The following is a 114867-nucleotide window of genomic DNA, read 5'->3' as shown; positions in this document are numbered from 1 at the left end:
ACTTCCAAATTCTGCGAAGAAGCCCAATTTTTAGCCAATAAAGAAACTCTGGGACTCGGATGCCATTGACACTTTGCGTCAAGGTTCTGAAAAAGCATCAGGAGCCGACCTAGCCGTGGTACTCTTGCAACAAGGGTCGGCTCAAGTTTTTCTGATTGGACACAAGGTCACAACCCCTGCAAAGATTGAGGCTTCAGAAAGCAACAATAAAACCGCCTCAAACAAGTTGTTTGAAAAGGTTTTTCAGGCTTTTGTAAAGCATGTGGATTTCAACACCATTCGTTGTGTTGTGTTGGGAAGCCCTGATTCTACGAAAGAAGAGTTTCGAGGTTATTTGTTCCAGGAAGCACAAAGATTGAAGATGGCATCGATAGAGGAAAACAAGTCACGATTTGTAATGGTAAATATAGGGAACAAGAATAGTTTGAACGAGGTTTTGCTTTGCATGACAACGAAGTGATGGCATTGATTAAAGATACGAAAGCTCTGATGGAAATCAGGGCTTACAAGGAGTTTTCGGACTTGTTATTGACTGATTCGGATCGTGCATGTTATGGGCCAAGGAGCGTGGAAACTGCAAACGAGATGATGGCAATTGAGACCCTTTTGTTTACGGATGATTTGCTTAGGAATAAAGAGATTGCGTTGAGGAAAAAATATATGGAATTAGTGAAATCTGTGAAGAAAGCAGGAGGGAACGCGTTTCTGTTCTCGTCTATGCATGTTTCAGGAGAGCAATTGGCGCAGTCGACTGGTATTGCCGCCATTCTGAAGTTTCTATTGCCTCATCTTGATGAACCTGTACTTCGATAGGATTTATTTGCCATATTTTTCTTGTTTTATTTTATTTAGTTGGAATTTGGTTTTTTTATCTTTTTGGGAAAATTGAGATTTCTTATTTTGACCTGAACTGATGGCAATATCTTACTCTATTTATTGAAAAAGTTAATATTAAGTGCTTGTTTTTTTTTTTTTTACTTTTGTCACCTTATTTATCTCTTAAAAAGTAGAAATAGGATTTTAGGAAGCTCTTAAAAATATTTTAAAAAAGTATTTTTTTTAAAGAACAAATTCTAAAAAAAATAAAAGAACTTCATAAAAAGCTCTTTAGAGTTTTTTCTTCCCTTCTTTTAGAAACAAGTTCACTTGATTAAAAAGTTTACAACCCATAGATTAAGAGCCTGTTTGGCTTGATTTTTTTAGTTTAAAAGATATTATGAAAAATAATATCTTTTAAACTTAAACTAAAATTGTTTAGTAAATTTACTTTTATAAATTTTTTTTATATAGATAAGTTGTTTGATAAAACAATTTATATAAATTTTAATTTTGATTTAAATTACCATAAAGATATTTAATAACTTTCTATTAATTACGAATTCATTTTTTTTCTAATAGTCTTTATAGAGAAAGGTAGAAGAGAGGAGATTGCGATTTGCGTTGGAGAAAAGTAATTTGCAGAGGAAGGGAAATCGATTGAGAGAGGAGTATTCTAGAAAAGGTAATGTTGGTATTATTCTTAATAGATGAGGATTTTTTTGAACAAGAAGAAAAATTCTCTTAAAAAGTTGACGTTTTATTAAAAGAAAAGAAGAAAAAGTTCCTCTTTCGATATCATGCCCTGTTATTGGATCATGATCAATGCGAAGACCTAATGAACATAGCCCACAAGGCCCACACAAGCCTACAAACTTGTACATATCTCGCATGAAATTCATATCTACTCATCTCTCTAAATTCAACATTCATATCTTAAATACAAGTTTTATATTCCATTCATCATAACCAACTATCACACTAAAATTCCACATAATCACATTGTAACTAAATAACCTTTCATCACATTTGAACATATCGGTGCCCATGTCTATGAACAACAAAAAAGGACACTCAAAGCAGACAAAACAGAACAAGACAATGGAGCTCATTTGGTTAGGTGTTGGTGCAGCTAGTGAATGACTTTAAATCCTTACCAAGATTGTCGAAAGAGGAATAAGGAAAAAGAATATTTTTTTTATTAAAAGCAGGAGATAAGTATCAATACACTAGAAAACAAGTCTTGGGACTTTATTCAAAATTTGTACACTTTGGTGTTTTTTTCATTTCAAAACTTTATCACACTTGATCTAATCACACAACTTAATAAATATCCAAATTGCTAGCACGCTCATACAACTTTAAAGTAATGAAAAGCTTATAACAATATAAATTAGATCGTCTAAGCATCATGATTAAAATTTAGTGCACTAGTGGAGCAAGTTAAGAAGCATAAAATACAAACACGTCACACATGATGGGTGGCCAACCCATATAGTCATTATACTCCGACCTATTGACTCTAATATAGTTTGTACCATCCTCCGGCCACAAGGCTAGCGCCATTTACCCCACTTTCCCTCATAAGTTAAGGTGGTCTTATTGTGCTCAATAGTTAGCAAAACTGCTACTATCTCAGGTCTTTACTTAAGGGCTTCACATCAAAAACATTTTTCCCACAAAGTTCCATATCCAACATGAACAAAGAGAGTATATTCATACTAGATATAATATTTCATAAAGTAAATTGATCATAGCACCATATATGCTATCAACATTTAATAGCTCTCAAACAAGTTAATAATACTTCCAATATAAATATAATTGAAAGCAAAACATACAATACAAAGAACTCGTTTCCCATGCACATTTTTTAAATCATTGATCATAACATGATAAAAATGTTGTTTACATTTATCAAAAACAATTTAAATGCATATCCCCACCTTTTATACTTTCTTGCTAAAACCAATACCAACTAGCTTAGTTCCCTTAACTTAAACCTTGGAGCTTTAAGAGAACCTAAACAATTTAACTCATAAAATCAACTATAAATCAACATTTTTAAACCACAACTCCAACTAGTAATCCAACACCCCTAAAACCTCAATCCAAATTAAGTTTTGTAGTATCAATTGAACCTATAATTATCAATAAATAATAATAATCTCAAATATATTATAAAAATAAAATCTATAATTCTAATAATTATATACTAGCTAAATTACATGATAACCTAATATTTAATCTAAATTCCTAGTCCAATTTACAAACCCATTAAATTGACTACTCAATATTAATATTTCCTTACCTTGGTGAGCTTGGAAGTGTAAAAATTAGCAAAACTTCAATGAGCTGATCTTGGAGTTGGAAACCAATTAAAAACTCAAACCTTGAAAAAAAATAAAATCTACAAATTAAAGAAAATATTTGAAAGTTGAAACCCATGAATAAAGGAGCTAGAATATGAAAATCTTTATCTTGATTTAGCTTTAAAATTAGAGGTTTGAAGTTTAGGGTTTTGTTAATAGAAAAGACAAGAGAAATGAAGAAGATAATCAGATATGGGAAGAAAAGAAGGAAAAAAAGAACTTTCTAAAATATGAGAAAAAAGAACTTTTTAGAAAATGCTTAGGTGATTGGCTTTAAAGAAAAAGAAAAAGAAAAAAATAAGGCTTATCAAGGAAGCTTGATTTCTTTACCTTTTGAAAAGTCAAATATGCTTGTGTATTATTTAAAAATAATTAATTACTTTCTATTATTTAGAGGTAATAAATCAGAATGGTTTTTTATTTATTATTTAGAGGTAATTAAACATATTGTCTTCTTTTCATTATTTAAGGGTAATTAAGTACTTAGACTTTAAAACCTATTTCACTATGCTTTTTTAAACTTATTTATATCTTAAAAATAAAAATCAGATCAAAGAGGAGCTTTCTATTCTCTTCTTTTACAAACAAGTCAGCATTTTAGAAAATATCTCTCTCTTAGTCAAACTCCTTCTCCTCTCCCTCTCTTTGCCAATCACCCTTCTTCATCACAAATCATGATCTCCTTCTCCTCTACCTCTATCTACAAAGAATATTAAAAAAAAAAATAAAAGACCCAACAATAAATATATATACTTACGCATTTTGATGGAAGAAGAAAATTAAGCATAATAGAGCAATACTTACGCAATGTATTTGGATAAATATATATATTTTTAAACAAAATTAGAGATTGTTTTTAATAGATATACAAATAGTACGATTTAATGTATTAGTATATTTATGAGAGTACGCATTGCCATTCCTTGTGTATGACCTTCTATAACACAAGTGCTGCAAATTAAAAGAATTGACCTTGGGATGTGTTGTAAGTTTTTCACGTGAAAGAGATAGCTGTTATGAGATTTGACCTTAAAACGGATCGTATCATTAAATAGTGGATCGCAATTGACAAACAACCTTCTTAATAAAGATAAAAACGTCCTTGTCCTTGCCATGAAAGACAACATGGCAATGGTTAAATCGGCTAACTAAAAGAGAAAGAAAGGAAGGAAGAGTCTTTAAATTTATCTTGAACGCAAAGCAAACTCCGTGAGCTATCTCAAAATGCCAATTCCCGTTACCCCGCCACCACTCTCAAAGATGGAACGTTTAGCCGACGCGCATGCCCCCTTCTTTTTTCTTCCTCAGTGAGCATGAACCTCAACAATTCACAGTCGTAGCAGCAATACAGACATGGGTTTTTCCTGTTGGTTTCTCGTTCTCGGTCTTTTGCAACAATTTTTTGGTTTGAATTGTGCTCAATTATTGATGCATGGTGAGTCTACTACCAACTATGTTTCTGCCATAGGGGACCCCGGAATGGAAAACCCAAATGTCAGAGTTGCTTTGGAAGCTTGGAATTTCTGCAACGAAGTGGGCTTTGAAGCTCCTAACATGGGTAGCCCCCGCTGGGCTGACTGTGCTGATCTTGACTGTTCTTCCAACACTGGTTCTTTCTCATTCTCTTTATTTATTTGATCCAAATGAGCTTTAAAGTGGTTGTTTCTTTGTGAATCTGTTTCTTAATTCTTTTAGCACTTAAGCTTGCTACCTTGTATATTGTGTATTGAAATTTGCCGCACTTGTTAAGGTGATACCACTTCTTGAAAATTTGGTGAGACTAATGCATTGAATGAAAAAACATTTCCGAAAATAGAAATCTAATTAACCTTAATGTGCCTATAGGCTCCTGTTAAGTGGTATAAAGCTACGTCATCAACTATGTGCTTGTATTATAGTGGCAAATCAACTTGCCAATTCACCCAGAGTGTTAAAGAAATAAAAGCCAATTTGACTGTCCACGATTGAAATATATTGTGCATGCCTGAATAACTACTGATGAATATTGCTTGTTTGATCATAAAGCAAGATGGTTTTGTATTATAGGTTGAAAAAATGGCAATGTACTGTTTTTATGATGCTGTGCATGCAAATAACTGTTATGATTCAATGTCTTGCATTGGAATTTTTTATTTTTGTAGGTTTTAAGTCTGTAAAGGTTTCTTATCTGATCTTTGAGAGTTTACAGGAAATTTTGTTGGAGGCACGTCTAGGTTCCTTGATCTTTTATCCAAACTACTCTGCTTTCCCCTTTTCTGTTAATTCTTTCATTCTTTATAACCTTGTGAGCAAATTGAGTTCTTTGATTCAAATCAGTTCTGACACACAACCATAAAGCTTGTCCAATCATGTAGCATTATTCCAATTCTGTCCACAATCTATTTGTCATTGATCTTAAAGTTAGCGATAGGATTTGAAGAATCTTTGGGAATCCTAATTTAAAAGGCTGTATATTTATCTTTGACAATGCCACTGCATCCAGTTTCATTGTCATCTTGTTAATTAAATAAGCAAATGAAGAATATGTTAAGGTCCTATATCCACATGTCTCACTCAAACTCAAAATTTTTTATCTGTTTGGCATAAAACTGTAAAAGATAGAATTACATATCCTTTTCAAACGTTGACCATCTTACTGGCCTTCTGTTGTGATCATCAGGTCATCTGGGTGACGGCCTTGTTAATGATGGGAGGCAGTGCAGAGTACTTCACCAAGTGAACGACTCTGACAACAGCTTAAGAGCTGGTGATAAGTTTCCTATAATGGGTTTTGAGTCTTACACTGACCCTGACCTGTTTGCAAAGGAGAAAGAACTGTATCTTGGATCTTTATGTGAGGTACCGGAATCCCCAAATCCCTGGCAATTTTGGATGATTATGGTTAAAAATGGAAACTTTGACAAAAATACTACTCTTTGTCCTGAGAATGGGCAAAAAGTAAGTAAAATAGTAACAGACAGAAATTTTCCCTGTTTTGGTGAGGGATGTATGAATCAGCCACTTGTTTACCATAAGTATTCAATATTGGATTCCTTTGATGGCCAGAAGGTTTATTTAACTGGAGAATTTTATGGAACATATGACCTTGATGCCAACTTGAGTGAAGGTATGGGAAACAACTCCTTTTTTTCAGTCTCATGGAAGAAGAATATAAGCACAGGGAGTTGGATTTTTTCTCACAGGTTGACAACATCTACTAAATATCCCTGGCTTATGTTATATTTACGTTCAGATGCAACAGATGGATTTAATGGTGGTTATCACTATAAGGGACGCGGCATTATGAAAAAGGTTTGTTGGCTGCATATACTTTGAATAATAGACACTTGTATGTGAGAGTTTTCTTTGAACATGCTTGCTGCTTAGTTGATACTGTTCATACTTAGAATTGAAAATAGAAGCCTTAATTTGCTTATTCTTGTAAATTTATGAATTTTTCATAGAGATCATAGGCAGATATTTTCCTTTCATCTTTAACCTTCCTAGAGACAAAGAAGCATGTGTTTTCATTTATCCTAAGTGCTTCACTTTCTGCTGAAGGGGCCGTCTCTCCTTTTTCCTGTCTATGTATCTGTTGAAAGCCTTAGTTTCAGAAACATGATCTGTTTTTGTTACCTTCAATCTCTCAGTTGCCAGAATCTCCAAATTTTTTGGTAAGGCTGACACTTGATATCAAACTTGGAGGAGGACCCAACAGTCAATTTTATCTACTTGACATAGGAAGCTGTTGGAAAAACAATGGAGAACCATGTGATGGTGATGTTCTGACAGATGTGACTAGATACAGTGAGATGATAATTAATCCAGCAACTACAAGTTGGTGCCGTGCAGATAACTTGGTTTTCTGCCCACCTTACCATATCAGCCCTACCGGCAAGATGATATATAGAAATGAGACAGCTCAGTTTCCATATTCTGCATATCATCTATATTGCAGCCCAGGAAATGCCACATATCTGGAGGAACCATATGATATTTGTGATCCATATAGCAATCCACAATCACAAGAGTTGGTGCAAATTCTTCCACATCCTGAATGGGCTGTACATGGCTATCCTGAAAAGCAAGGAGATGGATGGATTGGGGACTCAAGAACTTGGGAGCTTGATGTGGGTGCTCTCTCAAGCCGTTTATACTTCTACCAGGTATTCTTGTTGTTTTAGCAGAGCATTTTCATGAAATCAGTTCAAAAAATGGTCAAATGCCTTGTTTCCTTCTGTCTTTGTTGGTGGGCTCCCACTTTGGGGCATGGAATTTCTGCCTTAGAATTCTTTCAAGCATATTGAGTTTTACCTTTGGATGAGAACAAACTATAAAGATAGACTCACTTTCTCCATGTCAGTGTCTATCTAAATTGTGCAAATTGATTCAAGTTCTTGAAAAATTTTAAGCCCAATTTAATTTGTAGAAGTTACTTATGAATGGGTACTTAGACAATAACTCAATTGATCTTGCATTTATTTAGTTTTCACAGAGAGCAAGAGGATTTTCTCTTTCTTTCTTTTCAAAAACAAACAGTTTAAAGATTTGCATTGCCTCGCTTTCTATAGTAGACCCTCAATGTTGGCTTATCCAGTTAAACAGGGTCCACAAGGCTCATACTGGCATGGACCCGGTCAAAGACCCTAATCTTCGAAAGAAAGGCTGGAGTGGACAATACCATCCCACAGTAGGAAGTGGAAGACATATATTACACTAGTGCAGAGCCTGCTTGCAGTCACAAGGCCAAGGCTCTCAAACATGGGCAGACATCCTTTAGAATGTGATTTTAGAGTGGTCGATTCCAACCTCCACAAATTAGCTAAGAAACGTGTTATTGACATCCTGCTATAACATGCTAGCATGCTAGCATGTGAATATTCTTGAAATTTCAATATGAACCCTTCAACTATTAAGTTTGTTTTAAGGTGAAAAGAAATTGTAGTGCAAATGCAATTACAAAGTTTAAAGGTGAACAGAAATTGGAGTGCAAATGCAATTACAAAGGACAATAACTACTACTCTAGATTTTAATGTGAGTAGTTCACCTAGTCAACTCTTTGGAATATACAATTTTTGGTTTCAGCTTTCATTGATAATACGTTTCCTGCTCAGTGCTCTTGGATATCGTTATTGTTATTTGATGTTTTCTATGGAGTGATGAAAAATGCTATATTGCTGCTATGTTTCTCAGGATCCAGGAACAAAACCTGCAAGGCGCATCTGGTCTTCACTCAATGTTGGTACAGAAATATATGTGAGCCCCACAGGAGAGACTGCAGAATGGACTGTAAGTGATTTTGATGTGGTTGTTCCAGAAGTTATGAAAACGAAGGTGATAGCTCATACTAACTCTTAAACATTTCTTTAAGTGATGGTTGATGAAGAATCAACTAATGCCAGTACAGCATAATGAATACTTGAAATGTATTTAAAAGCTCTATGGACAATTTATCAAAAAAGAAAAAGATCTCTACAGACAATATTGACTCACATTTTTCTTTTGTTTGCACAACTGAAATATTCTTCATTTTTTGCTGTATCATTGATTGGGACATTGGTCTCTCATTTTCCCTATTTTAGTCAATCCTTCAATGTGTAAGCATGTAATTATAAAAGCTGAAGGTTATTGGTCTTTGGTTGTTTCTTATTTCCCTATTTCCTTACTAAAGGAGAATTAATTTAACATTTTTTATTTTATTTGCATCTTTGTATGTATTATAGGATACTAGAGTAGTGCCCTGCTTCGTGTGGGTGTTGAATTTTTTATTAAAAATAATTTAAAATTACATAATATTATAAATAAAAATAATAATAATAATTAAAGAGAAATAATTTGAAATTTAAAAATACTATAAATAATAGTTATAATGATAATTTAAAGATAATTATTTAAAAAAAATTTTAATATTTTCTCTTCTCTTATTAAGCTAATTTTTTTAAAATAATTTTTTTCGAAAACATTTGATTTTTTATATCTTAATATATGCTAATGTTGATATAATCATATTTGGGTAATTACATGATTCTAATAGTGAAATCAAATACATATTGAGAAAATATAATATTTTAAAAGTAATTATTGATAAGCTACATAATTGATACAATAAATTATTAAAATAAAATGAATATTTTTTAAAAGTCAAAATAAAATGAATATTAATTATGCTTATTAAATTTTTTTTAGTTTTAATGATGAAATTTTCTAGATGATCTTCAATTTTAATTAATACCCTTTTTATCTCATGCCTTTAAAATTATTTAAAATTAATCCACCCTCTAATTCCTATCATGTCTTATTAAAAATTAAAAATTCGTTTCACGTCAAACTTGGATGAAATCTACAAATATCCACCAAAAAATTTTATTTTTATATTATATTTTGTAAGAAATATATATTTCTTAATACATGGAAACACCGTTAGCTTCAATTTCCTGTGAACCAAAACACCATCACTCAATGTGGGAAAAACTTCTTCTGAAGTTAAAGAGAAAAAATCTCCTGTTGACACTCCTAATGCAATCGGCCTCACAAAAACCATCTCAATATTCTTTTTAAATCAATTATTTTAAATTAACCACATATCAATAGAAGAAGCCACAAACATGGCCAAGTGTGGAAGCCCGGTTGGGGCTTCCTTTTACTTATGTTATAGATTTTCCTTTCTTTACATAATCTTTTTTTATTGTCTTTTTACTTTACTTGCACTCTAAAAAAATTTAAGATTAGAATATTTTCTTATTTACTTTACTTGCGTCACAAGTAGGTTTAGGATGAGTTATTTTTATAAATAATCCTTTTAGGCTTCATTGTTAAACTAAACAAGGTCTTCTTGATTCCATTCTTTTGAGACATTTTATTTTTCATGATATTAGAGCAAGTTCCTAACCTGGTTCTTTTCTTTCCAGCCATGACAATGATCTGGTTGTGGTAGAGTGATGTCTTTTCCTTATGATTTTTTTTCTGTCGGTTGCTTCGGCACCGTACGTGATTTGTTCTCCGTCGGCTGTTTCGATTTCGCAAGTGATTTGTTGACAGCTTCAGCACAACACATGATTTGTCAGCTGCTTTGGCGTCGCACATGATTTGTTATACTATCGATTGACCATTGGATGATGATTCTGATAATTTCCAGGGATAGCCACTCTTATATTGTGTTTCGTATAATTTGATACGTCTTACTATGCATGCAATATATTCTGACAAGTTGGTTATTCGTATACATTTAAGATATAAATGAGTTTATGCTTCAAGGAGCAATTGAGGTAAAGTATGTGGCTCTAATTCGAATTTAGTAAATCTACATTAGTCATAATTTTGGATTTGCAGTTGGGTGAGCAACTAAGGTCAGGTTTGATATACATTCCAAATGGAATGATTCGGTGTTTTTTTTTTTCAAAAAAAAGGGATTAAATTTCGATTTGTATGTCTATCATACGTGATATAAGTTCAAGAATAGCCATTTGCTATTCAAGAAGGTTTGGTGCCAGTTGTGAATACGCAAAATATTGCAATTGATACCAAAACCCTGTTCTACTTACATCCGTCTGATCATCCAAGCTTGATCTTTGTTGCACAATCTTTAAGTGAATGAGAGATAATTATTTCACTTGGACGTGTAATTTCTTAACTATGCTCCAATCCAAGAGCAAGGCAAGATTCAAGGATGGATCGATAGCAAAACCCGATGTCAATTCTGGAGATTTGTAATCTTGCATTCAGGGGTTCATGGATGAATTGATAGCAAAATTCGATGTCAAGTTTAGAGATTTCTAATCTTGGATCCAAGGGTTTATAGATGGATCAATAACAAAACTCGATGACAATTTGGAAGATTTCTAATCTTGGATTCAATGCAACATCGTGATAAAATTATGACTCATCAATTCAATTTTTAAAAAGTTACAAACAAGTGTTGCCTATGCAGATGCTGTAATCGAAATATGACTTAATTTAGAGGAGTAATTTACTCAAGAAATTACACCCTAATTGTATGAATTGAAGCAATCCATTGCATTGGTACAATGGATGCATCCAGAGTTAGTAGTGTTCTCGAAATAGCCAACAAGGAGTTGTTTCAAACGAACCCATGAAACTAGTGAAGACCTTGAAAAAGATTTGTGCTGGAGAGAAACCATGAGGCAACGAGGGCGTTGCTTGAATTAAGTAAGGTAGAATATTGAGGTTCGTGAATCCGTGACCAGCCCAAGTCGATGAGGGATCAGACCAGAAGCACACTTATGTGTTGAGGCTCAAATTAACCCTAAGGCGATATCACTTTGAGGCCCATCAACAACCAGCATTGGGCCACCATCAATTGGGGGTTTTCAAATACCCCACATACTTGCAAAACTGAGTCGCAACTGCAAGGCGCACACAGATGGGCCCTACAGCACAACACGAATCAGCAAGTTTGGCATGTCAACTCGGTGCGCCAAGCCCATGTGCAAGAAAACCTAGCACCAATGGGTCAAGCACACTCAACTTGTACTTTAGTAGGCCACGCACACAACTGGCGCCCCCCTAATAGCCTCGCACGGGAATACCGCACACATCAAGGCCCCGAACCCATGAGCCACGCAATAGAGGGTTTCAACTAAAAGATCTGCACGCTTGAAGGCCTCGTACGAGATACCCACTCTAGTGGCCAAATTGGTTACAGTGCAGTGCCTTCTTGTTATTGTTTCAATGTGTAATTGGGAACTCCATCAATTATATGTCAACAACTCCTTTTTGCATATCAATCTTGAAGAGGAAGTCTACATGAAGATTCCTCAAAACTTTGCCAAATAAGAAGTCTTTTTATGGGCTTCATGAAGCTTTTTGTAATAGTTAAGATTTCTTAGCTAAGACAATATTTGGATATCAATTTTCTTATTAAGGATCTTGGTGAACTCAAATGTTTTTTGGGAATTGAGGTAACACATCGTTCAACTGGCATCACATTAAATCAATGCAAATATCTTCTTGATATTTTAGCAGAGTGTGGTATCACAGTTTGCAAACCAGCTTCCTCACTCATGTATCAATAGCATAAACTTGATCTTGATTTAAGACAATTTTGTGATGATTTCGGATAGTATAGGCATCTCATTGGTAGATTACTTTATCTTATGATCACGCGTCTAGATATTAATCATGCAGTTCACATCTTGCATCAAGTTATGCACAAGCCAAAACAACCACACTTTGATGCCGCTGTACAAATTCTTTGATATCTCAAAAATGCGCCCATACAAGGCATTTTACTCCTTTTTGGATATCTTAAAAATTTTAGGATAAAATACCTAGACTTTCCTAACTTTTATCAAAATTTCATATGAGTCCATTAGTTTTCGAAATGAGCATCCCGTCTCAAATAATTATCTTCCGCTAGACACATAAGTCATGTCATTAATCAACTGTTAGTGTTTTCGTTTGTTTGATAACGTGATAATATTGAAAGAAAAATTTTATCTTTTATTAATTTAAAAAATTATTATTACATTTTTTACCAAAAAATCAAGAAAGAAAAAAATTAGGAAAGCACCTGTCGTGGGGTGATCGGTTAGCCATCAACCGGCCACATTATTTGAGAGGAAAAAAAATGAGAGAAAGAAGAAAAAGCATTTTAATGTTTTCATATTTTTTATTAACGATGTTTACACTTTTTAGGTCAACAATCCATTTCGAAAACTAATGGACTTGCCTGAAATTATGATTAAATTTTAGGAGAGAGAGTATTTTACTCAAAATTGTATTACCCTGATTGATTTTATCTCATTATCATCTGGTAGACGTATTCACCAAGACACTTAGTTGAGAGCAATTTCAAGCTTTGTTGGGCAAGTCGAGCATTTCCAATCTTCATGGTCCAATTTTATGTAAAATAGAATTGATTACTTAATTGAATTAATTGAAAATTGAACTGTTTCGATTAGTTTGCTTTATTGCAAAAATAAAATTAAAATAAACTTCTTATAATATTTTATCAAATTTTAAGATATTATATATAAATATGTTCAAGTAAATTGAACAATTTTTTTAATTTAATATATATTCATTGAATAATGTAAAAAAATTTAAAAAAAGTTATATATATAATAATTTAAATTTTTACTAATTCAAATTTGGCTGTTCGTTGCAAAATTTAATTATCGAAAAATTGAACGAAATTGACCAAAATGATCAAACCTACAAAATTAAACACCTTGAAAATCATTTTAATTGAACAAAAAAAAAACCAACTGTCTTCAATTCAATCGGTTTTTTCGATTCAAAGTGATTTTGCTTACTTCTAGTGACGAACATGGATGTTTGGATATTTTCTTGGTTAATGAAATGTATTTCACGATACGAAAAAAAAAAAAAAAAAGAGAGAGAGAGGAAAGAACAGTTACAAAATTACAAATGTAAAATCAGTAGGTAGTAGTAAGCATCGAAGGCTTCAGGCCAAGAGTTTGGTTACCTCCGTATCTTTTTGTATATTAATTTTAAATATTATCTTTAATAATCATTCATTTACATAAGATTTTTTTGTATATTATTTTTTAATATTATATTCAATTATTATTCATTTACGTAAGTTTTATCGTTCATATATGTGAGATTTGGTGTGCGCTAAATGAAAAAACAGGAAAAAGAATATTAATGTATATTTTTCCTATTTTTGCATTTGTCGGATTTATAATATTAATACAAAGAAAGTGACTGTTTTTGGCATACTAAAGTAGAAGCGGTCGTATGCATATAAATGTTAATTAAACTAAGTACATCCATTCTCTTACTAATATAAATTATTAAAAAGCTGTAATCTTATAGTATTCCGGGTACCATATGGTCGATGCCACATGCGCAGCCGTTAAGGAAAAACCCAACAACCTTCATTTTTTTGGCACATTCTCAGAGATTCATACTTGAATTAATTCTTTTAAAATTTGGAAAATGTTTACAATATTTCATTTTAAATATAAGCAAATATAAATTTAGTCATCCCATTGTTTCAATCTCAAAAAATTATATTATATATTCAGATAACAAGTGTAAAAATATATACTCTTCTTTTATTTATTCTTTTTTTTTTCTCATTTTTGGAACATATGAAAAATTTGATTGAAATTTGGTTTGATACTAGTGTTGAAGTCTATGAAATTTATTATGTGTAACAATCCCTAATCCATTAACAATGGTATAATATTACCGACGAAAAAGATTTCATTGAAAGAAACCCAAATTTCTTATAACGAAAATACTTCGAATCCATCTATTTTATCATCAATTATGGTTAAAGTTTAATAAAATTCTTCAATTTATCGTCATGTAAACATTCACATGACATAAATCTCCATCAAAAATCAAATAAACACACATGTTACGTGCATTATTTTTCGTAGGAAAAAAAAAACAACATTATTTCACTTTTCTGAAATGGTTATGCTTTTTATGGGTTATTTTTCCTTTTGAAGGAATTCTGTAATTGAATGACATTAATTAAAAAAAGAGTTGTAAAAAATAGTAAGTATGGAGCATACGGAGGTGCCATAGGAACCAAATTTGCAAGTTGCAAGCAACTTGTTTCTTGTTTTTGTCTGTTTAAGGCAGTTTAAAGTCAGATATGTACGTGAAGGCACATGCAGGATTGCTGTCTCACCGCAGACCGAACTCCCAACCTGATTGGCAAAGCTACATTCAGACCGACAACATTCTCAGGAGCTTCCTTTCTAAGAAATCTCCCAACAAATTCATGACGAAAGCCAAAACTGCAATCCACTTTCTTTTTCCTTAATCAAAGCCTCTATGCTTTAACATCACCTTTGGGTGCATTGAATTGGACCAGAGCACAATCTTTTAGACCTGACCAGTTTTGGACCTCTCATTTCTTACATATATAGAAAGAGATAAGTTTCACTAGTGGCTTGGAGCCCTGCTGGATCGGAAACACATTGACTGCAACCATGTCGGTACTTCCAAGCACTACTGCCAACTGCATGGCTTCAGCCGTCCGAAGTCCTGCTCCCGAGCGTGAAACATTCCAAAACTTCTTTGAATGCTGGCTTGTAGAGCAAAACCAACATCTCCAAGAGCTCATTGCTGCATCCCAACAACACCACAGCACTGCGGATGACGACAGCCTGTGCTCCCTCATCAAAAGAGTGTTGGAGCATTATGAGCATTATTACAAGGCCAAGGCCAGGTGGGGTAAGGAAGATGTGTTGGCCATGTTATCACCTTCTTGGACCAGCACGTTCGAGGATGCTTTTCTTTGGATTGGCGGGTGGCGACCCATCATGGCTTTTCACTTGCTCTACTTCAAATCAGGGCTGCAACTGGAAGACCAACTCAACGAGCTCATTCGCGGGATGGGAAGGGGAGATTTGGGTGATCTCTCACCATGCCAGCTCTCAAGGATCGATGAGTTGCAGGCAAAGACTATCAAGGAGGAGAAAGAGGTGACCGAGAAGATGGCAAAGCATCAAGAGACGGTGGCGGACTCGTCCATGCTTAAGTTGAACCATTTGGTATCTGGAAATGATGAGGAACGGGGATGGGGAAGGTGTGGGAGTGGAGAAGGAGAGTCAGCGATGGAGTGCAAGGAGGAAGGATTGAAGGAGATGTTGCAAAGGGCTGATGATCTCAGGCTGAGAACGCTGAAAGCTGTCATTGACATATTGACTCCAATCCAGGCTGTCCATTTCCTGATAGCTGCTGCACCTAAGGATTCATGAATGGGGCAAGCAGAGAGATGATAAGCATCATCGTCGTAGCCATAGCGCCGGTGCCCAAAGCCACTAGCATCCAATTCGCTGGCAAATTGGCCAAAACGAATCAGAGTTAGCTTCTTCTTGAAATATCGAAATATCAGAGTCTAGTATTTCTGAATCGAAAGTATCATTACTTTACTCAATTTCTTTGGGTTTATGTAATATTTATCAACTAATGATCATCATCTCAAATCTGATGAATCTTCCTTCCCTTTTCACATTCCAATACTTACTAAACTACACATCAAAACATATTTAAAATTTCCTAATATGTAGTAATCCATATTTAATGAGATTTTCTTATATTCTTACTTTATTCTTCTTTTTTTTTTAAGAAAACTTTATTCTTTAATCATTCATAAAATATATTTTCATTTTTACTTTTCAATATTTCATAATATTACAAGGAGAATTATATTTTTTTTCACAATTGTCTATCTTATTTCGTGTTTTGTTTAATTTATTTTTTATTTTTAATTAATGTATAATTGTTTTCATTTTTTTTCATTATAAAACTTATAATTATGTTTTAAAATTTTAATTTTTTAAATTTTTAAATTTTATAATATAATTTTTTATAACAACAAATTAAAATGTCATGTCAACACTATACAATATAAAAAATAAATAAAAATAAAAAATTTAATTAAACACAATAAAAAATTTTAAAATTTAAAATTCATTTAAATAATTCAAGAAGTTTTAAAGTATTATATTAAAAATTAACAATTAAAGATCTTTTATGTTGAAATAACAGTTAACTTGTTTAATCACAGTTAAATGTTACACAAGGAACACATTAAAATTGATTTCTAAGTAAAAAATTGATTTAAAAAAAAAGCTTTTTTCTGGGATTAAAAAATGATTTTAAATAAAAAATTAATTTAAAAAAAAACACGTTTTTATGGGATTAAAAAAAACCTCATTCACGTTGAATTTTTTTTCCAAATTTTGGATAAAAACTTCAAAATTTTGAATTTTGTACTTTTTTCATCATTGTACCAATTAAGGATTGATTGTAGTTTTATTACTGGGTAAAAGTTTTCTTTCCCATATGGACAACTTGACATTCATTAGACTGTTTCCTTCCTGCTTTATTGTCTGTTCAGAAATCTGATTTGCTCGTAAGCTTTCAAGTTTTCCCAACAAAATTTCTCCAAAGCCTCAAAAGTGGGAACCAGGCCATCCTGTAAGCAGCTTGAAGCAGCATCATTCAGCTGTCTAACAACTTCTTCATGCCTAGCTTTTTGTTCTTCCAATCTCTTATTCATGGAGACCAAGTCAATATCTAGTCCACCAGCCTGTGCCACACTCTCTGCAGGGAACTCTGAAGCAGCCAAATGGTTTAGCAATGCATCTTGATGCCACTGCAAACCACTCTCTTCATGAATAATTCTAAGCAGTTTCTCAAAATCCTTTGAAAGGTGCATAGCTTTCTGTCTTTCATGTTGTTCTTCATTTTGCTTCTCCCACAACTGGTGCAAGCTCGTGGCAAAACTATGAATGGCTTCGTATACTCCATTGTCTGAAACTTTCTCAATTGCATAGTACCAATCACTACAGATGATGAAAACGGGTGGAGCTCTAATGCTGCTAGGAGAAAAGGTGGGTATTCCATCAGGAGTTGCTTCTGGTTCTTGGAAGATGCACCTCAAAAGCCACTCATTTAAGAATTTCACAAAGGCTTTCTGAGTACTAACATAATCTCTAAAGCTTGAACCCCAGTTTAACATCTCCTTTTCCAGTCTCTGAGTAGCCTTCATGTTTGAACTTTTTCGACTGTCAGCATTTGCCATATGAACATATGCTTTTGTCCCTATGATAGTTTGGAACTGCTTTCGATGGCATTTTACCATGAAGTCCCACATTCTCAACAACCTGAAAAAAAATGGAATATTATTATGGCACATTAGAATGGTTAACAGGAAAAAAGGACATAAAAAGCACAAGGCGGCAGCAAAGGTAGAGTTATGAACTTAGAACCTCCTTTTTGGAGTTAAGGTGAGCCACTGTAATATTACAAACTCGCAAGGAATTACAAGGAAATTTGAATATAAAACCCTATTGCTCAGGTGCAGTTTTTAGTAATTACTGCCAGCCCCTCTTTCATGCCATGTTCAGTTAGTTGAACACAACTCTACCTATATTCCTAATCAACTTGATTCTCTTGATGCTTCTTTAAAAGAATGTCTCTTTTCCTTCTTTAGAGAAAAACAAATGTTACACTTCTTTCAGTCCTTTGGCATACAGGTCCTCTACGAATGAGAACCAATGAAGGATACAAAATCAATCTCATCAACATCTGCAAGTGTACCCCCAAAATGTTTCATGATGGATACATTTTCTATCTTAAAATATAGCAATTGATTTTTTGGTTCAAACCACACATCAACTGACAGGAGTAACTTAAAATTGTGTCATTGGCTACAATGCTTATCTTTTAAGTGTAAACTCATGAACATTGATTGGGAATACACTAGTACTCATTGGCCAAAAAAATAAAAAGAAACCATTAATTAAAATTCATTGTTAATAGGAGCATCTAACCACCTAACTCTTACCCCTCTCCACCTCTTATGAAAGAAAAAATCAATAAACTATTACCATATATACCACTAGGGTTCACACCATCCTTCAGAATGTATTATTGAGCAAAAAGAAAAATAGAGTGAAGCTCCTCTTGAAATATTTAAAATAAGCAAGTCATGAATTCTAATTCATTAAATTCTCCACATCAACATACCGAGCAGGATGAAGCACATCAACACACAAGTATTCGAGGTATTGTACTAGTCTTCAAGCAAAAGAAAGAAAACAAATTGAATGCATGAAGAAATAGTTCACACTTATTCATTAATAAATAATAAATAACCTTTCAAAAAAAAAAACAAATATGGTAAAAATACAGGATAAGAGGGAAAGAGAAAGGTAAAGTGATTGACTATCTCATACCCTTCAATCAATTCTTTCAGTTGTGCAAGCAAATCCTCATCTCTTAACCTGTGTATTCGTCTCGAGATCACATCAACTGCTGTGACAGCAACATTAATTTTTGAAAGCAACCTTCTAAGTGAAACATGAATGTCGTCAATCTTACTGTACTCAGCACCTTTATCATCAAGAACCTTTTGCTGATTGTACTTCTTATCATATATAATGCGGAACTTTTCTTCCCCCTGACATTGCGCAGAGTCAAAAGCAAAGAGAAGCATCAGGAAATGAACGGAAAAGATAGTTTCATGCAAAACATTATTCCAAACAAGTCAAACGAAGCATCTGTGTCAGTACACAAGATGCATTTAATATGATCAAAATAATTGTCAGTTCCTTGGAATTCATAAATAGTATACTGCTTACAGCATTATTATACTTCTCCATTCCATTTGTACACTTCCAACTTAGAATATCAATGTCCATGAAATACATAAACAGTTGTTACACCAATGCTTGCTACCCAAAAAGAAAAGGAAAAGAGAGAGGAAAACCCCAAAAAAAAAAAACAACTTGTGATTGCACAATAATATGCATTTGGTGAATGTTTCATTATGATCTTACATTATTTATGAAAATTCCAAAGATCAAACTTGGTAACACTTGCCAACCTATATCTTTATTCCTACCAAAGCCATGAATATGCCAAAATGATATTCAGGAACCCAGGAATTCAAAAATATTCATAACACCCTCTCCTCAAAAGAGAGAAGAACAAAAAAGGAGTACCAGGGTAAAAATAGGAACTTCACCACAACAGGAGCAATGGAAATCACAGATGATTTCTTTAGATTTCACACTATTTTACAATTGTTTTCCTCTTTGTTCAATTATTTGCCTACTTCCTACAATTCTTCCAGCTCTCTGGTACTCAATGATGCTGGATTCCAATCAAAAGTCCCTAAAATAAACATGGGAAACATTATCTACCAGCATCACTATCAATTTTATCCCCCATAAAGCTAGAATATCATCAGACATGAAGCTTAATGGAGTCATGTTATCATTGTGAAACCACTTTGTTCTTTTTATTCTAATAACTGTACTAGCTATGGAAAAAAGCATATGCATCTACCTTTTCAAGAAGAAAGACCTTGAAGAACACCAAGAATAAAAGCAGAAACTCAGTGCACTACAGTTGAACTTAGCATCCAACTGATAGTGGGGCAAACTTTACATGGCAAAATAAGATAAATGGTAATAACATGGAAACCAAAGAAAATAACAAATCAACAAGTGTAAAAAACAAGAGCCAATTTCAAATAACTAAGACCTATTCCTAGGATAGAAACAGAGTTTCTGATGTAATTAACTCCTTTCAACTAAATGCACCTCTGAGCAAACTTTACATGTCAGTGCTCCCCCAACCAGTTTTTAATAACAGTGACTATGAGACAATTTGAAGGAAAAAATAGCATGATATAAGCATTATATTGAGCTTAGGTGACAGATTTCACAACTGAAAATGTGAAACTTTAGCAATGATTGACATGATCAATCTTAGTGCTTTGTATGGAGGTAGATCCAAATGAATTTGCAACATCCAGAAGAGACGTCATCGGTGACTATCATGCTGGTTACACTGCTAATTGTATCAAACATTTAAAATTAGAAGCCAACTTCCTATTTTTTAAGTCAAAGTATAATAAAGCACAATGTATGTTCAAAGTGTACATGTATTTATAGGCTAATTATGTTGTGGTCTCCCTTCCCCAGCTTATTTTCTTTTAACATGCAGATAGCTATAGTCTAAATGATTGCTTACCAGAACTTCAGCATACAGTTTCTTTTCCCATGCAAACAGCTGCTCCAAAGTGGAGGAGAGGTCACCAAACTTTCTGCTTATATCCTCAACATCACCATTTATAGCTTTGTCCATCATCATTGTTCTAGGAGCCAATTGGTTTAATTGCAATGAAGTAAAACCAAAGATCCTTGAGGCAACTTCTGGAGATAGCAAATTTAATGGCAGATATTATTTTCCTTTAAAATAGGAAAAAGTAATAGCAAAAGTTCATTTGATTTACTTTTTCACAAAAAAAAGAGAAAAGAGGATTTATTTTCTACCAAAAAAAAAACAAAAGAAAAACAACAACATAATTCATACCCATCTATGTGGTCTACCCACATAACCATGTCATTTGAATACTTTTATCTTTTTGTTTTGGTACATTTGAAGAAGTCTAAGCAGGAGATGGGATTCAAAACTTAGACCTCAACCCTCTTAGTGAGAGTTGACAACTACTAGGCCAAGCCTGAGTTACTTGAATAACTATTATTTGTATATCGACAGCATTCACAAACATTCAAGCAAAGATAGCATAAAAACTAATCATGTCTAAAATAACTTATTATCTGGTTCATCATACACAGAAGCCTTTTACATTGTACTGATAACATCTCTGCCGCAAGGAAAGTATTTGAAATCTGATTTAGAAAGCACACTTTGGCATTTTTAATTGTTATTAGCTAATATAATATTTGAATTTTAGCTCCAGGTTCTGTTATGATAAGTGAATATATTCTATGTTCTTTTTGAAAGGTTCATGATCCTAGGTTGAGAGAGTACAATTTCCTCAACAGCAGTCTAGGAGTTAACCCCAAAATGTTGGCATTTTCCTCATTAATGAAAGAATAAGTATATATAATATTTAGAATGTCCATCACACACTTTAAAACCTTTTCAAAACCTAATACTAATATTTTATCGCTATAAAGTTTTTTAGATGTCAGGTCTAATGTTTGGGTCAACCCACATCCAAAGCCAGTGATCTGAAAGGTAAATATTCCTTGGGCTAGGGACTAGCTAGCGAGAAATCTGATACAGTCAAGCTTCAAAAGCACAGGCAAATGTAGAGTAAATTATCGATGGCCAAAGGACCAAGAAATTGAGTAATGTAGCCACAAGAATTGACATTTAAGGTTTTCAGTTTCTCATAAAGTATAAATAAATTTCAGGACAAGAAATTAAAAATCATGTTATCATTTATTTCTTGGGAAGCAACTATGCCATGAATTTAAACAATAGAATAAAATAAAAGATGCAAACTCTGTTGCAATTATTTACAATAAAAGTGGAAGATACATTAGGTACCATAATAGGAAACCTGTAACAATTACATTCCAAAATCCTGATAAACCACTTCACAGATCTTTTTACATCCCACTATCATGAAAGTTCTTAGGAATATTAAAATTCAGAACTGCTGAAGTTAAAGCTACATTATAAAAACAAACAATTTTCATAAAAAAAATATTATGATGCATCTAGCATTGGATTCACCCACAGCAATCCACATGCAGAAATCCTTCTTAGTTACTGAGTTTTAGTTAAGTAAATCATACTTCATAAATTCCTTTTGGAACTAAAAAATGAAAATCCTGTAAAATCAATGACCAAAGAGAAATATATTAGCTTAATAAATTAAAAGGTAAACTGAAATTTCTTTGAAATCAATCTTCTTTAAGCCATATAAGTTCTTAGCTTTTACTTCTGCACACAAAACCTGAGATGTTCAGCTAATTTATGATAAAACACAAAGGTTGATCTGCTTCAGTTAGAGGGTACTCAAAATCTGCCTGCTTTGCAAGCTTCTATTATGTGCTTTGTCAGCATGATGGCCAAAGATCAGAGGGAAAAAAGGCACAGCCTAGGACATAGTAAAGCATCTTAGGATCAATGAAAGAAATGAGCAACTGAATGACCCCTACTCTCCACTGGGGTATTTCACCTAGAGTAGGGGAAATGATTTGCAGGAAATGAAGCATACAACAGTCAGCAACAGAAAGTCAGCAGCGATGCAAAGAGTGAACTTTAACAGAACTCTTGCCTTACCTTCAATTCGGAAAATAGTCAGGCAGAGCAATTAGAAGGAAAATAACTTAGCCTAAAATATTTAACAGAATGAATATGAAGACAACATAACAGAACCCTACCCTTAAGTTTGGCACCCATAGGCTGATAAGGGAGTTTGCCTGCCTCGAAAAATACTGCAACTTCCTTCCCATAATTAAAAACAGTCTCAAATATATCTCCAATTTCCTTTACTATTTCAGTGATATTCTTTGAGACACAGTCATCTAATGTCGTCAAGCTTGAAGATTCTAAAGATTCACCATCCTGGGTGACTGTATCTTCACTCTGCATACGCAGCCCATCCCTAGTTATATTCTTATCTTCGGTAATATTTACTGCCAAGGTATCTAGTCTATAGCGTACATCTTCTTGAATGGTGATTGGATCACTCTTTTCTTTTTCTTGAGATATTGGAGCTTGTGAAGTGCCAGTGCCTGAACTTTCCCTTATAGCCTCTGCTGATTCCTCGCCCCTGGATACGTCGACCGAATTTGGCACAGTTTCATCTTCCAAATCGGGAATTCCCTCTCTCTCTCTCACTTCTCTAAAGTCCTGATCACTATTAAATTCACTAAAACAATAATTCTGAGAATAGTAATTTATATCATCAATTATCTTAAATGGGTTTAAGTAATACCAATCAACAATGTTATTTATAGGAGAAGTTGATGGAGCAGGAGTGACACTCTTTGTCCTTTCATGGTAAGGATCAGCTTGCTCTACCTCATTTTCAAACTGAGGGAAGCTTTGAGGAGATTCCAGCACCGGAGAACCAGAAGCTACCCAATTTTCATCTTGAGGGTAGCTAACATTATTATTCATAGAAGCCTCAATTGCAGCACCAGCAATCACCTTACAACCATAATGAGAAAAACTAACATCACCTGGCTGTGAATGAACTTGATTGTTAGACTGATCATACCTAACATAACTAGGTGAAACACTTGTAGATGTGCCAAAAGATTCCCCGTGACCATATTGAAAGCGGGAAGAAAACACATCCAACTTTCCTGACTGCTCATGAATGGCAGGGAACGTTGCTGAAGGTGACGTCCTCAAATTAAGGGGAGAACAACCTGATGCCTCAGAGTGATCATGAGTATTATCGGTCAAGGAGATCAGCTCGGCGTCAGAGTTATTCTCCTCTGAGGACTCAAAAGAGCAATCACTTAAAACCAGCATTTCTTCCTCCACAAAGTGGTTAAGTGCATTGCCTACATCTAAAAGAGATTGAAGGTACACAATGTGGGCTGCGGCTAACTGATAGCGGCAATCAGCCGCAGCTCCAATCAATTCCTTTCTCTCTCGACAAAGCCTCAGCAATGGTGAACTATCCATCTTTGATGTACTAATACCCATACCCATATTAGATATATCACCAAACGAACAACCAAAGACATACTAATATCCAATAAAAACCCAAGAAAACCCTAATTTTATTCTCGTCCCGAAATTTAAATGTAACTTTATTATTCATGAGAAACCCACATAGCGGAATGAAAAAATAAATAAATAAATGCAAGCGAGGTAATCGGGGTTGTCACAGATACGCAATTTATGATAAAAGATTCAAATCAGTTATATTCGGAAAGTAAAGAGATAAACACAAAAATTGAAAATAAAAATAAAAATAAACACTCACGGAAGTCTGGCCGTTAAATTCGTTGAAGAAGGACCATCCATGCATGAAAAACAGACTGAAACTGAGAAGAGAAGGCCTTTGAGGTTCTGATTCATCTTCTTTTACCATGTTTGTGATCTGAGCTTTGAAGTCTGAAGACGGAAGTAAGAGAGTAAAACTGCTTCTGGAATTCGGATCAGAGGAAAGATGACCGTTTTTCGAGTTCAATTTCATTTATACTTTATATTTTGTGACGTGACGCGCGCATTATAGGAGGGAAATAATATTCAAATCCCCTAAGGATTTTACTTGCGAGGAAAAGTTTAAAATAAAAATTAAAATTATCAAAATTATTGAAATTCCAATTAGGTATTTTAAAGGGTCCAACCGAAAATTTGTGAAATTCATTTATTTATTTAATAAAATATCAACTTTTATTTCTTTTTTTTAATGTAACTTAATCATTTTTATAAAAAATAATTCTTATTTTCTTTTTATATTATTAGTGGCATTTATATATTTTTTGTCATAGATCTCACATTAAATATATAAGTATAAGTTTTTCACTACCTATCAAGTATGTCTTTTGAGTTAAAAAAATGAATCTGTGACTTATAATCTTACTTAAACTCTAATTTTAAAATTTAAAATCATATAAAGTTGAATTTAAGTTCCGACTCGTGATATTTTTACAAACCTAGTAGCTTCCAATATAAAATTTTTTAATTTTTAAGTTATATATTTTATTATATAACTTAATGTATATTTATATTCATAATATCAAAATATATATTAATATTTATGTTATCAATGTAATGGTAAGATAAAATTATCATTCAAGACATATATAATATCTAAAATGAAATTATTTGGTTAAAAAAATTTTATTTAATTATTAATAGAAAAAATATCATAATTTTTATCATACTTTATTTAAACAATTATGTATACGTATATTATATTAGTAACATAATATAGAACAAAAATATGTTTTTACATCATTTTAACAATATCTATTAGCAATTAACATCAATATTATTCACATTAATCATATTATTATTGATATATTTTTTAATTTATTATTATTTTTCTGATAAAATATTGTTTAATCAATCAAATAACTATTTTATTTGTATGGACTATTATCTCTTAAAATGGGTCAAGCAATCATTTTTTATAAAATAATTATAACATTAGAAATCAAATAATTATTTTATCTTTTTTATCACTTGACTTTAGAAAACTACTTAATTATAACATTTTGGCCACTATTATTATTTTAGTCACTTAGTTTATTACCATACTTTGATCAAATGACACATCTATGTTAGTTGCTCAATCACACCAGCGTGTTCCTATGGTAATTAAAAATAAAAACAAATTATTATACGGACGTGATCTCATGACAGAGTATGTGATGTGGATATATCAATTGGTCAAGATATGTTAAGAGATTTATTATCTTTTAACAATTAAATTACTAAAACAAATCATGTTTATTAATATTAGTAATCAAAATATTATTTTTTAAAATTAAATGATAAAAAATAATTTACTTTTTTATTTTTTATATATTAATTTTATTTACTTAACAAACTAGTTCGATATCCTTCATTTAAATTAAAAAGAAATTGTAAAATATAACATTTCTCGTAAGTTCAATTCAAAAATATTATTTATTATAATTTTAATTATTTTTAGTCAATTTTTAACATGACTTGACAATAATGTCCTTTAAATAATTTCAGACAAATTAAAATAATTTCAGTTTTCTCTATCTTGCCATACAAACAAAAATTTGAAAATGAAATCTCGATTTCTCTCTCTTATCAAATACTATCTATCTCACTATCTAGGCCTTTCTTGTTATCTCAAAGAGTAGAGATAACATCAAGGTATGTATTTTAGGATTCTGAATTTATTGGTTTATATTCATAAAATTTCAAAGTTAAAGGATTAAAATTGATTAGACATATTTGTAAATTAGAACACTATACGACTTTGGCAACTTAAATCTGGTTATGAACAAACAAATCAATTAGTTATTAGGTATTACATTATTAGTTTTTAGACATTGTATCACTGGTTTTTAAGTATTGTGAGGCTGATTTTTAAGTATTGCGTGACTTAATCATTGCGTCTTTGGTTTTTAGGCATTGTGTGATTGGTTTTGGACAATGTTTAAATCACACAATGCCTAAAAACTAGTCACGCAATACCTATCAATTAGTAACGCAATGTCATATCAATCAGTCACGCAATACCTAAAAATTAGTCACTCAATGCTTAAAAACTAATCACGCAATGCCCAAAAACTAATTTCGTAATACTTAATAATCATCAAAACTACTGAATTCCATTTAACAAAATTAACAACTTCAAACAACACACCATATTCCATTTAATAATATAATCAACGAATATACCTACTTGGCGAATAATGCTCAAAATGCTTAAAAGGTTTTCTTCATGTATCAAAAATTGCTCCAAAATGCTTAAAATGCTCCAAATGCTCAAAAGTTTTTCTTCTTGTATAAAAAATAACCCCAAAATGCTCAAAATGTATAAAAGTTTTTTTTAGTAAGGAATACTCTAGAGATGAATGGTCTGGTGTGAGGAAAGCTCAAAAGATATAAGTCAGTTTAAGGTGCGAACCTAAACATATGAGTCGATTTCATGAAGGGTAATTTTGTTCAAAATTAATTTCTCTTGGTTAAAAATAATTAAAATTATAAATAGGGGTATTTTTAAAAAGTACCCTTAAATTAACAATATAATAAAACAAAAACGAAAAAGGAAATTTCCTTTTTCCCCTTGGACTGGATTTGGACTCGGCTTATTGAATGTTTTGAGGTTGAACATGAATCCAAGAGATTTGCGTCAAGACTTCGGATAAGACCTTGTCCGTAGCCCACTTTCTCGCTTTTTTTTATTTTAAGATATAAAAAAAAAAACATAATTTTAAACTTAATATAAAACCTAACAAAACTAAAAATCTCATTTTGCTTATTGTTTATGTTTCTTCTCTCTATCATCTAGTCCACCGTCAACCGTCTCTATTACTACTATCTACCATCGCTAACAACATAAGCGAAGGGAAAGCGGTGGTGGGGTCACCCTTCAGTTTTTATTTTTTTTATTTTTATGTATATAAAATTTAAAATATTTAATTTTACCATTTCTAAATAAATCAAATGTATTAATTTAGAGTAATGTTAAAAAACCTAAGTTAATCTTATATTCAATTCATTCTAAACTCAAATTTTAGAATTATTTTTTCTTTTTTTCTCATTTATAAGTATATTAAACCCTTTTATTTTTCATTTTTTCCTTCTCTTTTCCTTTCCTTTTTTTCTCTTTTTTATCCTACCTTTTTTTTTACTTTTTTTTCTATTATATACTAAACCTTTTTATTTTTTTCTCCTTTTTTTCCTTTTTCCTCCTTTATAAGTATACTAAATCATTTTATTCTTTTTTTATTTTTTTCAGATTTAGTAATGAATGAATTTTTTTCTCTTTTTTCCTTTTTTTCTTTTTTTCCCTTTTTTCTTTTTGTCTTTTTTTTTTCCTCCTTTTACAAGTGTACTAAACCCTTTTATTTTTTATTTTTTCTTTTTTTTTTGAATTTAATCATTGATGAATTTGAAAACATGAAAGCACATTTAACACAATGCCTAAGGTAAAAATATAATGTTTAATTTTTTTTGTTTTATGTTTATTACAATACTTAATGTGATAATCTAATGTTAATTTATTTTTATTTTATATCTATTTATATTGGTGAATATGAAAACTTATATTTAAATTGTTAATAAAATTTTATATTATAATTTAATTTCATTTCAAAAGTAGTTAATTTTTTTATTTTAAATCAAAACATTAACTCGATCTATGATCTTATATAATTACTTTTTAATCACTATTTATACAAAATCTTATATCGATCTACCAAAGTTTTGTCGATGATCTTTTTCTTTTGTTATTTCTTTCCTTTTTCCTTCGCCTTCTATGATTCACTTTCTCTACCTATTAACCAAGCTCATTTCTCTCTCTTTTCTCACTCTTCTTATTGCTCCCTTTGCCATTGCCTATCCTAGCTTCATCCAGTCAACCAACAACAGTTTTGTCTCTCTTCTTTTCTTTTCCTTTTTTTTGTTTTTTGTTTTTCCTATTTATCTTCCTAAGAAAAAAATATGATGTGGCAATCACTTCAATTGATGGGAACAATTTTAATTTTATGTATAGATTCAATAATTATAGTTTGAAAATTCACTTCACCTAATTGAATTATTTAAATTAATTTTTATACTTGTATTATTAGTTACAATTTTTATAATAAAGTAGATAGTTAATTTTGGTTAGTATTTATTATCTTTAATAGGTTTTTTATAGTGTAATGCTTTACAATGAATAATAATAAGAACAATTAAAAGAAGTAAAGCAGTACTTCATGTAGAACAATTAGAATAAGTGAAACACTACTTTATGCAGAACAATTAAAACAAGTGAAGCAATGTTTCATGCAGAATAACTAGAGTAAACAGAGCACTATTCCATGCGCAACAATTAGAATAAACGGAATATTACTTTATGCGAAACAATTAATACAAATACTTCACGCGGAAGAATTAGAATAAAAAAAGCATTACTTTGTGCGGAACAACTAGAATAGACAAAACATTACTCTATGCAAAACAATTAATACAAGTGAAACAACTATTTTGCACAAAATAACCACTTCATATGAATGACACTAAAAGCAACTCGAAATAAATGATAAGGTTCATAGGTTATTTTTATCTTGTGATGTTCTATAAAAGTTTGGTGTGATAGTTTAGAAATAAAGATAGTTAAGAAGTATTCCTCTCAACCTTTTCCTAAAATACAAGTGTTTCTCTCTCACCCTTACTTTTTTCTCTTGTATTTGTTTACATATACCTTATTTTCTTGTACCTGTTCATATACAGCTTATTATCTTACACTTGTTTATGTACACCTTTTTCTCTTAACTTGATTTAATATAACTTTTTTCATATATCTCTTCCCTTTACCTTCTACTAAACAATAATTCTTATTATATTATTAATGATTATAAAATCTATTACTTCAATAGTCACATAATGAATTGAGAAAATTATGAGAAATGGAGCTCCTGATAAGGTGATTTCAGAAATAACCACGATATAAAGTTATCTGTTTCTAGCCAAAAAGAAACATGAGTAGACCAAAATACCCTTAAAAACATCGTCTCAAATTAGGGTCTCGATATCTCCTTCCTGCTAGAGAGAAAATAGAAATAAATAATAAATGCTCAACTATTTGACCTCACTCATTTTTCTCTCTCAACTCTCTGAACTGTTTCAACTCTGTCAACCCTCTATTGAGCACCATCGTCATCAACTCTCTCAGCTCTCTGAACTGTGTGAGCTCTGTAAACTCTCTGTTGAGCACCATCGTCATTGGGTTGTGGTCTATCCCTAGGCATCTGGCCATATTGTCGTAGATTAACAGACCCTATAGCAGAGATGACATCAAGTTGTGTTATTGGGTTTATTGCTGGAACACTTAAATTTCTGAAACATTTGGTATAAATTAGAACATGGATTAGAAACATTGCCCAGAGTTGTTACACGCCATACATCTATAGCATGTGTTAGCGTTATTTTAGCGTGTCATTACATTGGTTATTTTAGGGCAGTTCTTGTAACGAGTCAATAATTACACTGATTGGCATATCACACGCTATGGGTATTTTAGGCCAGTTCGTATAAGGACACAGTAATTATAGTCATTGGCGTGTCAGCGTTGGCGTGTTAGAACATTTTACGTTATATGCATGGCATGTTACAACATTTTATGTTATATGGATGATGTGTTACAACATTTACGTTATCTACATGGCATGTTGCAACATTTTACGTTATATGCTTGGCGTGTTACAACATTTTACGTTATATGCATGCCGTGTTACAACATGATTGACAATTTCTAAAACACGGCATGTCATGTAATGTGTTAAATGATTGACAAATTATTATTGTTTCCAAAATTTCAATGGGGTTCCAATTGTGCGACTTGTGATAAGACACGGTGGTTAGTGGGTGGATGGCATTTACAAGGATGGTGAGTCACGAATGCGGGGGGTTAGGAGTGATTTGTCGTTTGTGGGATTAGTGAAGCTGGTTGAAGATATTGTTGGGGTAAACTCAGAAACTGACAAGATTAAGTTACATGCATTGATCAGTACACCCGGAGAGCTATCACGGCCAATTATCAAGGACGATGAGGATGTTGATTGATTTCGCTAGAACAGAGGAATGTTCCGATTGTGTATGTCAGCATTAAGGGATGCCAAACAAATGTTATATCACATGAAGAAGCTGAACAACATGATAATCAACTCAATCAAAATGAGATATACAATGCTTCATATATACCACAACATTCAGTTCGTAACCCACAACAATGGCAAGTGACGTATGCACAAGAGTTTGTGTAGCCTAGTAGACACACGACATTCACAGAACAATTGGCTGCACAATTTCGATAAGGATGTGCATCAAACCAATTAGTTACTTGTGTTCAACAAATGCAATGATCGGGTGAAACTATACAAGGTGTAATGGCATTTTCAAATGAGAATGCGACACTTGAGGATAACATTGTGACTTTGAAAGGTGGCACTGTGACGTTCGAGGATAATACTGCATTTGATTAGGGAAATGAGGATTTGTTCCTGCCAATGAAGATAGATTTAATGACAATTCAAATGATGGGCTTGATGAATGGCATGATGAGAGTTCAGACGAGGATTGACTTTATGACAGTGACATTCCAATTTGCAATAATGTTGAAGGCGAAACAGAACCTGTAAGAGGTGTTGATGTAAAAGATGTTCAGTGTGATGACTCCATATACAATAACCCCATTGCTAATGAGAACAAGATTCGTTCCTTGGTACATTGCTCCATGACAGTTATCAGGAAAGAAAAAATGCAAAGATATCTCGTACGTGGGTAATTTCAAGTGTAGAAAGGTTCTCATTCCAAACAATTACAACTGAGGAGTCGACATGTGCCGATGATCGCTTATACAAAGGAAGAATATTTTCGTCGAAAGCGAGTTAAAACGAGCTTTGAACATGTTGGCTATAAAAGAGCAGTTTAGGATAAGAGTAAAAAGGTCATGTAAAGCTCATTATGAGGTTGGTTGCAAGGACAAGGCATGCAAGTTTAGTGTGCGTGCAACGAAGTTACCTAAAGGAGGATAATATTGGCAAGTTTGGATGTTCCACAAAGTGCACACGTGTACTGTCGATGGTTTGAAAGGGCGATTTGTAATCGTAAGTGCGAAGATAATTTGTGAACTTATGTCACACAAGCTTTAGGCTAATGGAGTAGCATTGAGACCTAAGGACATAATTGGTGATATGAGAGTTTAGTGGGGATTGGAATGCTTGTATAGTAAGGCTTAACAAGCGAAAGAGTATGCGGAGAAGCTTATTTTCGATCCCCTGAAAGAGTCATTTCAACTACTACCCTTGTATTTTTATATGTTGGAACAAGAAAATCTTGACACAGTCACTGTAGTGGCTACTGATGAGGCAAAAAGATTCAAATATTGTTTCTAAGCATACGAGGCTTGTATTTGGGGGTTTAGGGATGTAATGCGTCCTACGATTTCAATTGATGCGATACATCTGAAAGGCAAGTTCAAGGGTATTCTGTTTGTCGTTGTATGCAAAGATGCGAATGAGTGCATACATCTAGTTACATTTGGCATCGGCCATGTTGAGGACGAAGACTCGTGGACGTGGTTTTTTAGCAAGCTACGTGATGCAATTGGTTGTCCTGAAAACACTATGTTCATTTCTTAGCAGCATCTTGGCATTAAGAAAGCAATCCAAAATGCATACCCAGAAACGTGTCATGGTTTATGCAGGTACCACTTGAAGAAGAACTTTAAAAACAAGTTCAAATGCGATGACTTTTCTATGATTTTCACCCTTGCTCGAAAGTGCTATAAGGTTTTCGATTTCAACAGACATATGAACCAGCTCAAGCAGATTCATACAGGAGCCCACGCTGACCTTATGAGAATAGGCCTTGAGAGATGGGCACGTGCCTGTTCATCGACAAGGCGATACCAAATAATGACATCCAACATTGCGGAATGTGTTAACTCATGTTTGGAGCATGCAAGAGAAATGCCAATCACTGTTTTGATCGAGTTCATCAGAGACATGTTCCAACGTTGGTTCCATGATCGATATGAGGAAGCCGTCAAGGTGACCACGCCCCTCAGCCCTGAGGTTGCCAAGTAGTTGAGCAAACGATTCAATGATGCACATCACTTTGTGATTAAACCTATCAATTGAGTGGAGTTCAAAGTTAAAGATGGAAAGATGGACGGACTTGTAAACCTGTCCACGAAGACGTGTTCATGTTGTGAGTTCCAGCAGATTTACTACCATGTAGCCATGCCATTACAGCTATAAAGTCAGAATATCTTTATTTCTTATTTGAACCCTACTTGACATAGTATTTACATTGTGCTTGAACATTGAGTTCACTGTATTTTTCAATAAATGCAAACATGAAGCCATTGAATTCTGCGTTGACTACTACAAACAATCGTTTTGGTGGAGGGTTATGCGAGGTCCATTTGCCTGATAGGGCATCCTAGTGAGTGGGACATCCCCCCTCATGTGAAACAAATTATCGTCTTGCCACCACCTTGGCAAGGCCAAGCGAGAAGACCTAGAAGGAGAAAGATTCCATTGGCCGATGAAGGCAGTCGAGCACGGAGATGTTCACAATGTAAGAGGTACAGCCATAATAGACAGAATATCCCATCACCATTTACAGTTCCATCCACAAATTTGGCACCACTTCCAAGTCAATCAGTGCCTCCCCGAGTGCGTTGACCAAAAACATGTTCAAGTTGTAAACAAACCGGTCACACATGCAACAACTGTCTAATACGAAGGACAATGTCTGAAAACGTAAGGTGTCTTATGGATGAAGACAGCTTGTCGGCCTAACTAAATGTGTAACCCATGTGCAATACCTTTGTCACAATTTGCTCTTGCAGTATCTTACATTCATTCATATTTGGATTTTGTGTTTGTTAGTTTCATCTTGTAGATAAGTCTTTATTTTTTTTATTAATTTTGTAAATATATTATTTGATTATTTATTTCATTTTGTCCGTAGTTTTGAACACTTAATAGACTTACGAAGTCCCTATACTATTACCCCATTTCTCACATTTTATTATGATTTGTATTAAATAATTAATTATTTAATTTAATTCCTTTCTATTTCATTTGATTTAACCTTTTATGTTCTTACAATCAAATCTCTTAAGAGATATAAAATTAATTCATCTAACTTTAGTAGCTTTCTAAATCCTCATATTCAATTTGTTTTTGTAATTTTTTAATTACAATGTTTATTTTATCTTATTAATACCTCCATATAAAACTTTAAGCCAATCACTTAACAAAATAATAATAATAATAATAATAATATTGTACCAAGAAATTTACTTCAAAGGATGCAAGTCTAGAAAGAGAAAATTTTAAACTAAATTAAAAACATATGATATGAAATTTAAGATTAAAACACATGACTTGACCAAACAAATTTAAAAAATTTATGGATCATCCAATCAAATTTCATCTATGAATCATCATAATTAATTTTTATTAAATTAAAATATTTTAAAAATAAAATTGAAATATAAGGACGAAAATTCTTGAAAAATATATTATGTTAAGCGGACACGTTGAGTGCATGCAGATTTCTATGGTGACACGCTGACTTTTTGCATTATTATGAGGTGACATGGCACGCCCCATCTTATGGTGACACGCTAAGTGGAAGTAGATAGTTGGCGTGACACGCTGAGTGCATACAAATTTCTGTGGTGACACGCTGACTTCTTGCAGTATTGTGGGGTGACACGGCATGCCCTATCTTGTGGTGCAAGCTGAGTGGAAGCAGATAGTTGGCGTGACACGCTGAGTGTATTCAGATTTCTGTGGTGACACGCTAACTTCTTGCAGTGTTGTGGGCTGACATGGCAAGTCCCATCTTGTGGTGACACGCTGAGTGGAAGCAGATAGTTGGCGTGACACGTTGAGTGCATGCAGATTCTATGGTGACATGCTTACTTTTTGCTGTATTATGGGGTGACACGTTGAGTGGAACCAGATACTTGGCATGACACGCTGACTTCTTCCAGTTTTCAGGAGTGACACGCCATGCCCCAATTGTGTGACATACCAAGCGGTTGCAATATTAAATAATTAAAAGGCACTGTGTTTGAATTGAGAAATAAAATGTAATGTATAAAATGTACAAATATTAAATTAATAAAATTAATTATATATACAAAAAATATATAGACAAGGGCCGATATGTTCAGGGTTCGCTCTCATAATTGTTGAAAAAAATTTCTAGAACATATTGGCGAAGCATATTTGCAATCATATTCTGCTTAACTTTGATCATTTTCGATTGCAAAAAATTGTCAATGTACCATATCATGAACATACCGCAGCTGACACTATCATTTTGCTGATGCAGTTTATCTTTTGGCAAATGAATTTTCAATGGCATCGAAGTCAAATCCTATGTCTTCCTGCGTGTTTTGTTGAAATGACTGGCTTGGTGGCAGATGATTGGCATAATTGTCGTAAGAGGTGTCATCTGAGGTGTTTGCACTCCATTATCCTTAGCATTCGAAGTTTTTGCAGAGTCCACCACCTTGATCATCTACCTCACCAAGTCGATCTTCGCTACCACCCAATGCCCACCGACATTACAAGGCACAAAGATGAAATCGACATCTTCCCATTTTAACAATATGTCGGCTTTTCACCCTTCACGTATGCTCACAACTCATCTAGAATTCTGTAGTCGACATGGCATATTCAGTTGGAAATAAGGCGTGTAGCATATGGATGGTGTCCTATGAAGCATGTATACATTAGCTTACACTTAATGCAATAAAAAACTTAGTATTTTTAGAATTGAAAATTTTTCAAATATACTTACAAAGAATATCGTGTCAACCACGCATGCACGGGTAGTATACAGCTTTGACTTCGACCTTGTTATCCTTTTACAAAGTACACTCAGGCATGTGTCTATATGTTCACTAGTCATTTCTTTTTTGAGATCCTTTAATGTTGTGAAAAAGTCAGCCCCTTGATCCCCTAAGATCCTGACTTTACGCCTGCATATGTAACAAAATGAGTTTGAAAAGCCTTGGTGGATTAATGTTTCATTAAAAAATAATATTTGTAATGTTATTTATGAGCTTACCTCGCGCACTCGTCTTTCTTGAAACCTTCGTACGGTTCAACCGTTGTGCTCTTTACATCCTGACGGCTCACTGAGGGGTCGACATATGGGCTTGCCCTGTATTTACTCGTCATTTTCACCCGTGCCTGCTCAGTTAGGTCTGAAATTTATGCTGCACAATGATGAACATCAGATGACTCCGGTGACGATAACCGTGAACCGCTGACTTCGGGAGTGCTCTAAGGAAGATGGTCCCCTACTTCTACTGCCACCATTAATGCGTCAGCCTGAAGAAGATGCTCTCATTCACCCATGACTGAGTGACGGTCCCCCTCCCCTTTTGCAGATGCATCGATAACCGTATCGACCTCAAGAATAAGGTATCCATCAACACCAGTAGCATCATTGTGAATGTGCACACCAAGTTCATCGTGGTCTTCACCAGCACCATGAGATGAATGATCGCCTTACAGAACGAGACAAATGAAAAAATCCATTAGCTCATATAATACCACAAACCATAAACTAAGAACAAAAAATAGAGCTACACCTACTAAACGTAAACGACCAATATATGAGCGAAGATAAAATAACGTACCTGTGATTTTAGGCCGTCTAGAATCCGAGCAATGACACAATCCTCAAACGTTTGCTTCACCAGAGTCAATGACTGAATTGAAAGCCTTCAGCTTCGACATATCTTTTTTATACTAGTGCATGATCCATCGCAGCTGACGCTTCGTGACTACTCCGTCATTGACTCTTGTCGAATGGGTTAACTGCAATAACATATATTACTATGTTATTCAATAATCATATATGGAATTGTTGAAAATTACCCGTTAGAACTTTAATATCCTTATAGGCAGCTCGTTACCACTTTACGGTTGAGTAGGACTGATTTGTGGTTGAAGAGCTATGGTCGCCTCCTTCAACTGCAATAACAAAAATTAATGTGTTACTCGATAAACATATGTAGAAATGTTGAACACAAACTGTTAGAACCGATCTTATCGATGGGTTGTTAGCACTGTGTGTCTGATGAGGACCTCTTAATGGTTGAGGAGCTATCGTTGCATGGTCCAACTGTAAACACAAATATGTTATTCGATAATCACATATGAAATTGTTAAACACAAATCGTTATAACCATCCTTACATGCTCCTCGTTAGCATTGTGAGTCTGAGAAAGACCTATCAGTAGTTGTGAAGTTGTCGTTGCATGGTCCAACTACAAACACAGATATATTATTCGATAATCACATATGCAATTGTTGAACACAAACCTTTAAAACCGTGCTTACCAGCTCTTCACTGCCATTGCCATGGTCGTCACCTTCCTTCATCAACTTGGAAATCGACAGCTCATCGACGACAGCAATAGTGGTACGCCTCCGCTTCATAAAACCAGTGGCTCTTTTGTGCTTCAAGTTTCTCCTCTTTTCCCTTGCACCTAAGCTCCAGTCCGCCCGATCCTCTATGTGCCTTATTGGCACATATTAATGGCCCTTAGATAACGGGACATCAATGTCCACAAAATAATCCCCGGCTAGCCTCATCCGAGTTGGGCTCCAAGGTCTTCATTGCCCACAACTACAAAATAGGGATTATGATTAAATTTTAGGAAAGATTATTATACAAATTCACAGTAGAAATTAGTAGTTGTTCACTCACCTGCTGAGATGACTCCAACATCTCAACTGCCATGTAGAAGTCTTTTGGCTTCTGGTTGTATTGCCATTTGCACATTCATGGGTAGACGTCCTTCGGAGCAGAGGAGGCAACTATCTTTCGCAAAGCCGAAATTACCTCAATTGCTCAAAACTGCAAGTCAAATGTAACCATTATCAGATCGTAAATGATAAACGATTGCAACCATAAATTATTATGTCAAAAGGAAAATGAAAAATGTTACGTGATAGTACCTGTATCACCCACGCGAATCCTTAAATGTTGTACCCTAAACGATCCTTCTGCACGTTTCGAGGAAAGCACTTCGAACCCCTTCAAAAAGAAGTTCAACATCAGCCTTCAAACGTAGTGACCCCATGGGAAGGCATTCCAAGCATCAATGTCTTCCACCAACGACAAGAGCCAAGGCATCACCCGTCTACGATAGTCTTGACCAAATAAAATGTTATTCGCGATCAAGATGAGTGCCATCTTGGTCGTATCTCCTAGTCGCTCAAAGTTACCTCCGTGAAACGTATGAAGCAAGGCTAGCAGCTTAACGCTCTGTTGCCCGTTCCAGTATTGCGCATGAATTCTATCGTAATAACCTCGTACGGTTATCTGAACACATTTGGCATTCAACCAAACTTTAGTCGGTGATAAAGCAGAACTCCTGCTTTGATATACACACTTTGCTTTTCCCAATGGCTAACCATAACTCATGCTCCAATGAATCTGTTACAGTGATTCGACAGATCATTATGTTATGTAGGAGACTAGTGGAGAAGTAGCCTTGTGGATATACATCCAGCAGCATTCCGAAGCATGTACGCTTCACTGCATCGTACTCCCCTTTCTCTTGAAGGGTCTTGTTGATGTAATACAGTTACGACCACTTACAATGGGTGTTAATAGTGACATTGAACGCCCACTTCTCCCTCAGCACAATAAGCAAATTGTCAAGATCCTCATACTGTCTGGACTGCATCTGTAAAACATGGCACACATGCACGAGTGAGTTAACCCATAATGTGGTAGCACGCCATGCATATAATGTAAAATGTGATAACACACCATGCATATAACGTAACACGCCATGCATATAACGTAAAATGTTGCAACACGTCTTGCATATAACGTAAAATGTGGTAACACGCCATGCATATAACGTAAAATGTTGTAACACGTCATGCATATAACGTAAAATGTTGTAACACGCCATACATATAACGTAAAATATTGTAACACGCGATGCATATAACGTAAAATATTGTAACACACCATGCGTATCAAGTCAAATGTTATAACACGCCAACGCTAACATGCCAATCACTATAATTACTGTGTCTTTACACGAACTGGCCTAAAATACTTGTGGTGTGTGATACGTCAATCAGTGTAATTACTGACTCGTTACACGAACTGCCTTAAAATAACCAATGTTGTGACACACTCAAAACCCCAAAAAGCAGTTTACCCACTACACGCCATATCTGTTGTAGTTTAAAACTTTGGTACGACCATAAAGTTGGGAAGAAAACAGTTTAAACATAACAATTGAAAAAGATTGAAAAAACACGAACATATCACACAAACCCAACAAAAAATCAATGAATAGAAGAAAGTTTTAAAAGTTTTATTTTCAGACTGAATGACCTCTTCACTGATAATTGACATTGTTGTTGTGGTGTCGTCAAGCTTGCAAAGAAGAAAGTCAAACACTCTGGTATCTTTGGGAATGAGGAATGAACCTTTTCACACAAACGTTTGCGATTTTTGGAAAATATTTAATTGAAATGAAATGGCCTCACAATTTCCTCTATAAATATTCATTTATTGAATTCATTTAGTTGAAGTCCAATCGGTTTCCTCATTATTTGCCCGCTTTTTTTTCCTTTTTCAAACCATGTCGTGTCACGCATAAATTGCCATGCCGTGTCACGCACTCTAAACCCTGCCGTGTCACGGATCTCCATGGAGTCTGACAAACTTTGAACACAGGCATGTCACAAATTCCTTCCATGGCGTGTCACGAACTCTGAATGCTGGCGTGTCAAAGATTCCCTTCATGGGGTGTCACAAACTCTGAACGCTGACGTGTCACAAATTCCCTCCATTACGTGTCACGAACTCTGAACGTTGACGTGTCACAAATTCCCTCCATTGCGTGTCACAAACTGTAAACCCTGCCATGTCACACATTCCAACCATGTCGTGTCACAAACTTTAAACCCTGTCGTGTCACAATCATGTCACACATTCCCGTTATGTTGTGTCACATATTCCCAACATACCGTTTCACAAACTCTAAACCCTGCCCTACCACAGCCATCTCACATATGGCCTGCTGTAGCACGACCATTTCATGCTATGGATTCATATCTTTCTCCTTTCGATTCACCACCATATCAAGGATTTTGATTTTACATCATTCTCCAAGCTTTCGATTCATCACGATCGGTTCCTCGTTCGGTTTAATATCACTCTTCTTTTATTATCTGAATGCCATGTCTTAAATCTCTGAAAAACCATCTCATGCAACATTATTTTGTTTTGCCCAAGCTTCACGAAAAAAAATGGATGTTTTGCACAAAATTAGATGTTTGCAAATTTTTTACGTATTTGTTTTTCCATTTTCACCTGTTTGAGAGTGCGCGTTAAAGAAAATTGCTCATTAAGGGTATTTTTGTCTCAAAATCTATTCTTGTAACTAAAAATAGTTAAAATTATCTGGAAGCTTATTTATAAAAACACGTTATTTTTAAGGTCTAAAAAAAAATTTCCCATAATGAATTTCTCTAACCGTTACTTAATATCATTACTTAGTAATGGTCACGTAATATTAAAGCTCCTTTTAATAACGTTATTCATTACGTGTATTAAAATCTATTATTGAGTAACCATCATTTTTAATACTATATATAAAACCTTTACAATTCATTCAAGAGATTTTCACTTTTCTAGCGTTATAAGATTTTCACCCAGAGCTTCTTCCTAACTTCTCCCTCTAATTATCTTTCACACCCTCATTCTCTACTTATTCTTTCTTACTTACCATGACACTTAGTATTTCAAAAATTGCTCCGATTTTCCTCTTTGTCGCCTCTAGTAAATCTTTTTATTTATTTGTGATGCTTCCTCTCCCTATCACAAGAACCCATCTACAAATACTATAAGATTTATATATCATTCTTATTTCATATTTATATAAAAATTAAATATCAAAAAGTAAAATTTTAAATAAATATTTTTAAATTATAAATATTTATTTTTAAAAAGTTTTAAATTAAAAAATTATTTATTAAATAAATAATAATATTTTATTTATTGATGGTACATAAAAACAAAAATAAAATGTGAAAGTGAGTAACACTCTATACGGGAAAGCAAAATACAAGGGAAAGACAGTCCTAAACCAAAAAGATGAAGCAGCGCAAAGCCCATAAAAGAAGAGAGCATTATAGTTGTAGAGGCCAGCAGCCCCACACTCGCTTCGTCACATCCATTCCCCAACAAAACTCCCTCCGCCTTACTCCTCACTCCTCTTCTACTGACGCTTTTCCCTGATCCACCTCAATTACTCTAGGTTCGGTTTATTTTTCCTCTTGCTTCCTCACCTTTTCCATGATCTAGGATTTCTTGGTCTTTCATGGGTTTTACTATTTGCTTTTTTTTTAATAAATATTTGTGAAATAAATTTGTTCATGGGCTTTCAATTGCGTGTTAAATTTATGATTCTTTTGTTTGATTTTTTTTCTTTCTCATGCGTGCTTATTATGTTAATTGAATTGCTGCTTTGGGTTTGATTGAATTTGGACTTTGAGCATTTTTCAATTATTAAAGTATCTTTCCTAGGTCTTTAATTTTTCATATCATTTCTTGTATCTCAATTGGCCTAATTGCCCCAAGTGTGAGTAAGGTACCTTTTTTTAACAGTAAGATTTGAGTATTTGACTAATTGAGGAAATCTTGTGTTTTAAATTGATTCTATTTGATCATTTATGTTTGTTATTATTATTGATTGTTTTTAATCCATTACATTATCAGCTGAACAAGATAATGGATTTAACACCCATTGCAGTTATGGTTTTTCCTATTCATTTCGAAGGATAAACTTTTAGATGTTCTATTGTTTTCGTGCATTTACATGTTTTATTATTGGTAACATAAGGTGTGAATTTGTACTATTGTGAACCAGGAACCTATCATGAAAAAGATTGTCAGATAATTTTATCTGCTGTCCTGCTCGAGTACTTTTTCCTTGTTTCTATCTTGCATTAAGGCCCTGGATTATGCTAAAACAACAAAGCACCATTCTTCGATGGAGTGCAAGTGGTTGTGAACTGTCTGTTTTGTATGGAGGTAGTGTTGCTTTTTTTCAGTTGCTTAGCAACTCACAATGGGGAGATTGGCCTCATGGAAGATTAAGATGATGCATCAAAGTAATATGCTGCTGTAATTGAAGAGATTATATTTAATTCTATTTGATACACGATGAGTAAGGAAAGTTTGCCACATGCAGTCAATGGAGGTGTTAGCAATGATAGTTGCCCAAATGCTGACAGTGATGATTCTGGGACTTACTCGCAATGCAGTAGAGACAAGGAGGCAGGTTTGGCTACTTGTCGCGTGTGCCACTGTGTTGAATCTGATAAAAGAGGGGATGCTGCGTTAGGATTTTTGGGCATCACTCCTCCCTTACCAGAAGCGGTTAAAAGCAATGCAGAAGCTAAGCCTAATAGCAATGGAATTCCAAAAGATGTTGAAAGTGATTTTTCCCATGCTAAGAGTGTTGGAAGAGAATCTGGGTTTGTTGAGTTCATTAGCCCTGAGGGAGAGGTTTTCATCTGTAGTACTGATTTAGAAATAGGCTCATGTCATCATCATGACGCATTAATTGAACTTGGTTGTTCTTGCAAAAATGATCTTGCTCTAGTGCATTATGCTTGTGCTCTCAAGTGGTTTGTTAGTCATGGATCTACTGTTTGCGAAATCTGCGGTAATCCTGCAAAAAATATCAGGACTTCTGACTTTAAGAAAGTTGTGGTTTCTTTGAAGGATTATGAAGCACTGAGAGAAAGGACTGCTAGTGGAGATCCCAATCCTGCCCAAGTTCATACAAGTTCAGGTGTAGACCCTGATGCCGTTGCTGCTATACGGAGGCAACGGCTAAGTGAGATTTCATTGTGGTTCAGTCCACACAGTAATAATAACAATAATAACAGTTTTGCTGCAGTTTCACAGGCTGTTTCTGAACAACCCCTTAATACTTTCACTGAAGAAGTTGCTCCCACTGAAAATCCTGCAACCAAATGGGCTGTGGAAGGTACTGGAATTCTGCTTGCGACAGGTCTACTTACTGTTACACTCGCATGGCTCATTGCTCCTCGTGTTGGAAAGGTATTTTGTAGTAAATGCTCATATAACTTCTCAGGCAAGCTAGGGAACTACTGCTTCTTGTTTTTCCAATGTTTATAAAAAAATCCAATATTTAAAAATATCAGCTTGCTGTAATTGCCAAACCTTTCACTGTATTCTTAGAGCATGAAAAATTTTAGAAATTTAATATTGTTCCAATTATAAACCAGCATGAGAAGTGATGATTGTATAATTACTTGAGGTCTGTAAGAGTGGAATTATTTCTGTCTGATACTCAAGCAATCTTTTTCGACACTGGGTTGGAAGCTTGTTACTCATTTTTTATCAACTTTCTCTATTCAAATCATGGTATCGCTATCAACTGATGCTTGCTGTCACACTGTTTACTGTTAAATGTTGCTTCTGTTATAATTGTTGTATTGTCTCTTGTTCTAGAGAAGAGATTATCTATTGCATTAAAGTGATGGGGTTGATACACATTATTAAACTCTATTATTATGTCCTTTTAAAGGGTAATTAGAAATGTTGTGTGTGTTATGATATTCTTTTATATCAAATGTTAGATTAAATCTGCTTGTTTGTCTGCTTAATAAATAGTTTTTGATGATGGTTTAGAGTTGTCATTAATGTGGTATTTTCTTTTGGACTATGGTATATGGATGGAAAGACCTATATTAATATACAGATCGAATGTAAACTAGCTTCCAAAGACTTTTAACAGTGAGGTTCTTAAAGAAGGCTGTGAATTGTTGATGTAGATACAGGATTTGGGGTGGGTATTTTATGGATGATATGAGGATATAGATTTTGTTGATAGGGCAGGGACACATTAATGCATATTCTTTCTTTTTACACGTGTCAATCCAGGCCCACACTGGTACCTAGAATTGGCAATTCAGTGGTTGTGGGCAAATTTTGGTATCCAAATCTATTCAGATGTCTCATTTTGAGTCATATTGGCATCTTTTGTCGGTAATGGCTGAACTTGTGAAAACATAAACTGTGTTATTAGTGGGTTCTTTATCTCCTTTTCTTCAAGTAAAACTATGTGAATTGAGGTGAGGTTTTTGGCATGTTAGAAATGGTTTAAAGATCTGGTGGTCTAGGATCTTCCATCTCCCAATAAATATTGGCCAACACTATTTTGTAGCAGGAGCCATAACCGCTGCACCATGAATATTTTGAGGACTTTTAGTGGTCTTAGGAATGATTTGACTGTTGGTTATTCCCAGGGTAGAAGTGCACATTTATTTTCAATGCCTCATAAAGTGTCTTAAGTTCATAAACTGTATAGGACCTGTTGTTATCTTGATAACCAAAATCATGAATGCAGAGAACAATTCTATTTTACTTTTCCTTTTATATACATATTGATTGAATGGAATGATAATACTCTTCCCCCTATATATATATATATATATATTCTAGTAATTGCATTTGTGCAGCACCATTAGATTCCTCGGCCCCACATATTCTTGTCAATGGAAATTTTATCAACATAGTTAAAACATTGTTTTTTTTTATTACAAGTATGCATTTAGTCATCAGGGTTATTATGTGCTTTATTTAATTTATCTTTCTTTTTATTGCAGAAAACGGCTAGGAGTGGTCTTCATATTCTCTTGGGAGGCATTTGTGCCTTAACAGTTGTGGTCTTCTTTCGCTTTGTGAGTAACTTGGATACTATTTCTTTAGTTGTTTATTTACTAAACTCATTTGCATTTGATTTGACTAAATATACATATTTTGTATGTAAGATTTTGATACTTGATTGATTCTTTTTGTTTCTGTCCTTGACAAGCTAATAGATCTAGACTTTCAGCTAGTCTTTTGCTTTTGCCATCCTGGCAAGTATTTGTTTACTGTGCTTCATGTGACTGTTATTAAATTTATGTTGGTACTTATATAGAAGGCCATTGCATTTAGAAAACCATTAAGAATTACATTCTCTCTTGGTTTATGTTGTATATTTAAAATCTGGATAAGTTTTTCATTTTCATTTTGCAATAGTATCCCCATAGTTCTGGTCAAACCTGAGGTTGAAAGTTTAGTGTTATTGGCTGTGTACTGCTTGCTGTTTATCTCTCTTTGTTGTTTGTGTAGTTTCAAATCTGCAATTTAGCATCTTTTGGAGTCCTTTTGAGGCTAGTGTAAGCCAACTGAGAAGGTTATTTGCTGCTTGAAATAGCAGCTATCTTAACAAAAAATTTTTATGCTTTTGCTCTATCTTCACGATAGGCATGGCATTCATGTAAGGCATGCACTATTAGTCTCATAATCTTTACCTTAAATTCTGAGTTTGATCTGAAATAGTAGTATAGAGAAGCAAAGTAACAAGTACAGGAAGACATTGCTCTTTTGTATATCTAAGGAAATTTATTCTCTTCAGGCTTTTGTGTGGCAGGTTCAGTATTGCAGTTAAATTCTGAGTTTCTGTTCCTCTTCTGGTTCATTTGCTTGAGATAATCACATTCATAGTCTTATCTTTTTATTTTTATTTTTTATCCTTATTTCAGTTTTAGATAATGTTTTGGCTGGAACTTGCAGATTGTGCTGACAAGGATTAAGTATGGACCTGCGCGCTACTGGGCTATCTTGTTTGTCTTCTGGTTTCTCGTGTTTGGTATATGGGCTTCAAGAACGCATGGTGCTCATACAACATGATTTGTTGATATATGATGCATATAAATTCACTATTATATTCTTTTTTGCTGCCAAATAGTAGATGTTGAGAGAATTGGATTTTACTAGACTTAATGAATGGCAGTTACAATTCAATTTGATAGATCATGCCTTTTGGGGTTTGCATTTTTGCAATGAGGTGTGCGTCAGGCAACATTGTGTGTGGAATGATGTTAGCCTAATTGGCCCTCGAAGGTAATCTAAAGTGTGTTGGGTTAATATATGCCTGATTGCTGAATGGAATGTAGGTCGATATCCGTTGCATCTTAATATAAATATATGCCTGTCATTTGCTGCTTTCTAGTACTCTTGCTTGGCTGAGGAGCTTTGTTATTTCTTGCCTCCCGGAAATGAAAGACTTGCCTTTCTTTTTTAATTGAGAGAAGGGGATTGGAGTTCGAGAATCATGTATCAACCGGTAAGCTAAATATTTATAAACAGAAAACTTGTTGCCAAATGCTTGGATGCAGAAAACTTGTTTTTTGTTGAGACAGTACTGTATTTGGTCACTCCATTTTTGTAAGTTACAGAAAGGGGAAAGAGGAAGAGAACGAAATCTCAGTACACTCTTAGAGGTAAACACATATTACTGGTTACTGATTGACTGTTAAAAGTCTGAGAAACATTTTATGTGGCAAAATTTTCAAGACTGATTCATTTTCTTGTTCCGTCATCCATTATTTCATCTCACTCCATGAGCACGCGGTAGCATTTCCGGTCAATTGACTTCATTCCGACAGCTAACTCATAAAAGAATGGTTACTTAAAGCTACTTAACGCGGCTTGACTTATTCACTATCAAGATTATCTCAAACTCGAGCTGCTCAGACCAAAGTTGATATAATTTTACACTCAAATTCAAGTGATTCACGAGTCAAATTGAGTCAACAATAACTGAGATTTAATCCAATTGAGTTCAAATAGCTGGATTTTATTTTCAAGCCGAGCATAAATTTACGCAAAAACAAAAGCTCAAGGCTGACAGTATTATGTCAACCGGGTGGGACTAACCTTTTGAATCAATAATACATGCAATTTTACTATTGGACTAAAGATCAATTGCCCTTTTTTTTTTAGGATAAAAGGCAAATTCATTTAAACCATTAAATCATAACAGAAGAAGGGAGGCCCTCATCAGGTACGGTAAACCTCCAAACTCTAATTCCATCTTAATCACAACGTAGATGAGCTCATGCTTAGGCCAAACCATTAGAGGTCTGCGGATGGGAGAAAGAACAAGACCTACAACGCAAAACTATATCCTTAACATCATCTATCACTACCCTGCAATGCCAAAAAATTGGCTCTAGACTCCAAATAGCTGCTATATATGGCTTGAAAAGACAAGGTAAATACGCAAGTGCCTTTGTTTTTGGGTACCAAAGATGCTGGAAATACCCAAACTGCACAAGCTACCAAAAAAGAAAAAAAATAAACCGCTCTAGCATCTGCTAAAAAAAATGTTTCAGTCCTGGGAAGGGTCATCCAAAACAGTGACTTCATTGTCAGTAAGCTGACCAAAATTTACTAGGAAGTCTGAGCCGATAACTAAATTCTTTTTACAGACAATATAAGCAGACTATGAAGAGAATTGAGAAACAATGGACTCTCAATAGAGTCTGGCTTGAGGAGCATAAACAAAAATGAACTATTTAATGGAGATTAGAAGTAAGATCAAGTGTCCATGAATGTGATGCTGACTATTGTAGTGGATGTTAAAACTTACTGTACCATGAGCAAAGCATCTTGCTTGGTAAGTTATAATGCAAATCCTAGAATTACAACATGGTCAACCCTTTGATCATATTCTTAAGTCTCGAGGAAACTTAATATATCAAAATAGACGTTAAAGACGTCATATTCTAGGAAGTGAACCATGCTTGTTTCTAGTTCAAACTCATAAAAGGAATGGAGTTGAGTATAGAACTCAGCCTCCCCGAATGTTCAGCCTGATCCTTTCTAGTCAACATGTCAAATTTCTTGAAATTAAGCATATACGATAGTTATGTCCAACTTCATATTAGAGCCATATGAAAATGAGGATTAAGTACAACTGCTACACATTGAAGTGAAAATGCCACCTAAAAGACAAATTCCATGGCTAAACTTCTCCATTAATTGGAAGATCCAACTGTATGTGCTTGTGTACATGCAATATGCAAGATAGTGCATAACTTGCGCTTGTGTCTTGTGGTTTGAACTTATATCCCCATTACAAGATATAAACATTCTACAATTTTGTCCTTCTCTAAAGCTTGTGGTTTCATTGGGAGCTCATGGTCAACTACCCTTGCACACAGATGAATGGAACCCAAAGAAAATAGCATCAAATCAAACATTTCCTCCACAATCTTCTTAAGTCTTCAGGGAGGCAATAATCCCCCTATTCAAGATCATCAGCAATTAAACAACCATGTGACTGCCTCTCAGTTTAACATATTTCTACATCATGATAGAAAAAAAAAAACACAGCCTTTCCCCAGATGATCCTAGAATTCCTCCTGAACCATCCTTATTTTCAACCTAAAATGGAGAGTTTATCCAAGTATTTCCTTTTGAACTCTTTGATCCACATTTAAGTTCTTAATAATGATCTGTTTCTACCAGTTTCTTCAGCAATGGCAAGATTGAGCTCTTTTTCTTTGAATAGCTATTTTGAGAAAAATTTCCCTTTTTGATCGCCTCTTATTTCCCTCCATCAAAATCAGCAGCTATTCCTTCTCCTGCTCATCATTCCCTTTGAAATTCTCCTAGAACTCAGCCCATTTTATCATCTAGTTCAGCATAGCCTTAATTATGTAATTTTTAAAAACAGTAACAGACAGCTTCATATCTAGTAATGCTTTTTGGCTCAAGATGAATGCATATCGACAACACACACCCCCCCCCCCCCAAAAAAACCCAACACACACACACACACAGAGGCAGAAACACATACTTAAGTCATGCTCCACTGACCTGAGGAAGCAGAGAAAAGACCTTGCAGTTTGAAGTTCGAAAAGCATCAGTCTCTAAATTATATCTAATCAGTTTCTAAGCCATAGGCAAACAAGCTGTTCTTGAACTAGAGCTCTTAAAATACGTGCAACAACAATATTTTTTGGAATTCATTTACTTCTTTGACACTTCCAGCATATGCTTCCACTATTACTACAACAGCTATCCTATTATATACTTAGTAAAAGTAGGTTGCCAACCAGTCGCATTAATATTACTGTTCAAAATGTAGTTTCCCATTGACATTGCTGTACAAGAATTTAGCTTCTCCTATTGACATTGCCATACAAGATATTTAGCTTCCCTATTGACATTGCCATACAAAATGTTTATCTTTTACTCTATCTTGAGGATTTTCTCCCAACAAGAAGTAGTGTCCATGATTCCACTATGTTATGCAACCATCAGGAAGATCTCATCTTTGATGCTATGCCTGTTTCTACTTTTAACAACCATCAGATGGATCGTTCAACTTATCTAGTTCCTAAGCACCACTCAAAAGAACCTAGAGATGCTTGTTGTTCTGGCACCATACATGTCTCCTATTTTATAAACAAGCCACTTTACCTTAAACTCCAAAAGTTTCCAAGCTGTACAATCTATCACTTCTTCAGAGCAAGCCCAACAGTTAAAATTCATTAGCAGATTTGGTCTAACTCTTAGTACCTCCTTTTGGTAGAATGCATCCTTCATAAGACATTCATAAACTTCTTTTCAAGAATCAAATTTTACCTTGAAAAAGGCACTAACAAAAACTTCATTCGCTGGCCTGATCTGAGCTTGATTGTGGTCCATTTTCGTGAGCACATTGCAGCCATGTAACAGGTTATTGAAGAACTGAAGTCTACTATTTCTAATTATGCACTATTCTCATTGAACTTAAGTAAGACCAATGAATGAACCACAGGGATCTTTCAAAAACAAGACCTTAACCAGTGTTAATAGGCACTTGTTAACATTTTCCTTACCTATAAAAGAAGTCATCGGGTAAATTTCACGAAATTGTTTTAACATTAGTAATTTACTAATTTCTGGAGAAGTACAACAAACATATACATAAATTAACAAAAATAAAAGAGAAAAATTAAGGCAGTAAAAGTAAAAATAAGTAACAAAAAAAAAAACATACCCCATTTCTTTCTTCTTCCTTTGTCCTCTTTTTCTTTTTTACCCAAGATAAAAAACATCATCAGTCATCAAAACAATATACTGCAAAATCTTCAAAGGGGCATTCCTGAAATCCAATGAAGGCAACCTCAGCTCTCTTATCCTGCACTCTCCATTCCCTCTCCCTCCCCGAACCCGACCCGAATCTACTTTCCTGAACAAGTAAACCGATTTGGTAGCGGGATTAGCAGAATTTAGAGATGGGTTTTTCCTTGTATTGAAAAGGGTCCATCCCATTCCAGCCAAAGCCCTTGAAAATGCATCCATGGATTCTATCCTATCACCTGTCAGCCTTTGAAACAGAGAAATGGAGCAGCAATCCCAGTTGCGGGAATCATCAAATTTTGCATCATAATCAGAGCCCGAGGAGATAAAAACGAGCTTGAAAAGGCCTTTAGAGAGGGAAACAAAGGAACGAAGATGGGAAAGGGAGGAGGAAGAGAGTGAAGGGAAGGAAACCAAAACGGCACCGTGCGGTAAAGGCATGGAAAACGAAGATGAGAGAGACAAGGCAGAGGAAGAGGCTGAAGAAGAAGAAGCAGAAGACGAAGAAGGAGAGGGAGAGGGAGAGGAAGAAGAGTAAGAGAAAACGATGTGAGAAAGGGAAGGGGTCGGGTTGAAATCCATGCCCATTTCTCTGGCTATGGTCGCTAACCTAAATGTGTCGCAGATAACTTCTTTGGTAGGGAGAAAGAGGAGCAGTGGGGTCTTGGGCTTGGTTTTGGATTTGGGGGTTCTGGGTTTGGTTGATTTAGAGGAATAATAATAGAAGTTGTAAATGCTGGGCTTGGAGGCATCGTTTTCATCATCATCATCTTCAAGGTCGGACTTGGAATGATGGCGATGGTGATGCTGGGAGAGAAGGAGAGGGTGTTGGGTGAAGGCCTCTCGTACCAGCTTTAGTGGGAGCATCTTTTCTTTTCTCTTCTTTTTCTTTGGCTTCTGAGTGAGTAATAAATAAGGCATCGTTCTTTCGTTCTTTTGAAATCTTGACTGGTCTGCTAAAGAAAACAAGATCCAGTTTGATACTTTTGGTTACATGACTACAAACTGTCGATTCTTCTGCGCCTGCTGCCTTTCAATTTTGCCCTTTCCTTTACCTTGCTCCCATCTCCACAGTCCTGCTCTTAATTTCCATGGGCTTCCACAACGTTTTCTAACTCTTCAATCACCGGGCTACACAAAAGATTATTCAGTTAGGCCCAAGCCGATCTAGTCCAATACATAATATTATATATATATATATATATATTAATGAAAGGTCACTCTCTTGTTAAAGTTAATTAAGTTATTTATTTTTAGTAAGAAATTCAACTTAATGTTCTTTTGTACCAAATTTGAAATGAAAAAAATCTAAACATGATAACTAAAAAATCTCTTAAACTATTAAGATAAATTTAAATAAGCTTTTGTACTTTTATTACTTTAAATCAAGCTCTTGTATTTTTATTTTAAATTAAATAAGTTTTTTTTATTTTATTTTATTTTAAATCTAATAAATATTTAATGATTGACTTAATCAAAATACTCATTATCATTCTATGTTGCACAACATTGTCGTGGTATACTCATATGTTATAATTTATGATGATGTGACATACTAACATATGATAGTTAATGATAATGTTACATGCTAATTTAGCATAATAACATAATAATGTAATATTTTTCACCTTCCACATCAACACCATGTGAATATAAAATAACAAATAATATTTTAATTAATGTCAATTAGTTAATAATTAATTATTAATCATATGACCTTATTTGATCTAAAATAAAAATATAAAGATTTTTTTTAAAAAAATAAAAATATAAAGACTTTATTGAATGCAATAAAAGAATATTGACTTATTTAAATTTTCTTAAATAGTTTAGGGATTTATTTGAGCATTATGCCAAAAAATTATTAATAACAAAATTCTTTGACATAATGCTTGAAAAACCCTTGAATAATTTAAGAAAATTAAAATAAATACTTATTTTTCATTATGTTCAATAAAGTCTTTTTATTTTTATTTTAAATCAACTAGGCTTTTATGATTAACGATCTACGAATTATCATTAATTAAAATATTACTTATCATTTTATACTCATGCGAAATTAAGTGATACCCTAAAGGATAAAATATATATTTTTTAATAATTATTTATAAGCACCTATTAATATTTTTTATAAATTTCATCATCTTGTTCTAAAATTTGAATTCTCAATATCTTCAAAATAATATTTACAAAATTGTCTATCATTTTTTAGATTTTTTTATTATCTTGATTTATAAAAGGTATAATGATAAAATAATATAATTTTCATTTTTTTTCTTTTTTTTAACATCTACCAAGGAATGAATGGAAAGAAATTTATTTTTTCTCTCTTTCCTACTCAGCATACCAATGAAAAAAAAAATGACATTTCCACTTTTGTCCTTCTCTAATTTTCCAATTTTTTCATCGATCCTTCCAAGCAAAGCTTAGGTAACTTCATATAATTAAAACAAAAAAAGAACTCCACCTCATTAGATCAATTTAATATTTAATTAAAATGATAACAAGTAAATTTACTTATCATCACTTTTTTTTTTGTAAGAGTGTAATTATTTTTATTTAGTTTTTATGGTTGAGAAAATATGCAATTCTAATACTATTAAATCATTTATGAAATTAAAATTAGAAAATTTCAAATTATTGAATTTAAACAAGCTTTTACATACAGAGTATTATGAGTACTAATTTATATTTATAGGCTCCCAAACTTTATTTTTAAATTTAAAGATAACAAGACGTGATTTAATATTTTTTTATATATTTATAGTGCATCACATATATATATATATATTTTTTGAAATGTTTAATATAGTAAATTGTATCAAATTTCAAAATATTTTTTTCATAAACAATTTAGATATAATATTTTAACATTATTTAACTATTTAAAAAAATTTAAATTTTTTTTTATTTTTTCATTACATTCAATCAAATCCATATATTTTTATTTTGAATCAATTAAATTATTAAAAATTATTAAAAAATAAATTATTATTAATTAAAATATTATTTATTATTTTATATTTATTTGATATTAATGTAATATAAATAATAAAAAATATTAAAATTATATCAATATATAATATTATTATTTATTATAATATTTTACTATACCTAATAAGTATATTGAACAAGACTGTCAGCATCAACGTCCTTAAGATTTGTCTGTTACAATAAACTAAACAAGGCCAAAATGGCAATATCCCCCAAATATGGGCCAACTCGGGAAAGGGAGAGCTGATTTGGGTTTGGGTTCATTTCTGTTTAAGACTCTGGCGCTTTTCGACAATTGAACATGGCAGCATACTAATGTTCATCAGGTAAGTGACACGTTATCTCCTGCACTCAGAAAATTTTAATGGCTGTGAAAAGTCTCTCGTGGTCCCCACGAAGTAGCCCTTTTCAGTTGGCAGCAAAGGATATGAGACAGGAAGCGCTTGAGCCACGTGTTTTTGCATGTACCTTTCGGATTTAAACACAAAAAGCAGCTGAACAAGAACCCTGATCTTTATTTTTATTTGCTTCCACCAGGATACTTTGAGTGACCAAATTCTCTACCGATAACTTGGAGATTCTCTAGCTGCCATGATAATTGTCTCTGCTGGCCTCTTCAAAGACTGTGGCAGGTGCTTTATCCTCTCATTTTTCTTCTTCAACCCAAACTTTTGGGTCTTCTTTTCAACTGTGAAACATCAAGTACTTTTCCTTTAGCAATCCTCTCTTTTGCTGGTACCTTGTTGGTTTAGTCTTTTGGCTTTCTTGATGCTTGCTTAATATGTTACACTGTTTCATGATGAAATGTTTGTTTGCTTGTAAATTATGATGCAAGTTTCACTGTTAATTTCTATGCATATTTTTTTGTGATGTTTTGCATTGTCAGCTATATGTGGGATGGTAGGTTGTGAATTATTAGTTGTAAGTGAATGAATTGGGAGATTAATGCCGACTGCAACTTTGCTTAGAAAGAAAGAACAATTAGAGAGTGCCTGAAGATTTTCAGTTTCCTCACACTACCTCTATTAACCGTGTCAAGGCTTGGTTTCAGTGAAATACCCAAAACCCAGTTTTCTATTGGTTGTTCTTACCGAACCCAAACCTTGCCAGGAGAAGGCAAGTCTTGTTGAGGTCAAGTGATAAGGTCTGATAACCACAAGGTAAATTCTTTTCAGGTTAGGCAGCAATATGTACTAACTGCAACTAAACTTCAAATTTCTAGTTTGAAGCTCAATTAAACGATCTTAACTCTTCCTTGGAAAAAAGAAAAAAAGATCTAGTCTCTTTCTCAACGAGAAATTTTGTGGAGGGGGCAAGAGGATAGGTATTCAATTTAATGCCAAATAAAAAATTTTTTGTTCCTGACAAGCTGAAAGGTAATTGGAGGATCTTAACTTGTAACCTCTGTACTAGTTAAGCAAGCATCAAGGACTCTTTTTTGGAGGTAAGGGGGAACTAATAGAGTTATTGCTTTATAAAAAACTCTTATAAGCATGCTATAATTTAAGAACTTATATAAATCAAGGGCATATCATACAAGCTGTGCAAAGCAAGACTCTTTATTTATGGATAAAAGTGGGACTACAATCCTTCACATTTTACAAAATAGAATAAATTCCATCATCAAAATATTTGTAATAGCGCATGTCCTTGTCCAAATTCCATGTATTCCTTAGTTTTTTTTCTTTGACAATCTATGTGATCTAATTTTCTTCTCTTCTACTTTACAAATGATTTTACTTTGTAAATCTCAATCCGAAGATTCATCTGTATATAATGTAAAAAATTTTGGAGTACACATGGTTATCATGGGTATATGATTTTCTTAGATATCATTACTCTGCCCGCTGCTGCGGTGGTGGCGTAGTGTCATTATGGACTTTCAAGAAAACAAAATAATATTTGGTGACATTAAACTTTTCTCAGATAACTCATCAGAAGCTAATTAGCACAATTTTATTTTGCGTGTATCACTTGAAGCTTTTAATTCAAGGCATAAACCATGCGAACTTCACTAGTTGTGACAAAGTTGTAGACTAGGTCATTGCTGTAATCATACTTTCTGATAAATCCTAGTTTCAATAAATCCGAGAAATGATGACCTGAGTCCATTTGTTCAGACGTCTTTACTCTAAACGAGGGGTTCTAATAATTAGAAATGTGTTTGGTTTAGTCTTCTTGCATATTAATATATACTTATTGAATGCATTATTTTGCTTTGTTTCTCACTCATTTTCAGATGTTTCAAATCCAGCAGTATAGTTGGTGTTGGCCTGGGTGACACCCTGGCATATCGTCATACATATAAGATCAACCAAGTATCCTTCTCCAGTTCTATCCCTTCTTCATACTAGTAAATTCTCTTTCTCTGTCTGTCTTATTATACTCATGTTTGTGCTTGTGTATTAATTAATTTACTTTTCTTGATCTGCACCACTCCTTGCATTCCTTGGATTTTTTTTTTCTAATTCATCTAAAAAAGTTGCTGTGCAACACTATCAAAAACAATGGAGGAAGCAAAGCAAACATTTGATGTAGACAAAGCTGCTGTGCTAGTTAAGGAGCTCAGGAAAACCTTTAGTTCAGGCAAGACTAAGAGCTATGAATGGAGAATGTCACAATTGGAAAGTATATCAAAGATGATTGATGAAAAGGAGAAGGAGATTATAGAAGCACTTCATAAGGACCTATCGAAACCTGAACTTGAAGCTTTTATATCAGAGGTCTGTATCATCATTGAATACCATGCTTGTGTTTATGATTTTCTTACATTCCCTTTTACATCTACCTTACAAGTTGCAAGTTACAACTATTTTTTTTAATGTATTGCCTTTAGCTGACAATTCATTGTGAAACGAACTTTGTGCATGCTTTACACTTTCAAGTGAGATTTATTAGTTGTCAAGTTTACATAAAAATTGGGCATAGAAGATGCCACCAATTTGTGAACCATTCACCTCTGTAACCTTACATGAGGAGGGAATAAGTGATTAGAACTTTTTATTTGCTGGGTCCTATCATTTCTATTAACACATGTGGAGGGGTTTACATAAATATTTTTTGGGTAAAGGAAGTGACATTTGGTTGATTATCTCCCTTGAAGAGCACATAGCAGCTTCTTAGATAATAAATTTACCTAATGACAAGGGCTAGAATGAAACTGACAGTCCTGTTAATTTTTACTAGCTGAAACTAGGGGTTTACAATGTTTCTGTTCTATAATAACCATCCATTGTTAAGCCTCTTGTTCTCCTTTATTGGAAATTATGTAATAAACATTTCAAATTTTTTCTGCTTTAGGATTTATGAGTTCTAATTAAGTCCTTTATATCTAGCCATAAGAGCATATCCATGATTGAAAATTAGCATCTTTAGCATATTACATGTTTGTTTGTTTTTTTTTTCTTTCACTTTCTTTATTCTTTTCTAATTGACTTTCATTTGAGTAGTTCAATAAATTAGGCTCCATTTGGTTGATGCTTTTGCTCTTTGTTTTTTGTTCTTTTTTATGTGCGAAAAATGAATAGAAAGGAAAAAGCAAAAACTAAAAAATGAATACAAAACAAAAGCAAATAGCAAAAGCATCAGCCAATTGGAGCCTTAGCAAATTGTTCTTGCACAAGCACCAATAAGTTGGTTCTATGTAAGGTCTATCAGTTAAGGTTGTAATTTTGATAGAGAAAACATCAATATGTTTAATTTCGGGAAATGCAGAATTTATATTCATAAGTTATTGCAATAAAAATTAGTGCCATCACTCTCAAGCAATTAGAAGCAATAGTAACCCATAATTTAAGACCATCAACAAACAATAGTTTGATTTTTACAGGAATATCAACCTAAATGTGCTAAAATTAGAAGTCAGGCCTTTTTTTTTGAATAATTGACCTGTGCACCATATAGACTTCATATTCTATGTGATGCAGATTTCGATGACAAAATCCTCATGTAAGTTGGCTCTTAAAGAACTTAAACATTGGATGATGCCAAAAAAGGTGATTACTCTTGTGAGTACCAACCTTCAGGCTAATTGTTACTGTTTACTTTTAGCTTAAAACCCTTAGCACTTTTTCAGGTTGAAACTTCAATGGCAACTTATCCATCGTCAGCGAAAATTGTGTCAGAACCTCTTGGAGTTGTGTTGGTCATATCTACCTGGAACTTTCCCTTTTGTATGTTATTTATATGCTGCTTTAACATAATTGAAATAGTTCAAATGAATATTGCTTTGTGGTATTTCACTGTCTAAAATTTTTCTGTACAATCTATTATCAGTTTTTTGTTATGCTTAGTATTTTTCCCCTAATTAACCACTCTGTGTTTTTCTTTTTAGTAATCTGCCTTTTCTTTTACATTTCTTCTAGTCGTGCTCCCTCTTTTTACTCAATATAACTTAATGAAGTAAGCTCACATCAATTTTCTTGCTTGCCTCTTGATATAATTGAACTGTTATTATCATTTTTTACAAAATCATTAGGGCGTTTATCTTAATGGATTTTCAAAATAGTACTGTCATTCATTCTTCTTTTATCCCATCACTTTTTTGATATTTAACTGATCATAGTGATGACATGCTTCATATCTAATGTAATTATGTATGTATGCGAGTCAGCAAGTATGTAGGGTGTGTCTTTTTGTATAATTTTATGAAGCTGTAGCATTGCTTTAAAACGCTTTCCTTTTTTTTTTCTCACTTATGCTGTAATTTGATATAAGGGGCTCCATATTATCTCTTTTTAGGTCTTTCATATATATATTTTCGTTGCTGTTGATGTACTGCATTATCCTTATTGATAAAGGAGGTGTCTTAAGTTCCAAAAAAGAAAAATCTGTACATAATCTATAATCAAACTGCACATGGTGAACTTGTTCCAGATCATTTGTTTTCATGATGTATTGATGGGTAAACTTAGATTCTACTGCTATATTTAGGAAAGTTTAACAATCCAAAGGTGCCACTAGGATTCTTCCTTTGCCTGTGGAATTATTCTGAAACGTAGCCATTGTTTTGATAAATTTTTGTAAAAAAATATAATATGATAGACAGCCTTTTTATTTCATTATTATGTTTTCTATTATATTGTGCAAACTGAAATGTTGGTTGTTCCATCTTGTAGTATTGTCTCTTGATCCGGTGATTGGAGCCATTGCAGCCGGTAATGCTGTCGTCCTTAAACCATCAGAAATTGCTCCTGCCACATCATCACTGCTTGCAAGGTTACTAGTAGAATATGCAGACGAATCTGCCATAAGAGTTGTTGAGGGTGCTGTTGCTGAGACCTCTGCATTATTAGAACAAAAGTGGGATAAGATCTTTTTTACAGGTTTAACCCTATATTTATCTAATGTTGTGATTTCTCCAACTTTGATGCCTCAATGGAATAATTTTAGTCTTCCCGAGACGTGGTCTACTATAGTGCAGTGCACTTTGAATTCATTCCAACTTAGTTGAGTCTGCCTAGTTAATGGTTGGATATATGTCCAACTTCTACTTATAAGCTGACAATCAAACTCCCCGGATCACTCTAAACTCCTTTATCTACTATTAAATGGTAGACATTGTCATGCTCTCAATATGGGCGAACTGCTTCAAGGAGCACTCTTTTTGTGTCAAAATGTGGCAGTTCCTTTTAATTGGAAGATGTAGTTGTGATTGAATTGTTCTCCTAATTCTTTGGTAACTGTTACTGTATGAAGTCTCCTTACACTTGATGATTATCTTTATTTTTCATGCAATGTTAGGAGGAATAAAAATGAATCAATAAGCATCATGTATTGGCAGGATGCTAAAAATTCCTATGGACTGCCTTTATTTTGCATTAACTTTCAAACTTACGTTCATCTAGTAAGTTCTTGTTTTTTTGTACTTCATTTAATTCCCAGCAATAAAATCATAAAATACAGATTCCTTTACGTTGCAGGTGGGGCGAGAGTAGGGCGCATTGTGATGACTGCAGCAGCGAAGCACCTTACACCAGTAACTCTTGAACTTGGAGGAAAGTGCCCGGTTCTTGTTGATTCTAATGTTGATTTACAAGTGAGAGTAGTTCCTGTTTACCTTAAGTTACCTGTCCATTGTCATTTTATTCAGTTGATCTGATTGTAACCGTTATAAGGTTACTGCAAGGAGGATTGTAGCAGGCAAGTGGGCATGCAACAATGGACAAGCTTGCATTGGTGTTGATTATATTATAACAACAAAAGACTTTGCCCCTCAGTTGGTAAGATTTTGTCAAAGGAATAAAATTGTCAACTTTAAGTGTCATTGTCTTGAAACATGTTTGATAACAGATAGATGCTCTAAGAAGTGTACTGGAGGAATGCTTTGGAAAAGATCCAATGGAATCCAAGGACCGTTCTCGCATTGTAAACTCATTCCACTTCATGCGTCTAGTAAATCTCTTGGATGAGGATAAGGTCTCTGATAAAATTGTTGTTGGAGGCCAGAGGGACAGGAGCCATTTGTGAGTTTAGTAATCGCTACCTGTAATTATCTACACCAATCTATTTTGTCATCACCATGTAGTCTTTGGCTTTGTAATGCAGGCAAATAGCTCCAACAATATTGTTGGACGTTCCTGATGACTCACGGATAATGCAGGAAGAAATTTTTGGACCATTACTTCCCATAACGACCGTGAGTTTCTTTTCTCTGTTAATGTAACAGTATTAAAATCATTTAAGACAAACATTTTCACCTTATGGTTTGAACTCTTGAAATGCGAGTATTAATAGTCAAAGGAAAAAAACACACTGGATTACTGTTTTCTGATTCTGTTCTCTGCACAATATTTTTATTTACTTTCTCTAGTTAGTGCTCCCTGATCATATATTCATAATAAAATCTAAAACAAAGGTTCACTCTGATATTTAAAATCTGGTCTATCCCCCCTTCCTCTTCTTCTCTTTCCTTAACCAAGCATATAAAATACATGTTTGGGCATACAAGCTACAACTAAAGGTTGAAGAAGCCCATTGCTATTCTAAGAATGAAGGTAGAGCTCCTTCACCATAACTAGTTCAAAGAACTATCTTTCTATTCTTTGTTTTCCCAATATCCACACCCTAATTTGAGGTCATGATTTCTGAGGCAAGTGGTTTTTTTTTTTTTGTTTTGCTCAAGAATCTCTGAGGCAAGTTGTTAATCATTTTCTACAACAAATGCCTGTTCCTGAGCAAGATGCAATGTATTTTTCAGCTAACTTTGTTCCATGGCCTGTTTTAGGTTGAAAAGTTGGAGGATGCCTTTGACATGATAAACAGAAAGCCAAAAGCTCTTGCTGCATATCTCTTCAGTGATGATGAGCAGATCGAAAGGAAGTTTGTGCAAAACGTATCTGCTGGAGGAATAGCCATTAATGACACCATTCTGCAAGTACTTCCTCACTTCTTGAAATTCATATGGAAAAGCAATAAATGCCCATTTTTCCAATTTTCATTTATCATCCTGTCAAGCCTCAGATAGGATCTTCATCATCACTTAATTCCAAGTTCAATAATTGGCATCCACATCATATCTTTTAATGGTTGGCTAGTTCTAGATGAAGTAATTGGAAAGCTAGTGGCACATTTTGTCCAATAATTGGCTTGTTGGTAATTCAGTGACTGGAAAAAGTCCAGCAAACGTTGCGTAGGACTTTCAAATCCTTCTAGTTTCCATTGGTTATTGCATGTCAGTGTCAGCATCCGGTTACAATACATATACTTTAACTAATTAACTGTTTCCTCGTCCATGACAAACTTTGCAGCTAACGGTTCCCACTTTACCTTTCGGAGGAGTTGGGGAAAGTGGAATGGGTTCATACCATGGTAAATTCTCTTTCGATGCTTTTAGCCACAATAAGGCAGTTTTATACAGAAGTTTCGCAGGAGAATCTCCTACTAGGTACCCTCCATACACACCAGGAAAGCAAAAACAAATGAAGGCCTTAATCAGTGGCGACGTATTTAACATTATGCTTGCTTTACTTGGATGGTTTAAAGACTGAGAATGCAGACAGATTTGCTTATCTCAATACAAGATTTCTTAGCTACTTTGCATTCAAGATGAACTGTTGGGTAATTGTATGAAGTTAGAATGTCAGAATATATAGTGTATTGTAAAGGTGCTAATTGCACCACTCAAGTATGTACTTGACATTTGCTCCTTGGTGATCAGTTTTACCTCTTGATTTTAACCTCAGGTAATTTTACCTATGGTTCTTATTTCTTTACTATAGGTAAAAGTAAGCTTTTAGAGAACTTAATTGGTTAACCTTTGACAGTCCAATTAATTGCCATTTGTTTGTCAATTAAGCCCTTCAAGGGCTTTTGGTTGCTATTGAAGAAAGAAAGAAAAAAAAAGGAAAAAAATAAAAGAATAAAATGACATAAAAAATTCTTATTAATAAAAAATAAAGTGCAATATAAAAATATACACTTAATTAAATAAAAAATATATGATTAAATAATATATTTAAAATATTTAATTATTATATAATTGATAAAATCATATATGCATTTTTAAATAAAAAGCATTTCAATCAACTATTAATTTTATGATAATAAAGAATAAAATATATGATTAATATCAAATACTTATAATGTAAATATTAAAATTGATTTAATTTTTTATTTTTTTAAAGAAATCTAATTATTTATTTTATTTTTTGAAAAGAAATTAATATACTTACATGTTTATTGAAATATATTATATATTATATATTTTCTTTCATATTATTATATTAATATATATTCAATACTATAAATAACAGTAAACCTTTGATGAAGCCTTTTTATAATATTTTTCAAAAAAATTAAAAGTCAAAATTTATTTATATTTTCTCATAAAATATTTTTATCATCAAATTTTTTACTATTTTAAAAAACTTAAAAAGTATAATAATAAAATTGATGCATTAAAAAATAAATATTAAATGAATTCATACTTCTTGTCGGATTATAGATTACTAGTAATCGTCGGGCCAGTCAAAACCGTGTTATTCGATACCCGATTGAAGGAGATCGGGTCTGGGTCTGGGCCGATCAAAGAATTTGGAACGACGAAAAGCAATGCCCGTTTGTCTGCGCTTAGGTCTCTCTCCAACAAAACTCTGAAAATTCGCATTCCACGGAAAAGAATTTCCATATTCCAAATTCGCTTTAGTTCCTCAAATTGAATTTTTTTTAAGGGAAAACCTCTGAATCAGGTGAAAATGATGGTGGAGGATCTGGGCGTGGAAGCCAAGGAAGCTGCGGTGCGTGAGGTGGCGAAGCTGCTTCCTCTTCCTGAGCTCTTACAATCCATTTCTACAATCAAAGCCGATTATATTACCCGTCAACAGGTGACCCACCCCCGCTTCTTTTTTCTTTTTTCTTTTCATCTCGATGATTGAGGCTTTAACTTGTGTGGAGATTCAAAGTGGGCAATTTTGTTTTTTTTTTTTTTCTATTATTAGGCAAATGATGCTCAACTCAGTACAATGGTTGCAGAGCAGGTACCTACCACAACATTTAAATTTTTTTATTGATTATGGGTTTTGTTTGGTTTTTGCTTTAGCTGCTTGTTTTTCACTGTTTGGGTTTTGTTTGATTGACTCAAAATGAGCAAATAACTGAAATGCAACCCCAATTATAATGTACTTGTTCTATATAAAAAGCTACATTTTTAATTTATTACTATTTGATTTTGTATCCAAATGTGTTTTTAGCCTTTGCTTCTGGAAGCAAGAAACAAGTAGCAAAACCAACAATCAAAGAGTACTTGATTGAATATTTGGAGCTAAGGAAGCCCTAGACTTTTATTTTAATGGTTTTTTCTTCAAAAAATACTATGGACTGCAGGTTGAGCAGGCCCAAGCTGGGCTTGAGTCGCTTGCGTTATCTCAGAAAACAATACACCAGCTGCACGAGAACTTCATTTCTATTGAGAAGTATGTTTGCTGATATTACATTGAGATGCTATCATCATTTTTTCTCTTGATTTTTTTTTGAAATCCTTTTAATAATTGGATCACCTTGTCTATCAGGTTATGTCAAGAATGCCAAAACTTAATTGAGAACCATGACCAGATAAAGCTTCTTAGCAATGCCAGGAACAACTTAAATACAACACTCAAGGTGAGTTTTCCGTCTTTTTATTAATTGAAAACCATGATCAGTGTAGCTTCTCTTGATGGTTTTAAACAAATACAAACATTAATAAATAATAATTACGCTTTGAGCACACATGTTTTAAATGCTTACATCCTTTCTGTTGCATGCCCAAAGTTTTTGTTTACCATTTAAGGGCTGTCTTATTGGGGCTGCAGCCATTCTAAATGTTGGAGCTGCAACTAGAATGCTTGCAAGTCTCGGACTTACTCTTGGAAAGAAGGATGGTAATATTGTTGGATGGAAGGCGTTAGTTATTTATGAGGTTTATTGTCAGGTTTTATAGTGAAACGTACTTCTTGTCAAGTGCAAATCTGTGGTTATGTGGCTTTAGTGCTTTTCAATGTGTTGAATACCGTTTCTTGAGTTGTGGCAGTCTTGTTTATGTCTTGATCCTTTGTAGGATGTTGAGGGTATGATGTCCATTTCAGTTGAAGCTTCCGAGGCCCGAGATTCTTTGAGCGATGATAAAGAAATTGTCAATACATATGAGGTGGAACTTTTTTCTTTATAATCGCAGTCAGCTGTAGAATCAATTTATTTTAATGTTTGAGACATTATGTATCAATGCTCTGTATTTCTCTTTTCATCCTCTATTTCTCAGAGGTTAACTGCGCTTGATGGGAAGCGGAGGTTTGCATTAGCAGCTGTGGCATCTCATAAAGAAGAGGTTGGCAGGTTAAGGTATGCATCTCCTTCAATTTCATTGCGTTAAATAAATAGTTTTTATAGCAATGCCAATATGATTGTTGGAAAATTGAAGTGGAAATATTAATCTCAATATTAGACATTAGTTCCTGCTATTATATGCCTTATCATTTTAGATGTTATGCTGATTATAGTTTAAGGAAATTGTAAAGGGAGAGGACATGGTAAAATTTGTTTCAAGCAACAAGTATATCACTGCAATGGCAGTTGTAATGTCACACCAGCCAGCTTTGATATATGGTGCTATGCATCGGAAATGGTTCCATTTCTTTTTGGTTTTAAACAAGAGTACCTAATGTTCTCCTGGACAACTAGTGCAGCTGTTCACCTGATGTTTGCTCTTAATGGGCTTGAATTAACACAATCATGCATGCTGCAATACTGGACCTAAATAATGTAATCATAGGAAGTCTTGTGTGATAAACTATATCAAATGTTTGTAATTGTAGTCTCACCTTTGTGATGTTTCTTCTGCTTCGTTTTATATTTTAAGATTTTTTGACTAATTTCTATTGGTTTCTTTAACATGGGATGTGTGTCCAGAGAATATTTTGAAGATGTTGATCGAACCTGGGAGACATTTGAGAAAACATTATGGGGTCATATTGCTAATTTCTACAAACTTTCTAAAGAAAGGTATGCTCATATGAACCTAAGGAAATTTTGAAACTGGTTTGTCTAAATTTATTCGAATATTGTCCCTAAATCCTAATTTTTTGCCATCACACTTCAGTAAGATCCCCTTAATATGGGTTTCCTGTCTACCTGTCAAACTGTGTGCATTATTTTCAACGTTACATTTTTAAATTGCTTTAGATTAGCAATTTTGTTGATTCTTGTCTCTGTTTTAACAGCTTATTATCATGACAGTAGCACTTTACTCTTTTTCTATTATGATATTTGGCAGGTTATGATAATGTTTTTTCTAATGATTACTTATAAAAAATTGAGCATAATTTTTAATGGAAGTTAGGATAAGTTCCAGAGTGAGAAGGTAGGATTATGAACAAAAATGCCTGAAAAGACATGTAATCTTCTGCTTAGGGATGATAAATATTCAATGGAGAGCTTATCCTCAGGAAAGGAAAAATATGTTGAGAACTCTAGTTATAAAGCTTGTCTAGTGGACATGGTTGCTGGGATCCCCCTGGTCTTTGCATTATTTTTATTAATTTTTGCAATCCTTTCCTACCTACCCCTCTCTTTTTGTATTCCTTAGTTTGCTTTCTATTTTGAGCTTTTGTTTAAATTCTCTACATCTGGCAATTGATTTTCTAGTCTAAGTGTTTCACTAAACCAAAAAAAAAAAATCCCTTAAAAGTTTTGCTATAAATATCCTGCATGATAAAGATTTATTTGGGAATAAGGTTTGAATATTTAAATTTGATTGGAAAACTTCATTGGTAATTTGTGCTTAACCTACTTGTTAAGCATTCAAGCTAAAACCAATTCACAATAAGTGAAGAGATGTAAATTGAAAATATGGCCTGAACAAACCCCAAACTAAATCTGTGGGATAACTGTATTTAACAACTTACATTTCATGTGTAGACTCAGTCTTTACAAATGAAACAAATGGATCTACCGCATATACAATGCATTCATAGTTACAGAAAGATTAATAACATAATAAAATAATATGGGATCTGATACCGTGTTAAGCATCTAACATAAAATCACTTAACAAAAGATTGAGAGGCTAAACTTGAATATGAGATCACAACAGACTTCAGATTTAGCTGATAACACCACTCAGTGGTACCTTTTGTGGCAAATAATTGTTAGGGATGCTTAGTTTTGTATTTGAGTGTTAGCTGTTGAACAGAGTATTTTAAGTTAATTGATTGGAAGAATGAAAGTTGTAATATTTTGGCACTTCTTAATTTTGTATGAAAGAAACGAATGAATAGAAAAAGTGAGGGAACTGAAGAAAAAAGTGGGTAGGATCCCAGGTCTAAGGTGTAAGGCTCATCAACTAGCAGCTAAGACTCAAGTGGTATGAATAATGGGAAAAATGGTGTTGAAGGTTATAATTGGTTTTGGAAGAAGGAATTCTGTCCCTCTAAAAATGTTTCTTAAGTGCCATTCCTCTGCTAAATAAGCTGCTAGCAGGTGAAAGGTGTCCAGCAAATGATGCCCCTTCTTTTAGTATCAAGCTTTTGGCTTTAGAAAAGCAATGTTGGACTTCCAAAATAACCAGACCTGTCATTAAATTTTTTTTTTTGGGGGCATTTTATAGTTTCTTCTTACATTGCATTGGTAGTCTACGAAGACTGTTTGTTACATTATATTTGGTCATTGGTGGTTTGGGGTATGATAATTAGTTAACTTTCAGCTTAAGAAAAACAGGCATGAGGGAAGGAGCCTCATGACTTTGGATGGAGTCGTATTACTTGTATCACCACTTATTTGAAAAGGATAAAATGATTAATTTCTTTATTTGTTTTTCATGCATCCTATTTTATCACTATTCTTTACGTTGGAAGTCAGAATAGAAATATATTTCTTCATCTGGACTAATTGCTTCAAATTAATATCACCCATGCTATTTGTTCTAGAGATGCTTTGACTTTTTTAGGCATATTTAACCTTAAAAGAGGTTACCACTCTTTTGTTTTATTGTTGTTTCTAGTCTCACTTTTACATTTTTACCTATTTTGCAGTCCACAAACCTTGGTTCGTGCTTTGAGGTATGCTGTTGACAAGCTTTTGGAATCATTTCTATTTTGCAGCCCATGTATTTACAAGGTCCTGGGATAAGTTTGAAAAATTTTGCATTTTAATAATGAAGTATATCGTTTCTGCTTGTACATTTTCTTTAAAATGCCTAGTAATAGTACTTGGTTTTTTTGTGGTTGGGTAATGATAAAGAGTAGCTATATTAAATTTTTGACCTCTTCTCTCTAATAAGTTTCTTTGACTTCTCTTTTAGAGTTGTTGAAATGCAAGAAATTCTTGATCAACAACTTGCTGAGGAGGCAGCTGAGGCTGAGGGAGGTGGTGCAATGGCATCTATTGCAAACCCTCGCAGAACTGGCAAGTATGTAACTGGTGTGATGTTTAATGCCATATATTTAGTTTGCCAACTATCTTTAATGCATTTTTTATAAACAATTGATGACTATATGTTAAGTTTACCCTTTATGACATTGCAGAAAATCTACCACGTCATCAGCTTCTTCTAAAAGTTTAACACAGCAGAAGTTGAAGGTTCAGGGGAAAGGCTATAAGGATAAATGCTATGAGCAAATAAGGAAAACGGTTGAAGAGCGGTTCAACAAGCTTCTGACAGAGGTACTTTTCTAATAATTTGCCGGGCACATTAGAATGGGGAATATATTTTGAAAACTTTTTAAGTTTCACATGATACTAATAGTGTTTGTTGCACCAGCTTGTCTTCGAGGACTTAAAAGCAGCTTTGGAGGAAGCTCGAATGGTATGCTAAACTGATCTCTATATATTTATTTAAACTTTTGTGTCTGATTCACTCAGGTGACTTCAAAATTGCACATTTATGGTAATTTAATGTATAGGCTTCTTAATTGTTTCATGCAGTTTGCTGTGCTGCATAGAAATTATTTAAACACTTCAACGCAGTGTTAAAGTTAAAACATTGTTAAAGAGTAAAAGAAGATAAAGTTTATCATTGGAAGGGTTTGGCGTGGAATTTAAAACTGTGCTTTGAGATAGTTTAAGGATTTCTTATCAGCATGATGTGTGGAGCTCTGACATAATGACAAAATTTTATATTACCTAGTTGCAGTGCACATAATGTAACACATAAATTGTAGAATTTGAATCATTCCATCTAATGCAAAAAAATTGGGATGATATACTGATTTAAACAGTTGCAATGGGGAATCATTACTTCCTTCAGAACAATAAAAGCATTCAAAGTGTATGATATATGGGGCACTTTTACAGTTGTCAAATGTGAGCTTACCATGATTTTTGTTAAGAAACTTGCAGGTTTATTTATTTAATGTAAATTCTATGTTTACATAACATACACAGTTTTTAGCTGAATTGCTATTTTGAAACTATAAAAACACATTTATCTAGTCACCTCCCCTTGTGTCATTTAAGTTGAAGTCAAATTTCTCTTTCAAGGGCTAATGTGGTATTACTATGTTTACGGTGGATGTAGCCATACTCTTTTTGAAAAGCTTATGCTACCCTCTCCATCTCTTGGTGCTGTTTCTAGTTTGACTTCTGTACCCTATCATGATAGGAATTCCTTCCATTTAATCCACTTTATTTATTTATTTTGTGCATGGGATCTTAAGTCTGATTGGTATTATTTTTCCCTTGTAATGTCTATAGCTGCATTTTCTGCGTTCCGACCATTTTTTTATTGATGCAATAACATTTGCTTCATACTTGATTCATTTGATTTTCTTTTTGACAATTAGATTGGAGAAGAGCTTGGAGATATTTATGATTATGTAGCTCCATGTTTTCCTCCAAGGTTTGCCCTGCTACTGACCTGCTTCTTTTTCTGAGTTCATTTGAATTGATGCCAAGCACTTAGATTATGTATCCATCTAACTCTAGATTTGAAGTTTTACATTCTGACAAGATTTTTCTTTGATATCCTTTACTTTTTGCCATTGCATTATGCTCTTTATGAGATAATTACATCTTTTACCTTGACTTTGCTTTACTCTCATCAAGTTTTCCTTGCTATGCAGAAGGATTTTTTTTTTTAATTTTTAGATTTGATGATAAACTATGGCCTGTTGTGTTGTCTTTATCGTGTTTGAAAACTTGACTCTTTGAATGAGCTCTCGTATATCAGGAGGGCTTTAACACGGAACATATGGGGTTATGCAAGTTTTAATCCTCAATAATGGATTAGTGACCAAGCAAACTTTAATTCAGGCGAATGAATAATTGGAGGGTTGAAGCTCTCTGTCAAATTTACTTCCTAGGCTTGGTTTTTAACTATTAGTGCTGGTACCAATATTTTGTCTCTTTTCTTTAACAAGTCCTCAACTCACAGAAAAAGATACAAAAGAAACCGGGTGAAATTCCCAACATAGCTGAAAGTGCCCTGTCCTCTGGACTCACTTTTCAAGTAGTATATATATGGGATGAGGTAGGACAACTCATCTTAATTATGTGACTATGTATTATACAGATTAATTCAACGAAACTTTAGGTTATAATTGTCAAAGAAGCATACTAAAAAAGATGAGTTTTTTACATACAATAAGCACGTAAATACTAGTAATTGAGTGGTTTTACCATAAAAGACATCTAGCTTTAGATTACATTTAACTCTGTTGAACCTAACATGTTTTACCTCAAAGAGATATAATGAACAAGGTATAAGCATGTCGAAGTGCCATGTTAAACATTCTATTTGTTGATATGTGGAGCTTGATATTGATCCTGGTAGTTGTTCTATCTTTTTGTACTTTGTTTTAGCTAAAGGGATACTTGCCGCTTGCATAAATTAATTTTTTACCATTTTGAATTAGTGTTGATTTTGAGTTGTTTTAAGTTCACACCATTTGGGCCTCTCATACTTCTAGGTGATAAGGAATGTTGAAATTTTAAAGCATATATTTTGCACCTGTATTGCACTTATCTCATGGTTGATATATAGACTTTTGGTTAAAACCAGCTGAACAGCTAATTCATCATAGGTGCAGAACTGCATTTGTGTGCATATGTGCATGTATGTCTATCAATTAGCATGTCAATCCTTATGCATATATACCTGGTATTACTTCATAATCATTTGCACATGCATGCAGGTGTATTTGAAATATGCCAAGCTTACTTATTAAAAAAAACAAAAAAGAATTATGCCAAGCTTGCTAGTCACATGCTGTACTACAAAGTCCTAATTTCATCATCTATGTTATCACCAATCAAATTTTTACCAATAGAGAACTTTTGATAACTTCCACTGCTGTTTGATTAGTTTACATTCCTTCTGTTTCTGCATCTTGTTTCAAGCTGAGAAAACTTATGCTTTACTCTTTGCATTTTTGATGCACTTGTGTTTATTATTGTTATTTTTCACAATCTACTCCTGCCAACTTCTCATGCTTAAGTTACATCTTCTTGTTATAAGGATTGTGTAGGCATGTTAATTCAATTCAAACAAATTTTCTGCAGTAATTATCTGTTTATGAGGTGAATATATTTTAATCATTACAGTTTATGGTTAAGTATGCATTTTTATGCTCATTGAATGGGCTTCTTATACGGATTGCTCTCCCCCATCTTTCTAGTTGGTGAAATTTCTTTCAAATTGGTATAATTGCCTTCACCTGGTTCCATTCCTCATTAACTAATAGCCAGTGACATAAGTCCAGTTCTTTCAGAATGTGGTCCAGAGAGTTTGTTCCTGTGGCTGTTATAATTTTTAACATTTGTGCTTGTATGTGACCTGATTTTGGTGTGTGGACTGTGTGGCACTGTGCTTTGAGCTTGGAAAGCCTGTTTTGTTTAATGATAATCTTCCATGAAGTGTTTTATTCCTGTCTGATGTGGTCATCCCTTCTGGCAGATATGAAATATTCCAGCTCATGGTGAATCTGTATACAGAGAGGTTTATTCAAATGCTTAGATTGCTAAGTGACAGAGCCAATGAACTAACAAACATAGAGATTCTAAAGGTATTTTCAGGATCTTTCATGGTTTCAAAGATGACATCTCAATTTACTTTGCATTTTTGTTCATTGAACTTGACCTGTGCATGTTTTTATCAGTGCATGATAGCTGATGATTATAACCCTGGAGCATGGTGAAAAGAATATTTATAGTACAAAAGAAATTGAATTTGAAGGCATGTACAATTTAACATATAAATCTGTATCTCCTATCCAAGAGTTAGCTACTGGGCTAAGTTTTCTAAGAGCAAATAGTATTGACCAACAAGTATGACTAGAGTAACTGTGTAGTTGAGTATAATTTAGGCAATTAACTTTAGGAGCAACATGAACAGAAGATATTTTCAAGTGTTTTGTCATAGAGATTATTAATTGACCTAGGAGTTAATCCACCACTTTGGTTTTGATGTCTTTGAATTTCTTTTCTTTCTGGTATTATGATTTTGTGTTACAGCACATCATTTTACAATGCGTTGCATCAGTATTTTGTTTCTATATCTTGTTTTTACTCTACTTGTGTAATTTTAATAGTTTATGGGTGTTAATGCTTGCACATAGGTAACTGGTTGGGTAGTTGAATACCAAGAAAATTTGATTGGGCTTGGTGTTGATGAGACTCTTGCTCAAGTCTGTTCTGAGAGTGGTGCCATGGATCCTCTTATGAATTCGTATGTCGAGAGAATGCAAGCTACAACGAGGGTAAAGATATACAACATTGGATATTTTTAGTATGGCTTAGATCTTTTCTGTTTCTCATTTCACTATTGCTTTCACTCTTCTTTGTCTAGAAATGGTATTTGAACATCTTGGAGGCTGACAAGGTCCAACCACCAAAGAAGACAGAAGAGGGAAAGCTATATACTCCTGCTGCGGTTGATTTATTCAGGATCCTTGGGGAGCAAGTGCAAATTGTTAGGGATAATAGTACCGATGTCATGCTTTATAGGATTGCTTTGGCAATAATTCAGGCAAGTTAGTGAAATCTGACAAAGATAATGCTATGCTTCATAAGTTGGGAATTTATGTTGGGAATCCTGAAATGTAACAAAAGGTTTTGGAACATTTCTTAGAATAATTTGAAACGTAAATCATGTAAAATCAACATTGTTGTGTTTAGTCTTTTTCCATGGTTGTATCTGTATGCTAGTACAGATTTGACTCTCTTTCAACATTATTGAAATATGTTTCTGATCTTACTTGTACTGTGTACTGTCCAAATCTGTACTTCCTTCAACCTCTTTTCTTTTTACTGTTTTGCGGCCTCCTTCCAGGCTTCTATTGAGTCTAGATGGGAGCATACCATTTTTCCTCTTTGCATTCATTTACAAGGTTTTCTTGAAACGATTTGATATTGATTGAATTGTTTTGCTTTTGGTGTTCACATCACTCAATCTATCTTCATCCTTCTTGTATTTCCTTGCCACATTTTTATTTTAGATTTCCTAGTAATTTAGCTCTGGAGGTCATATTCTGTTATTAAATTGGACTTGCAAAATATGCCTTTTCAGGTAATGATCGATTTTCAAGCAGCTGAAAGGAAGAGACTTGAAGAACCTGCTTCAGATATTGGTCTGGAACCTCTATGTGCAATGGTTTGTAAATCTTCTGGGCATTTAGCTTGTGGCCATGTCATTTGGTGCTTACTGCTTGCAAAACTTATTTACCATTGCCTTGTAATCAACTAACCCTTCCCAGATTAACAACAATTTGCGCTGCTATGACCTTGCAATGGAGCTGAGTAACAGCATTATAGAGGCTCTTCCTCAAAATTATGGTGACCAGGTTTGCTTTATCAACCTATTTTCTCCGTTTTCCTTTATTTCTTGCGATCATTTTGATAAGAATTGCAATGCTGAATAGAGACTCAGTCAAATTTTCTCATGTCATACCTAATTGCTGCTTTCTTCGAAAGTTCCTTGTACTTCTAGTGTCTGGATGAAATATTTCCATCTCTATGACTGCGTTTTGCTCGTATCTTTTTCTCTTCTTCTTTATTTACTTGAAAGAAGTTTGTTGTCATGCTCCTAAAATTTCCACTGTTTTAATGTCCCTCTCATCTTTACTCAAATTTATAGTAAATGTATTAGTGTATTGGTAATTGTTTTTCCAAATTTTTTCTTTTGTTATTGTGGAAAATAGAAAATACTTCTGATTTTTTTTTTATGAAGAGTATCTTTAGTGACAACCTATTGGAAAAGAAATTTCTCATTCAAAGTATGCAAATTTAAAATTATGAATTGCTAGTAAATATGACAGTTCATGAACTCGTAATATTCACTTTTCTTTCTTGTTTGAATGAGAATGTATGATTAAGAAAACTTTCTTTGGATAGAAAATTTTTAGTTTTGCAAATAAAGTGACAACCTATTGAACTCAAGTTTCTAATTAAAGCATGAAAAATAGTAAGTTTATATCCTTCATACAAGTATCCAGCTAACAGTCAAAATTTCTCTTCATGCTTCTCCATGCTTAATTTTTTAAATTTTACTAATAAAGAACTTGTAAATCATAGTTTAGTAGTTTGCATATATTCTAAAAAAGATATATATATTCCCACTGTTTCAAACTGAATGCCCACTTTTCAAATGGCACAAAGTTTTAAGAATGAGGTATTTTGTTTTTTACTATACAATTATTGCCTTTAAAAGTTGTAAAAGTTAGAAGGGCCCATCTGAAGTTAAGATTTCAATAAAGGGTGATAATGAAAAAGTTTTTTCCATTTTGGGAAAGTAGACAATATTTTGAAATGTTTTAAAATAGTAAGGTGCACGTATAATTTGAAATGGAAAGGGGATATTTTTCTCAATTTTTAATTTTAAATGATTTATTGTTATTTGTTATTGTTACTCTTTTAGAGAATTTCAGTCAGATATAAATATATATTGACTAGAAAATTTTCAATTATATCATTACATGATTTTTTTCTTAAAAAAATGATATTAAAAGAATTTTTTTTAAATCACACAATTTCCATGAATAGTTATCAAAACATTTACGATATTTTTTTATATACCCTTGATGTGTTGCAAAACCTGTAATAATTATTATTGATATTTACAAATATTCAATAAATATGTTAAATATATCCATAGACATTTGTCACATTTATAAAAAAGTGGATTTTTATATTCATAGTGTTAGATCTATCCATTTGTTTTGGCAAAATCTATATCCTTAATATTTGATTCCATGCTCTTAAAACCCTCTTTCATGCAAGAGCCACTTAACACCCTCTTAAAAGTAAAAACCCACTGGATCCATTTGGGTTGGCCTATTTATTCAAGAACTGGGCATATTTTCAAAGTTACTTGAAAACAGGTTCAATTTATGTGAGAAGGTTTGAACCTTTAACATCATTAATATTCCCTCAATCACTTACCGTTAAGTCAACTAAATTTGGTGCCTACCTTACACTCTTTAATGTATATCAGGATAATGTCGCATTTAGTCTTTATAGTTTAGGGAAGTGTCTAATTATTACCTGTACTGAAAAAAATGTTCAATGTGCTATCAAAACTTTAATTTCGTGTATCAATTTAACCCAATGCATAACACCATTAATGGAACATGTTGATGTGGCTTATAACCAATCAAAATGTGACATGTGGCTAGAAAAATGCCATATCACCTGATGGCATCATTTCAACTTGCACAAGTGGCTACCACTTGTGCACATATGGTTGCCATGTGTCATAAAATTATTTTTAAATTTTTATTCTTTATTTTTTTAATTTTTAAAAAAATTAAAATTTTTTAACAAATGAAGTTATGCCATGTGTCATGAATAGAAGAGTGATGTGACATTTATTTGGCCACATGACACATTTTGATTGGCTTGTGACATGCCATTAGATTTTCTTAACAAAGTTTGATGTTGGGGCATATTGATAGATAAAATAAAAATTCAAATACCACATTGAACATTTTGTAAACTATAGGGACTAAATGTAACATAATCTTATATATATGAATATATAGTTATGCACACTAAATATCGTCATATTTCATTTGGTTTACTTGAAGAAATATATTAATAATTCTGTTAGCTTTCTTAAGTGGCTGCCAATATTCCAACTGACAGAGAAAAAACTATGGACCTGTTCTAGTTTTGGAAATGATTGCTAGTTCCACTTTCACTATATATGTGATAAGGTAAATTACTAACTTAGGAAACTGTTTCTAATTTTCAGAAAACAGGACAACTATTTAAGTTGTTTTTCAACTATTTGTCTAAATTAAACCATTGTTTTCCAATGTTGTAAATGTAGTTTTTACCTTATTTTATTGAAATAGTTAGAGTAAAAGTTGAAATGAAAAATGGAAAAATTTTCCAAAATTAAAGAGGCCATAGTTTCCTTTGTCGTTTTTCTTTGCTGCTCCTCTTCTCTTTCAATACAAGTTTTCAAACTGATGCAGAGCCCTCTCAATTTTACAAGAGCTGTTCACACTGCCAACAATCAAAAGAAAACAACTCAAATTAACCCAAAAATTAGGACCAAAAAACATAAACCCATTGTTAATCAATTGTCAACAACCAACACAACTCAAATTAACTAAAAGATAGAATCAGTATTTCAAAAACTAGATAGTCAATAAAACCAGTTAGGGAGACAGGTCAGAGTTCAACCAATTGAACTGGCATTCTATGTTTTAACTTTGGTTATTTTTCCTTAAAATTTTTACTTTTTAGCAGAACCTTATTTTTGGAAGCCTTACATGTGCATCTGGAGGAAATAAAGAAAGACACACACACACACAAACGTTGAAAAAATAAACACATTTCAAGTAATATATGTTGGAATTTGAATAAATATCTTTAGGACATGTGTTAAGCAATGATTGGGGCTTAAGCTTAAAGTGAAAAATTATGTTAGGATTTGAACCTTCAAGATTAACAATGATAGTAAATTTGAACCTCCCAAGGAACTCAATGTGGTATTAGCTAGTATTAATCACATTAATTTTTGTAATATTTGGTGTTATTGCAAATTAACAATTTGGATATTTCTCAATTTCATTGCATGTCTAGGATAAATAATTAATTTGTTACTTTCAATTATTTATATTTTTGACCTTGCGAAAATTTACCTATACCCTGTAGTATTTTAATATGACACTAAAATATGCATAATACATGAATGAATAAATACTCAACTTTAATTTAAAATTTTCGACATTTACTATAAATTTCTGTCGTTTTTACTCGATCAATATCAATATTTTATACCCATGAATATCAATACAAGCAATTTAGGGGTCTTGATATGGATATCGTTATCAATATCTAACATTTCAGTCATGTGTGTTATTTTTGCCACATTAGCTTGCACATGGCTGACTAAATGGGGCTAACAGAATCTATTTGTGACTTCTCTCAATTAAATCAAATGAATGAGGAGAAATCCTCAATTGATCAATTGGAAAGGTTTATCCAGATTGCACGTCTGATGAAAGTTTTTGTCCTAAACGTAACATTTAGCCTTATCATGATTATCATAAAAAACTAATAGTAACACACATAAGTTAGTTTGTGGATTTACATTATACCATGTAAGAATAACCATAATAATAATAATAATTGGTATGTACTTGTAATTGGATTTAAATAAATTACATAAGACAAACAGGAGCAATATCTGCATATATACAAAGTAAAACACCAAATTAGCTAGGATAATTGATTCATTACTCTATGAACATGTGTTTGATGAAATTTCTTACTTTTTATAAAATGATGTGAAGATATATTTCTTTTACATTTTCATTATCATCTCATTGAAGTATGATCTTTATAAAAATTATAGTAAATAATTTATTGTAGCGTATATATATATTGATAGATAGATAGATATATATATATATATAGAGAGAGAGAGAGAGAGGCGCACATGATCTATGAAAATGTTTCCATCCTTCTTTTTGTTCTTTTTGAAGTTTTGAAATCCTATATCCTTTCCTATTCTACAGGTAAATTTTGAAGACACATGCAAAGGTTTCCTGGAGGTTGCTAAGGTATCCTGAAATTTGGATGGTTTTACCCCCTCTAACCTACCTTTTCTCTTCCCTTTCTTTTGGATTTTCAGTCTAATTTAGTACTGATAAATTTGTAGTTTTTGAGTTATTTTGGGCTTGATGTGTTGTGTGCTTCATACTTAATTGATAGTTTGAAAATTGTGGTTTATATACAGCTAATTTCCTGGGGCATTTAGTTGCTTAATATTTTTTAACATTGGTCTTCGTGCTTATTGTAAGCTCTTGGCCAGTTGATTCATTAGTTCCATATGTCTGTTCATACATAGAGAACTGAAATTTTTATGTGGTGGATGCTCAAAACTGCTTGGGGCATAGAGGACTTGTTCTTGCTGAACTATTGTGTAAATATATTAAACTTCTTTGTACTGTGCCATGAACTATAGATTTAAATCCTTTTTTCCTTGTTAATTGCATCAATGCTGAATTTTTCCTGTATATTTTTCTCAATTTGTTTGAGTGACTTTATTGTCGTAGTATTTCCTTTATCCAAAAGGAATCACATACAGGTTGTGCATTGTTAATAGGAAGCTGTACATCAAACTGTTAATGTAATCTTTGAGGATCCTGGAGTGCAAGAGTTGCTTGTAAAGCTTTATCAAAGAGGTAGAGTAACTTCAGATTCTTGTGGTACACCTTGTTAATGTTGATTCCATTGGTATTGCATGTCAAATACACTGTTGGAATCCTCAGTTCTCTCTTGTATGGTTCAAATTTCTTGCTTGGTGCAACTTTAATGATGTGTAATCATGCTTCTCCTGCAATCATTAGAGTGATGGTTAGATTAGTTTTAGCTATGTTTACTTGGACTCTGGTGAGTAGAGAACGTATACGTACTTACGGTAAATAAGGAGTCAGAGCAGTGTAGGTTTTTAGTCTCCTTCCTGGAGTATGCTATTATCATATGTATTTCTCCTCAGATATTTGGTGTTCCCCTAGCGGCATAGTCTTCACGCTTTGTTGTTGTGTTCTCAAATGACTTTTTGATCTTGTCCTGTCTGTTGCTCTGGTACTTAGATGTTTTGGGGGCATTTGTCGACTTCTCAATTTCACACATTCTCGTGTTGAAAGGTGCCCCTCAAATTGGAGAATATTCTACCTATTTTGGAAAAAAATTCTTAATGGGTCTCCACTTTTGTGAAATAATTTGGAGAACCCAAATGAATAAATTAATGTAGAAGTTTGCAGCAAGATTCCATCTTTTTTTTTTTTTCAGGAGCAGTCAACAACCCTCCCTCTTACAGTATTTATTATAACACTTTGATGGAACTATTCATTTCTATTCTTACACTTTGAGGATAATCTCTCTAAATTGGTCCCATCCAATCTATTACATATCCGATCTGGACAATTGTAGGTCTGTTATATGAGGAAGAGAAATGATCAATTCATGTGGAAAGTACTTTTGTGTTGTATTTTCTGAAATTGGATTGAGCAATATTGGCTACTAATCTGCACTATTACTACTATTTGCTCTTGGCTCAATTTCCTCTTTCAGAAGTTTATGCTACTCTTATATTATATTGTTTATACTATTTTGCAAGAGTGGTAGTTAACAAAGAAGTATTAAGTTAACTAATTTAACATGAATGGTAATCATCTAATCTAGATACCAAACATGAGAGTCTAGGCCGTATGCTCTCTTATAATTTAGCATGCACAAACTATGCCCCAAAAGAGGTGTCATCTTCAAATTTTATGAAATTTTAATTATGAACTGTACTGACTGGATTGTATGCCAAGAGGCTTACGATATTATGGTCCATTTTGGAAATCAAAATTTGGAGGGTGGGATTTGGATTTGGATTTGGATTTGGTTTTGGTTTTAAAATTTAAATACATTGTTTGAGAATGATTTTGAGAGCTGGATTTTTGTTTGTGTGAAATCCACTAGGAGCTTAAGGGGTCCAGATCTAGGATTTCAAATTATCTTTTGAGCTATGAATTTGTCATATGAACCCAAGCAAAAATGTCTCCCTTCTCAAATCTAAGATGGGTTAAAGTTTTGATTAGATCCTAGAATCATCCAAACAAAGGATTTCAAATTCATGAATTTTAAATGAAAAGAATTGATATTCTTAAAAATTTTAAAACACAAACACAAACCCAACTCCAAATTCAGCTTCCTTAACACAACCCTATTGCATTGGCTGTTCCTAAAATTTAAGGAGATTATATTTTTAGTTGTATATGTGACTTTCAGATTGTTCGTCACTCTTTCTTCACCCGTGAAAGAGAATCTTTGGGGTATCCTTTTGCTTGTAAAATAGAAGCTATTCATGCGATGACTATTTTTTCAAAGTATTAGCTAGATGAGCACCTGTTGGAGTGATTAAGAGAAGTTGTGTTCAAACTATTTTTCTATTAGTTGATCATGTTTCCAACAAAATGAGGAATAAAAGAAAGAAACAAAAGAAACTTTACTTATTCAAGGCTCTGGAATTTTCCAATATAAAGGATTGATTTGGGTCTTTTACCTTTCTATTTTTCAGAGTGGAGTGAAGGGCAGGTTACGGAGTACCTAGTTGCAACATTTGGTGACTATTTTACAGATGTTAAGATGTAAGTTATCTTTCCTTAAACTTGGGTGACAGCAAGCTTTCATTTCCATTCATAAGAAATAAAAGTAAAAAGTTCGTATTTTATAGGATCTATATAGGACTTGCATTTAGAAATTTAACCCTCCTTTTTTATCTCCCATCATTTAGAACTTCACATTGAACAGTATATGCTGAAGATTCAACATTTAATAACATGCATGATTAATTTTATTTGCTGTATGCTCCTTTTTCAGCAAAGCCCATATAACTATCAATTTTAATTGATTATTATTCCTGACATTTCAAAGTTAGAACAATAATAGCTGGATCTAGACCTGCTGATCTGGCTGTTGAGCTACTCAAATCTAAATGCTGTATCTCATCCTGAAGTTGCTTTCTACTGTATCTATCCTATGCTTTCTATTATTTAGCTGAAGTTTTCATTGGCTTTGAGACTGGTTTGGTAATCCTTTTTGGAGGCCTCTTTGGAATAAGATAGGTTTATGCAACATTTTATGCTCTGATGTATATTGATTCATCATTCACTCATCTATGTCAAGGTGAAACTGTTGTTTCTTATTGATTTAATGCTTCACGACTAAGGTACATTGAAGAACGATCTTTCAGAAGATTTGTTGAAGCATGCTTGGAGGAAACTGTGGTTGTTTATGTTGATCATCTTTTGACACAGGTTTTATTATTATGTTAAAGGAAACGTTTGATGTTTTGTTTTCTCTTTCTGGGGGATATATGCATGCATGCATCTTCCTGTAACTTCTATTCTTTTGATCATGATTGTAGAAAAATTACATCAAGGAGGAAACAATTGAACGAATGAGGCTAGATGAGGAGGTTCTTATGGACTTTTTCAGGGAGTACATTAGTGTCTCTGTAAGTGTTGCTTCTTGATTAAGGCATTCTCTCAAAATAATCATCATATCTGATGTCTTGAAACACCTTTGCATTATGGCTTGCCTTATCATTCAGTTGTTTCTGTCCAATAATTCTGCTCGCTCTTTATTCATTCTGTTTTTCTAACTTCTGCAGAAAGTCGAAAGCAGAGTTCGGATACTGAGTGATCTAAGAGAACTTGCTTCAGCTGAGAGTCTGGACACATTCACGCTAATTTATACAAATATTCTTGAGCACCAACCTGACTGCCCGGTAAACATTAATAATATTATAAGATGCTATCTAGGTTGTCCTTTCCCTCATTACATGAAAGAGTATAGAAATGTCCTATACTTGCACTGCTTCTAGTATTTGTTCTTAGGTTATATATGTTTGCAGACACCTGCATATATGTCCATGTTTCTGAATAAATATTTATGTTTTCTAATTACAGCCTGATGTTGTTGAGAAGCTTGTTGCACTGCGGGAAGGCATCCCTCGCAAGGATGCCAAGGAGGTAAATGCCACCCTTTAATTTAGTTTATCAGTTTGATAATTATATCTGAGACTTTAGGATTTGGTTTACGTAATAACAGGAAAAAAAAAAAATGAGAAAGCAAAGGTAGGAGAAAATGAGGTCAAAGGAAATGGATTAACATAATATGAAGTAATTAAAATCTGTAGAACCAGGGAGATCAAAAGTTGGCTGCCTTTTCCATTTTCACCAACTTTTGGACTGAAGTTTTTGGTGGATACAGAGAGCCAATGCCTTTTAAGATTCTTTTTATCATTTCTTTCCTCTCAACTAATCTGGAAAAGTTTTTCAAATATATATTTATTCTTCTACTACTGTTTTTTACTTTCCATTTTCTTCCCGCTGAACTTGCTAGAGTGAGAAACTCATGCTCTCCCCTTAAGGCAATTATTATTGTTATTGGAATGATGGAGCATGGGATATTTTTCACCTCTGGAGATTGACAAACTTTGGCCCCTGTTATATGAGCTTTTATTAGCGTTAATCATTCTCATTCTCTTGCTCTAATGATGTTGCTTGAGGATACTCCTGTTATAAATATATTATGTTTCCTTGGCTAACAGGTTGTGCATGAATGTAAAGAAATCTACGAGAACTCTCTTGTTGGTGGAAACCCCCCAAAGGCAGGATTTGTTTTCGCAAGGGTGAAGTGTTTATCGGCCTCTAAAGGATCTATATGGCGAAAACTGACATAGTTCAGTTGCTGTGCTTTTGATTATAGGTTTGTTGCTGTATAATTGTTTCTTTTTTTTTTTTTTTTTTGGCCTGCTAGGCTGCTATTAGTTGTAATAAATTTGCTTTTTTATATTTCTTTTAGGTATTTCCTTATGGGATGGGGGTTGACAGTGGTGGGTGGGGGGGAAATCTCATTCTTTTGTTATAAATATTTTATTTTTGGTTAGTAAAATTTTCACAAAATTATATATTCTTTGAGCTTTAGGTTCTCCAAAAATTTGCATGTTTCATAATGTTGTGTAAGAGTCAGTCTTGAGGTGGATCTGTGCAATCAATTTTGACATTCTTGCAACAATTGTTATGGATATGGATTGAAACTTTCTCAACTGGTTCAGCAAGCATAAAGTTCATCCCTAGTCTAGAGGGATGAAACAAGCATATTTTATCTTCCTGCAGGAAGCTAGTTTAGCTATCATAGTAAGCATAAGTTGTTGGATTATAAGAGATGTTGACAGCACAACTTAGTTAATTAGTCTTACCAATTATCACCAGCCATGGGAGTGGGAACAATTCTTCCTACCTCCTTTATCTATAATATTATGTTTCTCTTCATCTATGGTTGCAAACTGGTAGAGTCAAATTTTTCTCATCATCTTGTTATTCAATTTGGTTGAGATTGTGGAGCTTTCAAACTCGCTTAAACTTGTAGTTTAAACTATGTATATTAAGTTAAAATCCCACTTACGGTTTAAAAATTGACTAAAAGGATTACTCTTGATCATTCCTATCATCAAATATGATTTTATATTTTTGTAATTTTTGGAGAAGTAAAATAATAAATAAAAGAACAAAAAGCATTATATTTAAAAAAAAAATTGATGTATTTAAGAAAATTTAAATAAATTATTATAATTAATGATTGATTAATTGTTAATAGTTAAAATATTATTTTTTATTTTATAACATGTCATAATAAATGATGTTGTGTCATATTGGTATACATAGTTTTACTCTTCACGTTGAAATCATAACAATGTCACATAAGTATAAAACGATAATTAATAATTAAAAATAAAAATATAAAATTTTATTGACATAATAAAAAATAAAAACTGATAAAACTGAAATTCAGGTAAAGCTGAATGCTGACATGCAAGGAAAGTGCCAGTTTGGCAGAATCACAAACAGCCCCTTCTTTCATGAATTCTAACATCTTCTTAAAGGAAGCTTCCAAGAAATTACTATCTTTATCAACACTTATGGTTATACCAAAACTCCTTTTAATTTCTTCCAGGTTCCTTTTCGTTGATTCCTCAAACATTATTGACTTTGTTTATGGTTTTCTATACTTTACTCCTTTCCAGCTCAGATGGACTTACTCATGCTTTAGCTTTCGAATTGTTCGAAAGCCCACCAAAGCAGTTCTCCCATCTAAGAGGAAGGGAATCAAAGAAAGAAGCTAATGGCAACACAAACACCAGAAGAAACCTCATTTTTGAACTATATTAACATTCGGAAATACTGTGATTTTTTCCTTAAAGGGAAATTTGAAGAACCAAGCAATTCCCATGACTTCTTATCCTGCAAGAAAAACACCCATCCAAAGATTCTGAACGTTAAATATCAACAAATTTTTGACTGATCAATCAACGCATATAAACCACAAAAGGCCAAACTAGAATAAGGCTAAAGCCTTATTTTGTCTCTTTCGGACATTTTTATCAGAACAAATACCGCCTGAAAGTTCCACCTGGGGTTCAATCTCTTGTCATCAAACAAGGGAGTGATAGAGAGACAAATGGGGAAAGGGCGAATGAGTGTGTTGCTGCTGTTACTGTTTTTGAGTTTCTGTTCAGCTTCTGATCAGAAATGGAGGAAAGCAATGATATCGACTGACAAGGGGTCTTCCATGATGATGAACAGAGTTGGGTCTTCCATTCTGTTCCCAATTCATGGAAATGTGTATCCAACTGGGTATGTATAGAATATGAATGGGCAACTTTCATTTTTTGTCAAAATTGGCTCTTCTGGAAAGTTTTTCGTAAATTATCTATGGATATTCTCATTTACAGAAAGACACTTCATAGATTTTGTACTCCTGCTTTTCATAAATGTTCATGTGAAACCTGCTCTCTATGTATAGTGGATTTCATATGAAATACTGCCTAGAAAGTGATAGTACGATCACAAATTAATACCGTTAGATCTCTGTACATGTTGATGAAGTCATGGAATTCACCATTTGTTCTCTATTGTAGGTACTATAATGTTACAATCAGTATAGGTCAGCCTCCCAAGCCCTATTTTCTTGATCTTGATACCGGGAGTGACCTGACATGGCTCCAATGTGATGCTCCCTGCGTCCATTGTGTTGAGGTGAAATTATTAGAATACAGCTTTTATAGTATATATGCTTTCATTTTGGTTAAAAAATAATACTGCCGAATTATTTGTTGTTTGTGGTATATCTGACTTTGTATCTTTCTTAATTAATATTTGGTTGGTTTGATGAGATTGATGGTTTCATGATGAGAAAGCCTGCATATCATGAGCAAATATTTATTAAATTGAATAATCTATCCAATTATTTGCAGCAGATGCCACAAACTTCAAAACTTTAGCCTGCTTGCTTATCCTCAACCTACAGTTTCCTGCTTCAATGTTGTGTTATCCAAATTCTGTCAGTTTTTTTTTTCTCTCATTCTGCTGGTTTCCATGACCTCCAATTTCTTGTGTGAGATCCTTACTAGTTCCTGATCACAATTTACCGAATGTCATTTTGTAGAAGCACATATTTGTTGGTAGAGGTAAACGGTTAATATTAAATGTTTTTTATCACCGTCTTTGCAGGCACCTCATCCACTTTACCGACCCACCAATGACCTAGTGCCCTGCAAGGATCCACTTTGTGCAGCATTGCACCCACCTGGTGACTACAAATGTGAAAACCCAGAACAATGTGACTATGAGGTTGAGTACGCAGATGGTGGTTCATCCCTTGGGGTCCTTGTGCGAGATGTGTTTTCTTTAAACTATACAAATGGAATCCGACTCAGTCCTCGTCTAGCCCTTGGGTTGGTATCTAGGCCAAAACCATCTTCATTATCAGCAATTTCCATCCTGTCAAAAATACATCATTCTTGCAAGCTGACATGGCACCTTGCCATTTCATACTTGTTGCTATGAACATCTACATTGTCATCATTTTACACAAGTACATTGATCATGTCTGCAGCTTTTATTTGTGCAAGGAACTTGGAGGAGACAGGGAGAGGGTGGGAGAAGGGGAAACGATGGAATGAAAAGATATGATGACAGAAATTCTAACTAGGAAAACTTTCCTTTAAGATTTCTTTTCTCTGACATGAAAAGGTCCTATTGATACGTATGAGGCAAAAACTTCTGTTTAAATCAGCATTAGGTCTTCTAATTTCTGAAGATTTCTATTTGACATCTGTTATATAGGGATCCCTCTCCCTTATTTATCCTTTTTGTCTTTCAATGCATAAGGCACCAGAAATTTACTCTCATGCCTTTTGGAACTTGCTCCTCAACACATCCTTATACATTTTGTGCTTTGGTTCCTTTTGCAGATGCGGGTATGATCAAATTCCAGGCTCATCTTATCACCCCTTAGATGGAATACTTGGCCTTGGAAGGGGAAAAGCCAGTATTGTGTCTCAGCTTCAGAGTCAGGGTTTGGTGCGAAATGTTGTAGGACACTGTTTAAGTGGAAGAGGTGGAGGATTTCTATTCTTTGGGGATGGACTCTATGATTCTTCACGTGTGACTTGGACATCTATGTCACAGGAGTTAACGTAATTAAGCCTTCTCTTCATTTATTTTGATAGTTAAACTTCATTATAGTTGATTGCTTTAAGTTCTGATAGCAAATCCTCTGCTTGCTGTTTATGGCAGCAAGTACTACTCTCCAGGGATTGCGGAACTACAATTTGGTGGGAAAGCTACGAGTGTTAAAAATCTCATTGTAGTTTTTGACAGTGGGAGCTCTTACACCTACCTTAATTCTCAGGCTTATCAAACTTTAACGGTTTTGGTAAGTTCTGAGGCAATTTCAGAACATCTTCAAAACTTTATTCTGCTAATATCTACTGATATTTACTTTTTGAAACTTGATATTGTTACCTCGTGTCTAGTTGTTTTTCTAAATAATTGGGAATATAATAATAATTAGATAGTCGGAAATTGATGCTGCTACTTCCTTACCATAGCTATGTTCTTCTGGTAAAATCAACTCTTTCTTGTGTATTTCGATCACCTAATTATTTTGAACTATAATTGTGATTTTCTTTTTCATGAAAATTTTGCTAGCTTAACCAATGAGTATAAATGCCATGTATATCTCTAGTTGAAGAAAGAATTAAGCGGAAGGTCTTTAAAGGAAGCCCCAGAGGACCAGACACTCCCACTCTGTTGGAAGGGCCGGAAGCCTTTCAAAAATGTACGCGATGTCAAGAAATACTTCAAGACCCTGGCTTTGGCCTTTGCAAGTAGTAGCAGAACAAAAACCCAGTTTGAATTACCCCCTGAAGCTTATCTTATAATATCAGTGAGCACTTACTGACCTAACACCTTAAATTATACTTTTAGTTAACTTTTGTCTCTTTTTCTGTTCAAAGTGAGACACTGACATGATGTCTTTGACAGAATAAGGGAAATGTTTGCCTGGGAATTTTAAATGGTACACAAGTAGGGCTGCAAAATTTAAATGTCATCGGAGGTAAGAGTTTCTGAACCAAGTTAGATATACTACTTAACAGCTGATTTGCTGCCCTTACACCATATGATGATAACTTCCTCCCTTTTTTGTGATTTCAACAGACATATCAATGCAAGACAGAATGGTGATCTATGACAATGAGAAGCAAGTGATTGGATGGGCTCCTGCCAATTGTGATCAGCTTCCTAGGTCCACAACTGGTTACATGTGAAAATAATAACCAAAAATCTCTTTATCCTTCTGTCTTCATCTTAGGTATTATGTAGAAGATTACCCTGCGGGAAAAGCCTGCAAGACTTACAAGCCAGGAATGGTTTCACTCTGTATATTTCTACTATTATCCATGTGTATTCTTTTATAGTAATGGTTTCACTCTGTATATTTGTATTATGCTGATATCAATAAAAATTCTATTGAGCATAGCATCCATAACTAGAAACTAAATTAATCTCTCAATTAGCCAATCCAATATTTTGCGGGTTTGAGTCATAGAAATTGACAGCAAGGAGAAAATGCAGTTGGAAAATCTGAATCGTATCTGTTTCTTTGTCTCACTTTGGTGTCCCAAAGAGAATATCTCTGTCAAATTGTCAAACGTTGGATACTTGAGATTACGGCTGCTCCAACAGAAAAAAGGCATCATACTGAAATGCCTAGTGATGAGTGATCGCTGCTGCCCTGCAGAATTTTCAACTCTCTAAAGCAGCCCCCAAAGTCCAATTAGATTCTGTGGTTGAGATTACGGCTGCACCAGGACCTATGTGCTATACTTTTATCGTTTTGTCCAGGTTAACCCCCCCGCCCCCTCCCCCCCCCAAAAAAAAAATGGAAGCCATCTTAACCCCACTCTTCAATCGCAATATGGTATTTCCTATTCATATAGATCTAACAAGTTGTACAATTTAGACATGGAACACAAGGCCAGGTAAGTGCATATCATTCGATAGGCTTGGAGGGGATATTCGAGCTTTAGTTTATGCTCTTCCACTGTTTGAGAAGGTCATAAATCTCTTCATCTTTCTAAAGTAGACATTGCAGTTGGAACATTAGAATTATTGTATTGTCAGTTGACAACAATTCAAGTTGTCAAACATTTGAGTACCCAGATGATCAAATTAAGTCCCCAGTGGAAGGGGTATATACCAGCCTGGTTCCTGGTGTTGGTGCCCTGCAGAAAATTTCAGTTTTCTAAAGTGGCAACCAAGTCCCCATCCCCATCAAAAGGTCCGCTGGGATATCCATATTCTTGAATGGGAATATAGTATTTCACATTTCTTCAACAAATCTTACAAGAATTTCCTACAATCTCATTAATTATTCACATGAGGGAAAATATAACAGGTTCCAATTGGATCACCTAACCAGGTCAAGATGAGCCCAGTCCGTCAAACCATTTCACCGCCAATTTATGCTACACCCCACGTGCAACCCAATCTCTTGCACTTGTTAGCCACCCACCCCATTGAATCTGACAAATTGTTCACGTGTGATTAACACGTGCATGAATCCAACACTATACTACACTAGGACATTGACATTTCTAGATTAAAAATGTTTTGGCCCACAAATAAGGACCCTCTTCTCTTCTTTTTGTTTTTTGTTTTGGGTCTTTGTATAAGATATGATAATTAAAATGGCTTCTGCAGAAACGCGAACATGTCCTGCAAAGGCGAAAGCTGGTCCATCTGATACTGAACCTGACTTGCAAACGGGTCATCTTGGAATCCATCCATGTAATTGAACTGAAAATCAAGGGCACTGCTCAGCTCATTCCACTTTGGTTCACTTTGGACCTCTTTCTCGCACGTGGTTTCAGGGGACAGCACCTGCTCCGACGAACTTGAGTCGGTATGCAACCTCGGGACAGAATCTGAACCATCATCCGTCGGTAATAGATCATTCATCATGGTGGACATTAATGATGGTTGTTGTGACAGCGTTGTCATGTATTGACCATTCATTAAGATGGTCGGTTTCTGATCTTCCATTTCTGGGTAACTTAACCATTTCTGTTGACTTGGGAAATGCTTCTCAATGGCTCCCTTCTTGTTGTATATCCGGCATAGTACCCAATCATCAAGCTGCAACAAACACAAAGCAACCCACCGATCAGAGAAAAGTGCAAAACCAATTGGCTAAAAATTCAATGAACAACTAAGAAATTGAATTTTGTTGGTCAAATGGGGTTAGGTGTAAAGCAATGCAGCTCATGCTGGCGTGGCTATTACTTGCTTTTGCAACTTGCAAAAGAAGATAAAATCCATTGTGCCCACTTGCCATTATGGTATGGACTAGCTTAGGAATATTCTAAACCCAAGAACCTAGAAAGTTTGAAAAACTGTTAAATTTGCAGTCAAAGGTCTGGCAGGTTGGCAACTTTCATCTACAAAGTGTGAAATGTCCATTTTGGCCCTTAGAAATATTACTAAAAACATAAAAGGGGAGATAAACACATACCCTCAAGTTGCCGCTCTTTTTGCCAGCGGTCCTATCAACATTGGCGAGGCGGTATTCATGCATGATCCAATTGGTTTTGACACCGCGTGGGGCTTTGCCAGCGTAGAAAACAAGTGCCTTTTTTATGCCCAGTGGCTTCGGCTTCCCGATGGGCTTGTCAGCACCAGTTGCCTTCCAATATCCGCTTCCGGCCGCCCTGTTGGGCCGGCTCCCGTTTGGATATTTCCGGTCCCTGGGGGAAAAGAAATACCACTCTTTTTCACCGTACAACGCCATATCTACACCAAATTTAAAAAAAAAATTAATTAATCTCTCTTCTATGTAATTAGCCCAAAAATAATTCAATAAGGAACAAATTATTTGAATTTTCTTGTTTGTTACTTGAACTGATAAATCGCATGAAAAATTGCCGCATTTTTTGCCATATTAAAGAAAAAATTGCTGCTTTTTTCTTTTTGCTTGAATAATGAAATACCCATATACTTTTAATGATGAAATCAGCTAAAACCTATGAAAACTAGACCCGAATCCCAGATGCCCATTTCCCAAAACCAAACAAATCGACCAAATTCACCACGCAAAATTGAAAAAAAAAAAAATACCTGGAAGCTGCCATGGATCAAACTTGTAGAGATCAATCTCGGCAATAATGGGCACAGCAATAGGCTGAGATGCACATTTCCTACACAAATAATGATTCACCAACTCATCATCTGTAGGATGAAATCTGAATCCCGGTGGCAACTCTAACTCTCCCTTCATTCTCTGAAAAAAATTTCTCTTTTTTCACTAACTTCCCTTGAGCTTCTCCTTGGAAACCCTTGTGCCTTGTTTCTTTTCTGTTTTTGTTCTTCCTTTCTCTTCTCTGCTCCGCTCCTTTTGCTCCTTTGCTTGCTTTGCTGCTTTGTGTCTTTGGAGGTTGGAACATGAACCAGAGAGCAGGTGAGAAGAAAGATTTTATAGAAAAAATAGACACGTGCGGCTGTCTTTGAGAAACCCAAACGTGGGTAAAACAGTGCAGCGACCGTTTTCCCTTCGTAGCTGACCGCAGCCCTTAGAAAAAGAAAGAAAAGGTTGCCACGTGGATGTGCTTTATTGGTGTGGATTGATTTTGTCATGGCTTCCGTCATGGACTTTGGACGGTTCCTCAAGTCGGCTCAGCGCCTCTTCATCATCGTTGAATGTCGTTGGGCTACAGTCAAAACTTTTATCTTCTACTCGCTTTCCTTCCTTTTTAATCCTGTGCCTGCCTGTATTAGTAAATCACCTGATGCCACGTTCATAGATTGCAAACAAATCAATCCTTCCGCTCAATTCAATAAAAAATTATCGATCTAATTTTCTGGGACACAAAAAAAAAACACGGGGCGAAAATAGGTTATTCCGTTGCATAAATGTTGATGCCTAAGCCCCATTTCATAAATTAAAATTAATAAACGGAGGGACAAGCGGAGGCCGTGGGATGGATTTCTTGGAGGGCAAGTATGGGGCAACGAGTGGCGAGTGCAGGAGGATCAGGTGAGGTTATTGGCAGGGGATATTGAAAAGTTTCAACGCTGGGAATGGAATGGAAAGGAAGAGACGTCAAGGGTCAAAACAGGATCTCACGTAATGGAGACAACGTCATCCCTCCGCTGGTTTTGATCCGTTCTGCTATTTCTTTGTTACTGAAGAATCTCTCTGCCCTCGATCAAAAGGACCCCGAACTTTTCATGCAGGGCCCCACTGGACCCCCTTGTTCCCTACTTGATTGAGACATCATGTCCCTACTCCCTTCTCTGTCTTGTTTTTTTTTTTTTTTAAAAAGCATGTTTCATAACAAAATAGATAAACATCTAAAGTTCATACCGTGACAATGTTTTGCGAGATACGTAGGTTGGAAGTTAATTCAAATTTTGGCTTAAAATATTGTCAATTTTATTATTGAATATTATATATATATATATATATATATATATATAATTTGTTTTTGGGAATTTAGGGTTGAATCTCATTCAACCCTTAGCAGCAAAGGCATGAATATTGGGCCTTTAAGGATAGATATGGATTGACTTTTACAGCCTACAAATATTTGCTTTCATGAAATTAAAAAGTTTGGACTATAAAATCACCTTATTTTGAATTTAGATTTCTATAGATAAGTTTTGAAATTTAAATGGAAAGCATGGAAAAGGCTTCACTGGTGAAGCTCGGAACGTGGACAAGGACGTATCATAAGTATGCCTTGAACATATTGGCATGGAGTGAAGCTCGAAACGTGGACAAGGATTTATCATGGATATGCTTTGAACATGTTGACATGGAGGAATTCATTTTTTGGATCGATGCCTAGTGTGGAGTTTTGTAGGAAACTGTTCTACTAATTAATCCCATGATACCAAGTAACATGTTGGTTTATTCAGAAATTTTTTTTTTGTTCTCATTTTAAATTTTGTTTTGATTGAAAATGACACATATACTACAAATTTATAAAAAAATAAAAAATGACATCATGATAAAATATACAGCTTGAACATGATTAATTTGAAAGGCCAAACTTTGAAATAATCTATATTTTAAGTAACTTGAATTTGAAGTAACTAAAATTCATAATTATCTAAACTTGTGATTATCCAATTAGATAGAATGAGAGAGAGATAAAGAGCATAAACAGAAACTATATATATGCACATATACAAACTATGCTTATCGTTTCCTTATTTTATTTTTGAGTGTCCATCGGTTTTTTTTTATAAAAAAAAGCTAGAGAACATAGGTATCCAAATTAAAAAAAGAAAACATTATAGATATAGGTTTAAAAAATTTAATTTGTTATATATATAATAACTTTAAAATTTTGTTTGATTGGTGTATTTAAAAACAAAAACATCTCGTTGATTACAAAAAAAGAAAAGAAAAATTATGCACAAAACATATACCAATTTTTTAGATGGAAAATGGCATGATTTTACCTCTATATAGATCACTTACGTATGATATAATTGGTGTTACATTTTAATTATTTATCCATTTTAGTTCATTTATCTTTCATTTTGGTTTCATAGCAGTTCTTCAAAAACAATAAATAATAAATAACAAAAAGGAAATAACAAAGATACTAATCAAATGGAGTTAAATAATTCACTCTCACCATACTTAATTAAAAAAAATACATGTTGGCAATTAAGACATGAAAGGGGATCCGACCTCCAGATCTAATTTGACGCACACACCCCTTAAAGGGCTATTCTATAAGCCAAAAGCTCGTGGTTTAAGTAAATCACTAATTAATTAAAAACTTCAAAGTATAGTCTGATTCAATGAGTGATCCATGCATAGAATTAAAAGAAAAATGGAGGCATGCTTTGAGGTTAATCTTCCTAATTTATCACTAAATTAAACTTAGTAAAAAAAAACAGTGTAACTATTCTTCATTCATTCATATAATAATGTATAATATAATTATAAGAAAGTCCCATTGGGACTTCCAAAATTAATCAGAAGAGAGAGAGTGGAAAGGCAGAAGGGTCAAAATGTATAGGTAGGAGTTGAAACATTAGTGAAAATCATAGGCTGATGGGTGTAATGCTAAATGCTAAACGAGTTATGACATGGGGAATGACCTCTGCTTGGATAAGGATGTGTGAGTGGAACTTACCAGGATGTTGCCGACCTCCATTGCATAGCCTTCGCCTTGTGAAGGATTTATCTGGCCTAAAGCTTTGTCACACTACTCCTTCCTTTTGCTGGGGCCCCTACCCATTGTGAAGTGGAAACCCGTTTAGTCTAATACCTTAATATTCTAATTAATGTATGAAAACTACAGTTAATTAATTTATTAACAACCACAATCCTTGGACCAAGGGGAGTTAGCCAAGTAGCAAAAAACGCCGCCGTACTTTCGAGTGGATGAGAATAAATTTTGGATCACGAAATTTATGAGAAAACATCAGTGTCATGGAAAAAAGGGATGGGACCCCTTAAAAACACATAGTCAGTAGATGTAGATGTAGATGCAGATGTAGATGGTCCAAGTGAAATGAACATTATTTGGTTACTAATATTTTTAGAAAAAAACTAAATAAATGCAAGGAACCTACTTCCTGGGATGCTTCTCGTGATTTTCATGCTGCTGCCGCTTCTTCCCCCAGTTGCCGACCTTGACCTTACCTGTTGACTTGTCTTTTTCTGTATCTGCCACAATTACACCGACTGAACTCCCTATGCTCAGTACATCTATTTATTTCTTTTGTTTTTTCTTTTCGTGACGATTAATGAATGGTTTCTAAGTTCAGTCCAACCTAGCTACTATAAAACTTCGTTAGGGTTGTCACCAGTTTGGGGGTTATAATACCCACCAATTCACTACATGGGGATATATATATATATATATATGTAGATTATCAAAAAGATATGATAATTTATACCTATTTAATGCAAATTTGGACGTATAGTTTATAGTAAAATTTGAAAATTTTGAATTAAAATTTTTAGATATATTTATTTATGTCTTTAAGTGCAATTCAAAAGTATAATTCTATGTTTAAAATTTTAAAAAATTGAATCATTCATTCTCTCGATCTATTATAATAATAATAATATTTTTTGACTTTATATATATAAAAACTTACGTGAGTTAATAAGTCCGTGATTTTACATATAAAAAAAATTAAAATGATAAAAAAAAAGAGAACACTAAAATTATAATAACTAACAATCTGTATTTAAAAAAGAAAAAACAATCCACGTAAAAGCAGGCAAAGAAAGGAGGAAGGAGCATTCGTTGGGAGTGTTGTTATAAATGTGGAGGTTGGGCACAGGCCCATAACAAAAAGGCTTACATTAGACTGGGCTATGTTGGAAGAAGAATATCCTTCTCAGTCCTACTGGAAAGAAAATGAGACAGGTTCAAAACTACTAAGAAGGATACAAATGTTTACAAACAAAAGAGTTGGATATGAATTTAGTTTCTTTAATTTCAAAATTCATAGATTTTCTCCTTACCAAATAGGGTCTCACTGATATGGATTTAATTTCTACACTCCCAAATTTCAAAGTATTATTTATTCCCTATGAGTTCCTACTATCTCCATTCCAATGTACTTTGAATTCACAATTTTATCTTGGAAAGACATTCTAACATTGGGTTTCGACTTACAAGTTTATATTACCAATGAGGGGCTGAGAGGGTTCACGTACAAGTGAAAATTAGCTAGTAAAACAAGTAAAGCTTTGGTCTTAATTTCTTGCTGCTGGGGCTCTTGTTTCCTACGTTTAATAAAACCTTACGCCAAGATGATAAACAATTGTTGGCTTTGCATCCTCCGCAGGCATTGTATTCGGAACCAACATTAAGAAACAAGACATGACACCTTCCACTTTTATTTTTACATCTTTTTCATGAACGAGGAGCTATAAATTGGGTGAATAAATATTTATCAAATTAAATTCAAACTTGAGACTTTAGTTGAGACAACATATATATTAATTAGCTAGATGACGTGCTATTCTAAAAGCTTATATATAGAGGTTGTAAAGTGAATACTTCCAGGAATTGCAGACCTTTGGATTCCTTTCCCTACCTAGCATATATGTATGTATATATATATATATATATACACACTAGCTAGCCCAAGCTCACCAACCTACCACCAACCCTGCTGCAAGGTGACTTCTTGTTTCTTTAACATATATCCCACCAGAGATTTGCAATATTGGCTCAAATATATCTTGTTTGTAAAGGCCACAGCTGAAAGTTAAAGAAGCTGTCGTCCCAGCTGATGAGATGGTCTGGTGGATATATGTAGTTGTTGCAGTACTGTTGAGCATCGGCAGAGAAGGCTGCCGCGTTGAGGGAGAAGATGTTGTCACGTATGATGGAAGATCTTTAATCATTAATGGCCAAAGGAAAATTCTCTTTTCTGGTTCTATTCACTATCCTCGCAGCACTCCTCAGGTAATCAATCTTCTTTCATCTCCTCTCACCGGCAGTGCATGCCCTCTTTCTTTCTTTCTTGCTTTTGTCTTATACCTAGCAACCATAACTACTCATTGGTAATGATCTTTTGTTAATTAAATTCCTGCATCTTTTTAATTTTCTGATCAGACATGGCCAATTATTGCCAAAGCTCACAAGCAGAAACTACTGTGTGCATGGGACGTGTATTAATTAGCATAAATAATTATGAAAGAACATTACATTGAATTATTATTTAATCACTTTAAACTTTAATCAATGGATCACTTTATTTTAATTATTACATTTGTCTGATCGAATCCTAGGTTCTACTTCATCTTGGGGCTAAAATCATGTAATTAAATTTCAACAAACTTCACGAGCTGTTGAAAGGAAAAGTAGAGAAAGGAACTTAATTATAATTAATTATGACACCACGTAGAGACAATGGAAATTCACGTTGTAAAGACAGGTAAGGGTGAGCTAATGAATTTTGGCCTTTTTCCCTTCCATCATTAAGTTTGGCATTCTTCTATCAATGAATGTCGACAACAGCAACAAGCATATATCACGCTTTTCTTTGTCTTTCAATACAAAAAAAAGAGAGTCGTTTTAGCATGAAAATTCTCTTTCTTTGATTGAAAAGTAGGGCATGAGGTGGATCACGGGCGCACTTTGCAGTAGGAGGTGCCGCCTGCTTTCCGTAAATAGGTTTTGTCCATATACACATGCACATGTATGGCTCATCATAGCTACACATTTTTCTTAAGATTTATCTCTTGTTTTGTCTGTGGGCAACGATCTGCTTAGCTTGCCAATAGAAATGGTTTGGCAGTTAAAACTTGAGTAACTCTAATTATTGCTGATATCTTTTTCATATTAATTGCGATGATGGTTGGTGATTATATAAATTAAAGGAACGTTAAATAGATTACCCTTTTAAACTTATCAACGTCACTCTCATGAATGCTTAATGAAAGCAAAAGGGTGCCATATGGTTTAAGTAGAATAAATAATATGCAGATGTGGCCATATTTGATAGCCAAAGCAAAAGAAGGAGGAGTTGATGTGATTCAAACTTACGTGTTTTGGAATTTGCATGAGCCTCAACCCGGTCAGGTCAGAAGATTCAAAATTCAATTATTTATAAAAATATATATGTGTGTATGCATATATGTGTATTTTACAAAATATTTTTATCATTTTGCATTAGGCAGTATGACTGTAGTGGAAGATATGATTTGGTGAAATTCATGAAAGAAATCCAAGCACAAGGGCTCTATGCTTGCCTTAGGATTGGACCTTACATTGAGAGTGAATGGACTTATGGGTAAGTTGATCCACCCGTATTCATAAACTTGACTACTTTCTCACGTTTGGCTCACATTCATTAACGTGGGCTATTGGAATCGGAATTGTTAAGGGGATTTCCATTTTGGTTGCATGATGTCCCTGGCATTGTGTATCGAACAGATAACGAACCTTTTAAGGTACATTTCGACTCTCTCATTTAGGTCCCTCACTCCTTTTCCTCATTCTTCCTACTTATTTCTAGTTCCTTCTTGCAATGATGACAATGATAGTAAAGGGTATAAACCCACACTCTCTTTTCCTTTTATATTTTATTACTTATGATTTTGCTGCTTGTATAGTACTACATGCAAAACTTTACTACAAAAATAGTGAACTTGATGAAGTCAGAGGGTTTATATGCTTCGCAAGGAGGCCCAATAATACTATCACAGGTAAATTCATCAGAGACAGACCTAATCAATTCTATCATAATCTTCAAACACATTTATAAGTTTTTATTAGCAAGACTAACAAAATATATATGTGTCTATATATGTAGATTGAGAATGAATATCAAAACATTGAAGCAGCTTTTCATGAAAAAGGAGCTGCTTATGTTCGATGGGCAGCAAAAATGGCAGTCGACCTTGGAACGGGTGTGCCATGGGTAATGTGCAAGCAAACTGATGCTCCTGATCCAGTGGTTGGTCCTATTTATCTCCTCCTTCCTTTGGAATTAATGTTCTTAATTTGTTTATGGACAAAACAAATCTAAAAATATGTTGATTGTTAATGGTTTTGTAGATTAATACATGCAATGGTATGAGATGTGGAGAAACTTTTGGAGGGCCCAACTCACCAAACAAGCCATCCATGTGGACAGAAAACTGGACATCTTTGTAAGCCTTTTTTACCAAATTTCTACTATGCTTTAATTTATTTCTTTAAAGGAAGAAAGAAAACTAAGTCACTTCGACTTACTTCAAGTGATAAATGACCATAGAAGTTTGGATAAAGATCTTATCTATATCCTATAAGATGAAAGTTTTACTTAATTATAAGTTGTTATAATTGAAAATCAATATAAGACATGCCAAAATATGAATGTTAGTATTTTTTTTTTATCTATTACAATTACATTTATAAAAAGTAATTTCTGAATGTTGCTCATACCTAAGCATATACTTGAAAATAAAATTTGGAATTTATTTATTGTGGCAACTAATTCTAATCTTTTTTGAAGCTATCAAGTATATGGTGGAGAGCCATACATAAGATCAGCTCAAGATATTGCATTTCATGTTGCACTTTTCATAGCAAAAAAGGGAAGTTACATAAATTACTACATGGTAAGGCTATTTATGATTCATTGGGCTAAGACCTACTCAACATTTTAATATCTATATGTTGTTCACTTGTTATACAACAATTGCCTTCCTTCCAAAGTTAATTTTCAAGCACATTGCCCTTATAGCTTTTCCATATTAACATGGCTTTTCTTGATGAAAACCATCCCCTTCTTTTCTCCGTATCTAACATGAATTTCTTGATGAAACCTTCAAATCTAGTACCATGGTGGAACGAATTTTGGGAGGACGGCATCTGCTTACGTGATCACGAGTTACTACGATCAGGCTCCTCTTGATGAATATGGTGAGTTAATTAATTAGATGTAAGATTTTTCTTTCCTAGTTTCTTTCGTAAAGTAATTTGATTGTTGGAATGAGTTCTACTTCAGGTTTGCTAAGACAACCAAAATGGGGTCATCTTAAGGAATTGCATGCTGTAATAAAGAATTGCTCTACTCCTTTACTGGAGGGAGTGCAAACCAATTTCTCCATAGGTCAATTTCAACAGGTGAACTCCTTCTCACTATACTATATATATATCCACTGCACAGCAAAATGTTTCAGAAGAATTATCAGAAATCGATGTTTAACACTTCTCTTGGAGCAACAAGCCAACAACTAATTATATGTTTTGATTTTGATTTAGGCTTATGTTTTTGAAGAAGGAAGTGGAGGATGTGTTGCATTTCTTGTAAACAATGATTCAACAAACAATGCGACTTTGCAATTCCGGAACAATTCGTTTGAATTGTTGCCAAAGTCCATAAGCATTCTACCAGACTGTCAGAATATAATTTTCAACACTGCAAAGGTAAGTTGTGGTTTTACTATATGTGCATCCGTAAATAATTATGTATTAATTAACCAATAATTTAATTTAATTAACATTAATGTCAGGTAAAAACACAGCCAAACAAGAGAATTACGACGTCAAGCAAAATGTTTGATGCAGTTGATAGCTGGGAAGAATTCAGAGATGTCATCCCAAACTTCTTAGATACCTCACTGCAAGCAAATTCATTGTTAGAGCACATGAATACAACCAAAGATGGATCTGATTACCTTTGGTATTCTCTCAGGTATCATATGCTGTTATTTCAGTTATATCCCTTTCTCTTTTTTTGAACAAATTTATGGAAGAAATTAATGTTAGCAAACAACATGCTGAAAGCAGCTTTCAACCCAATTCATCTTGCACTGAACCTGTGCTTCACATTGAGTCCCAGGGACATGTCGTGCATTCCTACATCAACAACAAATTTGTAGGTACAAATTTCTATTTTTGTTAATGTAAAATTATAACAATTTATGGTTGTTCCTAAGTAATCTAGAATTGAATTTGATTTAGATGAAAAGAATACCATTCAAAAATTATAGTATGCCATTCAAGTAGCTAGAAAAAATTATTAACTGCTGATCTCTTCTTTTCCTCAGAAGCTGGACATGGGAGCCATAATATTAAAGGCTTTACTATGGATATTCCAATTGACCTAATTGATGGTCTGAACAATGTATCAATACTCAGTGTTATGGTTGGATTACCGGTAATTAATCTCTCTCAAGCCACAAACTATGTTATATATTGTAGGAACTACTCTTTGAAATTACTCCAACTATATTAAGATATGATTATAAGTCATGTTGTCATTATATGATTTTCTTTTAACAGGATTCAGGACCTTTCCTGGAGAGCAGATTTGCTGGATTGACAAAAGTGGAAATTCAATGCTCTGAAACAGAGTTATATGATTTTACCAATTATACATGGGGATATCAGGTTTTCCTTTTCCTAAAACACTAGGCACTACTAGCCAATAGAAAAATAGACTATTTCACCAGGGCAATATTAACAAATTGTGTATGTGTAGGTTGGCTTGCTAGGGGAGAAGTTACAGGTGTATAAAGAAGAAAATTTAGATGAAGTGGAGTGGAGTAGTGAGATTGATCATTCTGCCAATCAGTCACTCACTTGGTACAAGGTAAAGTATAATTCATGAAAGAGCTACATAATCTCTCATACATGTCCATACATTAACATGGATGGAGTTTTTGGATGTCTCATGACAGTTAAGCCTTAGCTTATTCAAAACCAAATTGGTAAAATTTTGCATTTTCTTTACAGGAACTTTTGATATAATGTAATAACAAAAAGAAAACTAACATTTTCCAACAATTCCATGTGATTTGCCAGACTGTTTTTGATGCACCTACTGGAGATGATCCCATTGCCTTAAACCTAAGCAGCATGGGAAAAGGAGAAGTTTGGGTGAATGGACAAAGTATTGGTCGCTATTGGGTTTCATTTCTTACTTCCAAAGGAGTTCCCTCGCAAACTTTGTAAGTATTCATTACACCTTCCAATATTATATATTATATAAGTTACAGTGACACATTTATGCACAGATTGATTCATTACAGATTGTTGACAGAAATGCAAAACTAACAGCTGCATACTCTCTTTTGGTTGATATTGCAGGTACCATGTGCCTCGAGCATTTCTCAAACCTTCTGGAAATCTATTAATTGTACTTGAAGAGTTGAATGGAGATCCTCTTCATATCTCATTACACACCATCTCAGTTGCTGATTTTGATTCACAAACTCCTTACTATCACCTCCCTCGATAATATATATAACCTTATTAATGTGTATGCACTCTCCATGTTGGTTAATATATAAACCATTAATCTATAATTCATTTATAGCATCTAAGATTCTTTGTTCCGTATAGAATTACTTGCAGCTTTAGTGCTTAATTTATTACCAAATGTTCAATTTGGCATATAAACAAAAATAAATCTACAGATACAATGCAGTACTCTAATCAACTTTGGTTTTGCATGGTAGAATGCTGTAAGAGCACATTCGGTAGTCTAAGACGTTGGCCCATATATGCTCCGAGCAACCGCATGATACGGTCACTGGCACCCATAGCCAAAAGCCAATGTAGAACCCTAAGGTCCGATGGCGTAGCCGCAGAGCCATTCAATTTGTCCTTTCGGAATAACCAATGGCACTCTATGCTTGTAGTTTGCAGCTCATCAATTCTGTCCTCCTCAGTATTCAAAGAATTTGGTAAAGCGTATTTGTTCTTCCTCGGAAGGTTTTCAAGAAAGTGGTTCAGCTTTTCTTGGAAAGGAAAGATTGGGTCTGCAAGGGGAGCCCCAGTTCAATGCGATTCGATCTGCCTGCCCAAATCGGAAGGAGTATTGGAACCAAAAATCCCACTAATTGGAATACTGCATGCACGTTGAAGCATATATGGGCTGTTTCAACTAGGTCTGGCTCCTTTGGGTGGCCTGGATCCAAGTTTAATTGCTAAAATTGGAGGAGTTGTTGGCAAGTTTCTAAATAATTATTCATGAATTTTTTTAATATATCAAATAAATATCATTTGTGAGTAAAAGGGTTATCTCAATATTGGCCAAAACAGCATTATTCTATCTTACATGGGCCCAAATAATAATTTTTTGGGTAAAATACTTTATTCATCTTAAATTTTCATCGAAATTACACAAAACTTCATTAGTTTTTAAAATTGACACTCCATTCAAAAAAATATTTTTCACAACAGTTAGTATTTTCAATAATTTGTTATCGTGATAAAAATAAAAAGATAATTTTATCTTTAATTAATTTTTATAATTACAATTATATAATTTTATTATTTTTTATTAATTAAAAAAACTCTCCAATGAAGTACCAGTGCTTTCTTTTTTATTTTTTAAATATAACAATAAATTTTTAAATTAATAAAAAATATTTTAATTTTTTTATTATTTTTATTAACAGTATTTATAATTTTGAGACATAGTGTATATTTGGAAAACTAATAAATTTTTATAAAATTTTTATCAAAATTTTAAAAAATTAAGATATTTTACTCTAATTTAAAAAAAAAATAAAGAAAGGTACATCCACAGAGTAAACTTCAGCAAAATAATAAGTGAAGTATTAAATCTTAATGTCCCAAAACTTTTGGCACTATGCCAAATCTCAAGTGTCCAAGTGTGAAACAATGACAAGAAAAGAGGTACAGCTGGAGCAATGCTGTCATGGGAAATAATCTTGGTATCTAACTAATTAATTCCCCATGTTATGTTGTTAATATATGTTTCTCTCATTGTCGGTCCGTCGGTTCACCAAACTTGCGACATGAGCCATTTTCCTAAAACCCCAATAATAATGATAATATAACAATAACAATAATATATTGTCTCTCACATTGATTTTCTTTTAATAGATCAAATCTAGATTGGAGAGCTACTTGATTTAGTAACACTTTAACAGATATTTCGTTGACGTGGGACCTCAATTAAGGCCTCGGGACCATCTCTCCGCGTTACATTTGATTTTTTGGGTTTATGTACTTTGGTGTTCTGTTTGATTTTAGTAGTCACGTGATTTGTCGCGTCGCCTGTATCTCTTTCAGAATCTATTGTTTTTTCACTTTTATACTATTTGTTGTGCACCTGAGGGATTCTATGGATCGAATTCACAAGGATTTATTTTCTTTAATTAATGTTTTTTGTATAAATTAAGAAGATTCTATTTATTTATTATTGTATTAAGCCTCCGAGGCTGAGTATCTCTCCAATCAACTAATAACAATTAAAAAAACAAAAGAGTAGATCAATGTTCCCCTAGACACGTGGTCCAATATATTATTATTAAATTGACACTTTTAACTATGTCAGTGAATTCCTTCAGATTCGTCTATTTAAATTAAATTTATTATTAAAACATTAAAAACATTTTTATATTAATATATTTTAAAAATTAACATTTAATAAAAATAATAATTTTATTAAATGTAATAATGATTTAAATCAAACCCGAATTTTTCAAAACTTTACCTAAGTCAGTCAAGTGATTAATGGCCTTTCTCGCCCAAAGACAAAAATTATTTTCAAAAAATATCTAATTGCTTTTATTTTGTAAAGTTCGATTATAATTAATATTAGAAATGAATACTTCATTTCAAAACAATATATAAAAATTTCATAAAAAAATAATTATAATTATAAAATAAAAATATATAAAACATTTTCTACGAAAAATAGATAAAGATGTGTGAAAGTGAAGGCATTTTTCCATATGATTGCATCAAATACTTTGAGAATGAACCTCCCTCCTTTTCAATGTAGTATCTAGGAAGCGGGAGGGTTGACAGAAAAGGTAATACAACTAGTTACCTACAAAAAGCCATTGGGATGGATGCCTTGACGGCAAAGGCAAGAATTGGGTCCAATTTTCCTTTCCCAAAAAACAAAAATTGAAATATTAACATCATAAAAAGTATAATATAATTTTTTTTATTTTGTTGATGGGAACGAAATCTTTGTATTATCTGCTAGAGATGTTGCATTCAACACAAGTGTGACCTGCAAGCGTCAGCATTGTCAAACAGTGCACATGCAACATTAAACAACAAATAAAGAGCAATGCATCTGTCGTATAAGTTTTGCATGAATTGTTTCATATCAATAATAATTATTTCTAATAAAATGTTCAAATGTCATAGTCCATGTTACTATTACACATGATGTTACATTCATATGTAAATTAATATAAACTTTTTCTACAATTTTTGGTTTATGACATACGTATATCTCGATAAATACCAAATACATGTCACCCATTATAATGACATAAAAGTAGCATTTCCCAAATAAGAACAATCTATGGACTAAGGGTTTATAATTTTATTAGTTATTATTATATTATTTTTTTGGCAAAAAGCTGAGAACTTTGGTTTTGATTAAAAAAAAAAAACAGATTAGTTTTAAGTAAGAAGAATTTCAATCACTATGAAGACTTTTTATGAGATATAATTTGATGGTAAGAATTTATATTTTTAATTTAAAAAATTTGAATTCAAATGTTAAAAATAATAAAAGTATGGATTATTATAAATAAAATTTAAAGTTACTATACGTATTTGGATTGGAGTCATGGATATTTGGCAAATGTTTTTCATTTTCTTATATTTAGTATATATTACATATGATCGATGAAATAAGGATGGTCACTAAATTTGAAAAAATAAAATACTTTAAAATTTTTTAAATTATTTAAAATATTTAAAAATATTTTATTATTTAATTACATTCAATTAAATACTTTTATTTTGATTTTTGAAGTTGGTTAGTTAATTTTATTTAATTTAAAATAAAATATAAAAATTTAATTAAATATAATAAAAAATAAATATTTATTCAAAATTTTATGAATAATTCAAAAACTTTTTTAATTATTATTATGTCATTCGCAAACCCTTATTTTCACTTTCGAAGAAATCTAGAATTTTATTGATTTTTATTTTTTGCAAAAACTTTCAAAGACAAGAAACATCTACTTTCCAATTCTTTAAACTTAATTATTCATTTTATCTTATTTATCATATTTATTTGGAATGTAAATGAAAATAAAATGTTTTTCAATAGTAGATATACCCTACTTAGTGGTAATTAAGAGGGAAAGATGATTTTATTTTCTTACAGTTATCATCTGGGCAAATGCTCCTGTTTCTGTATTACTTTGTTAAGTCAAATTTGACATTGATGTAGGGGCAAGATTTTGTCAGCTAACTCAAAACGCGGCAAATCTTTTCATTTCCCACAATTACCCACTCCCTACCACACCTGTCACTCTGCCTGTCTCAGGAATGCTAATGCACATGAATTCATCGACCTTTTTCTTCCTATAAATAAATACAGAAAAACAAAATCAAGCTCAGCTCAAAAAAAAATCCAAAGAAAATGAAGCTCTTCCTTCCTCTCTTGTTTTGTTTCTTTACTTTGTTCAACTCTTGTTCTGCTGCCAATGTAACTTATGATCGCCGCTCTCTCATCATTGATGGCCAACGCAAGCTCCTCATTTCTGCTGCCATTCATTACCCCCGCAGCGTTCCTGGGGTTGGTTTTTTAATCTTAATCTAAAAGGGGCTTAATTGGTCCCTCTTTTTAGTTTGATTTTGCGCTTTCTGATGCACATTCTGCATTTTACTTCCACTTTATATATTGGGTTTTGCTTGTTACTTTACTTGATGCTAAGATTATCTCAATATCTAACCTTTTCATTCTTCAGTTTAATACCAATGTCATATGATTGATGTTACAATCTCTATGGGTGCAATGTTTGTTGTAATGGGTTTTTCGTAGTCATTTAATTGCTTGTTTCTTTGTATTATGCATTGTGGATTGTTTTTAACTATTTGGTTTTATAAATAGTTCACTTTGATGAGCTCAATCTGTAATATGGCAGATGTGGCCAGGGCTGGTTCAAACAGCTAAGGAAGGAGGGGTTGATGTCATTGAATCTTATGTGTTTTGGAATGGGCATGAGCTTTCTCCAGGAAAAGTGAGTGCTTCAAATCTGTTGCGGTGCTTTGTAGGACCAAGATTGCTCATAATGTGATACATTTTTGTTGACTAAGCTCAAAGTTTCTGCCCCTTTGATTGTGAATTTGTAGTACAATTTTGAAGGACGATATGATCTGGTCAAGTTTGTAAAGATTGTTCAGCAAGCTGGGATGTATATGATTCTTCGAATTGGCCCATTTGTAGCAGCTGAATGGAATTTTGGGTGTGTTTACGTTTTATCATAGATTTAAAAAAATTGTCATTTTGATGCTTCAATCATTGAATTACGCATTTATTAATATTTAATAATATTAAAACATGCTGGAGCTATGGATTCCTTGAGTAGATTTTCTAAAATGTATATAATACAGGGGGGTACCTGTCTGGTTGCACTATGTCCCTGGATCTGTGTTTCGATCTGATAATGAGCCCTTCAAGGTGAGAAATTTAAACTCTTGGTGTCTCAGATTAGGAATAGTGGCCTAGTAGTTATCTGTATTTTCATTGTTAGCTGTTAATATTTTCTGCTTTAGTTGTTACTTTATGCAACTCTGTATGAGTACTAACTTATTGAGTTGGTTGCTTGTTGTGGTTTAGTATTACATGCAGAAGTTCATGACATTCATAGTGAACCTTATGAAGCAAGAGAAGCTTTTTGCATCACAAGGAGGTCCAATCATCATGGCCCAGGCAAGTATAAAATTAAACTTGGAAGTAGCTATTGCAGAAGATTTCCTTTTTGAGCAAACTGATTTGAACTGTGTATCAAAGTGGGTTCAGCTCCCCTGCGTTACTCTTCAATCTACTACTCTCCAATACATTTTTTATCACCATTCACATGTATCATGTATGGGGTCCACAATACATGGTTGGTACAACATATGTGAATGGTGATGATGGATGCATTGAAAAAGTAATGGACAAAAATGTGACGGAGGGGATCGAAATCCATTGAAGTGGTGATAAAATCCCACATTGATTAAATTTTGGGTATCCATCTATTATCCCTACATGTGAGGGGGAGTGTTAAGTGGTGATAAAAATCCTACAACAATCAAGTTTTTGGTATCCTGGGAACACACTAATATAACAAGGGCCTCTTCCTCTATTGTCATTTGACTTTTAGGTTGGATGCCTCCCTAAAATTTAACATGGTAATAGGCTCTGCCGCTTTTGTTGGCCCCTTGGTGATAGGTGTCATGCCTAGATGTGAAGTCTGTGCCACATAATTGGCCCATTATCCCTTCATTTGAAGTACATGTTGCATGATAGGTCCCTTGTCCATTACATGAGGGGAGTATTAAAGTGGTAATGGAAGGCCTCATTGATTAAATTTGGGGTACCATGGTGAATAAAGGTTCAAGAAACTTGTTACTAGAGTAGTACAGAGGTTAAGGAAATTTCTTAACATTCATTTTTTATAGTTTCACTTGAACTCTAAATATATACATGGAGGGCCTTCTCCTCTGATTCTTGACTTCGAGCGATACTATAATTTTTATATAGTCCCTTGATTTGGATTTTTTTGTTTGATGAGGTTACATTTACATTTACAAGTAGAAATTTTGATCACAATCCAATAACTTTTCAGTATAACTTGCATAGTACATCTAGGGAAGAAATCAACAAACCAACCAAAAATATAAACTAAACAAACCAACATAAAGTTGGGCTAGACCCACACATAGTAGAACTTGAACCTGGGACCTAAAAGGTTCTAGGACCTCCTCCTTGCTATTGAGACGATTTGAATACCAATGAAACAGTTTGCTTTGCTGATTCTATTTTTAATGAGTAAAAATTTGCCGAAATATAATTTACGTAACTTCTACCCTGAACTTTTATGAGAAGGGAACGAGTATAATTTTGGGCCCAACTTCTAAAATCTTGAAAATTTTGACTTTTTGGAAAAAAAAAAATAAAAGATACAATTGTGAGTTTTAGAATCGAACTAGGTCAGTAATAACTCGTTTACTTAGAATAGTATCGTTTGTCTGATCAATTAAGCAATATGCTTGTATGTCACTGCCTATGTTACAACAATATCCATTTCTCAAATGGAGTTGCTTCACATCATAGATTATGTTTCTCTTGCATAGATGTGTGAAACCATTATATTTAAGTGAAATTTCATGATATATTACTGAAAACAAAGATAGTAGATGCAATTAGCTTTCTAGTTATACAGTCTGAATTTATATAAAGTTATGCTGTTCAAATTGATACACTGCAAGGATAAACCTCAGCTGTTCTTACTCATAGGAAGAAGAATGCTGCGTTAATTCCTCTTCTTGCTTGTAATTAAGTATTTTTTCCCTTTGAACTTATTCAATTAATTGGTGCGCTCCCCCCCCCCTTCTTACTTACAGAGATTGCTTTGAGAGTACCTTAAACATCTTCCTCCAAGTGCAGGTGGAAAACGAATATGGATTTTATGAACAATATTATGGAGAAGGGGCAAAACGATATGTCACGTGGGCTGCTAAAATGGCAGTTTCTCAGAATATTGGAGTACCTTGGATAATGTGTCAGCAAGATGATGCTCCTGATCCTGTGGTGAGATTTTCTTCACTTTAACTTTTTTTTCCTGACAGATTTGGTGTGTGTGTATATAAATATTCAAAAATCTAGTGTACAATTCAAAGTGAGATTGTCATGATATCAATGCAAATGAAGTATGGTTCCTTCTGTTTGCATGTGGCCAATGAGTACAATCACTTTTACCTTCCTCTTTTTTAAATCAAAGCAAGTTCTTTGAATTTGTGTTCTGTTCTATCTTGTTGCTTCTCTATCTTAAAGTAAATGCTTACTTCCGAATTAAACTAGTAGAACAACAACCAAATTTTGTTTTCAATGTAGCCAAAAAAATAAATAAATAAAGAAAAGGAAAAAGTGGAAACAATGAATCTAACTGTTTCTTGCTATTTGGGCTTGACTACATGAATTGTATTGCACCATTGTACTGTATCTATAGCCATATCATAGTAGCATCAGGAAATGTAGGTTCCTTTTCATAGTTTTCACCCTCTTCTTTGATCTTTCTCTTTCATTTTTGACTTGGACATTCTCCAGTACATTACATCTTCTTATAATAGCATTTGTGAAAGGTCCTAACTGCCTTAAATGTGTCTCCCTCATTTTGCCTTCTAATTGGCATTGATTCTGGCCATTTCCAGATGTACTCCTTTTTAGTTTTATCTTTTCTCATATGAACATGCATCTATCCAGCATCCTCATCTTAGCTATGCTCATTCTCTGTAGATGTACATGCTTAATTGGCTAACAATTGAGGGCCATAATACATTGCAGGCCTTATCCATATTTGTAAAAATTTACCTTTCAACTTAAGTGTTTTGTGGCCACACAAGACAACAGTTGTATCTGTCCATTTATCCAATTTGCTAGGGTTGTATGGGTGACATTTGCATCAATTATAATTCTTTTGAACGGGCAAGGTCTAGATATGAAAACCAACTAATTTGCAGTATCTCATAATCTCGAATTGTCGTAGTTTCTTAAAAACCTCAACTGTTCTTTATTCTCTAGTAGACATATACTTTTCGGGGCTCTTATAATTTTCTTCATTTCAGGTCTTATATATGTTGATTGAGCAAAAAAAAAAAAAAAAAAAGGTCGTATATATGTTGTTACATTAAGAAGCCAAACACAATTTGCCCTCATAATTTTGGCTTCTACTTCCATGATCAACCCTTAAAAATTACTCCTTTCCAACAATTTGCGACTACTTTTGATATGGCAACTGGCTAGCTTTCTCTGTTCTTTTCATTTTTTTTACTCCCTATTTTTCTTATGCCTACGCATAGTACGAAGTTAAAAATTGTTTTCATGAAAGGAAGAACTCATGTACAACAGTACAAGCATCCTAAGATATTAAAAAGATAAAACCTCCTCCAAAACCCTCCTGTCGACCCACATCAGTCAATATTTTAGGAATCAATGATATGTGTTGGTGTACAATCATCTGTGGCCTATGAGCATTCATCAGCTATTTGCCTTGTAACAGTTGGCATGGAGGAAAATGATTTACCTAGCTGATACAGATTAGTAGGATCAATGCTATATTTAATAGTTGCCGCATCTCTATGTGCATCTCAAGCATGCATAATATACCTGCTTACTAAAGAGTAGCAGCTAAGCTATGGTTAGGTCGGCGTTGATTTCAGGATTGTTAAAATTCACTGTGACATTCTATGTTGGACACATATATTGTCTATTATAACAACTTAATGGTTCTTGCTTGAGGAAACTTCTCAAGGTCAGTTGTGGATTAGTACCTTTTCCATTTTTTCAAAAAGGAAATTTGGTGATGGCTGTTTGAAATAAAAGAAGATTTCAGAGCTTATTGCTTTTATTGATTAACATATAAAAAACTGTGAACTTTTTAGCATTCAGCTTAAACCATAGGCTTCTGTGTTTCTATTTTTGCAGATTAATACTTGTAACTCCTTTTACTGTGATCAATTCAAACCTAATTCTCCAAACAAGCCCAAAATTTGGACTGAGAACTGGCCTGGATGGTAATGTTGTACTTTACGTTTTCTTTTATCAATTGTGTTAAGTGCCAATGAGTAGGTGTGTTTAGTGGTTTTGCATCCAAAATTTTCTTTTGGTTTTCCTGATGGTTTATAATATTAAAAAAATAAGCAGAAAGAGTTCTAGAGCAATGGAAATCTGTAATGAAGCTATCTTGCTTTCAAACATGTGCTTTATATTTATGCGTGTTGTCTTCACAATTCAAAATTCTTTATCATTAGGGTTTTGTTTTCCTTGTATTTTTCTATAAATAACCAGGAAAAGAATAGTTCTATGTAGACTTGAGTTCTTCATGCAAAAAAAAAAAAAATTGTAAGAAGAAGAAGAAGCTGATTTCATCTCGAGATTTAATTCATTCATCCAGTTCAAAAGAAGTTTAATCTGTAAACATGCTTGCTCTTGGAGTTGACCACCTAATACAACATTTTATTTTATGCCATTTTGATTTTAATTTGAACCACAACTGCTTCCACTCTCTTACCTTGCAATTAAGTATTTTCTGATGCATTTAAAAAACGAATTCACTTTATATTATGGAACCTTTATGATCATATGGTTTCTATTCAGTTTTGCTGCAATCGGTATTTCTCTTTTCCAGGTTTAAAACATTTGGGGCCAGAGATCCTCACAGGCCACCTGAGGATATTGCTTTTTCTGTTGCTCGTTTCTTTCAGAAAGGTGGAAGTGTACAAAATTACTACATGGTGTGCTAATCAATCTTAGTTTCTCAGATATCATTTTGAACAGTTGTTGTTAACTTATTTGTCAATGTGTTTACTTGATCATTCTTGTTCCTTAGCTTCATGGTAACCATTTTTTCTGTGGTTTAGTATCATGGCGGAACGAATTTTGGTCGAACATCGGGTGGACCTTTCATTACAACAAGTTATGATTATGAAGCACCTATTGATGAGTATGGTAAGCTATTCCAATGATATTTGTAAATAAGTATATTCTACTTAGGGAGAATATTTAAGTGTTTGGTGGATTCTAATATGTCTTTTAGGGTTACCTAGGCTTCCAAAATGGGGACACCTAAAGGAACTCCATAGAGCTATAAAGTTAAGTGAGCATGCATTGCTGAAGAGTGAACCAACTAATTTGTCACTAGGTCCTTCCCTAGAGGTAAGTTTTCCCTTTATATAACTTTTTATCCATATAACTTAAGATGTCATATTTTTCTATTTTGCCTGGGTTTTCGTTAATAGATCAAATTTTGTTTAAGCATTTATGTAAATTCGTTGTTGCTTTTATTGTTAAACGTTCTTTTATGCATTGAAACTATTAGCCCTAAAATTATATTAAACTTGTCACCTTGAACTCTCATGCTTCTCATGTTTCTAATGTTCTGATTTGAAATGTCTTTTGAGATTCAATTTTTGACTTAAAAAACTGCAGGAGTTACTACACAAGCACCTATTAAAAAGTTTTTTTTTTCTCCTAATCATATCAGTTTAAACGTTTGCAACATGTCAGTTAGTTTCCTTATAATTAACAATTAAAAGATTTGGAATTTGTTTTTCTTTTTGGCTAAATACTTAAATAAGTCCCTAAACTATACCAAAAAAGTCAATTAAGCCCCTATCCTTTTATTGTGTTCAACTAAGACCTGAATTTTTATTTTGAGTCAAATAAGCCATTCTCACTAACTGTTGACCAACTTTTGTTTGTCAATAGTAAAGTTGACACCTTTATACCATGTCATCTGCCACTAGGCAGGTTGACGTGTTATTTTGATGATGTCATTGTCACATGGTAGATGATGTGGCATTAAATGTTGCTGATTAAGAATTATGTGTTTACCTTTTTGCCATCCACGTGTCTAAAAATGATTGGTTTAAGGATTTAAAACAAAAAAAATATAAAAATTTACGTTCTTTCATAATCTGTTGGACATATGGATTGGCAAAAAGGTAAACACATAATTCCTAATCAACAACATTTAATGCCACGTGGCAGTGATATCATCAAAAATGACAAGTCAACTTACCATGTGGCAGATGATGTGGCATAAAAGTGCCAATTGTACCATTGACTAGCGGAAGTTAGTCAACAATTAGTAAGAGAAGCTTATTTGACTCAAAATAAAAGCTCAGGGGCTTAATTGAATGCAATAAAAGGATAGGCGGTTAATTGATTTTTTTGATATAGTTTAGGGGCTTATTTGGGTATGCATAACTTGCCACCTACATCCAATCTGTCCTGACCCAAATTGTTTATATTTTTTTAGTACTAATTTTCATGAAATAATTTTTTATTTTCATATAAATTCCATTTTATTAGTTAAATAATCTCTTGAATTAGTATTAGGCAACAAAACTGTTAATATATTACACATGTAAATACAAATTCTTCCATTGATTTCGTCATTTCAAGTGTGTTCAAGAAGGTGATGCAAGTTGGTTCGTTGAAGATGTTTGTGCCACTAGTGAAGTTCATATTTTACATTACTCTTTATGGATCTTGCTGGAAATTTCTTCTGCTTCGATTTTTCAAAACTCGAGGTTGACTTTTCTCCAACCATGGGAGAATGATGGAGGGTGCAATTATGTTGGTTAAGGATTAAGTTGTCTAGGACTTTATTTACATAGTTTATAGATTTGATTGTAATCTTTACATATTTAGGCTATTTAAGATTATTTAGGTTCTTTCATATTAATTAGTATTTTAATTTTTCAATCATTAGGGTCTTAGGTTTATATTCGGTATTTTACATTTTATTAGTGTTTTGGGTTTAGTTATAAATACCTACTTTATTTAGTTTTAAGAAGGATTGGATGATGAATATTTGAGATGTTGAGATTTTCTCCCTTTAAGGATTCTTTCTGGTTCTCTCCCCCGATTTCCTCTGTTCCTCTTTATTTGCTTCTGTCTATTTCTGATTTTCCCTCTAAATTTCTGTTTCTATCTCTATCCCTACTTGTTCTACTTCCCCACTTCTTCCTTGAATACCGTATTAATTTTGCCCAATACTGGTACTCCATTTGGTATTGGGTACTACCTCTTCTCCCAATGGTGGTACTGCTCTTGGGCACAACCCCTCTTCCAGTACCAGTATTGCTCTAAGGTAGCACCTAATCTCCAAATATTACTACCTTTACCTAGTACTACTGCACCTCTTGGGTGCTCAGTAGAACACTATCTCAAGTGTTCTCAGCTACTTCCATATTTTCACCTACTACAATACTGAAGACTGTGCAGTCCTCTTTGTTCTCTCTACTTCAATCTTGTTACTCGGTTGCAATTGCTACCTCACCTCTGTCACGCTTACCCAAAAAAAAAAGGCCTCACCTCTTTCACAAGGATTATCCATTCATGACAGGAAAAAAAATTCTAATGATTTCAAGAGAATGCCATTTTGAAGCATCTCAAGCAGCCCTTGCATAATTGTTGGTTTCTGTTTTCTTGTTGAAACCTAGGTTTCCTTTGAAAGCACAATGGCAAGATGTTTTTTAGGAAAATTAAAACCTTCTAGACACACATAATAAATATCAGACAATTTAGAATCTCCAAGACAATAATTTGTTTTTACAATTTTTTGAAACTAACAGCTTGGGCAAAATGTATTTTTCCACCAAAATACTAAATCCTGTAATATACATTCTTAATTAGCCATATTAATCAGGAAATTAAGTGGCTGCTCAATAAAAATAGCAAATATTCAAATCAGCACAAGAGCAGAAAATTTGATTATATTGTGACAGCTAGCAAAATAATTTTCTGCACTAGAATGTCTTAAGTCATTAAGGCTGTGTGGTTAAGACATTCACATAAATGTATATATGAATGACCTGTTTCCTCCTCCTTCAGTTTTTATTATTCCTATGTTATTGTAAAATGTGGCATTTTTATTGGCAGATTTATAAAACTTACTGTACGTATTTATGAATCAATTACTCTATTCTATTTATTGACCATCATTTGCTGAATAACCACTTCATTGCAGGCTGATGTTTATGATGATGGTTCAGGAGCCTGTGCTGCCTTTCTTGCTAACATGGATGATAAAACTGACAAGAATGCAGTGTTCCGGAATGTGTCATATCACCTGCCTGCATGGTCAGTCAGCATTCTGCCTGACTGTAAGAATGTTGTATTTAACACGGCAAAGGTAAATTTCCATTTTTTTCATGTTTACATGTTAATGTCTGAATATTTCATCCACTGCCAGGGGTGACTCTGAGGGGTGCTCTTGAAAACTTTGATGAACACAGTTTTCTTGAGCAAAAAGAAATTTTGATTTTGGCCCGCAAAATCTTATAACATGGCTCTTCCTTTGTTGAACTTTCTGATTGATATCATAACTTTATAATTGTAACCATTATTATACTTGATTCTTAACTCCTTAAACAGTGAACCTGCCTTATCAATTAATCACATAAAAATGTTGAAACTCATTAGCATATCAAGACTAATGAAAGAATAGACATTAGTTAAAGAAAATATAGTTGCTGTAATTTGAATAAAAAATTCAATTAGGCATGCGACTTTCATTTTAGTTGACTTCTTTTTCTTTCATCCTTTCAATTAGTTTTCTAAACGTTTGCAACTTCTATTCTATTTTGAAGGAAAACTATTAACTTGACTTTAATTTGTATTCAATTCTTTCATATCCATTATGAATTACAATGTTTCATATTTACATATTTTTTACTAGTAAAACGAATAAATACTTTTTATGGAATTAATTATTATTTATTTGAATCTTGAACTTTTTACCATATTTTTTATCAAAGAGATAGTCTTTATACTTTCTACTCTTATTTGAATTATAATTAAATATATTATTTATATCCTCCCCCAACAAAAAAGAAAAAAAAAACAAAGACTAAAATCCTGGCTTCATCCCTGTTCTTTGCCTGATGTCAACAGATAAGTTCCCAGGCCTCTGTGGTAGAAATGTTACCCGAGGAGTTGCAGCCATCAGTGGCATTACCCAGTAAAGACTTGAAAGCTCTAAAATGGGATATATTTGTGGAGAATGCTGGAATTTGGGGAGCAGCTGACTTCACTAAAAATGGTTTTCTGGATCATATAAATACCACAAAAGATACTACTGACTACCTCTGGTATACAACAAGGTTTGTATTTCTTGGGAGAAAATTCAGTGCAAATGTTTACAGTTTTTCTCTGTCAGAGTATATTAGGATTTGGATGAATAAGGGATTGGAAAATAGGTGCAAAAGGACATGCATTTTAGGAAAGTAGAAGCATCTCATGTTGTTTCACCATCTATGGATTAATGATTTGAACTTTGGTGTTTATAGATTTATAAATTTACTTTATCTCCAGTCACCTGATTATCTGCCCAGAGGATACTGCTTTCCTTTCAGACGGAATCATGCTGGTGTTGTAGGGATACAATGTTTTATTATATTAATTACGGGTGCCATGCTGCTTTTCAAAAAACAAAAAATTATGGGTGCTATGTAGTTAACAAATATATATTAAACTAGAGTGCAAATTAGGAGCCTTGATCCTTCTGAGCTTATAGTTAGAACAGACCCAAATAATTATAATATGCTTTTTCCCTGCCTTGTTGCTATGTTTAAAGTTGTGCAGCTATCTCTCTGTCCAGATTTCTGAAGCCTATGGGATATTAGTTTTATGCTAATTTGTATAATTCTTTTCCCAATTAAAATCTTGGTGCATGTGGTATCCATTTTATGAAATTAACTCCTTCCATTTGATAAAAACAAAGTTTCTTATCTATACTAAAGAAGTTTTATTTCAAAGTAAAGGTTGTATCTAAGAAATTGAATTTGTCTCATTTTACCCATCTCTGATATGCTAACATGATCCAAATTCAACATGGTTGTGGATTGTATATGCCGTTAATTAGTATCATCTAGGTTCTATGATATTCTATGATAGTTGTGCCAGCTAATAGTATGAGTATACTTGAATTGCAGTATAATTGTTGGTGAAAATGAAGAATTTCTGAAGAAGGGAAGCCATCCAGTTCTTCTTATTGAGTCAAAGGGTCATGCTCTTCATGCTTTTGTGAATCAGGAACTTCAAGGTTATTATTGGTTCTCCAACTTTCCTACTTAGACCTTTATGTTTTTTGTTTTGAAATAATATCTTATTTACATTACAGAGAAATTATTAATAGGCGTATATGCAATTTTCATCTTATATACTTGACTTCTGTTTATGTCTACATTTTCTCTTGGCTAGTTCATTGTGACAGTGTTATCACCCTGAAAGTTGTATTTTGCACTTCTTAGTTTGCTATGAGTCTCTTATGTGTAGATATTTGACATAAATCTCAAAATTTTCACGGACATTTTACAGGTAGTGCTTCTGGAAATGGCTCGCATTCGCCCTTCAAATTTGAGAATCCAATTTCTCTCAAGGCAGGGAAGAATGAAATTGCACTGTTAAGCATGACTGTGGGCCTACAAGTCAGTTA

The 114867-nt window shown here is 33.6% G+C and overlaps 11 protein-coding genes across 19 annotated transcripts in view; 8 read left to right on the top strand and 3 right to left on the bottom strand.

Moving 5' to 3' along the window:
* Positions 4371-10421, top strand: LOC18611961. Of its 2 annotated transcripts, XM_018114351.1 has the most exons (5): positions 4371-4797; positions 5848-6479; positions 6818-7333; positions 8362-8502; positions 10077-10421. In XM_018114351.1, the coding sequence occupies exons 1-5, from the start codon at positions 4542-4544 to the stop codon at positions 10080-10082; spliced, it is 1551 nt and encodes a 516-aa protein (XP_017969840.1). In that variant the 5' UTR covers positions 4371-4541; the 3' UTR covers positions 10083-10421. The 2 variants fall into 2 exon arrangements, with proteins under 2 accessions (XP_017969840.1, XP_017969839.1); XM_018114350.1 differs by lacking the exon at positions 10077-10421 and having other exon boundaries at positions 8362-8817.
* Positions 15067-16096, top strand: LOC18611960 (transcription factor HBP-1b(c38)). The gene has a single exon (XM_007048482.2). It carries the CDS (start codon positions 15102-15104, stop codon positions 15870-15872), a length of 771 nt encoding a protein of 256 aa, XP_007048544.2. The 5' UTR covers positions 15067-15101; the 3' UTR covers positions 15873-16096.
* LOC18611959 lies at positions 16906-24114 on the bottom strand. The gene is made up of 4 exons (XM_007048481.2): positions 22836-24114; positions 20665-20846; positions 18861-19084; positions 16906-17786 (listed from the first exon to the last, which is right to left on the bottom strand). Exons 1-4 carry the CDS (start codon positions 24112-24114, stop codon positions 17003-17005), a joined length of 2469 nt encoding a protein of 822 aa, XP_007048543.2. The 3' UTR covers positions 16906-17002.
* LOC18611957 lies at positions 40766-45723 on the top strand. 3 transcript variants are annotated; one of them, XM_018114106.1, is made up of 5 exons: positions 40770-40945; positions 41558-42487; positions 42596-42759; positions 44331-44405; positions 45286-45723. In XM_018114106.1, the coding sequence occupies exons 2-5, from the start codon at positions 41854-41856 to the stop codon at positions 45400-45402; spliced, it is 990 nt and encodes a 329-aa protein (XP_017969595.1). In that variant the 5' UTR covers positions 40770-40945; positions 41558-41853; the 3' UTR covers positions 45403-45723. The 3 variants fall into 3 exon arrangements, with proteins under 3 accessions (XP_017969596.1, XP_017969595.1, XP_007048540.2); XM_018114107.1 differs by having other exon boundaries at positions 40766-40945; positions 41558-42759; positions 45255-45336; XM_007048478.2 differs by having other exon boundaries at positions 41558-42759.
* LOC18611955 lies at positions 49332-50673 on the bottom strand. The gene has a single exon (XM_007048476.2). It carries the CDS (start codon positions 50548-50550, stop codon positions 49585-49587), a length of 966 nt encoding a protein of 321 aa, XP_007048538.2. The 5' UTR covers positions 50551-50673; the 3' UTR covers positions 49332-49584.
* LOC18611954 (aldehyde dehydrogenase family 3 member H1) lies at positions 53098-60864 on the top strand. Its single transcript, XM_007048473.2, has 12 exons — positions 53098-53255; positions 54863-54976; positions 55106-55346; positions 56550-56618; positions 56699-56795; positions 57741-57947; positions 58545-58660; positions 58740-58844; positions 58915-59087; positions 59170-59260; positions 59849-59998; positions 60372-60864. The coding sequence occupies exons 1-12, from the start codon at positions 53215-53217 to the stop codon at positions 60609-60611; spliced, it is 1644 nt and encodes a 547-aa protein (XP_007048535.2). The 5' UTR covers positions 53098-53214; the 3' UTR covers positions 60612-60864.
* Positions 61559-81141, top strand: LOC18611953 (exocyst complex component SEC6). Of its 3 annotated transcripts, none has more exons than XM_018113915.1 (26): positions 61559-61696; positions 61812-61946; positions 62061-62099; positions 62446-62534; positions 62631-62721; positions 63158-63247; positions 63359-63438; positions 64006-64098; positions 66126-66152; positions 66395-66502; positions 66618-66756; positions 66854-66898; positions 67875-67930; positions 69986-70094; positions 70647-70787; positions 70877-71056; positions 71597-71680; positions 71784-71870; positions 76056-76100; positions 76646-76724; positions 78611-78680; positions 79262-79349; positions 79460-79549; positions 79706-79822; positions 80004-80066; positions 80648-81141. In XM_018113915.1, the coding sequence occupies exons 2-26, from the start codon at positions 61818-61820 to the stop codon at positions 80777-80779; spliced, it is 2271 nt and encodes a 756-aa protein (XP_017969404.1). In that variant the 5' UTR covers positions 61559-61696; positions 61812-61817; the 3' UTR covers positions 80780-81141. The 3 variants fall into 3 exon arrangements, with proteins under 3 accessions (XP_017969404.1, XP_007048533.2, XP_007048532.2); XM_007048471.2 differs by having other exon boundaries at positions 61559-61946; positions 80648-80805; positions 80902-81141; XM_007048470.2 differs by having other exon boundaries at positions 61559-61946.
* On the top strand, positions 82083-85923 carry LOC18611952 (aspartic proteinase Asp1). Its single transcript, XM_007048468.2, has 8 exons — positions 82083-82733; positions 83018-83135; positions 83610-83833; positions 84353-84577; positions 84678-84816; positions 85129-85329; positions 85428-85500; positions 85602-85923. The coding sequence occupies exons 1-8, from the start codon at positions 82558-82560 to the stop codon at positions 85709-85711; spliced, it is 1266 nt and encodes a 421-aa protein (XP_007048530.2). The 5' UTR covers positions 82083-82557; the 3' UTR covers positions 85712-85923.
* LOC18611951 (NAC domain-containing protein 2) lies at positions 86744-88974 on the bottom strand. Its single transcript, XM_007048467.2, has 3 exons — positions 88560-88974; positions 87958-88235; positions 86744-87581 (listed from the first exon to the last, which is right to left on the bottom strand). Exons 1-3 carry the CDS (start codon positions 88717-88719, stop codon positions 87129-87131), a joined length of 891 nt encoding a protein of 296 aa, XP_007048529.2. The 5' UTR covers positions 88720-88974; the 3' UTR covers positions 86744-87128.
* On the top strand, positions 93495-99232 carry LOC18611950 (beta-galactosidase 6). 4 transcript variants are annotated; one of them, XM_018129527.1, is made up of 19 exons: positions 93495-93603; positions 93679-93892; positions 94916-95011; positions 95110-95222; positions 95316-95382; positions 95545-95637; positions 95745-95888; positions 95990-96084; positions 96429-96534; positions 96754-96838; positions 96924-97042; positions 97181-97345; positions 97432-97613; positions 97709-97800; positions 97969-98078; positions 98204-98311; positions 98403-98513; positions 98726-98871; positions 99011-99232. In XM_018129527.1, exons 2-19 carry the CDS (start codon positions 93722-93724, stop codon positions 99159-99161), a joined length of 2154 nt encoding a protein of 717 aa, XP_017985016.1. In that variant the 5' UTR covers positions 93495-93603; positions 93679-93721; the 3' UTR covers positions 99162-99232. The 4 variants fall into 4 exon arrangements, with proteins under 4 accessions (XP_017985016.1, XP_017985022.1, XP_017985007.1 ...); XM_018129533.1 differs by having other exon boundaries at positions 93506-93603; positions 93744-93892; positions 95106-95222; XM_018129538.1 differs by having other exon boundaries at positions 93582-93603; positions 93744-93892.
* LOC18611948 (beta-galactosidase 10) overlaps positions 103156-114867 on the top strand; it is an 18421-nt gene continuing 6709 nt past the window's right edge. Inside the window, exons 1-14 of the mRNA XM_018129720.1 lie at positions 103156-103451; positions 103801-103896; positions 104009-104121; positions 104270-104336; positions 104496-104588; positions 106311-106454; positions 108348-108436; positions 109051-109156; positions 109283-109370; positions 109459-109577; positions 112399-112563; positions 113325-113533; positions 114365-114474; positions 114750-114859. Of these exons, the coding sequence (XP_017985209.1) occupies positions 103296-103451; positions 103801-103896; positions 104009-104121; positions 104270-104336; positions 104496-104588; positions 106311-106454; positions 108348-108436; positions 109051-109156; positions 109283-109370; positions 109459-109577; positions 112399-112563; positions 113325-113533; positions 114365-114474; positions 114750-114859 (1665 nt within the window). The 5' untranslated portion in view covers positions 103156-103295. The remainder of the gene's footprint in view (positions 103452-103800; positions 103897-104008; positions 104122-104269; positions 104337-104495; positions 104589-106310; positions 106455-108347; positions 108437-109050; positions 109157-109282; positions 109371-109458; positions 109578-112398; positions 112564-113324; positions 113534-114364; positions 114475-114749; positions 114860-114867) is intronic.

Source organism: Theobroma cacao, chromosome 1 (assembly GCF_000208745.1).
Source record: "Theobroma cacao cultivar B97-61/B2 chromosome 1, Criollo_cocoa_genome_V2, whole genome shotgun sequence".
In the NCBI taxonomy this organism is placed as follows: Eukaryota; Viridiplantae; Streptophyta; class Magnoliopsida; order Malvales; family Malvaceae; genus Theobroma; species Theobroma cacao.
The sequence above is the reverse complement of the archived record's forward strand: the minus strand, read 5'-3'. Positions and strand labels throughout refer to the sequence as shown.

Excerpts from the sequence above, each read along its gene's own strand:
- LOC18611950 (XM_018129527.1), top strand. The coding sequence starts at position 93,722 with ATGGTCTGGTGGATATATGTAGTTGTTGCAGTACTGTTGAGCATCGGC. Across the intron at positions 93,893-94,915 it reads ATCCTCGCAGCACTCCTCAG|ATGTGGCCATATTTGATAGC; the intron begins GTAATCAATCTT and ends AATAATATGCAG. Across the intron at positions 96,535-96,753 it reads GTTACATAAATTACTACATG|TACCATGGTGGAACGAATTT; the intron begins GTAAGGCTATTT and ends CTTCAAATCTAG.
- LOC18611960 (XM_007048482.2), top strand. The coding sequence starts at position 15,102 with ATGTCGGTACTTCCAAGCACTACTGCCAACTGCATGGCTTCAGCCGTC.
- LOC18611954 (XM_007048473.2), top strand. The coding sequence starts at position 53,215 with ATGATAATTGTCTCTGCTGGCCTCTTCAAAGACTGTGGCAG. Across the intron at positions 56,619-56,698 it reads ATTGGATGATGCCAAAAAAG|GTTGAAACTTCAATGGCAAC; the intron begins GTGATTACTCTT and ends GCACTTTTTCAG. Across the intron at positions 59,999-60,371 it reads TTAATGACACCATTCTGCAA|CTAACGGTTCCCACTTTACC; the intron begins GTACTTCCTCAC and ends CAAACTTTGCAG.
- LOC18611951 (XM_007048467.2), bottom strand. The coding sequence starts at position 88,719 with ATGAAGGGAGAGTTAGAGTTGCCACCGGGATTCAGATTTCATCCTACA. Across the intron at positions 88,236-88,559 it reads TGATCCATGGCAGCTTCCAG|ATATGGCGTTGTACGGTGAA; the intron begins GTATTTTTTTTT and ends AATTTGGTGTAG. Across the intron at positions 87,582-87,957 it reads AAAAGAGCGGCAACTTGAGG|CTTGATGATTGGGTACTATG; the intron begins GTATGTGTTTAT and ends TGTTTGTTGCAG.
- LOC18611957 (XM_007048478.2), top strand. The coding sequence starts at position 41,854 with ATGAGTAAGGAAAGTTTGCCACATGCAGTCAATGGAGGTGTTAGCAAT. Across the intron at positions 42,760-44,330 it reads TTGCTCCTCGTGTTGGAAAG|AAAACGGCTAGGAGTGGTCT; the intron begins GTATTTTGTAGT and ends TTTTTATTGCAG. Across the intron at positions 44,406-45,285 it reads TTGTGGTCTTCTTTCGCTTT|ATTGTGCTGACAAGGATTAA; the intron begins GTGAGTAACTTG and ends TGGAACTTGCAG.
- LOC18611959 (XM_007048481.2), bottom strand. The coding sequence starts at position 24,114 with ATGGGTATTAGTACATCAAAGATGGATAGTTCACCATTGCTGAGGCTT. Across the intron at positions 20,847-22,835 it reads TATGGGTGCCAAACTTAAGG|AAGTTGCCTCAAGGATCTTT; the intron begins GTAGGGTTCTGT and ends TGCTATCTCCAG. Across the intron at positions 17,787-18,860 it reads CTGAAAGAATTGATTGAAGG|GTTGTTGAGAATGTGGGACT; the intron begins GTATGAGATAGT and ends ATTTTTTTTCAG.
- LOC18611961 (XM_018114350.1), top strand. The coding sequence starts at position 4,542 with ATGGGTTTTTCCTGTTGGTTTCTCGTTCTCGGTCTTTTGCAACAATTT. Across the intron at positions 6,480-6,817 it reads GACGCGGCATTATGAAAAAG|TTGCCAGAATCTCCAAATTT; the intron begins GTTTGTTGGCTG and ends TCAATCTCTCAG. Across the intron at positions 7,334-8,361 it reads GCCGTTTATACTTCTACCAG|GATCCAGGAACAAAACCTGC; the intron begins GTATTCTTGTTG and ends TATGTTTCTCAG.
- LOC18611953 (XM_018113915.1), top strand. The coding sequence starts at position 61,818 with ATGATGGTGGAGGATCTGGGCGTGGAAGCCAAGGAAGCTGCGGTGCGT. Across the intron at positions 62,722-63,157 it reads ACTTAAATACAACACTCAAG|GATGTTGAGGGTATGATGTC; the intron begins GTGAGTTTTCCG and ends GATCCTTTGTAG. Across the intron at positions 66,153-66,394 it reads ACCTTGGTTCGTGCTTTGAG|AGTTGTTGAAATGCAAGAAA; the intron begins GTATGCTGTTGA and ends CTTCTCTTTTAG.
- LOC18611952 (XM_007048468.2), top strand. The coding sequence starts at position 82,558 with ATGGGGAAAGGGCGAATGAGTGTGTTGCTGCTGTTACTGTTTTTGAGT. Across the intron at positions 83,834-84,352 it reads AGTCCTCGTCTAGCCCTTGG|ATGCGGGTATGATCAAATTC; the intron begins GTTGGTATCTAG and ends TTCCTTTTGCAG. Across the intron at positions 84,817-85,128 it reads ATCAAACTTTAACGGTTTTG|TTGAAGAAAGAATTAAGCGG; the intron begins GTAAGTTCTGAG and ends GTATATCTCTAG.
- LOC18611955 (XM_007048476.2), bottom strand. The coding sequence starts at position 50,550 with ATGCCTTATTTATTACTCACTCAGAAGCCAAAGAAAAAGAAGAGAAAA.